The sequence below is a fragment of the Hyaena hyaena genome, unplaced genomic scaffold (genome assembly GCF_003009895.1).
Source record: "Hyaena hyaena isolate Hyena2069 unplaced genomic scaffold, ASM300989v1 scaffold_196, whole genome shotgun sequence".
NCBI lineage: Eukaryota > Metazoa > Chordata > Mammalia > Carnivora > Hyaenidae > Hyaena > Hyaena hyaena.
This window is the reverse complement of record NW_024080828.1, coordinates 1,687,939-1,832,117: the sequence shown is the minus strand read 5'-3', so window position 1 is coordinate 1,832,117 and position 144,179 is coordinate 1,687,939. Positions and strand designations below refer to the sequence as shown.

General features: G+C 38.5%; 2 protein-coding genes and 1 pseudogene across 3 annotated transcripts; 2 read left to right on the top strand and 1 right to left on the bottom strand.

Annotated features, from left to right (window-relative positions):
* Nucleotides 1–23,976: 23,976 nt before the first annotated feature.
* On the bottom strand, nt 23,977–71,205 carry ABHD17B (abhydrolase domain containing 17B, depalmitoylase). Of its 2 annotated transcripts, XM_039241591.1 has the most exons (5): nt 70,608–71,205; nt 69,486–69,563; nt 32,196–32,665; nt 28,168–28,347; nt 23,977–25,523 (listed from the first exon to the last, which is right to left on the bottom strand). In XM_039241591.1, exons 3-5 carry the CDS (start codon nt 32,660–32,662, stop codon nt 25,304–25,306), a joined length of 867 nt encoding a protein of 288 aa, XP_039097522.1. In that variant the 5' UTR covers nt 32,663–32,665; nt 69,486–69,563; nt 70,608–71,205; the 3' UTR covers nt 23,977–25,303. The 2 variants fall into 2 exon arrangements, with proteins under 2 accessions (XP_039097522.1, XP_039097521.1); XM_039241590.1 differs by lacking the exon at nt 69,486–69,563.
* Nucleotides 54,038–54,871, top strand: LOC120238007 (annotated as a pseudogene).
* Nucleotides 71,206–71,613: 408 nt separating the features above from the next.
* Nucleotides 71,614–141,316, top strand: CUNH9orf85 (chromosome unknown C9orf85 homolog). Its single transcript, XM_039241586.1, has 4 exons — nt 71,614–71,794; nt 110,505–110,611; nt 140,274–140,387; nt 140,917–141,316. Exons 1-4 carry the CDS (start codon nt 71,693–71,695, stop codon nt 141,062–141,064), a joined length of 471 nt encoding a protein of 156 aa, XP_039097517.1. The 5' UTR covers nt 71,614–71,692; the 3' UTR covers nt 141,065–141,316.
* Nucleotides 141,317–144,179: the final 2,863 nt, after the last annotated feature.

The following is a 144,179-nucleotide window of genomic DNA, read 5'->3' as shown; positions in this document are numbered from 1 at the left end:
ACTCTGAGCCCCAGCCCTGAGGAGGCATTTTGCCCGTGTACTAATCCGGTACCAGACGGCAAGGAAAGCGAGCGGCTGAGAACCACCACCCACTCCTGGCTCTGCCTTTTACCCGCTGTGCGCTTTCTGGAATCTTGGCCTCCTTTTGCCAACAGAATGGCCCCTAGTCCACCCTGGCAGTGCTGTTGTGAGGATTCAGTAAGAGAGATGTGCACAGAGCCCTCGGGCGTAGTAAGTGCTCGGGACAGATTTGCTTCCTTGCGCATCATGACACAAATAGGTAGGAGCGAGCGTGCAAAGCGGTGTACAATCACTTCCATTATTTACAAACCAACTTTTTAGGCCTGTGCTCTCCTTCTACCAACTCGTTCTTTCGTTTGACAGGCGTTCCGAGGATGGATCAGGAGCTTCAATCGCACACGTGAAAACTGGCATCTTTCCTCACCTCAGGCCTGGGCCTAACGAAGAGATTTCTGACCCAGGTTGTGCACTATGTAAGCACAGAGTTATAGGGATTTAGGCTGTGGGCCAGAAAAGGGTTTAATAAATAATGAGAATATGACCCTTGGTGCCAGTTTAGTACTTAAGGCCATTCATACTCCCGTGCCATCCGCTGAGTCATTGCTAAGCTGGGGAAACATGAGTCCCTGAAGCTACCTGAAAGGCCGGTTATGTCATCTCTGGCTGAAATGGATCCCCAAGTCTATGTCATCTCCTGCGGGGAGGGGGGTATGACTCCTGGGAAGTGAGATATTACTTTGTTCCAGTTTGCAAAACAGATCTATTAGACTCCATTCCCAGAAACTGTCTCCTGAATGACTTAAAGCAGGGCTAAGGAAACAGAATGCATATTTCTAATTGATTCTGTCTTTCTTTGAGCTGAGTTCCAAGTCACCTCATACATTTTTAAATTCCCAAAGAGCTTGTTGCATTGAGAGTGACTCCAAAAAAGATGTTCTAATTTGGGATGTCACAGGCATCACTGCTATACATCATCACAAAGAAAACTGCTACTCTGGCTGATTGCGGGATGTATGAAAGGCTGTCTTCTTCATCTTCCTCATCTGCTTGTCCTTCTATCCGGTATCAGTTCTTAAAATTAGGGCATGACAGGGCACCTGGGTGGCTCAGTTGGTTAAGCACCCAACTTCGGCTCAGGTCCTGATCTCACGGGTTCGTGGGTTCAAGCCCCGCGTCAGGCTCTGTGCTTACAGCTAGTTCAGAGCCTGGAGCTCAGATTCTGTGTCTCCCTCTCTCTCTGACCCTCCTCTGCTCCCACTGTCTCTCTCTCTCTGTGAAATAAATAAAATTTAAAAAACCATAAAAAAATGAAAATTAGGGGTATGAATATGATCTATCCCTCTTTTAATTCAAAAGTCAGGTCATAGGAGGGCCCTAGGATTTCAGAGCTGGTAGCGGGAGCTCAGAGCACTTGCAGGCATTTCCCAAGGTCACACATCTTAGTCTGGTGGTTCTCAAACTGTAGTAATAGAATCACTGGGAGGGCTTGTTAAAACACAGATCGTTGGATCTCCTTCCCAGAGTTCCTGATTCAGTTTCTGATGTATAGAGAGCAGCGTGAGAATTCGCATTTTGGGCAAGGTGTTAGGTGCTATTGATGCTTTTGGTCCAGGGACCGCAGTGAGAACCCTGTCTCAGTTGATTGAAGGACAAGATATAGAAGCTATTGCTCAAGTAGTCCAGTACTTTCTCCAGGGAGGCTCTTCTACAGGGTATAGATTTCATGCTAAAATTATGGACATCAGTGTTTCTTCTCCTCTGGGACTCCTGACAGGCAAGAATTGCATTGGAGGGAGAACAAAAAGCATGAACTTTAGAATCAGACCTGGGTAAGGGATCCGCCAGTCAATGTTTTAGCTGTCTGACTTTGGGCAAGTTCTTTAACTTCTTCAAATACCAGTTGCTTCCAAAAATCAACTCAAAATGGATAAAGGACCTGAACGTGAGACAGGAAACTATCAACACCCTAGAGGAGAAAGCAGGAAACAACCTCCTTGACCTCCACCGCAGCAACTTCTTACTTGACACATCCCCAAAAGCAAGGGAATCAAGAGCAAAAATAAACTGTTGGGACCTCATCAAGATTAAAAGCTTCTGCACAGCCAAGGAAACAACCCAGAAAATTAATAGGCAACCAACGGAATGGGAAAAGATAGTTGCAAATGACATATCAGATAAAGGGTTAATATCCAGAATCTATAAGGAACTCACCAAACTACACGCCCGAAAAACAAACAACCCAGTGAAGAAATGGGCAGAAGACATGAACAGACACTTCTCCAAAGAGGACATCCAGATGGCCAACAGACACATGAAACGATGCTCAGCATCCCTCCTCATCAGGGAAATACAAATCAAAACCACACTGAGATACCACCTCACGCCAGTCAGAGTGGCTAAAATGAGCAAATCAGAGAACTCTAGATGCTGGCGAGGATGTGGAGAAACGGGCACCCTCCTACACTGTTGGTGGGAATGTAAACTGGTACAGCCCCTCTGGAAAACAGTGTGGAGGTTCCTCAGGAAACTAACAATAGAACTCCCTTATGACCCAGCAATAGCACTGCTAGGAATTTACCCAAGGGATACAGAAATGCTGAGGCATAGGAGCACATGTACCCCAATGTTCATAGCAGCACTCTCCACAATAGCTAAAACATGGAAAGAGCCTAAGTGTCCATCAACAGATGAATGGATCAAGAAGATGTGGTTTATCTATACCATGGAATACTACATGGCAATGAGAAACAATGAAATCTGGCCATGTGTAGCAACATGGATGGACCTTGAGGGTGTTATGCTGAGCGAAATAAGTCAGGCAGAGAAGGACAAATACCATATGTGTGCACGTATAGGAGGATTAGGAGGAACTTGACGGAGGACCAAGGGGGAGAAGAAGGGCGGAAATGGTGGGGGAAAGGGAGAGAGGCAAACCGTGAGAGACTCTTGAATGCTGACAAAAACTGAGGACTGATGGATGTGGGGGGGAGGGGGGGATGGGCATGAAGGAGGGCACTTTGGGGATGAGCACTGAGTGTTATGTAGAAACTAATTTGACAATAAACTATTTGTAAAAAAAAAAAAAAAATACCGGTTGCTTCATCTGTAAATTAGAAATGATTAGTTCTTGGGGCTCCTGAGTGGTTCAGTCGGTTAAGCATCCGACATCAGCTCAGGTCACGATTTTGAGGTTCATGAGTTTGAGCCCTGCGTTGGGCTCTGTGCTGACAGCTCAGAGCCTGGATCCTGCTTCGGATTCTGTGTCTCCCTCCCTAGCTCTCTGCCCCTCCCCCACTCACGCTCTGTATGTGTGTCTCTCAAATATAAATAAAAACATTTAAAAATTTTTAAATAAAAGAAATGATCACTTCTAATAACTTGAGACTTCTGAAGAATAGTCCAAGAACTATTTAACATAGAGTTATAGGACTATAAGCCATTAATAAAGCATCTAATTTAGGGGTGCCAGTCAGTTAAGCATTCGACTTCAGCTCAAGTCATGATCTCACAGTTCATGGGTTTCAGCCCTGCATTGCGCTGTGTGCTGACAGTGCAGAGTCTGCTTTGGATGCTCTGTGTCCCTCTCTCTCTGACCCTCCCCTGCTCATGCTCACTCTTTCTCAAAAATAAATATTAAAAATTAAATTAAGATATTATAAACAAACAAAAACCCAAACGGCATCTAATTTAGGTTCTTCATTTTTCAGATGCTGTGGAAATGAAGGTCCAGGTAAAGTATCCTAGCTAAGTTCTCATAGTATACGGGAGATGGGTATCAGAATTGAGGTGTTTTAATGAATTTTGTTTTGTTTTAATCATTCACTTTGGATAAATATTTGCAAACCAAACACTTCAACACTAAACACTTTAGTAGTGCAAGTCCATTCATATGGCAAGATGTAGACTTATAATAAATATTTTAGAGAGTCGTATTAGCCAAGTTCTGTGATTTAATCTGTTTTTCAAAATAGCAATTCTTGTACAATACTACACAGTACACTTTTATACGATGAGACACACATTATATGGGAAGATAGTAAGAATTTGTTCTGCTCACCATTAACTTATTAAAAGAAAACTTACAGGGGTCTCTGGGTGGTTCATTTGGTTAAACATCTGACTTTAAAAAAAAACTTTATTTATTTTTGAGAGAGAGAGAGATAGAGAGAGCACGCACAAGCAGAGGAGGGGCAGAGAGAGAAAGAGACACAGAATCTGAAGCAGGCTCCAAGCTCAGAGCTGTCAGCACAGAGCCTGACGTGGGGCTCGAACTCATGAAAGGTGGGCTCATGACCTGAGCCAAAGTCAGCCATCTAGGCACCCCAGCGTTTGACTTTTGATTTCAGCTCAGGTCATGATCTCACAGTTCGTGGGTTCGAGCCCCATGTGGGCTCCATGCTGATACCGCAGAGCCTGAGGAAAGATTCTCTTTCTCCCTCTCTCCCTGCCTCTCCCCACCCCTTGTGCGGGTGTGCTCTCTCTCAAAATAAATATATCAACTTAGAAAAATAAAAAAGCAAAACTTACAGAAACTCTCCAACATTGATTTTACTTTTCTTTACAGCGGGTTTTCAAAAAGTCTTCCTTGTGGCATAATGGTGTTTTGCAAAAGGGGCGTGGCTATTTAAAAACTCTCGTTTTTCCTGCTAGAAATGAGTACACTTGGAAAAGGAGACTTTAGTAGATGGGAAACCAATTTCCACATGAAGGAGGAAAAAGTTTTATGTGTATTAGGAAAATGATACCAAATGGTTAAAAGAAAAACGTGAGGGGATAAACAGGACATTATTCACTGAAGCTGTACTTGTTTGGGACATATACTAATTAGAGTATTTTAGCTTGCTAAAACTCCTCATCCAGTAGATATGAATCCTGTGGTGCAGTAGTAGCATTGGAGAAAATATTAATATTTTTCAAAATACTAATTAGTACTTGGGGAAGGCAAGAAATAAAGGGTAATTAAGAAACCAGGGTATGCATGCAAAAGAATGAAATTGGGCCCCTTTATTAATCCATACACAAAAATAAACTAAAAATGGATTAAAGACCTAAATGTGAAACCAGAAACCACAAAAATCCTAAAAGAGAGCACAAGTGGTAGTTTCTCTGACCTCGGCCATAGCAATATTTTTCTAGATAGGTCTCCCAAAGCAAGGGAAACAAAGGCAAAAATAAACTATTGGGACTACATCAAAATAAAAAGCTACCCATTTGCAGCAACGTGGATGGAAGTAGAGTATATTATGCTAAATAAAATAAGTCAGTCAGAGAAAGGCCATATGATTTCACTCATATGTGGAATTTAAGAAACAAATGAACAAATTAAAAAAGAGGCAAATAAAAAACCAGACTCTTAAACACAGAACAAACTAAACTGGTGGTCACCAGAAGGGAGGTGGGTGGGGGGACGGGTGAAACAGGTGAAGGGGACTAGGGATACACTTACTGCGGGGCACGTGGGTGGCTCAGTGGGTCAAGCGTCCGACTTCGGCTCAGGTCATGATCTCATGGTTCGTGAGTTTGAGCCCCGTTATTAAGCTCTGTACCCATAGCATGGAGCTGCTTGGGATTTTTCTCTCTCCCTCCCTCTCTGTTTCTCTCAAAATGAATAAACATTTAAAAAAAAAGAAAGAAAATTAAATAAATAAACTAAAAAATAAAGAATACACTTATTGTGATGAACACTGAGTAATGTCTGAAACTAATAACATTATATGTTAATTATATTGGAATTAAAAAAAAAAAAAAGAAACCAGGATGTACTTTGGTGTTCTCTTGTTATTTGTCTTGATGTGAGGCAGATGTTTACACCCAAATCACCATGTGGTTTATAGTAAGACCAGGAGGAATGACTTGTTTTATAAAGTTCATTTGATCCAAAGAATTTAAAGCTTTTATTCTGAGAAGATATGTATCTGCTAAGTGGCCACTAGCTGACGACGAAGATGAATACTGGGCCTTTTCTCAGAACTGCTTAGTAACCGGTTGTAACCTTCAGCATCCAGATTTAATTGATGATGTGGCCATTGCAAGATGGCAAGAATTTTGGATTGTCTGAAAGGACATACTGATCTGTCACACAGTAGGGCAGCAGGATTTTTGCCGGGCAGCCCGGCACCTGGTAATTAACAAACCTTACTAATGGAAGGTGCAGTCTCAGGGGATAATGATGGAAATTCCTTTTAAAAAGCCAATTTGACCTTGGTCAAAACTTGCAATGTGCTCTGCCCCGGATGCTTCAGAGCTCCTTTTAACAGGCCTGCAAATCTGAAAATAAATTATTTTGAAGTGACGATATAAATTATGTATGAGTATCAACTGAATATTCAAGCATAATGAGTTTATGGAATACAAGAGAGTATTTCTTTTGAGATGCTGCAATACTGCTATTGTTAGGTTCAGAGCCCAGCTGATTGCTTACAGGGAGTCTTTGTGCAAATTTGAAAAAGGCACCCCCTCTGGGTGATGCAGCCCTGTGGGTACATGATTTGGCAAGCGGAGCCTGGGCTGGATCTCAGCTCCTTTTTGTCCAATTGGTTGGGTGCCTTTGTGTCAAGTACAAACTGCATTTCCGTAAGTGGCAGCTCCAATTGCTATTTGAAATGTGTGCCAGCAGAAAGGATTTAAAGCCTGCAAGTGCTTGTGTCGGTGTTTAGAGAGCACATTTGAAATATGTAAAAGTGATGGTTCCATCTCTTAACCCAGTACAGAATTTATCTGTGAGAGATGGAGTTCGTTAAGCTCTCAAATGCCATGAAAGCAGATGAAGCCTCCACGATCAAGGAGAAGTCTTATCTTGGAGGTATGTTCTCCGAAGAGGCGCAGTTGGTAGGCATTATTTCCCAAGCCAGAGGCAAACAGCCTCACATCTGGGAAATTTAGATCTCTGGCTCAAGAACTGTATTATTGTTCCCTACTGCACTGACACTGGAGGGGAGACACTATATGGTGTTAGGTGTGGAGCTAAACCCCTCTACATCCAACTAAATGGACTAAAACTTAGGGGTGGTGAGTGTTAGCAATGAAAAGTTTATGGGCTTGAATGTCCATGTTCCTATGCAGAACCACCGCACATGGTGTGAAATGGAGTTTCTGGTTCTTGGACAAGATGGAGTAGACACACATCTCCCTCGTCCTGTGGCTAAGTACAGCTAAAGACCCCGGACACTGCATAGAAAACAAACATAAGAAGATTATAAAAGGTGGTGACAAGGGTTCTTTCTGACTCCTGAAGCCCACCCTGGGTGCTGGAGAAGCCAACAGTCCCAGACCACAAAAGTAGCAAGAAAAGTCAGCTCCCTTAGCTAAAGGGCAAGGGGAGGGGCAGTCTAGTGAAACAGATAACTTTCAGACGGTACCTGCTCTGCTCCAGCCAAACACACGGAAAAAATGTGAGTAATCAGCCTAGACGTATGCCCTTGCCCAACTTTATCAAGACACTTCTCTGTAAACCCACCCCACCCCCCGCCCGCCGCTGCCTCTGGGTGGTGTAAAGGAGGCCAGATGGGGAGTCAGAACTTTTATCTGCACCTGGCAATAATGAGACCACCCCACCTCTGCCCCAGGTGGTCAGCAAAGAACACTAGAGAAGCCAGGAACTCCATCCCTGCCCAGTGGTATTGAGGCACCCCTCCCTGCTTAGGTGGTGTCAGAGAGGGAGGCTAAGACTTTTACCACATTCCAGTGGTAACTAGGCATCCCAGCCCCCTGCAGTGTCAGCAGAGGCTTAGTGGGGGCCCTAAACTCCCACCTGCACCCAGCAACAAACAAGATGCCCTTTTGTTTCCGATCTGAAGGTTCAATGGAGGCCAAGTGGGGAATCGGAACTTCCATACCACCTGGCAGTGATAAAGCACCATCGCCCTTCCTCTGCTGCTGTGGTTTCATAAGATGCTTGCTAAAACAGAGGACTGCAATATGATACAGGATCTCATAGCATAATAGGAAAAATGTCCAAGATACAACTGAAAATCCCTTAGATACGAGCCAGAAAATTCCACCTTAAATAAGGAGACAATGGATACCATACCCAGATTATACAGAGGTTGGAATTATCTAACAAGTAGTTTAAAGTAACTATCAGAAGAAATTTACAAACACAAAGAAAACGTGCCATTTGTTGTATTTCTGGGCATATTGAGCCTATTATCAACTTTAGTCTGATATTCTCAGGAATCAGAGCTTTGACTGGGCATTCAGATTCTTCGGATAATGTTCTTTACTTTTTCACTCCCAAACCATAGAAATAAACTCCTTTATTATGTGACCCTGTTTAGTATCCAGAGTACTGCTAAATACCTTCAACTGGAAGCCTGGTGAACAGTTAAAAAATCCTAGTAAATCTCTGGATAGATGTTGTAAGACCTCACCCTCCCCTTCTCCAGCCAGTATAATGGCCCAACTAGAAATTCTCCTAAGAATCTAAACTATCCTCTCCACATGTCTATTTCTTCTTCTTCTTCTTTTTTTTGTCCTCTCCATTCTTCTCATATCCGAGTGTGTTCTGCCAGTTAGCATTTCCCCAATGTTTTCTCACCCCATCCCTGCCCTGTTTGATCACAGGAATTGTGATCTCTTGATGACCCCAAAGATCCAAAGAAGTCCATCTGGGTCAGATGAATAGTGAATGGAATTCAAATGTCCTCAAGTCTGTGTGAACTCTTCCCTTCCCTTTCTTTCTCTTTGTTGTTGCCTGGCTTTGTGGAATTTCACTCTGTGAATACATTGGGTAATGTTCAGCGAAGGGCCCAAGAGGACCCCTGTAAAAATTTCTGGGGCTCTTTTCCTATGCATCTTGCAAATTCCAGCCACTGCAGCATCACTATACTAGAAATGAGTAATTCCACTTGAGTTTCTTCCTGTATTACAGTTTAAAAATTGCACCCAATAGGGTTGCTGGATTTAACAACATTCCAGTATTGCATTTTTATATATACTCCTACTAAAATTATTCATTACGTATCTGAAATTAAAATTTCACTAGATATCGTGTATTTCCTCTGGCAACCCTACTGGAGGAAGAAAACCAGGGAAATTGTGGGGCTCACTTCAATTGTTTCTCTAATTTCAGGAATCACGATTTTGAACATACAGTGGTTCCAATATCGGAAAACAGCTGTTTCACAAATATTGTCCAATTTTCTAGTTGTTTACAATCAGAGGACAATTCTATACCAGTTACTCCTTCTTGCCTAGAAATGGAATTCCATAGTGCATCTTTAAAGCAAGCAAACCATTAGGAGAGCTACCCTATCTGGAATTATTCAGGGAAGTCATTAAGAAACAGTAAATGAATGTGCCGTTCCTACTTATCCTGGAGTATGCTACATAGAATTACTCGTGTGAAAAAGAGCTCTGTTACAATTTAAGGCTTTTTGTGTGTGTGTGTGGAACAAGAGTGTGAGCGAGTGAGGGGCAGAGACAGAGGGAGAGAGGGTATCCCAAGCCGGTTCTATGCTGTCAGCATGGGCATGGTGCTCGATCCCATGAACTGTGAGATCATGACTTGAGCCAAAAATAAAGAGACAGACGCTTAACCCTCAATTCAAAGCGTCTTATTTAAAGTCATTTTTTTTTTTGACAATTTCTTACCTAAAATCACTATTTCTCTTCTGTTTTATGTATTTTACATGTATCTGTTTCATCCTGTGTGGACAATGTTAACCTATCTCTTTGAAAGTCACAAGAATCCTGTAAGGTGAATTCTAGGCACTTTACACCTTGTCTATTGTGAGAAAGAGCATTTCTAATATACCCTCAAAAGTAGGGAGATGTTATGCAGGCATTTTCACTTTAGAGAGTTCATTTTGTTTACGTAGATTATTGTAACAATAACTAATTTCTTGGGAAGTTCAAAGAGATCGTGTTCATGAAACAACAGTTACATGGCATGGTAAAAAGGACCTGTGGCTTGTGAAGATGAGAGGGCAACTAATATTTATTGAGTATCTACTCCATGCCAAGTGTTTTATATTCAGTCTGTGCTGGAGCCAGTCTGTGCCAGCTCACATGTGCTTGTGAGAGGCGATTGTTAAGTTTTCAGGAATCCTGCCAGCCATTTCTTAAAACTGCTGGAAGCTTGAAATTAACAGGAGGAATATTTATACCCTGAAAATGATCAAATGCCCCAAACCATAGTCCCTCCATGAATTCCAAGAGCAGATTGGTAAGCGTTTACCAGCACACACGGTCATCACATTTTTCATTTTATTTTATCCTCCAAACAACTCTATAGTAAGACGTAAAAGTTTAATGATGGAAAAAAGATGCCAATTATATAAGTAACATGTCCACATTTTCCTAGAGAACAAGAAACAAAACCAATTCTGTGTAACTCTGTGTAATTCTGTCTTTTCTGCTTATATCTCTACACCTTTGAGCTAGGAGACTTAAATCAGGGTATTGACCATATGTTCTTGGACCAATAGCTGATCACTATGGATCAGCATTTGTTCATCTGCAAACTTAGAAGCAATGAACTACTTAACATCCAAGGTCTCTTTTGGATGCAATAGTCTCTGTTGTTTACTAATTCTACCTCTGCCCAAATGTGGCAGGAATACTAAAAACAAACACCTACCAAGTGGTTGGTAGAAAAAGGGATTTGTACCAGGAGGGGCTTCATGGGATCAAAGCTACGATACTATGAGTTTTCTTTTTTTTCTTTTCTTTTCTTTTTTCTTTTCTGTTATTTTCTTTCCCTTTTCCCTTTTCTTCCTTCCTTCCTCCCTCCCTCCCTCCCTCCCTCCCTTCCTTCCTTCCTTCCTTTTGCTGTAAATGTCCACCATCGGGGCACCTGGGTGGTTCAGTCAGTTAAGCATCCGACTCGGGCTCAGGTCATGATCTCACTGTTAGTGAGTTTGAGCCTGGTGTCAGGCTCTGTGCTGACAGCTCAGAGATGGAACCTGTTTCGGATTCTGTGTCTCCCCCTCTCTCTGACCCTCCCCTGCTCACACACACTCTCTCTCTCTCAGAAATAAATAAAACATTAAAAAATTTTAAAAAATGTCCACCATCAAGGAGATATAATAGAGAAAATGTATGTAGTGGGTTGATTAAAAATTTGACAGGGCAAAGAAACTTCCTATAAATTAACTGTCTAGTTTTCTCAGCCTTTGACTAGAAGTTACCTACCAGTATCCTCTGGTCCCAGAAGAATAAACAAGTCTTTGTGTCACTGGTGAGCTTATACCCGAGGACAGCTAAGTAGATCTTTGTTTTCAAAGGAGTCATTAAGAGAAAAAATTAAAGAAGAGGACTTCATAGGTGGAAGAGAATAATCCCATTTTAGAAGACGGATATATTTCTAAAGGTTGGGAGAAGAACTATAGGTTGTAAGGTTCAGAAAACTCAGTTTATGGGTTTTATATGGGAAAGACTGCAGGGATGCCTATATGGACCAGGCACTAAGTGCCTTGGCTGTAGGGCTCTGAGAAAGTTTCTATTAATGGGACACTACCAGAGTACAGCCTCTAGAACAACCACTAACCTGTGAATGGACCAAAAAAGTGATTTGTGAAGCAACCATAGACTGAGAATCAGGACTTCCTTATTTAGCTTAGGAAAGAAGAGCGAGTTCTGAAGATTAACTACTGTTTGATTTTAATTATTAGGCCTTACACCAAGTTTAATCTGGTTTTCATGGAGAAATGTATACCTGTTAAATACAAATAGACATAATTCATAATAATGTCTACTATTATCAGCAAAGAGATTCCGTAATTATACCTGTGTAGCAGAGTGCGGAAAAATGATGATCTTCCATGCTGGCATCATGGTTCTTGTTACGGAGTATTTTGCTTCAGGCCTTCCAAGAAGCAGATGGAATTATATATGCAATAGATTTTCTAGGGAGAAAGATGTGAAGGATACAGCAGAGAGGGGAGGAATAGGCAAGAAGCACCTTCCAGTTCTGGTGGAGATCTGATAGTGGTAAGAGGAGACCAGAAGGAAGAATTTGCAGCATAAGCAGCACAGTTCTGAGAAAATCTTGGCCAGGTCAACGTGGTGTCCCTGAGTACAGTTCCAGGGACTCATATGGAGGAGTCCCACGTCAGGCAACAATGGGCACTCCAGTAGGCTCACAGTTATAGTCCTTGGCTGGGAGCTACTTGGGGAAAGCACAGGCTCCATGTGAATGTCACAATGGCTTTGGTGGCTCGAAGACATCTGTGGTCTATGCTCCCGAAGGACATTCCCTTGAAGGGAGTTCAGAGGGGTGCCCACTATGGTTTGGAAAATTATGTTTTAAAAAACATACCAGGAGGTTCTGTTGTGAGGTGGAATGTGAGACCCAGAGGTATGAGCTCACTGGGGAAAGGGCAATAAAAGAGTGATCAAATTTTCACCTTGATGGGATTAGAAATTTGGGGGCACGATTCAAGAATAAAGTAGACACAGGCTAAACATGGTGGAAAAATAGCTAAAGGTCACCTTTTTATAAACAGGGGTACCTAAAATTCAGAAATTTTTAAAGCTCTAAACCCCGTCACTCCAAACCTTGAATAAAGTCTAGCATATGTGCAATCGCCTCATGGGATTGTGTGTGTCGGTGTGTGTGTGAGCTATGTGTGTGTGTGTGTCCATGTATATAAATTAAGAAGAAAGGCTGAGTTCTATCTATGAGTCAGTAAGATACAAAACAGAGATTGGAGAAGCCATTTAGAGTCAGGGTGGTCACTGAAGAGCGTAACTTCCCAGAAGTTCACAGAGACCTTGGGAGGCCATTAGAAATTCCACAGGTTGTGCATGAGAACATTGGATCCATCTTTAGCTCTGCTGGGGTCCATGAAGATTGACTGCAACTACGAGGCCTTATGCGTAACCACTGCCAACCCCCAGACATGTATAGAGAGGTGAAACAGTGGTAAGAACTGAGAAGAGAAGCCAGGAAATCACATCGCTCTCCAGGGTTTCCCTGCCTTTCTGGTCCCTCTGGCTTCTAGGCAATTTCTAGTGTAATCTCGCTAATCTCTCCTTTCTCCTTTTGTACCTCTTCTACAGCAAAATGGTTTCCATGGTCTATCACATAGAATTCTACTCTTCAGGCTGGGCAAGGAAGAAACTATATAATCTGTAAAGTACTATTTTTCTCCATTCTGTATACAAGTTCTTTGTTTTAAGGCCAGTTGATCTATTAGCATTACTCGCAAAACCAACTACCTGCCTCAGGCCTGAAATGCCTTATTTATTCATTTATCTCAATTCCAACTGCTGCCTTGAAGCTTCCCTCAATTAATAATTACCATACTAATAATTTGTGTATGAATTTCTGTCTACCTATCGATTGATCAATGTATCTCTCCATCCATCCAATTCTTTTAACTGTATTATCCTAATTAAATCATTGGCGAGACCCATAATATAGCCACTTACAGATGAGGTTTAGATAGGATTGTGTAAAGTCATACGGCTAGGAAGACATTTAAATCTAAACAATTTTTGCTCCAAAGTCCTTCATCTATCCATTGTACTACTTTTCTAACACGCCTTCCGTGTATGTAGGTAACTTCCGTGATTCAGTGACTCTAGGAGTTACAAATGTTCTAAGCGATGGCAGTATCTTTTAGGAATTCCCAGAAGTAGAAGTAGACCCAAAGACAAAAATTCCAGTGCAAGCAGTTTATGTGGAGAGTGCAAGCTATTTAGGAGGAGAATGAGGAGGTGAAATGGGTGAAAAGACAACCAATTAAGTCTGTAAAATCAAGCCAGTGAGGACAACGGGTGACTAGAACTTAATCCCTTAATCCCTCTGGGAAAACTAGGAGGCTGTGTAGGACACATGGCTCTGAGTTATCCCACCTGGGAGCTAAGGAAGCTAGTCTTTGATTAAAGCTTGTTCCCAATGAACCCTATTCTGTAATACTTCCAGCTGGCTGGACAGCAAAGCTGGCTTCGATCGCAAGAGAAAGTTCTAAAGGTAAGAAATACCAATGTTGGCAGGTGGGAACTGGGCCTGAGTGTGTGAAGTGATATGTAAGGGAATGTGAGACACCAACAGCACCTCACGTTTCAATGGAAGCATCAATGAGATATTTTATACACGGTCACCATACTCATTTTTTCCTAATAAAAAATAATCATTAGAATTAAATATAGCATTACCATGTTAAGAGTCCTTCCACACCTATCATTTCATAGGATTATCAAACGGCTCTTTGATGTAAGCAGCATTATGCAGATGTAAGAGCAAGATGCACAGTCTATCCCCTTTTTAAAACATTTTTTTAAACTTTATTTATATTGAGAGAGAAGGAGAGAGAATGTGAAGTGGGGAGGGGCAGAGAGAGATGGAAAGAGAGAATCCTAAGCAGGATCCACATTGCCAGCACAGAACCCGACATGGGGCTCGAATCCATGAACTGAAATCTAGAGTCACATGCTTAACTGACTGGGCCACCCAGGTACCCTGGGTTTATCTCCTCCTATTAAGAGATCTCACAGTTTAGAAGCAGTTCTTTCCTTATCCTAAGTTGATTATTCTAAGTTCCAAACCTTGGCAGAAGCTTTTTGGTGGGGCGAGCATGCAAGTCAGACATTTTAAGAGGTGGGAGTGATCGAGAACATTTTTGGACCCTGAACGAAAAACCTTTTTCTCAGAGGTACATAAGCTCAAATAGCATATTAGAACTTCATTAAAAATACGCAAAGCTGGTATTACTTATCAGAAAAGACAAACCACGTATAGGTGAAATTTTAAATTTGTTCAGTTATGCACATTTTCATGTCACGGTATCCAGTAGAAGGAACATTTTCATCATTAAGTGGTTTAAACCAGTGTTCCTCCTTCCCTCTTCTCCAATTTTGGCAAAATGACCTTATTTCAGTGATGCTCCCACTGGGAGCACTGGGAGAATCCTGGGACAGACAGAGGAGGTTTTGTATTTACTGGCTGTGTTTCAGGCTTGCTAAGTGAACGGTAACTCTGCGGGGACGCTTTTAATGGGATTGTCGCTTCCGGGTTGAATGGCTGTTTTTAAGAAATTTTCCACCAATACTCAGACAAAGCAGTGACTCTGCTGTCAACACATTATAACGAGAAAGGAAAAAATGCAGATTATGACAAGAACTCAGTCAAGGTCTAGTTTCCTGTAGACCGAATTTTTTTCTCATCTTAAAGGCAAATCTGGTATTACGTTAAGAAATTAAAGGATTTACATTTTGAAATTCTCAATAAAAAAGATCCACTCTTATTGTTTATTAACATGCTAGTAGTTGAGCTTTGAAAGTTAAACATCAAGGGACGCCTGGGTGGCTCGGCCGGTTACGCATCCAACTTCGGCTCAGGTCATGATCTCATGGTTTCTGAGTTTGAGTCTGGAGATGGGCTCTGTGCTGACAGCTCAGAGCCTAGAGCCTGCTTTGGATTCTGTGTCTCCCTCTCTCTCAAAAATAAATAAACATTAAAATAAATAAATGAATAAAAATGAAAGTTAAATATCAAACCTCTAACATTAAATAATTCTTTTATCAGTGGAGAAGCACTGATTGAAAAAAATGTATTCAGGATTTGAAATTTTAATTTTAGTAAAACTAAGATCTAGGGATTTGACACTACAGACTAAATCTTCTCCGAAACGATGGGATTTTTCATTTCAGCTGTTCCAGTGTTATTTGCTTGTCCTGCCTCCATCCTTTCCAGTTTAATTCTCAAAACTAAGAACACAAAGGCAGTATGTTTAGGGACAATGGGACACATTTGGAGCCAAAGCATCATGGGAGCCAGGCAGGACCGAGCAAGACAAAAGGTGCATTTGCTCTCATTTGCTATGGTTCATCTGGCTGTTACTGCCATCCCGGACCGAGTAACATTTTAAGGCATGTCAGATAGGAGCTTCTGGTTGCTTTAGATTCAATAAGTCATATAAATACGGCCAGCATTTATCACAGAATTGCAGAGACTCAAGTTCTCTGCAAATCTGCTAGTAAATTGGCACATTATCAATAAGAATTGCTTAAAAATTACCTAAAAGTGATCCATGGCCTGATCTTCATTTCATTCTCCCTCTTTTAGCTTTTTGAAGTTTATTTACTTATTTGGCGAGAGAGAGAGAGAGAGAGAGAGAGAGAGAGAGAGAGAGAGAGAGAGAGAACATAAGTGGGGGAAGAACAGAGAGAGAGGGAGAAAGAGAGAGAATCTCAAATAGGTTCCACATTGTCAGCACAGAGCCTGATGCAGGCCTTGAACTCATGAACTGTGAGATCATGACCTGAGCTGAAATCAAGAATCAGACACTTAACCAACTCAGCCACCCAGGCTACCCATCTTTTATTTATTTATTTATTTTTGAAGTAGGCCTCACACACTCAGTATGGAGCCCTACACAGCACTTGAACTCACAACCCCAAGATCAAGAACTGAGCTGAGATCAAGTGGTGGACGCTAAACTTAGCCGCACAGGCATCCTCAATCCTGATTTTTATACACAGATCCACCTTTAGAACACAAATAACCCCTTACATTTTAATATTCCTTTAGAGCACTGAAAGTATTTCCATCTAGTATTATCATTTGATCTTTACAGCAAACATCCAAAGTCAACAGAATGGATATTATCAATATCACCCTTTAACTGAAATGAAACTCTGGCTCCAAGACATTAATTAGTAGGTCTAAGATCTCAAAAGATACCCACCCTCCATCCCCACTTATACTGTTAATTTGCTAGTTTTGTTCTCTAATAATTTGCTAGTTTTTCTCTAAAAATATAAAGTCCCAGTTCTGAATTATGAGGGAAAGTCCTACCTCATAATTCAAGAAGATACAACATTTTCTTCTGCGGATATTAATTCAAGTGTCAGGAAGCTTTCAGTTACCAAGGTAAGGGTAAAGATATATATAAACATCTCTGTCCTTCAGAGTTTCTCATTCTAACAGGTAAAGTAGCATACAGTGTCTTGGAGGGGAGATCTGAAAAGTGAAAGGATGTTGTCTGAGGATCTTCTTTCTTTACGATGCTCTGTAGGATACTGTTCACAGAACTACCTAGAACTGGTGGCATTAAAATAGAGTCCATAGTCCAATATCTCGTGTCTCATTCCACTTTGGAATGGGGCTTCATGGAGATGTTTTCTGGGAAACAGTGGGAAGGAACTGAAAGATTGGTGTAGCCACTAGCTATTGGTAGGCTTTATTACGATATGTCCTTTTGTATTATTTATTTTAATCATTATTTTTTTGCTTATTTCTCTTCAGTTTTGAAGCACAAAAATGCAGAGACCAAATGCAATGTAAGTAAAAGCTTAATAAAGTGTCGAAGAGTCAAGACTAACACCTGGTCAGACTGCTACCCTTACAGCCTGTTTCTAGCACTTAAAAAACATTTCCAACAATTTTTAGTCATATTCAAATTATTAACCCAGTCTCTTAAAAATTCTTTTTAATTGTGCTCTAAGTATCTCATGAATTGTAAAATATTGCTTAATTGACAGGATGTTTGGGCTGTATTTGCATCTATCCTGCCTTTCTCCTGACTGTGGATATTAGGGTTTATTAGTCGTAAAGTATGCTGCATTATTTCCTCTTATTCTGCTTCTTTCTGATATGGATTACCCTTTTCCTTAATTTTTAAGGTCACTCAATTCTATTTCATATTCCCTGGTATTTGCAATTACATACCTTTTTGTGTTGATTCTAAAGAGGAGCACTTTCAAATCCATCATCTTGGTCAACGATGGTTATTAGTGCTAATAATCAGCTCAAGGCTATTTGTGCATAGTACCACTTTCTATGTTCCTTCTGATGTTTTTCAGATTGGGGAGGTCCTTTAGAAAGCCACTGTTTCAATACTGGCAACATTGGAAATAGTATATTGTTTCTGTTTCTTGGAAATTTGTGACTTTTAAAAATAAAGAATCATAGAAGACAAAAGCTGTAAATTTGGTCAGTGAAGCAGGCTCCTAACAGCCTACCCTAGAAATCCAGATCTTCTGGACAGAACCCAATCTCCTGAGCAGGGAGCAACTAATTCTTACCTCACGGTGGGAGTAGCCTTGGTTCTTGGCTCTGAGGTAGTAGCTCATAGCATTGTCCTTCAAGACTTGAAAAGCACGTCGCTCTTCATTTAGACATACTTTAAGTAGTTCAGTTATCTGGTTTCCTAGATAATCAGAGTAGAAACACAGAAATAGCAAGTTAGAGCAGAGGAAATAAGCTCACAGAAGCAGAGTGGCAGTTCACAGTGTGAAAAAACAGAAGAAACTGGAAAGCAAGCAATGGAACCCGAAAAGTAGAGCAGCCTGGGGCCCACTAATTTAAGAGCCAATGACTAATTCTGTAATCCTTGGTGCCCTTGAACTGAGTATACCAGGAAAAAAAAGAAAATGTTTGAAATATGGAGAAAGTTCCCAAATTTATTGAAAAACAATAACCTACACACCCGGGAAGCCCAAGGAAGACCCACAGACAGACCTTTCAGAGTAAGAAGGCTGAAAGTCAAAGACAAGGGAAATATCTTGGAAAAAGCTGGAGAAAAACAAAATATCACTTACAAGTGAACCCAGTAAGATAAATGGCTGACTTCTCAGCAGGCACAATGGAAGCCAGAAGGCAGTGGGGAAACATTCAAAGTGCTCAAAGAAATACTGTTAACCAAGAATCCAATATCCAACAAATCTTTAAATCTTTAAAAAATGAATGTGAAATACAGACTTTTCCAGATAAACAGAAATTGAGAATTCATTGCCAGCCAAGTCATCTCACAAGAAATACTGTAGGAAATTCTTCAGACTGTAAGAAACTGAACCCAGACAGTAACATAAACTCACAAGAACAGAAAATGTTGGTAAACTATAAATACATATTGTTTTCTCATTTATTTTCTTAAATGAGTTAAACAGCAATTTCATAAAATATGTATATATAAATGACCCATATACCAACTGGGGTTGGGAAACTATCCCCCTACACAGTAAAAAAATCCACAAATAACTTTTCATTCCCCAAAAACTTACTGACAGCTTGGGAAGACTTACCAATAAAATAGTTGATTAACATGTATTTTATATATGTATTATGTACTATATGTTTACAATAAAGCAAGCTAGAAGTGAGAATGTTAAGAAAATCATAAGGAGAATAGGGGCATCTGTGTGGCTCAGTTGGTCAAGTACCTGACTTCGGCACAGGTCATGATCTCGTGGGTTTTGAGTTCGTACCCTACATTGGGCTCCTCTGCTCACAGCATAGAGCCCATTTTGGATCCTCTGTCCCCTCTTAGCTGCCCCTCATCAGCCTGTGCTCTTTCTCTTTCTCTCAGAAATAAAATAAAAATAAAAAACTAAAAAAATCATAAGGAAAATAAATGGTACTGTATTCACTGAAAAAAATCTGCAAAAATGGACTTGTGTAATTTATAATTGTCTTGTTCAAGGGTCAACTATAACCTATTATTGGGCCTATAACATATGGAAGTGTAATATATGCGTAATTGCCAACAGCAAAAACGAGGCGAATGCCAGCAAGGCTGTAATGAGCTGAGGAAATGACCACAGATGGTAAAGTAATAATTGTTAACAATGCATTGTTGTGTAACATTAACAGATGTAAAATGTAGGCATTGCTTAGGAAATACTTGTTATTAGACTTGGGACTCAAGGAAATAAAGTTTCAGATACTATACAGTTTGTTACATTCCGTACCAAACCACCATCTCCCATCCCCCCCCCCCCCCAAAAACATTACCCAAATACAAGGAATCCTTTTATTTGCTACTCTGACAGCCAGCCTAAAAACTTATTTGGAGTTACTTCTCTTTGGTTTATCATGGGATCCTGATTTCAGAAGCCCTTAAAAAAGGCTTTTATTTTTTTAATGTTTATTTACTTTTGAGAGAGAGAGCTCGAGCGAGCACAAGCGGGGGAGGGGCAGAGAGAGAGACACACACAGAATCTGAAGCAGGCTTCAGGCTCCAAGCTGCCAGCACTGAGCCCCATGCAGGGCTCGAACCCACAAACCACAAGATCATGACCTGAGCCGAAGTTGGACACCTAACTGACTGTGCTACCCGGGCGCCCCAAAAGGCCTTTAAATAAGTTTTTAAAAAAGAAAAAAAAGGAAAATCTTTAACTTTGGTGAAGCAATCTATACGACCCTGACTTTGCCCATTTTAAGTTTGAATATATTTACACAATTTGAAACTGTTCAAAAAGATTTTTTATGATTTATCTATTTTTTATGTTTTATTTATTTCTAGGAGAGAGAGAGAGACAGCGTGAGCAGGGGAGGGTCAGAGAGAGAGAGGGAGTCACAGACTGAAACAGGCTCCAGGCTCTGAGCTGGCAGTCAGCACAGAGCCCAACGCGGGGCTCGAACCCACGAACTGCGAGATCATGACCTAAGCAAAAGTCGGACGCTTAACTAAGCCACCCAGGCGCCCCTAAAAAGATTTTTTAAAAATAGTTTATTTTTGAGACAGAGAGAGACAGAGCATGAGCAGGGGAGGGGTAGAGAGAGAGGGAGACACAGAATCTGAAACAGGCTCCAGGCTCTGAGCTGTCCGCACAGAACCTGACATGGGGCTCGAATCCACAAACTGCGAGATCATGACCTGAGCCAAAGTTGGATGCTTAACCAACTGAGCCACATAGGCGCCCCTGAAATTGTTTAGATAAAAACCCAAGTTTCATCTAAGACTTATAATGGAAAATAGTAATTCAATGAATCCACCATACTTTGGATAATTTGGAATAGAGCAGGTACATTTAAAAAATTAAAATTCAGATACTCCTATATCTATAAACCTACGTGCTACCCTTCTTATCTCCTCATTTCAATATACGGCCCTAAGTAGTGATTTTGAGGAGGGAAAAAACCAACAGCCCTCAATCCTAAAATAATATAGGACAACTGCTGATATTTGTATTTCATCGGCAAATACAAACACCATAAATTACTTAAAAACAGCATTTCCCCATATGATTTTAATTTATTTTTTCTAATATAAGGGTTTCATTTAAGGCACACACATTACTAAAACATTCTTCTAGAAGCGCTATAATTGTGTCAAGGCCAATCTAGCACATGGCCTACAAGATAAAGAGGAGTAAAATAATTTCATGTCCATCTGGTTTCTAATGAAAGAACCAGTTTAACCACTTTTAGTTCACTGACATAAAGACTCTATGCTTTGCTTCCTGTTTTTTTTTTTTAAACTCCTGTCTAGTGGGTCATTTCCAGGCTTCCTTCCTTAGCATTACTCAACTATTGTGTCAGACACGCCATCTATTAGCGATGCAGTAGACAAATGTCTCCTCTTTCCATTCTGCATATTGTAACTCAAAACGCTATCCCAAGTATCAAATGTATAGTTTTCTGGTTACTGGGCATTTGGTATGTATACTATCATTAAAATGCAACATGCTACCACAGTATTTGAACATAATGCCTGTTTAAAATTAAGGCAAAAAATAAAAAAGCCCACGCATCACCAACTAGTAATAACTGCTTCGATTTTTTTTCAACCTAATTGCTTCTTCTTAATGTTATACTTCGTAGTAAATGTGCTGCTTAAGTAAATACCTGTTTATTCATGTGACCAAAGTTACTATCTTCAACAAATAGCTGTTACTGAGCCTAGTGAAATGAGTTAGTGTTAAATACACAAATCATTAATTTGACAAATGTGAAATGCACAAGATACCAACTTAGTATTCAATGAATAATGCACTGATAAGGAGAAATCTAAGAGTCATCTGAAAGATAAAATCATGATTAATAGTAAAGAGGAAATGACATAATTCAAAAGGATCACTGGTATATTAGTGCAGATAAATTTGATGAAGAGAAGATAAGGAGTACAACTGACGACAATTATATTGTAGATTTTGGCAAAGTTACTTCTGTTCCTTAGGTTTGTTTCTTCATCTGCAAAATGAAGGGTTTATGCTATTTCATATCTAAAGTTTCTAAGATTTATGAGTTTGTCTGGCTTTCCATAATGCTTGTTCTTGAAAAGTAACGTTTTTGTCATATAGAATGACTAAGTGCACCGAGAACATTCTATTTATAGAACAAAGATGTCAGTTTACAATTTAAAATATTTTCATTTTTTAAGCATTTATAAAGTGAGCAATACCTATATATCTATAGATATCACCAAGAAAAACTACTGTAATATATTCTTAGGCAGGATAAAGAACTGGTAAGTTTAAGTAAGTTAGAAGTCTGGAAAAGTGTGTAGATTATAAACCAATTTATTAAGGCTCTTGTTTTGCTTTATGTACTTGAAGATATCCTCTGGCAGGAGTTATGTACGCTGCCGACCATTTCCCCAGGATTAGTGTTACCATCCAAGTTGCCCCATGGTGGCATGCACAACAGCCAAATATCAGAGTTGAGTTATCCAAGACTACAAGTTAAAATTTTTTAGGAGTCATGACAGATGAATGGGGTTGCAATTTTCATTATATCAGAAACATTAAGGGATTACATCAATCGATCAATTCCATCTCTTCATTTCTAGTGAGGAAACTATGGTTCAAAGAGGTGACTTGGTAAGGCCACAGATTTAATTGATGTCAGTTCAGAAGCCAACCCAGATCTGATTGTCAGCTCTACTACAGAATACTGTCTTCCGGGTGTCACAGGGCGGGCAGTGCTGAGAAGGTGGGAGAAAAAGAAATGGAATATAAAATCTTTCATTAAAGGGGACATTACACAGTCCACCTAGTTCAGTTTCACATGTAAATATGTGACAGATGTCATTCAGCTTCTGCTCTGTTCTATTGGCAAGGTCCTCATTGACCTTTAGGAGGGAATCCCTTTCCGTCATGGACAAATAACCCTACGGTTCATTCTTACACTGAACTCTAACCTGCCATTTTGCAACTTCACCCTAGTTCTACTCAATCAACTGTACATGTCTCTCAAATATTTGAAAATAGCTATCCTTCCTTTGTTACATAATTCTTCAGTTGGTCTTTGGGTTTTAGTTTGTGGGACTCTTTCCAATTTGGTAAAACACTCCAGGATTTGCTCTAATTTGTGAATATCCTTCCACTGGATCCTGAAATGAAATTAATATTTACAGATGTGGTTTGACTGGCATTTTGTATAAGATTATCTCCCCATGATGAATTCTTCACCACCCTAAGATTATAGCCAATTATAATAGGCTCACATGCTATTTCTAGCAAACTAAAAATATCCAGTTATTTTTTTCATCTATAAACTTTTGACAGATGCAATTTCATATTCTATCAATGGCTTTCTATTGTGTCTAGGATGATGATGATCAGGGTCCATGATACCAGGTATGACTGCCTCCAACTAATCTGCCAGCCTCATCTTTATGCCATCCATTCCCCTTGACCTCTGGCCAGTTTTTACATTTCAAATGCACTATCTTTCCTTTAGGCTTCCATATACTGTTCCCTTCAGGCAGCGATGATTCCCCTTGGCCACCAAGTTTAGTCATTTCTTAGCCATCCTTAAAGCTCAGATCAAAGATCACTTCTTGGTCAAATTCTTCCTTGCCCTTTTCCCCATGAGCCCCTCCCAAGAGTATATTTTACCTTTTATAATAAGCTACAAATATCCTTCAGCCATTATCAAATAGTACTACTTGTGCAATAAGGTGTCTGCGTCCTTGGTTACATACACTGTGAAATCTAGGAGGACATGGTTGATGTCTGTCTATATCTGGCATAGGGTTCTACATGACTGAATAAATACTGAACGAATGAATGAATGAATGAATACTCAGTTGATATGTTCAATATTTTAAATTTAACAGGTAATTAAAAGACTTAGCTAAACTCTGGTGTATATGTTGTACAAAAATAGGAATTGTACACGTTCTGTAACAATCTTGAGAAGGAAAAAAAAATCTCTCCAAAAAAAGAAATGATAAAATTTAGAAAACTACAGAACTATGTTTTATTAAGATAAATGGTAATTTTTTTCCCCGATTTTATGGTTAGGGATGGGAAACATGGAAGAAGGCAAATAGGCACAGCTGGGTGGTATATTTGTTGTTTTACTGTTAATTTGACACATCTGAACCAAAGCATTCACAATACTTGATATACTTTGAAGAGAATCATATGCTATAGTCTTAGACATAACCACAGAACAAGCAGAACAATTAAAACTACATAAGGCCTTAAAATATATCCACAGTGTGTATTATTTCAATATTCATTCATTTACAAATTAGACTACATACCATTAATTTTATTTTTCTTTTTCTTTCATTGCTTTATTCAGGCAAGATTCATTCAAGGAAAGGCAACTTAGTTTTCATGTGTGAGTTTTGTTTTTTACTACATCGGTTAATATAAAAGTTATGAATTAAATGTTCTCTTATTTCTTGTATCAGGAGTAAACCCATGAAATTCTCTGATAGTAATCTAAAACAACAGGTTCTATTAAAAATAGCCAAAGTGAAAATTGACCCAATAGCCAGCCTGTTTGTGGTCTTGAGGAACATCTAACGGGCTCTCAGGTTTTCTTATAATGAAGAGTACAGCAATTCTATGAGATTAGTCAAAATTTAAAACAACATTGCATACAAAAATCATTCTTGAAGCTCTAAATGCCTTTTAAAAAACAAAAATGAGAACTTTAAGTAGTTGCCTCACAGTACCAAACCTATAAATCAGAACTAGTTAAAATTTCAGTGCTATCATGACTTCTCATTTACAAGGTAACTAGTCGGTAAATTAACAGTTGGCATAAAAATTAAGACTTACATTTTTTTTTTAAAGGAGAAAATGTATGATAACCAGGGAATACAGAAAATTCAATGTATTTTACAATATAATAAGTGTTTAAACCCTTATCCCTGTACAACAGGGCTTAGGTCATCTCTAGTGAACTTGCACGTTTTCATACAGTTTATTCTACTATGAGTACTTGATTTGTTTTAGATATACAGCTTTTTATTGAAAGAATATTATATTTGTATACCTGGATAAGATTTAGTACATTGAGATGTTTTAAAAATATTTATAAATCTGTTTCTGATATGCAAAAGCATTTGGCAATACTTTTACAGCATTTGATTTTATAGAATTAAAATTTCATACAGTACTCATTTTGATGTTTAAAAAAAAATTCACAGAAAAAATATAAATTACACAGCCTGACTGCATGATACTGTTATTTCCAGTTTCTAGTTCTGGTAATTAAAACCTTCATTAAGTCTGTTAACAAATCATTATCTGTACATTTATGAAGGCAACTGACATGATTTGCAAACAAAACCTTCAGGTTTTATGTTATTTACCAAAGAGTGCAGTTCAGCAAGGAAAGAATACCCAGTATGTAAATTTACAGAATATTTTACAAATTTACCAGTTCCTGTGACACAAACTGTTTCAACCTTTCGAGGTACTGTCCATAAAGTTCCACATCATTGTGACCAGCCCCTTCAACCCACAGGGGCTCCACAGGTCTTTGGCAACGCTCGAACAAGGCGAGGCCATGTGAAAAGTCAATGACTTCATCTTCAGTCCCATGAATTATTAATACTGGAGAGGTTATCTTAGAGATTTTGTCAATGCTGCACGAGAAGAGAGGGCAGAAGGAAGTCAACGAATTGCTTATGAAAAGGAACATAAAACAAATTCTCTTGTGCTACATACTGACAGATCATTCAAATATCAGAATAGTTGCTGAATCAAACCATATGTAACAGATGCTTTTTGGATTTCAAATAAGATTTAAAAGTCACTTTACATACTCCCTTTCTTAAGATTAGCTAAGGAAGCTAACTTCAGGCACTTCTGCTTCAGTGGAATCATTCAATGGTTACTGTCGATCTACAGTACCTTTCTACAATGTGGACCACAGAGAAAACTTAGGTTGGAAGGAGAGGAAACTAAGGACCATTCAAATATGTGCTAACTTTGTATCTCTGCACTTGTATTTTCTTCCTCTTAATCTCCTAAAATGACAGCAAAACGTGTTTTTTTTGTCCTAGGGTATCAACTCCCCCAAATAGGGAGTAATTCTAGAGCTGGGTAACAAACCAAAAGCATAAGAGAAAACCAATTTTCAGAGGATAGAAGGTAAAGTGAAGAAACAACCCAATTTATACCACGGCATACAGCCAAAGGTTAGTTAGGAATTGACCAGGGATGAAGGCAGGTGATGGGAGACTACAGAATTTGTTCAGTTTGTTTAAGAAGTAGGTCCTTCTCCGCTCGTTTCTTTCCCCTTCTTTTTGTAGTCTGGTAGCTGCACTCCATCCGAAATTGGAAGGTTTGTGGACTAAGGGATTGCCAGGTGCAGTTTAAAGCATGGGTATTATAAAGAGCAAGTAAACACACACATACTGCTACTATGAAGCTAGTTTCTGTACTGGGTTCCCAGAAGGCTGGCAGCCAGGCCTTCAATCTTCCAGGGAGGACTTTTATTTTATTCAGTTTGAGAGACAGAGCGAATCCCAAGCAGGCTCTGCACTGTTAGCTTGGAGGCTGACTCAGGGCTTGATCTAATGAACTGAGAGATCATGACCTGCGCTGAAATTAAGAATCGGGTGCTTAACTGACTTGAGCCCCCGGAGGGGACTTTCAGAAAGAATCTTTGTTGGAGACTACATCCACCTTAAGAGGAAATATGGAGAAAATAGTGGCATGGGGTGGAATCCCGACTAATTGATTTGAACTGATCACTGTATAGTAAAATTCACAGTCAACAAGCCTTAATCATCTGCTTCAGGTCAGCTCTTTAGTTCCTCTTACACAGAAACAGACAACTAAGAATTATCAGATATCAGAGAACATTTTAAATATCAGCGATCAAAGCAATTTTTAAAAGGCAACATAGAGACAAAAACTACATAAAGAGGCCTTACAAATTTTAAACTTAAAAAATTATGATTTTTCGGGCAGTTTGCAGTCAAGTGCTGCTTTCTTTGTTGGTACAGCAGAAATGGAATAGGGAGCTGGACAGAGAATTTAGTTGGCAACAGCATTACCCCCAAACACTCGCTATCATTCCTACTGTTCAGTTAGACAGAAGCAATGTAATGCACACCTTCCAATATACTATTATCTAAAACAAAAACAAACCCTAAACTAATGTAAAAACAGAAACCCTCCCACAGCCTGCTTTGGTGATAAGATCACATGCCCCCAACATTAGCTTCCCTACAAAAATGATCCCTTACTGACTAAGAACGAAAAAATTTGCTTTTGAAATGACCTTCGCTGTTTTTATGAAGAAGCAAGTGAGGATTCTGGCCTTGGGCCCATCTATCATTCACAAAAAAATTCTTTATATAGCTGCCAATGGAGAAAAGAAGTGAGACTGAAATTTGCCAGTTTCTCACTTCTTGCCTTCTCCCTTTGAGAAAAATGGGCCAACCATTTCTCCCTCCCCCCCAATTATGAAGACTGGAGAAATTTCCATCTGTCTTGCCTTGAGAAACAGGAGAAGTAGTTCTTCTTTCAAATTTGTATAATACTGTGTGTTTACAGACTCTGCAGTGGCAATATCTTTTTCCCCCATGTTTTCAATTTTATTTTTGAGAGCGAGCGAGCAAGAGAACGAGAGAGAGAACGAGTGAATGAGCTGGGGAGGGGCAGAGAGAGAGGGAGATAGAGGATCCGTAACAGGATCTGTGCTGTCAACACGGAGCCTGATGTGGGGCTTGAGCTCGTGGTGAGATCATGACCTGAGCCAAATGGACGCTTAACTGACTGAGCCACCCAGGTGCCTCTACGGTGGCAATACTTTAAATTAGACACCATCCACTAATTTTTAGGCACACATGTCTCATTTCCCCTCTACACTTCCACTCCTCCAATACTATGTCTCACTGAATTGTATCATCATCCATTAGCAGCTCAAGTCAGAACCCTGGGAATTACACTCAGGTTCTCTTATTTAGCATCCTATATTCACGGACACTCAGTTCTGTCAATTGCATTTCTCAAATTCTTTCCCTTATCTTTAATACTAGTGCCACCCTCTGGGGTACAAGGCCTTCAGCACTTTTCACCAGGATTACTGCTGCTCAAACATTACACCCTGCTGACCGGTCTCCTGTCACCATCCTCTTCAAAAATTAATTTTTCACAATTTCTATAATATAGGTAAAGTAAAAGCTCATGGCTGAATGTATTATGGATTCCTTAAATGATGAAAAAAATTGCCACAAAATTTCTTTGAATTAAACAATTCTGAATATTGATACTTACTTTGGGAATGCATCAAAACAGTAGGTCTTCTTAGTATCAGGAAAAGCGACTCGCATTCCCGAGGTCAAAGGAGAATGAAGAATAACAGCAGCACTCTCATAGCGAGCAGCAAGATCCACAGATGGTACTGTCCCTATACTTTGGCCATATATAATCACATTTTCAGGGCGAATGCCATATCTACAAAGTTCAGGAGTTTAAAAAAAAAAAAGTGGAGAGTTGGACTGGTATGAAATATTCAATCATTTTCTAGGGACTTAATGTTACAACAGAATGACTTAGAATGAGACCATGTCAACAAATTTATATTTAAAATATACATTTCTTAGCCATCATTATTATATTTAATGCTACAATAATATCTGTATTCTTAGCTTATTCTTCATCTGTTATACCTTTTGGAAAAATAATCGCTGAGGTCTTTTAAAATTCTAAACTTAAAGGAATTCATGAAATCATTTACGCAATTCAACATGGTATATTTTTTTTACTAACCTCTGAACATATCACTAATATTTTAATGAGCTGAACTTAATATTTACCATCTATCTTCCATTCAATGTAACAAAAGTTCTTTGTCTAGATATTAAAAGTGGCTCATTTTATTTTCTAAAGTCGGTCATAGTGATGAAACCTGTGACATACAGCTACTCTATGGAATGAATTAAAAATATGTATCATTTTAGCCAAAAGCAAATTACTATTTTTCCTGAAATTTTCCTTTACTTGCTCATAGAAATGGACTAATGACTGGAAAGATAGGCAGATGAATGAGAATTCCAAACACCTTATGATTCAGTTAATTACGAATAGACTTCATGATAAAACCTCAAGAGAACTGCCTTCCCTCTACCCTTTAAAAATGCTGCAGATTTAAATATATCAACTCACTAATTCAGTATCAGGTATATACTATGCTCCAGGCACTATTTACTGCCCATTGTGTAACTGTCCCAATTGTAAAGTATTCCAAGTAGAAATGAGGTGCTACAGGAGCTAATAAATAAATAATTGAGGTTTAGAGTGAGATCAAATATGCCCTTCCACTCAAAAATCAGAAAGAAATAACTTCTGAATGCTAAGGGCCATTTGCACAACTGCCTCTGGTCTTTTGAAAAGGTTATGGGACTTTCCACGTATCTGAACATGGATAAAATAGCAAGACAAACCCTGTGTGCTTCCTCTGGTCCTTTCCAGGGGCACAAGACTCTGAACCTTCGAGGTAATGATAGACTTCTCCATAATTTCTTCCAACCAGTCCTATATAAGCATTTGGATAGGTCCCAGAGGTTGGGTTCCATCTACTCCAGACATTTTCTAAATGTAAGTAATCTCAGAAAAACCTTTTCTTCACAAAGATCTGGCTGTACATATTTCATAGGAGTAAAGAAATGTTATGAAAATGAACATAAAGCTGCCATTAGCTCAATCGCAGCACTGTTGGTGGTGACTATGGATTTTAGGCTAATGCTAGCAATGGCAAGGCTCCAGAGTAGAAGCAGCTGCCAGTTTAGCAGAGAACTCAAAGCAATAACAGAATTTCAGAACAGTACAAGTTAGAAAGGACTTTAGAGACCATTTAATCTAGTTCAGCTGCTTCCTGAGCAGATGTTCAAAGTCAGAGTAAGTTACAGACAGGTCTATAATTAGAACCCAGGCACCCTGACTCCCAGTCCAGTGCCTTTTCCATTATAGCACACAGATAATGAACTCAAAGACTGTTGGACTATTTAGAAATGTGTACCTATTCTGCCCTTGTTCCTCATTCAAGTATGTGCAATCATTAAGAATGTTTAAATAAGTTTTTAAACATTCATTCATTTTTGAGAGATGAAGCATGAGCAGGGAAGGGGCAGAAAGAGACAAAGATCCAGAGTCTGAAGCAGGCTCCAGGCTCAGCTATAAGCACAGAGCCCAACATGGGGCTTGAACCTACGAACTATGAAGATCGTGACCTGAACTGAATTTGGATGCTCCAACAACTGAGTCACACAGGCGCCCTGATCATTAAGGATGTTTAAAAAGATGAATTAATCAAGACTAGAAATCATTTCATAAAGTTTCCTTCAAATTGATTTCAGACAAGATGAAAAATAAGGAAAAGTTAACCATTTACAAGAGTGGATTTATTTTTTGTATCAACATAGAACACTATTGGATTCTAGTATGTTTTGGCTGAATAAACTTTTCATGTTATTGAGAAGCACTAATAATGAAGGCTATCTGCCTTAACTTAGCATCCTTAAAAATTGTACTAATCCACTGAAATTGTGCTTTAAAAGAGTGAGTTATAGCTCAATAAATCTGTCATTAAAAATATCTATTATCATACTTTCCTGGCAGGTATTATACTCCATTCAGTTGGCTGGATCTAGAAAGTGAGCACTCATTTATTTTGGTTTGTAGGACTGAGAGGATTTTGATTTTGGTCATTTAAGGCACTTTTTAAGTTTATAAATTTTTATCATTCCCTGCCCCTTCCACAACTCTTTACCTATTTCTTATACTACGTTATCTATTTTTTTTTAATTATCAGGTATGTTTTCATATCATTTAAAATGATTTCAGAATCCCCTTTATATGGAACTATGCTATGAGACTATAGTCTTATTATATCTTGGAGGAGTAAATGTTGTTGTTGTTTGTTTTTTTTTAAACATATTTATTTTGTGTGTGAGACAGAGCAAGTGAGTGACCTGGAGGGGCAGAGAAAGAGGGAGAGAGAGAATCCCATGCAGGCTCCATTCCATCAGCAAAGAGCCTGATGTGGGGCTTGAACTCACGAGCCATGAGATCATGACCTGAGTCGAAACCAAGAATTGGATGCTTAACCCACTGAGACCCCAAGGTGTCCCGAGGAGTAAATGTTTCTCAAGGTATTTTCTAAAAAATGTTATGCCTACTAACAAAATTGAGGTTCTCCCTAACTGAAACCATTAATATTTAAACATTAAATTAGAAATTGTAAATTTTATTTAAGTCCTTTTGCTTTAGTCTAAAATACTTTGGGAGCCAGGTAGCTTATCAGTGGATAATATGAGGAATAACTTGAGCTAAAGTATCTTTATTTATTTTACACAAACTATTTGATGGAACAAAACCCCTGAAGTCTACGAAACTGCAATATATTTGATTAAAAATTTCTAAGTATCTTGGAGACTAGGGAAGACTAAATCAATTTCTAGTTCCCCAAAATGTATTGTTATAACCAAAGAATAACTGACACGGTAAGAGAATTTGCTTAAATGCTTTATCATAACATTACTTTTTTTTTTTTTTGCTTAAGATCATCTCTCCTAATTTTATTAGTCCAGAATGCAAGGTAAAAAAATCTCACTTTTACAGAATGAATACTTTAAAAATAGTTCCAATAAGATATCTTTAAGTCACATTGTCTAAGAGATTACTATAGAAAATAATGCAAACTCATGACTCAGGTTTACAATTAATGAAAAAAACCCAGTCTCTTATACTTTTAATAACAGATCATGTAAATGATTAGCTAAGCCACTGCTTATTCAAATCAACCTTTCTTTATTTTAGAAAGAAAGAGCGCAAGCAGGGGAAAGGGGCAGAGGGAGAGAGAGGCTCTTAAGCAGGCTCCACATTCAGTGCATAGCCTGATGTGGGGCTTGATCCCACAACCCTGGGATTATTACATGAGTTGAAATCCAAAGTCAGATCCTCAACTGACTGAGCCACCCAGGTGCCCCTGAATAAAGATTGTTATATCACAGTCTAATACGTTTATAACCAAAACTTGTCATTGGCTTAAATTTTAAAGAAAATCACCCACATGCACTCAGAGATACAAATGAGATCTGTATTAAAAACTTTATACTGTTTTTAAAATTTTTAAATTACATTCTAAGAGCTTAACTCTTCACAGGTATATTTTGGTAAATATAATCTCTATTTACAACTTCAAAACTTGTTATAAAAACTACTTTTATTCTTTTTTTTTATATAAAACAATTTTAGTTAAGCGTCATAATAAATGTGGAAAGTAATTCTCAACCACCATTTACCTTGTCCTAAGAGCAAGCCAAGCAGCTTCTATATCTGCATAGAGGTTCTTCTCTGTTGGTTTCCCAGAACTTGCGCCATATCCAGAATAATCATATGAGAATATATTACAGTTAATCCGTGATCCCAGTCCTATGTAAAAGCTGCTCATTTGACCAAGATCAACAGCATTTCCATGTGAGAAGAGTAAAGTGTACTTGGCATTGGGTGAACAACGCACAAACATGCAGGCAATTCTGTTGCCTTTACTGGTTCTAGTCATGAAACACTCAATAGCATCTTTTTCTCTAGAAGAGTACTGCCAGTCTGCTCGTTCTGATAGGTGTAAAGTCCAGCGGCTTCCACTTTCATCACACATCAGTGTATAAGTTGGGTCAGGTGGCAAAAATGCTAATTTTGAAGCAATTTTCCCAGGGCAAGGTGGACAGCAGAAGAGGCAACATAACTCACTGAATGAAAGATTATTCATCTTCTGAAAAAGAAAAGGAGATAGTAAATGTTTTAATTACTAAGTATGGATTCTGCATTTTCATACAATAGAAGGTTAAAACAAAAACACCAGTAAATTCTACTGGTGTTCAGTGTCTACTACTATTGTATCAAGTATCCTTTGCCCAAACACACTTTTTTGGCATCTTTCTAGAAATAATTTAAATCCTACGGTGAGGCAAATATTCCTGACCAGGAGACACTCAAATATTATAGGATGTTTCAAATAGTAGTTATTATATATTATAATATTTAACCAAAGCATGAAAAGTAATATGAAGAGCAGAGGTAATATTTGTTACCTCTCCACAGGTGACAACATAGGAGGGTAGGAAATATCATTAGAGTAGTGTGCAATTTCTGGGTTAACTTAGTGAAAATTCTCAGAAAAGCCAGATATTTTTTCATATGAAATTGCCAATATTTTTATTACTAAAATTTTAATTTTATATAATCAAATCTAATTACTATATACATATATTTTTTCTTTCATAGTTTATTGTCAAGTTGGTTTCCATATAACACCCAGTGCTCATCCCCACAAGTGCCCTCCTCCATGCCCATCACCCCCCTTCCCCTCTCCCCGCCCCCATCAGCCCTCAGTTTGTTCTCAGCATTCAAGTCTCTCATGGTTTGCCTCCCTCCCTCTCCCCCACTATTTCCCCCCTTCTTCTCCCCCATGGTGCTCTGTTAAATTTCTCCTGATCCACTCATATGTGAAAACATATGCTGTCTTTCTCTGCCTGACTTATTTCACTCAGCATAACACCCTCAAGGTCCATCCATGTTGCTACAACATGGCCAGATTTCATTCTTTCTCATTGCCATGTAGTGTTTCATTGTATAGATAAACCACATCTTCTTGATCCATTCATCCGTTGATGGACACTTAGGCTCTTTCCATGTTTTGGCTATTGTTGAGAGTGCTGCTATGAACATTGGGGTCCATGTGCCCCTATGCATCAGCACTCCTGGATCCCTTTGGTAATGTCCTAGCAGCGCTATTGCTGGGTCACAGGGGAGTTCTATTGTTAATTTTTTGAGGAACCTTCACACTGTTTTCCAGAGGGGCTGTACCAGTTTACATTCCCACCAACAGTGTAGGAGGGTGCCCATTTCTCCACATCCTTGCCAGCATCTATAGTCTCCTGATTTGTTCATTTTGGCCAGTCTGACTGGAGAAGCCAGATATTTAACACAATACAGTAAAAATATAACGATACCATAGATAGTATTCCTTTTAAGTGCTTACTATTTGTCAGGCATGGTACTAGGTATTCTATGTGTTTTAATCCTCAAAACAACTCTGTATGTTGATCTAAGAAACTTGCACAAAGTAAGGCAGTGGCGGGGCAGGATGTGACACCAGGCTCAACCACTGTCCTTCACCACTGGGCTACACTGCCTCAGGGGCTCAGAAAACTATTTGTCTCAGAAGTCTATGATTTTAGTCATGGTGCCAGTGGTGCAAATCATCTATAAAACTTTGGAATATGTCTATATGCAATTACTGCCCAAATTAAAAAGGCTACGATATAAAATCCATTATGGAAAAAAGGTAAATAAAATCTGCTAAAATTTCCTATATGGTTAGACTGGAAGGAGTATAAGATTTAAGTCAGAGAGAGTTGAGGTGGAATCCCAACTCTATCACTTACTCGCCTGGGCAAATTATTTACCTTTCAACCTTCATGGTTTTCATAAGTGGATGAAGCCTATGCCTTCACTGAACAGAGTGATTGTGAAGAACAAATACAATGCTATAGTTATTTACTACAGCAAAGGCCATATAGGTGGCACACTTAAGGATGCTCCACTTTCTCCTGTCTTTTTCATTAATATTTTTAAAGTATCTAGTTGATATTAATTAAGTCAGGAACAAAAATAGAATAATCAATACTTGTTTCCCCTACCAGCATTTCTATCTTGTCCTTTCTCAAATTCCTATCTCTTTTTTAGCAGCAGGTGACCATTGCTTAGTTCCAGGAAGAAGGCATTCAAAACAAACACCTTCCAGAGATTTGGTGACACTTAATTTTCTATTAAAAAAATCTAATATAAGAAAAAAATGTCCACCATGGTGTTATACCAAACATAATTATATATAAGAAATCACTTCAAGCGACTGACTAAAGTAGTGAAACTATTTGGAAAGAAAGAAATGCCCTTTACATTCTATACTGAATCAAAATCTAGTTCATATGCTCAATATAAATATTATTTCCCAAAATCTAATCCATATGCTCAATATACATGTATTAATTTCCCAGTGTAAATAGGTAGAGAGAAACAGAAACAGCACAGAGAGAAAAACAAGGATAGGAGAGGAAAAAAAGGCTCTAAAAGAGGAATGAGAGAAGGGCAGAAGAGTGGCTGCTGGATATCAGCAAACGTCTCTACTTGCTTTCCTTTATTTCCTTTTCATCCTTCAAAACAAATAAAGCCTGAAGGAAAGAGAGTCTGATAGAACAGAAAGACAACGAGGTATCATCTTTAGTGGTAACTCTAATTGGCTCCCTGAAATATTGTTCTGAGAAGATTTTGAGGGCATGCCCAGGGCTTGGTAAGCAAACAACGTGTAATAAATTAGTGATGTCTACTATAGAATTTGGCTAGGAATTTATTATCCCGGTCATGAGGATACAGGACCTGGTGAAGGATGGCAGGAAAGAAAGCTCAAAGGGTCAGTTGAAGAGATGACCTGGAGGGTGGGGAGGAGGGGAAAGATGACATAGGGGGCACCTTGGAGGCTTAGTTGGTTAAGTGTCTGACTCTTGATTTCGCCTCAGGTCATGATCAGTTTGTGTTGGGCTCTGTGCTGGCAGAGCAGAGTCTGCTTGGGATTCTCTCTCTCCGCCCCTCAATGCTTGTGCTCTCTCTCTCTCAAAAAAAAAAAAAGTAATTATGAAATAAATCTGGCTGACTGAACATACATAATACCGCAGAGTTGCTTCTGGGGATGAACACTAAAGAAGCAGAAGGAGAAAAGGTGCAGTGCCAGGGTCTAGTCTAATGAAAGGACAACCTGACCTTCTTAAAGGTGGTGGCAGAAACTATTCCCACCTCCACTGCCCTAAACCAGGTAACTGATATCCACCAAATAACTTGCAGATGATCACTTTCCTAATAACAGGCCTGGTATAGGAGTGCAACACAGACTTGCTTACCAAAAAAAAAGTGTAACAAATAACCTTAGTATAATCAAGACTAAACAAGTTATTGAGGAAAAACATTTTATTCTTTTTTTTTTTTTAATGTTTTATTTATTTCTGAGAGAGAGAGAGAGAAGCATTGTGAGCAGGGGAGAGTCAGAGAGAGAGGGAGATACAGAATCTGAAGCAGGCTCCAGGCTCTGAGCTAGCTGTCAGCACAGAGTCTGACACGGGGCTCAAACCCATAAACCATGAGATCATGACCTGAGCCAAAGTTGGACGCTTAACTGACTGAACCACCCAGGCGCCCCAAAAACATTTTATTCTTAAGAGAAATTTTAAAAATCATTGAAATATCCTGCTAAATTTAGATAATTTTAAGTCCAATTTGTTTTATATAAAAATAATTTGAATAAAAGTATATCATTTGCCAGTTATTTCTTGGCAACAAAATCTTGAAGATATAAGGCCAGTGAATAATAATAACATCTGAGAGTACACAACAGCCATAAAAGACAGACAACAAATGAAATAATTTAGAGACGAACTTTTAGACCAAACAAAACAAGGATTTAAAAGTAGGGGCACGTGACTGGCTCAGTTGGTGGGGCATGCAACTCTTAATCTCATGGTTGGGTATTCAAGCCCCACATTGGGTATAGACATTACTTAAAAATACTTTAAAATTTAATATAAAATAAGTTATAATAAACCTGTTAAAGAAAAGAGAATACCTGGGGCACCTTGGCAGCTCAGTGGGTTAAGTGTTGTTTCTTGCTTTCAGCTCAGGTCATGATCTCATAGCCCTGAGACTGAGCCCGGCGTTGGGCTCCAAGCTGGGTGTGTAGCCTGCTTAAGATGATCTCTCTCCCTCTCCTTCTGCCCCTTCTCCTGGCATATGTATGCACAAGCTTGCTCTCTTTCTGTCCCTAATCCCACTCAGGGGTGGGGGGGGGTGGGGGGAAAGAGTACTTAAAGATGAATTGCAAAAGTGTCCTAGAGAAAAATCCAACTGGAATCCTGGATATAAAGAAATCAGTATCTAAAATAAAGGACCTTGATGGGTTGGATACAAGAACTGATAACTTAAGAACATATCAGTAAGCTGGACGATCCAATTGAGGAATTCTCAAACAGAATTTTTCAAGATGAAAGAGATGAAGAGACAGAAAATATAAAAGAAACTTTAGAAGGACAAAGGTAGAAATACCAGTATCAATACTATGGGGGGGGGGGGTTCCAGAGGGGGAAAAAAGAGGAGAAAATACAGGTAAGAATCTAAGGATTTCTCAGAATTAAATAAAAAAAATTCAGACTGAAATTGCTCACAGTGCCAAACAGATATTTCAGAAAATTCTCATAGGCTAGACAAATTACAGTGAATATTAAGGTCTTCCGAAACAAAAATATGAAAGCTTCCAGAAAGGAAGAACAGATTGCCTACAAAGGAATAAGAATCAGATGAACATCTGACTTTTCAAAACCAACACTAGAAACCAGAGGCATTAGAGAGATAGTTTTAAAGAAAGAAAACCCCATAAAACTTTGAAGCTAGAATTTTACATAGAGATAAAATACCATTTTAATATAACAATAAAATAAATTTAGCTATAAGCATACTAAAATTCACAAGGCTTACCAAATGGAGACCCTCTCTGAGTAAACTCCAGCAAGGACAAAAATAAATCCAAGAGAATTCTAGGAAATATCTCAGATATGATAAAGAATAGTTAACATAATGGTTTGTTTGTTTTTGTTTTTAAAGCAAGCAATGGAGGGAAAAAAGCAGCAAAGTATAACCCTAAACAATCCAGAATCAAAACTTTGTGGAATATCAATATAGAGAGAACTGGAAAAGGAGTTAGTGATTTAAGAAGTGAAAAACGTACAAAGGCACTTGTCACTTGACTTGTTCAGAATGGTATAAATATTAATAAACTTAAGACATGGAAAAAATAAATATGACTATTAATAAGTCAGATATAACCACCATACAATTATAAGTTGTAGGATATACCTGAAGTAGTTATTCATTACAAATGTCTAGCTTTGAATATTTGTCTGTGTGTTAAACTCGAGGAGTGTAAGCACAAAGAAATAAGAATCAAAGGACAGATATCAACAAAATAGAGAACTAAAACAATAGTTATTAACAGAAGCAAAAGCTGACTCTTAGAAAAGCCTTCCACTATTAATAGCAGCTAGCAGTAAGTGAGCAGTTATAAACTATCAGGCACTGTTTTAACAGTTTTCATATATTAACTCATTTAATTCCTTCAATGATCTTCTATCAATTCACTCATTTTCATTTGAGGAAACCAAGGCACAGAGTAGTTATGTAACCTACCAAAGGTCATGCAGCTGGTATGTGACAGAACTGATATGTGGCAGAAGGACTCTGGAGCTTGAACTCATAACTACTGCTTTGTAAAGAGTACCCACACAAGACTGATGAAGAGAAAGAGATAAACAAAAAAACTGTAAAATACTACATGAAAAACCATACATAATTTTTAAATTAAAAAACTGTGTCAAAAAACACAATAAGGTTGATGAAATGCATTAAATTCTTGAGTAAACATAAAACACTCAATTAAAAAATGAACAAAAGACCTTATTAGACATTTCTCCAGAGATACAAATGACTAACAAGCACATGAAGAGATGCTCAACATCATTATTTATTAGGGAAATGCAAATGAAAGCCACAATGATACCACTTCATACCCACTAGGGTGGCTATAATAAAAAAGACAAAGGTGATAAGAATATGGAGAAATTGGAACCTTTATACACTGTGAGTGGGAAGCAATTAATTTGGAAAACAGTTTGGAAGTTCCTTAAAAAGTTTAAACATAGAGTTAATATTTGACGAAGCAATTCCACTCCTAGGTCAATACCCAAATACCCAAGAGAAGTGAAAAACCTATGTCAACACAAAAACTTGTATGTGAATATTCACAGTGGCATAATTCATAATAGTTGGAGGTAGAAACCACCCCAAATGTTCATCAACTGATGAAAGGCTAAACAAAAGGTAGTATATCCACATAATGGGATATTATTCAGTCATAAAAAAGGAACAAAGTATTGATGCATGCTATACAGTGGGATGCATCTTGAAAAAATTATACCAAGTGAAAGTCAGTCACAAAAGATCATTTACTATATAAGTCCATTTATATGAAATGTCTAGAACAGACAATCAAAAGACAAAAAGAAGAGATCAGTGGCTGTCTAGGGCTCTGGAGGGTGGGAGGGTTGGGAAGCAATGGCCAAGGAGTGTAACGTTTCTTTGGGGGTAATGAAAATGCTCTAAAATTTATTTGGTTAATAGTTGTAGAACTTTACTAATATATTAAAAACCAATGATGTGCATATTTTAAATGAGTAGATTGTATAGTATGTGAATTATATCTTAATAAAGCTGTTTACTGGGGTGCCTAGCTGGTTTAGTTGGGAGAACAAGCAACTCTTGACATCAGGGTTGTATGTTTGAGCCCCATGATGGGGGTAGAGATTACTTAAAAATAAAATCTTAAGGGATGGGTGGGTGGCTCAGTTGGTTAAGTGTCCAACTTCAGCTCAGGTCATGATCTCACAGCTTGTGTGTTCGAGTCCCATGCTGGGCTCTGCGCTGACAGCTCAGAGCCTGGGGCCTGCTTCAGATTCTGTGTCTCCCTTGCTCTCTGCCCCTCCCCTGCTTGTGTTCATTCTCTCATATCTCTCAAAAATAAAAAGCTTAAAAAAATACTATCTTTTTTTTATTAAAAAAAAAAGCTGTTTACCATCTCACCCAACTCAATGGAAAGCTAAGCTAATTTCAAAGAAAGAGCTCAAGTTATATGTATGTATTTGTGGGGGTAGCTGGGAATTTTCCCTCCCAGGTATCGAGACAGACAGCACAAAGCCAAGGTAATAAAGACAAACTAGTGCTGACCCAGAAACAAACAGACCTAGCAGTAACAGAAGACATCTAAAAGAATGGATTCTTTAGTAAGTAGAGTTGGAAAATTTACAAATTCACTTATACAAAAGTAGTTAGAGCTTGTATGTAGTTAGAGTAGTCAGAGTATTTATGTGGAACACAAATTCCCTATGGATTAAACAGAGCTGAAAGGCAAAACTAATGTAACTTAAAAAAAATTTACAAGAGATAAAATATTGGCAGATTTAGTCTCATTCAAATGGAGATTTTTATTCAGTGAAAAATGCTCTGGAAATAATGATTTCTTCATCCCAAATTGACACAATTGGAATCTTAAATACAAGGAACTTCTACAAAAACAAGAAAAAAACTCAGAAAAAAACGAGCAAAAGATATTAACATGCAATTTATCGAGGGTTAAAAAGGCTGTCAAATATATGAAGAAAGTTCACTCTCACCAACTATCAAGAAAATGCAAGAAATATCACTTCAAAACTGTAAGAGAAATAAAAATTAGAAAACTGACTACCATGAAGTATTGGCGAGAATAGGGGAAAAGAGGAACCTTTTTGTGAACTTCTTGATAAGCCATTCTCTTAACCTATGAGCCAGAATTCCATTCTTGGGTAAGTACTCCGATGAAATCCTTGCACAGGTCCCTGATGTAATGTGTACAGGGTGCTTGCTCACTGCAGTGTTATTTGTATCAGGGCACAGGTAGGAACACAGATTACATCATCAGGAAAATGAATAAATAAATGTGTTAGATGCAGACAATGGAATACTATGCAGTTTGAAGTAGTGACTTTGATGGCTAGAGCTTAAAATATAGTACTGGGTGAAGAAGTAAAGAATAAACTGAGATCTATACTACCATTAAGGTAAATTAAATTATATTCCCAAGGACGTGTATTTGAGTGGATGCTTGTGGAGTGGGAATGGGGAAAGAGGGTGAAGGTAAAGAAAAGTTAATAAAATAAGAATAGGGTTTATGTTCACAGATTGATGATAATGTGCCACAAACTAGACTACAAGTTCCAGAGGCAAGAATCCATCTGGTTGGATCCCTAACCACAGGGCCTTTAGTGCCAGGCAGGACACCTGACACATAACGGCGTTTCTAGTATTTTTTTGGATGAATGAGTTAGGAAATTAGTAAGATTAACTCCATTCTCTGCACCCAAGAAACTCCCACAAAAGGAAAAAAATTTTTACTAAATCATATGTTAAAAAAGAAGGCAAATATTTGTGATAATTAGGTTTTTTTGTATAGGAGCAAAGTAGAAACACTAATAAAAACCCATGAACCTAAGCTAAGGTGCAAAAGGGAAAAGCACAGCTCGTTAACCAAATCAGTCTGTGTGCTATGAAGCACAGAATAGGACACTCTTCTAGGGAGGAAGAAATCTTGCCCCTTTCAAAATAAAAGGTCAACTGAATGGTAAACAGATGGTCCACTGTGAAAATTAAAATTTTGGCAGGAGCCTTAAAGTTACTTCACTTTACAGCAGGAGGAATTTCCTAAAATTGTATGAATTAATAATTTCAGAACCTGCTTCTCCTCTCCTGGTAACTTTTTCCTGCTCAATGACAAAAGAAAAAAAGATGAACATCTGATTCCCTTTTCAGCAAAACAGGAAGACTAATGTTAAAAAATGTCTCTAAATAGAAATGACCTACTATGTATCTCTTGCCTCTCTTTTCATAGAAGAAATTATTGAAATGATTCCTGTCTATTCCTGATGTAGTAACAGTTGACTGAAAATAATTTCCCTTTGATCTCCTTTGTAATAGTTTCTTGGTAATGCACACGAATTCACATTACTACCATCTACAAAGTACAAGGAATTCTTATAGGGTTTGAGATGCTGTGATGAACTGAACTAGTACTTAAGTCTTTTCAGAGAAAACATTTTTATTTATTTTTTTATATGTTTAATTTTGAGACAGAGAGAGAGAGCAAGCAGGGGAGGGGTAGAGAATCTTAAGCAGGCTTCTGTGCTGACAATAGAGAGCCCAACGTGGGGCTTGAACTCAAGGCCTGTGAGATCATGACCTGAGCTGAAGTCAGATGCTTAACTGAGCCACCCAGGCGCCCCAAGAAAAAATACTTTTAATATATATACGTGTGTGTGTGTGTGTATATATTTTTTGAGAGAATGCTTGAGCGGGGGCGGGGGGGGGGAAGGAGGGGGAGAGAAAGAGAGAGAAAGAGAGAGAGAGAGAATGAGAATCTGAAGCAGGCTACAGGCTCTGAGCTGTCAGCACAGAACCCAATGTGGGGCTTGAATCCATGAACCACAAGATCATGACCTGAGCTAAAGTTGGCCACTTAACTGACTGAGTCACCCAGGTGTCCCAAAGAAAACATTTGAGGGAGATTTTGACAACTATTCTCTAAATAGGATATATGCTGATTTAAAGTCTCATCCAATTTAGAGAGTAGGTAGGTATATGATAAACCACTTAAATTTTGATAAACTAGTCTTCAGGTTAAGAACTACATTCTATGTCCAAAATGAATTACTTTGAATTTGGCTTCATTCATCGATAAATCTGGGAAAGTACTATTACATATTCTGTTTTGTAGAAGTCAGGATTTATCATGTCACTTAGAGAATCTCCAACTACTTCCCACTAGTTATAGGTGTATTTGTTTGGCAATAAGGTTTCTGAAAGTTTCACTGATTCAGAAAAACATCAGCACTTCTTAGAGCTTATTATTTCTTTAATAAACAAATCTCGGAGCATTCAAAAATGAAAAATGTTAGAAAATGAGAAGTCGGCACAAAATGTAAAGACAGGTCGGGTCCATCTGCCACTGTTACCACGCAAAGGTGGTTAATTATATATAACAGTTAGTAGTCTTATGGGTGTTATCAAGAGCAAAGTAAGGAAAATTAAACTCAACTTCAATTTCAAGGACACCAAGTGAGTAATCTGTAGCAGCATTTATAAAAGCACAGCAAGTGAAACTATGAAATGTTACGATGTTTAGAGAGCTATACACATTAAAGTTTAGTGCATACAGAGATGTGGAATATTTTCACTTTTATTTTTTGTAAGTTTTTAAAATTTTATTTATATTTGAGAGAGAGAGAGAGAGAGAGGGCACAAATGGGGGAAGGCAGAGACAGAGGGGTACAGAGGATCTGTAGTGGGTTCCCAGCACAGGGCTTGAACTCATGAACCATAGATCATGACCTGAGCCAAAGGCAGATGGTTAACCAAGTGAGCCACCCAGGAGCCCCATAATCATTCACCTTTCAAGGAGGTTGGCAACATGTTCCTTTTCCAGTCAAGACAGCATCCAAAATACTTATGATTATCAAAATAAGTATAATTTAGAAACTAGGTGTTTAGGATATTTTAAACACATTTCCTATCTTATTTGTATATGTCTTCTGTAGAAATGTAGCTTGTAAAACTTTTTTGGGGGTGTAGGTTGTATTCCCTTCTTTTTTTGGACCATGATATATACAGCACTCAGCAGTAAAGGGACTCCACTGTCTGAGATCACAGGACTCGATGAGTTCACTTTAGTAGGAAGATTCAACTCTGACTGAAAACATCTTACAAGGGCTGTGCTAACCTGGGAATAGAAACTTGAAACCTTAAGAAAAAAAAAAATTTAAGTACTATATTTATTATACTTCAAATTGAAAGGAGAAATTTTAGCAGAACTATTTTCTTTTAAAGGAATCATGTCAGTTACTTTTTTAGGTAGAGTTAAACTTTACTAGTAAGATTCTAGAAATACTTGGGAGAATAATTGGGTCAATGAGTCATCTGAAAACACCCTAGGAAATGTAGTTTTATTGGTAAATGGAACAGATGCCTTAATTAACTGGGAGTTTAGAAAAGTTTAGAGGAATTTCCCAACTAGGAAAAACTAACCAGCCATTGTCAAAATAAGATTTCTTTCCTACTGATGAGAAGAGTTGGGGTTAGACACACAAAGACAGTTGAGGTGAATATGACAAGCATCCCAGAGTTATCAAAAGTCTCAATCCTAGCATTTGGATATGAACCTATTTTTTTAGTTAAAAACAAAAACAAAAACTTAAGCAGTAAGGATTGGAAGATCAGAAGGGAATAAGCTGGAGAGCCTATAAACTATTCCAAACAAACTAATCTGGACCAGAAGTCCTAACATAGGTCAATGTGACCATTTTTATACTTATGTTCTCCCTCAATTTCTTAATATTTACTATAATACAGGAGCCATTAACAATATATAGCTAAATTTAAATTAAATATTTAGTTCCTCAGTCACACTAGCCACATAGGACTAGTGCCTACCAAAATGCATAGTGCAGAATGAACATTTCCAACACTGCAAGAAAGCCCTATTGGGCAGTGCTGACCTAGGATCTTTCAAAGTCAGGTAGTCTAGAACAAAAGTTTACATGCTTCCTACCATACTAGCTTGAAATGCTGTAGCGCTTTCGTTCCTAGCCTGTCCATCAAAGGACATGTAGGCAATTTTTATAGATCCTCCTATTGAATACTGTAAATGACACAGAACAAAATGAGATTACCTACACAATATTGTTTTAGAAGAATGCATTTTGAGAAAAACATTACATCTAACCCAATTCTTTTTTTTTTTTTAAGTTCCGTGTAATATGAGTTTCAAGTGTACAATATCGTGATTCAACATTTCCATACAACACCTAGTGCTAATCACAGCAAGTGCACTCCTTAATCCCCATCATCTATTTCACCCACCCCTCCACCCACCTGCCCTCTGGTAACCATCAGTTTGTTCTCTGATAGTTAAGAGTCTGTTTCTTGGTTTGCCCTCTTTTTTTTCCCCTTTGCTCATTTGTTTTGCTTCTTAACTTCTACATATGAAATTATATATTTGTCTTTCTCTAATGGACTTATTTTGCTTAGCATTATACTCTCTAGCTCCATCCACACAAATGACAAGACTCATTATTTTTCATGGGTGAGTAGTACGTGTGTGTGTGTGTGTGTGTGTGTACACATACATACATACACACACACCCCTTTACCCATTCATCAGTAGATGGACATGAGCTATTTGCAAAATTTGGCGATTGTAGATAGTGCTGCTATATACATCAGGGGGATCCCTTTGAATTAGTATTTTTGTATTCTTTGCATCAAACCCAATTTTAGCATAAGAGCCATTTTATGAAAAATAAGCAATGCAGGGCAATGCAGGTGGTTTAGATGGTTAAGTATCTGACTCTTGGTTTCAGCTCTAGTCATGATCTCATGGTTTGTGGGATTGAACACCATATCGTGCTCCACACTGACACTGCAGAGTCTGTTTGCGATTCTCTTTCTCCCCCTACCCTAGCTTGCACACACACTCTCTCAAAAGTAACAAATGTTTAGGGGAAAATGTATTAAAAAAAAAAAAAGAACAATACAAATCAGTTAAGACATCTATACATTTTAATGAATGGCTTTCATGAATCAAAGGGATTCATATTCTTGAAAGGTTCTTCTTTCAAGCAAGCAAAGGGCAAACCATAAGAACTGCAAGCAAACCATAAGAAACTATAAAAACACTTGTGACTATTAGCCAAGTAATTTTTTAAAATGTTTATTTCTGAATGTAGCCCATCCAGTATTCTAAACACTTACAATCCTGATGATGCACTTAAGCTCTAACAAGGAAATCAAGTCTTCCTAATGATTAAGTAGAAAGATAGTTTGATGACTTTTATGTTGTCATTATCACAAATTCCTATAAAGCTTTTGGTGACTGGAAAATGAATTATAACTTAGCTCTCAAAGTCACACCTGTACATGTTGCTGAGCATAAACTAAAACATGAACAGTCACATATTTTCCCCCCTTAATCATCAGTTTTTGGCACCTCTCCTGAAAGACTTTCCAAAACATGATTATCCTCAAAGTTCATAGAAAAGCTTCATAATACATTGGTAGACACATTCCACAAATACATATTATTCTCTTCATTTTTTAAAAGTTTATTTTGAGTGAGTGAGAGAGAAAGAGAGAGTGCACATGTACACATGAGTGGGACAGGGGCTGAACCTCATGAACTGTGAGATTGTGACCTGAGCTGAAATCAAGAGTTGGAACTAAGCCACCCGGGCGCCCCTCTCTCCACCATTTACAAGCAGTAAGATCTTTTTCTGGGAAACTTCTCAGGTGAACACTTAATGTATTCCACATCATATAATACTCATCTATAGCACAATAAAATCTAAAGGACTACTTCATTTAGTAATCATAATTAACGACTACTTCATTTCTGACTATAAATGATAAGCATAATCTTTTCAAAAGACTCTTATTACTGGTATCTCAACTGAATAAGAGTTAAAAGAAAAATTCAGAGCACCTAAGAGGTTAAAAAATAGAAAATAAGGCTCATTGCCAGGCTAAACTAAGGACTGGTTAAAAGTCAACTGAAGAATTCAATTTCCTAGATAGTCTCCCCAACCCAGAAGACCGGAAGTTATACTGGAGGAACTATTAAACTAATCTGAAAGAAAGATCCAGAAATATGGGAGGTTCCATGCGTAACTGGAAGAATGGGAAGCGTAGTGTTACCACAGTGAGAGAGAGCTGATCCTCTTCTGTAAGTGGATGTCAATATATAAGAAACAGTGATACAATACTGTTATCTAAAGATACGGAGGTAAATGTCAAAAGAATCCTTCAAAAATACATACATACATGCCCTGGGAAAGGATATATCAAAGAGATAGAATGGGGGCCTGGGCTTCTCAGTTTTCTTAACAAATATTGTTAAATCATTTGGCTCCTTAACCATGTGATCAAACATGTGCCTATATGAATTCAATAAAAATAGTAATTTAAAACAAGAAATCTCCTAATTCCAGTTCAAATCCAAATTTGGTTTAAATCCAGAAATTATGACTTTGGGTTATTTGTTTTTAGTTTGGTGTTTACTACTGTACTCATTTTACCTTTATTATTATGTATCCTCTAAAATGTACCCTATTTTCTCTCATCTCTGCTCATTCTGATATATTTATAGTTTTCATTGGTTATTTTAGTAACTTTAATTATGAATAATATATATATAATTGAACCTTTACATTTAGGAAGTTTCCACTGGCTCTTCATGTACTCATATATCTAAGTTTTAACTCATTTGCAGTTTGTTTTACAACTATTATGTTTTCCTATGTTTTCTCTTTAGGTTGATTTTTAAAAACTGAGTAACCACAAAAACTATTTATAATACTATTCACTGTCATCTGAGCAGTGTGATAAACCCCAGAGAATTGTTATTATTATTTTAGGTCGCTTAATTCCAAGTGTTAAGGCAATTTTACTCTGGTAATTGATAAAAAATAAGGCACATTTCAGGTTGCTTCATATTTGGGCTTTCTGAAGAGACTAATTTTAACTCAGAAGCTTTTTACCATACTTAACAAATTCTAACTTCTTACTCTTAAAATTTGTGCCAACAGAATTCATGTTGTTTTTGAAGATATTCGCAGATCCCAGTGAGTTGTTTTAATCTGAAACAGTTATGTTCTGGGCCAGCACATAGCCCAGTTGTCGGGCTTTACTTTATATATTTTAATTTTTCTTAAAAAGTTATATTTAAACATTTATTCTGCATATTCCCTAAATTTAAAAAGTTTTAAACATTTTATATCTGTAGTACTATGTGAATTGCCACCAGAAAATTAAATTCCACTCCACACATCTTTTTAAAAAGTATCTTCTAAAAGTATGGAAATGTACAGGGCACGTGGGTGGCCCAGTGGGTTGACTGTCTGACTCTGGCTCAGGTCATGATCTCATGGTTCGTGAGTTCAAGCCTCATATCGGGGCTCTGTGCTGACAGCGGAGAGCCTGGAGCCTGCTTTGGATTCTGTGTCTCCCTTTCTTTCTGTCCCTCCCCTGCTCATGCTCTGTCTCTCAAAAATGAATAAATTGTTAAAAAAAATTTTTTTAAGTATGGAAATGTATATGAAGGGCCCAGGAAGTTTAGTTTCAAGGAGCTAGACTCCCTGGGCTTAAAAATCTCTTCTTTGTATGATCAACTAACTGAACTAGTTTGTAAATTACCAACTATTTACTAGCCACAAGGATGTGTCCATCCTTATTGTTTTGAACCTTATTACACATACAATTTTCATTTCATATACTTAACATTCAAGTATATCTATTTCTCTCAATGGCTACCACACAGAAGTCACTCAAAAGCCCATGTTAGCTGAGCTTAAGGTCATAAAACAAGACAAATCAAACAGTATTATCACCAACTTATCACATTGAAGAATCTAAATTTGCAGGTTTGAAATTCTGGTAGGTTTTGAAAAGCCAAGCTACTGTTTATTTATAAAAATACAATTATATATAGCTAGATCTTGTCAAACCTTCCTAAGTATTAACCTTATTTAATCCTCAGAACAATCCTGTAAGACAGATGCCATCATCCTCCCCCTGGCCCAATTTACAGAAGAAGAAACAGAGAAGTTTAAATCTCCCAAGATCATAATGCTAGTAAATAGTAAAACCAGGATTCATATTCAGCAGTTTGGGTCCAGGGTACAAAGCTCTTTAATCATTAGTTATATTGGTATGTAAGAATGAAATGTTTTGCTATGGTGTGAACATGGAAAGAAAGTATAATAAATCCAGTAGAAGAAGAAAAGGATGAAAGAACTTTCCATTCCATATACCAAAAACCCAAACAAAAATTAAGTTAAAAAAAATCTAGGGGCAACTAGGTGGCTCAGTTGGTTAAGCGTCCGACTTGGGCTCAGGTCATGATCTCACGGTTCTTGAGTTTGAACTCCATGTTGGGTTCTTGTGCTGACAGCTCAGAGCCTGGAGCCTGCTTCAGATTTTTGTGTCTCCCTTTCTCTCAAAAATAAATAAACATTTAAAAACATTAAAAAAAAAATCTAAGGCTGGATGAAGAAAATAAGTTGTTTAGAAAGTGAGAGAATGTATCTGGGGAAGAGGAAGGAAGTGGTTTTGGGTACCAAATGGCAAGAAATAAGTAAAATCTGAACTGGTATCTATACAGTCACAGCTTTGCTGCTCTCTCCTGAAGACTGAGGTCCTTTTTTTTAAAGGCAAATTTTGGGGCCTTTTGCCTCTGGCTCAAACGGAAGAGCACGTGACTCTTAATCTCAGGATCATGATTTCCAGTCCCATGTTGAGTGTAGTTAAATAAAACTAAAAACAAAAAAATAAAAGGGCAAATTTTACTTATTATGTGGAAGTAATATATTTCAGTGGGCTTCAAATGTGTAAGGATTCTAGTAAGCCTTTGGATATACGCTTCAATATTATCAGATTCCTATTTCAAAAAATGTGCCTGAAATGGACCACACCAAACTGTTCTCAAAGGTGGCCTAAGTTTGCATTAACATCTATACTACCAACCTATGGGGATTTGTCATTTGAATTGACTTTGATACATTAATGAATGTAAGTGATACTCTGTTAGGATGCCAATGAATGGTACTGCATCTAGAAATCACTTTGGGAAGAACTGAATTCTTTCAGTGTTTATATTCTTGAACAAGAGGGATTTACATCTTTTTAAAAATTCTATCGTCTTTTTTTTTTTTTATTTTTTTTTTTAATATTTTTTAATTTATTTCTAGGAGAGAGAGAGACAGCGTGAACAGGGGAGGGTCAGAGAGAGAGGGAGATACAGACTCCAAAATAGGCTCCAGGCTCTGAGCTGGCAGTCAGCACAGAGCCCGACGTGGGGCTCGAAACCACGAACCGCGAGATCATGACCTAAGCGAAAGTCGGACGCTTAACCGACTAAGCCACAGGCGCCCCTAAAAATTCTATTTTCTAATCTTTGTTAATGTACAGAAATGCAATTACGTTTTTGTGTATTGACTTGATATACATGTGAATTTTTATAAATTCTTATTTTCTAATTTTTTTCTTCTTCTAATGCATTTACTACCAGGATTCCAGAATACTGTCTTAATGTTGAGACACTGACGGTATTCTTTTTTTAAGGATACTTTCTCCTACAGAATTTTTATGGATGTCCTTTAAGCTCTTAAAAAACCAGGAAAGAAGAAAATTTCCTTAAGAGCTTATTTAGTAGGATAATTTCCACAAAACCAACTTGACAATATGGAATAATCCTAATTTGGTGATAATGTAAAATTTTTAAATGTAATACTAAACTCACTTGCTAATAGTTTTTACATAGAATTTTTTCATTTATATTCATGATTGAGAATGGCCTTTCATTGCCTGTTTTCATACTTCTCGTCAGGTTTTTGTAGATTATGTTTTATGTCAACCTCATATAATTTAGTTGGGGAGTGTTCTCTCCTTGTGCTAAAGAAAAATCAGTTATATTTTCTTATAATCAATAATTAGATTTTTTAATATTTTTACCACCTAAAGGTTTTTTTTATCTCTTTTGTCGCATGCTATTCTTTTCCTCTAGTTTAACTCTTTTTAAAAATACTTATGATCAACTATACTTCAATTGAAGAAAATAAAAAATTGTGTACTGTTAATATGTGCAGCTTACGGTCAATTACAACAATAACATATTTAAAAAACAGAATACTTCTGTAGTAGCTATCTATTCCAATGAAGTCAGAGAAATTGATACCTCACAAAACAATGCTGCCTACTGCACAGAAACTCCTTAACGTAATGAGTCTATTGAACAATGTCTGATACACAGACTTTTGGAGTTCATAGATTCACCATTCAGTGTCAATTACCAGAGAACAGATGAAGATGTCTGTCATTGCAATGATGTATAATGGGAATACTACCTATTTCACAGGGTTGCTTTGAGAATGAAGTAAAATAAGCAAGACCTAACACAAATCTGAAATTCAAACTGAGAGGTTGTCTGTTGCAAGAAAAGACTAAGAGCTGAGATCCAATCAGACATTGGTAATAGAATTCTATCTCCAAACCTTAAATGTGGTGTTGAATGATTTGTTTCTATGAAATCTTGGCAGCCTCCCTGGGCTATGCATTAGCATGGAAACAGAGATGGAATTGGTATTGGTGGTACATAAATCAACTAGGAATCTGAGCCAGTTTGGAGCTGTTGAATAATTCCTTTCCCACAAAGGTATTTGTGGCCATTGCTGTTGTTATTTCAGCATTTTATATTTTACTTTCTTTGTGAGCCCTCTTGCTCAAGTCTGATATTTCTGAGTTTTGTTCTGTTACCTTGTATCTGAATTTTGAGTTTCTGTCTGGTTTCCTTATGCCTGAATTCTCCCTTCAATTTTTAGGACTTGGTGATATAATTTATTTCACTTTCAATCACTCTCAGCTCCATGCTTACAAGCACATAAATCATCCAAGCTTCTACTTGGGTAGAGGGGCTAAAGATAATAACGTGTAGAGGGCACTCACTGTAAAGAGAGGCAAACTGGCTGCCTAGTGTACCTTGTTAGAGGCCTGACTAATCCCCAGTCTGAGAGCCACTGGGTCCACTGGGGTCCCCGGGTGTTGTAACCGAAAAAGATCTGAAGCCAATGTATATGCTCCCTGGGTTTACTGGTAGGAAGCTGGATTTCAACTCCGCTTGTGCTTCAGGGTGACAGTCCATTTTAACAAGGGTAGGCCCCTAAAATGTCTCAATTCTAAACAGGAAAAAACCCAAGATGGCTAGGTCCAAATCCATCCCTCTTTTTTGCTTCATTTTAGAATTTTCATCTTTCTGAGAATAGCTTCTCTTGGAATTATCAGGAGGCATGGATATAGTAGACTCCTGAGCACTGGAAAGCTTCACAGACCTTGTACTAATCCAACAGACACATTCACAGTGAGACTAAAAGTCATCTCTATCCAATAAACTAGTATTATTGAGGGAAAGCAGGTGCAGAAATGCACAAGGATGTTACACAGGAACTTCGACCTAAAAGTTTAAGAGGGGCTTTGAGGAGTAGCATGTATTTATGTGGCTTCTTTACTATCTGTCAGTGCTGGGGCCGAGCACAAATCACGAATCCCATGATTACACATTGCTTAGATGTCCTCTATCTCCCCCACCGTGTCAACCACAATTCAGGAGTTTCAGTGGTTGCCATCAGGGAGGTGTTCTTAGTTACAGGAAGGCAATATAGTATAACCCTTCAAGGACTGACTAGACTCAATTACATGCCTAAGGCCCACGTCCTGGTCAAATGGGCATACTATCTCTCAGGGCTAAATTAACTACTTTTGCTTCTTACTCTCAAGATTCTGCTTTTTGTAGAAGAGCAGTTTGGAAAATCTCAGCTCTGACAACTTTAAGTGACATTTCAGAAACTGTTCTCACTGCTGCTTGTCCTGCCCTCTTATACCAGCTCTGACTGAACCGAGGGCACGTTAAGAAAGTGATAAGCCAGTGGTACATGGGTGCACAGTTGGTTAGACGGCCAGTTCTTGGTTTTGGCTCGGGTCATGATCTCATGGTTTGTGACTTTGAGCCCTACTGTTTTTGAGCACTGTCAGTGCAGAGCCTGCTTGGGATTCTCTCTCTCTCTCTCTCTCAAAATAAATAAATATAACTTTAAAACAAAAAAGGAAGGCAGAAGCCAATGTTAATCTGTAAAGTAGAAAAATGCTACATTACCTTTCTTTGAAAAGTCTGGGTGATATGAAGAATGTATCAAGCCTTTCAGGCTCTATAATACCACCTAGTCAATATTCTAATGCTGAATGAATTGTTTCTTATTAACATCCTCTACCCCAAATGGCAATATATCAGGATAACATACTGTGATATACTGCTCTCAGACCTGACATTGGACAAACTCTTATGTGGATGGTTCTGAGCTAATAACTCTTTAATCAATCCCATGCAAAATCAAAATCAGTTAGTATGTTATTAGCTTGGGGACAAAGCTGAAAATTACCTGAGCTAGCACCAATATTAAGAATATGTGGGGGTGCCTTAGTCGCTCAGTCAGTCAAGCATCCAACTCTTGACTTCACCTCTGGTCATGAGTTCGAGCCCCACTTTAGACTCTTCGATGACAGAATGGAGCCTGCTTGGGATTCTCTCTCTCTCCTGCTCTCTGACACACCCCTGCTAACTCTTTCTCTTTCTCAAAACAAATAAACATTAAAAAAAACATAAAAAAAAAAGGGGGGGGGCACCTGGGTGGCTCTATTGGTTGAGCATCGACTTTGGCTCAGGTCATGATCTTGTGTCAGGCTTTGTGCTGACAGTTCAGAGCCTGGAGCCTGTTTCAGATTCTGTGTCTCCCTCTCTCTGCCCGTTCCCTGCTCATGCTCTGTCTCAGTCTCTCAAAAATAAATAAACATAAAAAAAAAAAAAAAGAATATCAGCAACTGCTGAAACTGCATACTAAGTTTGTAGAAGAAACATCCAAAACATTTACTAATAGAGTGCCCTGAAAATACAAACTGTGTGCCCTGCACACAAACTAGATTACAATTCTGGTAGCAGACTTCTTCTTGGTCTGGGGATATACCTTCACCTGGGCATTTAAGGAATATCCATAGTTCTTTCACTTACCCAGTGGGGGTTCCAGAGAACCTGGTCAAGACACTAGACTTCTAAAAAATATCTGAACTGGGGCACCTGGGTGGCTTAGTTGGTTAAGTGTCCGACTTTCGCTTAGGTCATGATCTCGTGGTTCGTGGGTTCGAGCCCCGCGTCGGGCTCTGTGCTGACTGCCAGCTCAGAGCCTGGAGCCTGTTTCAGAGTCTGTGTCTCCCTCTCTCTCTGACCCAGCCCTGTTCACGCTGTCTCTCTCTCTCTCCTAGAAATAAATAAAAATTTAAAAAATATCTGAATCCTTATTGGAGGTATATTTACAGATACTGGGGAGGGGAGAGGACTAGAATTCTGAATTGTGAATATAATGAGATTCCAGATTTTTAAAGTAAGGCTACCAGCTTTCCACAGATCTGTAAAAAGGTACTAAAATTATCATGCTAATATCAACTGAAGAAACAGGGGTATACACATTCCTCTTCTCCTAAAAGACATATACAAACCCCTTCCTGAGGACAGGGGACTATCACTTTTCCTCCTACCTTTTATTTAACTGTTTGTGTGTTGTTTATTTATTTATTGAGAAAGCACGAGTGGAGGAAGGGCAGTGAGAGAGGGAGACACAGAATCAGAAGCAGGCTCCAGGCTCTGAGCTGTCAGCACAGAGCCCCACACAGGGCTTGGGCTCTAACTTGTGAACCTCGAGATCATGACATGAGTACCAGTTGGAGGCCTAATGGACTGAGCCACCCAGGCACCCCTCTCTCCACCGTTTAAAGGGCAAATGTGCTTCCCTGAGAAAAGAGAAAACACCAAATGGTGGAGGACACTAGTGCTGTGGGAGGGCCCCGAGGATGGGACGCCACAGCAGTAGCTTCTGGCAGCTTCTGTAGCAGCATCCGGGGGTCAGGGTTACAACAGGAGTCAAAGCTGCCAAGATCACCGAGCTCACAGAGGCAAGGACAAGGAGTGGATCCCCATGACCAAGCTGGGCCACCTGGTCAAGGACATGAGGGTCACGTCCTGGAGGAGGTCTATCTCTTCTTCCACCCATCATGGAATCTGTGATCACAGACTGTTTCCCGGGGGCATCCCTCAAGGATGAGGTTTTGAAGACTATGCTGGCACAAAAGCAGACCCGTGCTGGCCAGCAGACCAGGTTCTAGGCATTTATTGTCATTGGCGAGGACAATGGATACGTCGGTCTGGGTGTTAAGTGCTCCAAGGAGGTAGCCACTGTCATCCATGAGGCCAGGATCCCCGTCAAGCCCTCCACTGACCTGTGTGGCGAGGTGACTCAGGGGACACAATCGTCAAGCCACACACCGTCCCATCGGGGTGACCGGCCGCTGTGGCTCTTGCTGGTGCGCCTCATCCTCGACCCCAGGGACACCGGTGCCGTCTCCGCCCCTGTGCCCAAGATAAGGGTGATGATGGTCCTAATGACCGCTACACGTCAGCCAGGGACGGCACTGCCACCCGGGCAACTTCACCAAGGCCACTTCTGATTCCCAAGACCTGTCTCTCCCCCCTCTCTGGAAAGAGACTGCATTCATCAAGTCTCCCTGTCAGGAACTCACTGACCACCCTGTCCAGACCCATGCCATCTCCGTGCAGAGGACCCAGGCTCCAGTTGTGCTCACCACATAGTTTTATACAAGAAAAATAAAATAATAAAAGCCTGTTAAAAAATAAAGGCAAATGTCAAGATTAAAAAAAAAATTAGAAAAGAGAAAATTGATCAAATCTACATATTTTCACGTTGATATAAAAAGGGTTCTTTTTCTAAGCTGAAGGAGCTGAATTAGGTTAGGAATATTGTATATATCTCTTCCAGAAGCTCTGGGGAAATAAGGCTTGGGATGTCTACTTGTAGATTCCACAAAGTAGGGAAAGACAGGAAAATTTTTAGATGTTTCATGGGAGACACATGTATTTATAACTAGAAATAATTTTAAGTGCCAATTAATGCTAAGAGACTGATCTGCCCTTCCTACCTAAAGATTAATCCAAGAAGAGCTACAGCTCTCTTTTTCCCTATAAACAGAAGCTCCAATAAGTTATAAAATTAACAACAGTTTGTTTAGAGGGCTTTAACAGATCCATCCATATTATTAACTTCTTATAACTTTGTTACATAGGACATGAAATCATCTAGCAGAGAAACTACTTCCTAAGACATAAAACCAAGACTAACAATGTCAAGGGCTGGAAAAAATCACGAGCCTCTCATCCCAGTGAGGCAGAAACATCAATTATCATTTATTTTAAAAATCAGAAGAACATATAAAAGTATACGCAATTAGTACTGTCTATTTAACAATGTACCAGCTTTCATCCTCCCACCTTTAAAAAAATTTTTTTCCATAACAGGGTCTGTATAAAAAACCCTGGTCTATAAATTAGAAAGGCTGGATTCTATTCCCTACTCTGACACTAACTAGCTCTGAGACATGAGGGAAGGCATTTCCCCCTGAATCTCAGCCTCCTTATCTCTAACATCAAAGGCCTGAGTTCAATGGCAATTAAACTACATTCTAGCATACAGGAGTCTTAATTTTGAATGTAAGTATAAAGTGGCTAAGAAGGACTAATAGAGTAAGTGTCCAAATATAATGGAAACAAAGTAATAATTTATTCATTCCAAAATGTTTTTTTGGATTCTTGGGCTTTCCTCATATTAAAGGTACCTAGGGTCTAATCTTTCCTTTCTCTGACAATTACCTTTTTCCTTGGTTTCTTTAGCTTTTATCTTCTACTTTAGCGTTTTGTTCAAAGATTCATTTACAAAAATTTTTTAAAATGTTTTTATTGAGTTTTTAAGAGAGAGCGAGTGAGCGACAGCGAGCGAGCGCACGAACACAAGCAGGGGAGGGGCAGAGAGAGACACAGATTCAGAAGCAGGCTTCAGGCTCTGAGCTGCCAGCACAGAGCCTGACACAGGGCTAGAACTCAGGAATCACGAGGTCATGACCTCGTGCTCAACTGACCAAGCCACCAAGGTAGCCCCCCCAAAGACTCCTTTTTGAAAGAAATTTCAAATGCCTTCCTTGTTTTGATGACATTCTGCTGTATTATAGGACAGACTGAAAATGGAAGTGGTCCAAATCTGCATTTATGTATTAACCATTAATTCTCAAGAATAGGTTCTTTCACTAGGCCAGTTCTGAGACATAACCTCATAAAAATGTTTATTTGGTGAAGGAGTGATATTTCAGTTATTTAAATTAAATCAGTGTTATCCTACCACTTATTTAATAAAGCAGTAATAAAGTAGGGCAGATATAAATCGGTTTCAGCAAATAAGAAGCAAAAGAAAACCACATGGCTTCAAAATGGATCAGAGTACAATTTCAACTGTCCCTCCAAATATTCATTTTGAAAAAGGTATTTTTATCAAACATGTGGAAAAAAGAACCACAGAACTGCATGGTAAGCAGCATATAAGTATATTCTTCCTATCAGTCCCTTCTCCATCTATATAACTTATACATTTAGTAGGGATACAGGGAGGAATTATGGCATTTATGGTCTCAACAGAAGTATAATGTTCCTTAACAAGATCACTGCCTCTCTTTACACAGATTGTGTAACAGGTCTGTCAATCCTTACTAATACGGCCTTCAGTTGGTCTACCAACAGTTTGGCCATCTAAACAAGCTGCCGTCTCCACCACTTCCTTCTCCTCTGCTTGCCAGCTGCTTTTTCTTAAATATAATCATCAGTAAGTTCAAATGTGAAGAAATGCCACCACTCTTAGAAAATGTGTAATCAACACTTGTCACTCTCACTTTGTGCTTAATACCTTTCCTCTCTCAACAAATCAACATTTTGTCAATGTTTCTTCAAACATGACTATTTTACCTTTTGCACACATTTTCTTGAGGAGTACATAACAAGAACTAGAATGATTATTTCAAAGAAATAAGGTTTAAATGCCCAATTAAAGAAAAGAGCACCATGCTTGATAAATTTAAGAGTCAATTTAAATTCTTTCAGACTTCCGGTAAATCATTTAATGGCTCTGAGTCTTTTTCTTCAGTTGAAAAATATGGTAACTAGTTTCATGTTCATTCAAGTCTTTTTATTCTAAATTCATGTGTTCTTTAAAAAAATTTTTTTTAATGTTTATTTATTACTGAGACAGGGAGTAACACAGCATGAGTGGGGGAGGGGCAGAGAGAGAGGGAGACACAGAATCCGAAGCAGGCTCCAGGCTCTGAGCTGTCAGCACAGAGCCCGATGCGGGGCTTGAACCCACAAACTGTGAGATCATGACCTGAGCTGAAGTCGGACACTCAACCGACTAAGCCACCAGGCGCCCTGCATATGTTCTTTTGTAAATTGGTAGTCAATATTTTAAATGTATTATAGTGAATGAATATGTATAATTTATTATTAATAAATCAATGATCTTTTCATCTTATAAAAATTAAGTACCTATATAACACGGGGTAGATTTAAGCTTCAGAAGTCAGACAAAGGTAGATATCAACAATTAGGAAAAACTTTGTGCAGTTAGAACTTAGACTAGGATGTGATTTCCAAAAGCAGCACATACAATTCTCTTAAGTTACTTTTCTATGCTTTACTGTAGTTCCCAGCTTTTGCAAATGAAAGGACTGACCAGGGTTATGTTGAATAAGGCAACAGAAGGAACTCAATGTGTGAGTAAACAAACAAATGGAAAGTATTTGCGAGTGAAGTGTGAATTTCTCGCCCATGTTCTCCAAATTTACAATTTCTTTTCTATACAGCCTACAGGGTGATAACCTGCTTAAGAACTCTTCTATGGCTTCCTTCAGTACTTGCAATAAAATCTAACTTCACAGGTTCTTAAAGTCCTTATGGGATTAGGCCTTTGTTAGCTTTTCCAAATTTATTTTGTTACTCTTTCATCACTTACAGTTGTAGACTCCCTCCTCATCTTCCATGTCTTTAAAAAGTAGGAAAGCTGTTTCCACTTCAGGGTTTGCACACTCTCTACTTGATTTCTCATTATTCCGATCCTGTCAACCTCTAATCTAAGTTAGGGTATTCCTTTTCATAGCAGCCAGTTCTTTTCATTTTTAGTTGAAAATTGTGATCCCTGTTATGTATTCACCTGTGGGCTTACTTGATAGATGCCTAGTGTCTTTACTATGAGGTCAGTGACCATGTTTTCTTTAGCACTACATAGGAAGTATCTGATCAATAACAATCTAAGTGAAAAAGAATAAAGAAAATAAGAACTTACAGTTTATACCTAAAGACCTGATAGAATATAAACTGAGTTAGTGCTAAATATAATCAGAATAGATTTTGTTTTGTTGTTTTGAACCAGGATTCACAACACTAATTTATTGCTTGAATCTTTCTGGAAATCATGATGATTATTAAACTGCATTTCTATTTACACTGCACTCTTTGTATTAAAAAAAAAAAACACACCTTCTGATATATTTAAAATCCTTAAGAGAGGAAGTTAAATAAACAGGCCATTAAGTTGAGGACAATTACCGCACATATAAATTACTAATTTGCTAGTTAAAGATGTTTTATCTGGTCAAAGCCCATTAACTGTAACATAGCAAATCAATTTCTTGATTATAAAGCTGTAATACAATACTTTTTAAAAAAAATTTTTTTTTATTTTTATTTATTTCTAGGAGAGAGAGAGAGACAACGTGAGCAGGGGAGGGTCAGAGAGAGAGGGAGATACAGACTCCCAAACAGGCTCCAGGCTCTGAGCTGGCAGTCAGCACAGAGCCCGACGCGGGGCTCGAACCCACAAACCGCGAGATCATGACCTAATCGAAAGTCGGACGCTTAACCAACTAAGCCACCCAGGCGCCCCTATAATACAATACTTTTATAGATCAAGTTATATCATGAGTGTTTGAAAAGTTGGAAAATACTTTATTTGAAGGCTGGCCAAAAAGAACAAAAGCTGAAATGCTTCCCAATTGATTAATTTGGGAGGCCATTGTAAAGGGCCTAGTACTCATTAATTATTTTGAAGAGATAATTTAAGTTTCCTATTGGCAAAAACAGAACAACATTCTCTTATGTTTGAGGGTTTCTTTTGGTATAAAATGTGTGCTAATGAGAGGATTTACATCTTGAAGCATTCATTTTTAAAAAATACTTATTTATTAAGAGAGGAGGGAGCAGAGAGAGAAAGAGGGGGGGGGGAGAATCCCAAGCAGGCTTTGCACCCGTCAGCAGAGCCTGATGTGGGGCACGATTCCATGAAGTGAACTGTGAGATCATGACCTGAGCTTCAATCAAGAGTTGGATACAGAAGCATCCATTTTTATATTGTTCAAGCATTTAAAATAAATGATTTGTTCCTGTAGCTCCCAGGTGCAGCATACTGTCTTTAAGTGGTAAGGTACCAATCAATGCCCTACCACCACCATAAAAGCATCAAATTTATCTTTCAAGGTGACTTGCCTTGCCATCTACTTAGGGTAGTCAACTGTAGCTGCTGAAGGCCTCAGGTAGTGGAGCCTATCTTCGCTCAAACTTAAAAGCAGACTGACTAGTGACTGGAATACCCAGATGGCAAGAAGCCAAGTCCTTCCCTTTTCCTTTTTTAGCATCAACATCAGGGAATATCAGCAAATGGCTTGCTAACCATGTCCATACCTTCAGGACTTAGGGGAGGAGAATGTTGGCAATAATGGTGGTTATAAGCCTCTGAATCTCGATTCTTTTTCTGTATTACTCTAATTGCTTTCCAGTACTATTAAAGGCAGAAGCAGAACTTCAGATTTAAAGAACGTGGGGGCCTATCTAGCTCTGTTCTTCACTTTGGTAGGAAGCCTAAACAAATGTGTTCATTAAAGATGTGCTGTTATAGTTGACTAGGCAATAGTTATGTTTTATAAGCAAATACGTTTATGTATACAGGAAAACGTTCCCAAAACGGTAATGTAGTCAGCCATGGTATGTTAGAGCAACTTGATGCCCTATCTCTAAAAATATTTGGGGGCACCTGGCTGGCTTGGTTGGTGGAGCATACAACTCTTGATCTCAGCATTGAAAATTCAAGCTCCATTCTGGGTGTACAGATTACTTAAAAATAAAATCTTAAAAAAAATTATTTTTGGATTTACAACGGCTTTTGCCAATTTTAAAAGTCATAATAAATAACCCCCAGAAGTATCTAGTAAGTTAACAAAAGGAAATAGTTCATGAATTAATGCTATGTATTTCTCAGAGTTGCTTCACTTTATCATTTTATTAATTTCTTTGAAGTCTGGTAATAAGAAATCAATTTACAGCAAAACAAAATATGAGTTTCTAACAAGGGGGAAATACAATATTTAGCTTTTTTGAACACAGATGTTTAGCTGTAAGAATTGATGTTTGTTATAAAATAGTAACATTGTACTGTATTTTTGTGTATAAAATTGTCATCTGAGAAGTCTTGGAAAGGGTTGTTTGAGGACTGGTACTTTACTTATGATAGTTATCATTCTTTGGCAAAATGAAAAAAGCTAAGGACAAGAGTAGTGGGCTTAATGATTTTAAAGGTTTCCCTTTTATTTGGACATTGTCTTTTCTATTTTTGTTAAAATACATTGTTGTGAAAAAGAAAACTTATGTAAAAATTAACAGGAACTAAGTTAAAAAAATTTTTAAAGTAATTTTAATGAACAAAAATTATGGTAGCCTCTTCTTGTTCTTCCCTTTGGGGAAATTTGACGCTAAAAAAATAAAAAAGTTTTAGTACTAAACATAAATGCGATCAAATCCCAGCTTGTTTAATAACTAGTGCTTTGGTCTTCTTTTGTTTTCCAGTCTTTTTATCTCAATCATACCCATGGCTTTAATCACTTCTTATACACTGAGGCCTAAATCTAAAACAAATCCTTAGCACAGACATTTCCCCCACGCTGCAAACTGAATATCTCCATCTGTACAGCCCTCTCCTCCCTTTCCCTCTCTTCATTCCTCTTATTCAGTCAAGGCCCATCATATCCTATGTATCTCTCTCCACTCCCTCAGCTACATCTTTGCTCAATCATTTTTTATTTAACATTACAAAATCACTAAAATCTACCTCATACATGACCCTCTAATCCAGACTCTATACTGATGTCAGGTGATGTCACTTTTTTGTTTAAAATCTTTCAATGCGTCCTACAAGCCCTCTTGAATAAACTGTATTCTTTAGTATGTCATACATGATTCCCTCATCCTCTGTTTCCCAGTCTCTAGCCTTATTTCTGAGCATTTCCCTATTCATTCATTCTACTGAACATCATACTATTATTCCTCAGTGAGAGACCTAGTCTTTCTTCCCTCTATGCCTTTGTGCAAACCGTTTCTTTTCTCTCCCCCAACTCAATCACTTCCCCTACAAATAAATAAAACATCTTTTACTGTTTTAAAGCCTCTGTTCAAGTTTTACTCTGTTCTATATATAGGGGGAAAAAATCTCCCTTGAACAATGTACATGCTAACAGATTGAATCTCTCAGGTGAAACTTTCTGAGGTGCATATGCATGTATCAAGTTGTGAAGCAAAATGTCTTTCTTTTGCATTCTAACAGAAAAATGGAAAACCATTACCCTAAAGGATTATATCTGAATGTCCTTAATGTATAATTTTAAAAAGTTCTTCTCTTATTAACTTTACTGCACTAAATCTTTACTAATAAAAGCAACATTAAGGTCTATTAAAAAGCTCTGAACAAAATGTAACCCACAGTGTTACACTTACAAGCTTGCCCAAACCAGTTACCAAATAATTGATATGTAGAGAGTAATTTTTTACTTTTGGGGTTGGGGATGGCTAAGCTAGAGAGTAAAAAATTAAAATATCTAGGTCATAGTCAGTGGATAGTATTTTTGGAAAAAGTTTATTATAGGAATTATTTTGATTGACTTTAATTTTAAAAACACATTTAAGAACAATCTGAATTCAGAAGCAAAGCAAGTTTATTGGAACTGATAAAATGATAATGTCTTCTATCTTAGTTCCTGGAGGAACTCTTGTTTTACTATGGATTTGTTGAGGTTAGAACATAGACTTGCTTACTACATCAAGTTAATGAGGTTATTTCAACCCCCTTTCTTTTTTACTCTTACCTATACTAAGCATATACTTATTCTAAGACAACCATAGTGTTTGAATTTCTTTAGCAGTATGTATTTTTAATAGTAAACACCTCTAACTCTACTGCCAATTCTTTTTGTTGTTTATTTATTTTGAGAGACAGAGAGGGAGAGAAGGAGAGAAAGTGAGAGCAGGGCAGAGGGAAGACAGAGAGTCCTTAAGCAGGCTCCACACTGCCAGCACAGAGTCCTAAGTGGGGCTTGATTCCATGAACCACTGTGAGATCATGAACTGAGCTGAAATCAAGAGTTGGATGACTGAGCCACCCAAGTGCCTTCTATTGCCAATTCTAATAACGCACCCTTAGATACTATGAGAAGCTTCACAGAGGAAAACTGAAGATAAAGTCATAGCTAGAATACTGTGTCCTAATGATTTCCCAAAGGCCACGATTTAACAATATAACATAAGCTACATATTTTGCTTTTCTAGAGAGTCAGTTTCAGCATATTGCAGAAAGGAATAAAAAGGAGCACAGGGAAAATGTAACCAAATGTAATCATACTCCAACCAAATTCTCCTTGACTTTCTGTGTCATTTTATACCATTTAGCAGCTTCAATTCCTTCCAAGTGCAAGGCGATACATATCCACTGCCTCCAACACAAAGATGGTATGCAGTGATCAATGAGCTAATGGCTATAATACAATTTGAAGCTCTAGCACAAAGACACTATAAATACAAAACACTTCCTCAACAAAGCTAAGAGGATTTTCACACATAAGAAGAGTTATAGGTAGTTTACAAATGAGTATGTTAATAAAATATATTATGACACTGACTGGTTCTTCCCATTAGTATTTCAGAATAGGTGGGTTAAGATTTATCAGCTGGTGAGACAGATAATTACACTGTGACAAATGCTATGAAAATACAGAGTGCCATACGAGAATTAGGTGGGAGCAGGAGGTAGGTGTTTTCACTTGTTATCTCCTTTAATCTTCTTAATAATACTTTCCCCAGTTTATCATTCCTTTATACACGAGTAAATCAAGGCTTCATGTTTAAGTCAGTTAATTTGTTCAAGTTCACACAACTCAAGTGGGAGACCAGGGAGACAAGACTATATTCTGTCCACTCTTCCAAGATTTTGCTAATATCTGCAGGGCTAGTGCCATGGCTGCACACCTCTGCTTGTTCTCCCCTTCTTGGTGACGCTAACCCTAACCACCTTATTTAACAGGTCAAACTGCCTCCTTTTGATTTCTCCCTACCTTTCACTGCTTTTTCTTTATTTTATTTTTCCTTAATTTTTTAAATAGTTTTTATTTATTTTTGAGACAGAGAGAGACAGAGCATGAGTGGGGGAGGGGCAGAGAGAGAGGGAGACACAGAATCTGAAACAGGCTCCAGGCTCTGAGCTGCCAGCACAGAACCTGATGCGGGGCTTGAACCCAATGAACAGCGAGATCATGACATGAGCCGAAGTCAGGCACTTAAACGACTGAGCCACCCAGGTGCCCTCACTGATTTTTCTTTATAAGTATTTATCACTTTCTAAATATTAGACATTTTTAAAAATAGTTTATTGTCAAGTTGGTTTCCATATAACACCCAGTGCTCATCCCCACAAGTGCCCTCCTCCATGCCCCCCACCCCATCTGCCCTCAGTTTGTTTTTGGCATTCAAGAGTCTCTCATGATTTGCCTCCCTCCCTCTCCCCTACTATTTTTCCCCTTCTTCTCACCCATGGTCCTCCGTTAAGTTCCTCCTAATTAAATATTAAGACATTTTAAAAATTTTGTATATTGTCTACGGTCCTCTGCTAGGTGGCAAGCCCTCCGAAGCTAGGGATCTTTACAGATGTACCCCAAAATTTAGAATAGAAACGAATATACAATAGACACTGACCTAATTTCCCTTTATCTTTTCACCTTTAACTGTATGCAAGAACTCATGTAACCATTCTCACTTTTAATTCTAGGGAAAACAAAATAGGAGCTATATCTGAGGCAAATTAATATTAAAATATTTAAATTTAGTCTAAAATTCTGTTTAAAAATTAGGGTATAAATAATCATTAAAAAAATTCTAGCCCGAATACAACACGATGAAAACACCCAAACAAACTGAAATGTGTAGGGTGCAAATGATGAAAGCTCAGCATTTAATGAGTGCCTACTCACTTTCTATGATGCTTCACAGACTGAATGTAAGAATGGAACATGTGAATTAGAATACTCTAAAGCAGTGGGTCCCAAAACGTATACATTTCAAAAACCAGTTGAATTTTTATTTAAAAAAAAATTTTTTTAATGTTTATTCATTCTTGAGAGAGAGGGAGACACAGAGACACAGTCTGAAGCTGACTCTAGGCTCTGAGCTGTCAGCACAAAGCCCTACGCAAGGCCTAAATCCATGAACTGTGAGATCATGACCCGAGGCAAAGTCTGACGTCACCTGACAAGGCCACCCCTCAATTTTTAAAAAGTTAGAATGATAAAATTGCCAAATTTTAATTTTGCAACAAAAGTTATTAAAAACTAAATACAATCTACTATCACTCATTTCATCAGATCATATAAGCATAAACAATGACATTAATTTCACTAGGAAGAGTAGTGATTTTATTGGAGTAAATTCAGGTTCACAAACAGCTCATTATATAAAAATAGTCTCATGTGAATTTAAGTTCTAAATATGGAGAAGTAAAACTTTAAAAAGCTTCATCAGAATATTTATAACCGCAGGATAGAAAATAATCCCTTTAAAGAGAAAAAGCACAATCGTAAGAGAATATATTTGACTAAGGGCTCCTGGCTGGCTCAATTGGTAGACTATGCGACTCTTGATCTTGGGGTCATTGAGTTCCAGCCCTATGTCAGGTGTAGATATTACTTAAATAAATAAATCTTTTTTAAAAAGAATGTATTTCAATAGAATTAAGAATATTTAGTCATACGGGTGCCTGGGTGACTCAGTCGGTTAAGTGTCCAATTCTTGGTTATAGCTCAGGTCATGATCTCACAGCTTTCGTGGGTTCCAGCCCCGCATCAGGCTTTGCACTGATAGTCAGAGCCTGCTGGGGATTTTCTCTCTTCCCCTCTCTCTGTCCCCCCACCAAATAAATAGTAAAACTTAAAAAAAAAAAAAGAACAGTCAGTCATAGAAAGACACGATATTTCAAGTTAAAAGACATGATAAAGACTAGAAGATACTTGTAAGAGCCACCAAGCATTGTTATCCAGGACACACATAAAGCACTTACAAATTAATAAGATAAACAATCCCATAAAAAACTGAAGAAGCCATTCACAGAAAAGGAACTGAATGGGGGAAAAAATGGCCAAAAAATAGTGTTCTCAACTACAGGACTAACTGAGGATATGCAAATGAAAACTGCAATGAGGTACCTCTTCATATGCTCCTCAGAATGGCAAACCATAAGGAGGCTAATAAAGTATTTGGAAGGTGGGAATATAGACCCTCTCATCCATTACTGATAGTAATACTTGAGAGAAAACTGGTAGTTATCCAATAAAGTTGAAGCTACTCATACCTTTTGTTCTAGCACTCTACCATTAGATTTACAGCTCAGGGCAATCTTTCTCAATGGCGGGTTTTCAGTTGTTTAACAAATGGGGGCGCTACTGAACAGCTGCCGGGACACCAGGCACCCTTGGTGCATACAGCTAATAATGCTGCCCCATGCCTTGTGACTTCTGAATATTCTGATCATCACTCATTTGAGGGAACGAAGAGGGGGTGGGGGAAATAAGGTCAGATATTTATAAACAAGACTTAACAAATAGTATATCTGTATTGCTTTAATACAGATAAAGTTTTTTTTTATTAAAAAATTTTTTAAATGTTTTATTTAGTTTTGGTGGGGGGAGACAACGTGAGCAGGAGAGGGTCAGAGAGACAGGGAGACACAGAATCTGAAGACAGGCTCCAGGCTCTGAGCTAGCTGTCAGCACAGAGCCCTATGAGGGGCTCAAACCCACGTACCATGAGATCATGACCTGAGCCAAAGTCGGACACTCAACCGACTGAGTTACCCAGGCGTCCCCAGATGAAGATTTTAAAGAATGCAACCACTGTATAGAGAAGACTGCACTTTTATTTTTGTCCAAACTTTACTGAAAATAGTTCATCATTTCAGAAACTCATTTTACCAATAATGCCCACCACTGGCATTTGAACAACCAATTCAACACACCTGTTTTAATTTGCATGAAGAGAGTAGCTTGAGTAGAGTAAGCTACTCTCTTCGTGGTGATACTAACACGGATGCAAAGTATCTGGGTACCACTGCTTCTTGGACTTTAATGTGCACACAAATCATCTGGGAATCTTGGTAACATTCAGCATGACTCAGTAGGGTAGGGCTTGAAGTTCTGATTTCTAACAAGCTCCCAGACTTCTGATTTACTAGTCTACTATCACACTCAGTGGCAAGACTAGAGTGTGGGTTGGTCTGAGCATTTATACAGGGAAACACATTACTTTGTTATAAATTCTCATATTTTAGTAAGAGCGTTACTTAAAAACATACTGTAAATTTACTGTTTTAATGTTACTAAGAAGTTTGTAATTTCATTTAAATTTTATTAAAAAAATTTTTTGTCATGTTTATTTACTTTTGAGAGAGTGAGAGACAATGCAAGTGGGGAAGAAGGCAAAGAGAGGAAGTCACAGAATCCAAAGCATGCTCCAGGCTCTGAGCTGTCAGCACAGAGCCCAATGCGGGGCTTGAGCTCAAGAACTGAGCTGACGTTGGATGTTCAACCAACTGAGCCATTCAGGAGTTCCCGTACATTTAAGTTTTAAATGAATGTATTGATTATTCTGAATTTCATTTTAGGGCAGTACTGGGAAAGCCATAAAATATTTCTTTTCTTTTTTTAAAGATCAGCGTTCTTAAAAATGTTTTTTTAGGGGTGCCTGGGTGGCTTAGTCGGTTAAGCGTCCGACTTTCGCTTAGGTCATGATCTCGCGGTTTGTGGGTTCGAGCCCCGCTTCGGGCTCTGTGCTGACTGCCAGCTCAGAGCCTGGAGCCTGTTTCAGAGTCTGTGTCTCCCTCTCTCTCTGACCCTCCCCTGCTCACGCTGTCTCTCTCTCTCTCTCTCCTAGAAATAAAAAAAAAAAAAAATGTTTTTTTATTATTTTTGCAGGGGGGAGAGGGCACGAGTGAGGAAGGGGCAGAACAGAAGGGGGATAGATGATCTGAAGCAGGCTCTGTGCTAACAGAGAGTCTGAAGTGGGTCCCACCTCAGGAACCTTGAGATCATGACTGACTGAGCCACCCAGGGGCCCCAAGCTATAAAACGTTTTTTAAAAATGGGATATAGGCTCAAGAACCACTGCCCTAGAGGAAGTCTTGCACGTGTACCCAAGTAAACATATATAAGAATATTCTCTACACCAGTGTTTAATAAGCAATTGGAAAAAACTAAAATGACCAAAGGAATGTGAAAGCCACATAATGGAACACATACCATTATTGCAGTAAAAATAAACTAGAGTAACCTGAATAACGTAGACAAATCTTGGCAAATTGGGTTTAGAAAGCAAGCTACAGATACAAACATATTTAAATAGCCTTAATCAAACAAAAATCATATATGTTCATGGATATAAAGGCATGTAGTGAAGTATGAACACATGGATAGGAAGGATGTATTTTAATTTCCGGTTAGTGGCTGGGAGTGGGGGAAACAGGAAGTAAGATTTAAGAGGGGTGTATAGAGTACAAAGGAAGCTTCATTATATTTTGTATTTATTTCTTAAACTGAGTGCTTGAGTATTCATGACATCATATGTTGCCAATACTTAAACTGCTGTGTTATTTTTTTGTTTCATCTGAATTGGCAAAAACTGTTAGGTCCAGACAGCTCTTTGGAAAACACTACTCCAAAGCAAAGGAGTCAGGGCTAGATGTCAGAAAACCCAGGTTCAAGTCTCAGTTTTGCTTCTTTAAAAATTATGCAGCTTTAGGCAATTCAAAGTAGTAACTTCTCTTGGCTTCATCTGTAAAAATGTCACAAAACATCACTGTTCCTCCCCAACTCACAAGGCTGAGTTTGAGAGGTATAAATATAGAGCACTGTATATGAGAATTTTTTAATGAGGTAGGAAAGGTGGGAGTAATTTTTGAGAATTAAGAATAAAACCTTGGATATATCTGAAATAAAATCTACCAGTAAATAAACCAACAAAGCCAATTTGTCACTATGTTCTTGTCATCACTGATTTTAAGAATATTAACACCAATCTTAACATGGAAGAAATTTTGAGTTATCAATTCTTAGATGACGGCACATGGATAGACAGTGTCCCTATTAGAACTATATTTCTTTAGGCTAATTCTTCACCAAGGAGTTGAAATTCATTAATACCAAAGTAAGAGAACTGCCTTAAAAAGTACTCTTATTCACCTAAAGCAATGTCATATAACCAAAGTAACTTGGTTCTCAATGCCCATTCTACAGCATGAGCAGGTGGCATATTTATTAGCCCTATTTTACAGATGGAGAAACGGACTCAGATGTGGGATCGCTTGCTTGTAGTTGTAAACCAATTGTGGAACAGTCACGAATTACCTAGTACTTCTGTGTTCATTAAGTTACCAAAAACATTATTTTGCCGTGAAGTTTTATGATAATTTTGTCTGTCACGGGAAACAGAAAATTTTTTTGTCAGATTATCATTGCATACATGTATCAAAATAGGCCAAGACAATCAAGGAAAGAAGCCACTTACCAATACAGTCCTCCTGTACAGCAAGGGACAAAATTAAAACTGCCTAGCCTGCTAAAAATCTAATCCTCTCCTTCCCAATTAACCTTATTAATACTAGAGTAGGAGAAAAAAGAGGTCAAATTATGGGTGAGGGTGCTTTTCACTTCCTCATGGACCTCAAATAATACAACAACTATTTTTACAACAGGGATTTTCTTTCTTTTATAAGTAGAAACATGGCTTTCTCCACTGTTTAAACCACCGCATCTACTCTCACAATAAAAATTAAACAACAAGCAAAGACTTAGGCATAATTATGATTACTAAAATGCTGATTACAATTAGATGCTAGATATGTCACACAAATGGATTTATGCTATCAACATATTAAGAGTCAAATTATGGAGGAAAGTTCATTTTTTGTTAAGTTTTCCTGATAACGTATAGAGATACACACTATTACAATATGTACCTGATTTTTTACTCAGACACATTAGGCAGCTCCAAATGCTGACACAAGATCTCCAAAATTCTTTTTATTTACTGGAGCCTTAAAAAAAAAAAATCAATGCATCATCTTGCGCATCAAGTACTATATACATATACACTACGAAATATATTCCAATAGAAAAATACCTTTTCATTAAACGGCCAAAATTTAAAGGTCACCCTGTGTTCCGTTATTCCTCCTCCTTTGCTTATCAAACCCACCTCACGCAGACTTAAATCAAAGCACCGTTAAAAAAAAAAAGAAATCGTGTTCTGGCATTGGCAGAAATCTCCAAGCATCAAAGCTATGAACTTTTTCTTTTTTAAACAAGAAGTCAGGGTTAAACGGACTCTTCTTAAAAAATAAATAAATAAATAAATAAATAAAGCCTTTACAATCCTACACTCTTAACTCGGCAGAACTTTTGTTGCAGGGTTTAAAAAAAAAAAAATCCAAACAAAACCTCTCCTTTTTCTCAACTCTGAGCGGCTGCTAACGAGCGAAGACCGTTCGAAGCAGCTGAAGCGGAGCCACCTGGGGGGAAAGAACCCCCACGACCGCCCGCCGGGAACACGCCGATCTTCGCGAACGCGGCCGGTTCGATCTCAGATCGAGGCTGGCACACACGAGGGCATTCAGGGCAAAGCGTTCAGGCGTCGCCAACCTCACGGGGAGAAGGGAGGAGAGTGTGAACCTGACCCCCTCTTTCCGTCCACCCGGACACCAGCAAAACAAGTGAGACGAGACCCTTTTCCGCCAGGAGGACCCAAGACCTCCCCCCGCCCCCCACCCCGTCCATCTGTCCGTCTCTCTCTCTCCCGCCCCCAGACCCCCGCAGCCTCTCCGATCGCAGGCACGCTCCTACCTCTCTCGCTCCCGGAACCGCCGGAGAAGCCTCTCGAAACCAGACCCGATCCGAAGTGGCCTCCCCGCCTTTCGCCGGCGCCGAGAGAGATCCCGGTCGCCAACAACAAAGACGCCTCCCGCTCCCCGCTCCCCTCCCCCCTCCCGGCCCGGGCTCGGCCCTCCCGCGCTGCGGCTCCGGGCCTAGCGCCCCCTCCCCGGGCCCGGCCGCGGCGCGCGGCCCGCCGCCGCCCCACGCACCTGCACCTGAGGGGCCGCGGCCAAGGTGTCGGGAAGAAAGGGCCGGGAGAGAGCCGCTGCCGCCGCGCTGTCCTCCGCAAGGTGCGACCCACGCTGCCGCCGCCGCCGCCGCCAGACTCTCCCGGCCTGCGGGCGGGCGCGGCCGAGGAGGGGGGGACGAAGGCTGCAGCCCCCGGCGCCGGGGCGAGGAGGGCCGGCGGCGCACGCGGGGGCCGGCTCGCGCCCTCGAGTCTCGCCTCGCGCCGCTCCGGCTCCTCCACACGGGCTCGCGTTCTGCTGACTAACGGCCCCGGCGCGAGGCTCTGGAGCGGCCGCCGCCGTCGGCTGCTCTCGGGCCTCACGTCCCGCGCGGCCGTGGTCGCAGCCGCCGCCACCACCTCCCCTTCTGGCACTGCAGACGCCACCCAGACCCAGCCAGGTCTTTCTTCTCTTTAATCCTCCTTTCTTCGCTCCTCCTCAGCCTGCCACTGCGGGGCTAGGTCTGGTGGCGGGAGGAAGGCTGGGAGGGAATCGAGGGGGGCGAGCAGAACCCTCGCTGAGGCAGGAGTTGGTCACTGACTGGAGGGAGACGCCAAGCTGACCCGGGCTCCAGCCTCCGAGCGGGCCGGGGGAGGGGCGCAGCCCAGCTTCGCCGGACTTCCGCCAATCACAAGCCGCACAGAGGAGTGGGGCTCCGGGAGAGGCTGCGCTTGGTCGGCAGGAGGCGGGGATTGCGGTAAAGAAGAGCCAATAGAAGCAAAGGCGCTCCGCCTCTCCGCCTTGATGGACTGCCGTGTTCGGGCCAATGGGGGAGTCGTCGCTTCGAAGGAAGCGGGGTTTAGACGCCAGATTTGAGAGCGAGGTTGCGCGGAGGGGGATGGGTCGAGACTGGTTAGCGTGGGAGAACCTTGAGGGTTCCGAGGCACCAGAGGATGTCCTTTGACCTCCTCGATGAGTCACGTGGCCTGACGGGGGGCGGGGCGGAAAGGCTGGACAAGTTCCTTCCGGGTCAGGGACAGAAGCGTGGTCTCCATTGACTAGTTCCTGGCGTGTCGGTCTTCTCCGCGTCTTCCTTGTATCAACGCGAGGTGATTGGGGTTTCCACGATGAGTTCCCAGAAAGGGAACGTGGCACGTTCCAGGCCTCAGAGACACCAGAATACGTTTAGCTTCAAAAATGACAAGTTTGATAAGAGTATTCAGACCAAGGTAGGAACCTGCCTGTTGCGCCAAATCCGACTCTAGAAAGGAATGGTTCACTGGAGGGGAAAGGAAATGCGAGGAGTTGGCGAGAACGGTTGTGGACCGCCGCCCAGACTTAGTTTTGGCTGCAATGCAACCTTTTCTAAAATGATTTTCCCACGCCCTTTCTTTGACCTGGAGGTGTTATCTCCTCCTAAATATATTTGGCGGTCAACAATCAGTTGCACAGAGTGAACCTAAAATGGAAGTGCAGAATTGAGTTGTTGAAGGGTTCCCATGTCGATCACATATTTGCAGCGGCAAATGAGGATTATGTCACGAGTGTCTCTCAAAGTTTGCACCAAGTTTATACAACCACTATTTCTTTTCTTTTCTTTTTTTTTTAATGTTTGCTTTTGAGAGAGAGTGAGCGAGTGAGGGAGCAGCAGAGAGGGGAGACACAGAATCGGAAGCAGGCTCCAGGCTCCAAGGGGTCAGTCAGCACAGAGTCAAATGCGGGGCTCGAACTCAAAAACTGCGATTACACTAGAGCCAAAGTCAGCCAGCCAACCAGCTGAGCCACCCAGTCACCCACCACTATTTCTATGTGTAAACTCCAAGCCCATAGGTTTGTAGAGAGAATGGGAAGGATTAAGTGCTCTTAGCCCCAAGTGTCCTCACCAACATAACTGGAGTATCTGTCTCTTTTATAACATTCTTTTGAGGATCAAACTATTTGGCAAATGTAAAAACGATTACTTGGTTGGTTAGAAGTCTTTTACTTAAAAAAATTTTTTTAATGTTTATTTATTTTTGAGACAGAGACAAGAGTATGAGCCGGGGTGGGGCAGAGAGCGGGAGACACAGAATCTGAAGCAGGTTCCAGGCTCCCAGTTGTCAGCACAGATCCTGACTGGGGGGTCGAACTCACAGACCATGAGATCATGACCTAAGCCAAAAACAGACACCCACGTCCCCCAGTCTTTTACTTATTTAGGGGGATTTCTGTGACCTGGAAGAAAATTCAGACATTTTGTAGATGCCTAAAGATACTGGAATGTACACAGCTAATTGCTGTAGGTATCTCCCTCTTCTCCCATAGCTTTCTGGAGAGGAGATCATTGAAGTCATGTGCATCTTGGGGGCGGCCATCATATTAGATAAAACTGATTCCACATAAATGAGAGTTCAGATTTACTAGGTGTGTGGCTTGCATCATTTAGTATTTAATTATCTGAGCCTTTGTCTCAAATGAGAAACTTTCTAGGCTTCTTGTGAGGCTAAACTAAGTGATAAATGAAACTGGTCTGGATCGTACTAAGTGTCTCAACATTTATTAACAAAGCAAAGTAAACTGTTAATGGTCACCTATGATCTCCTTTTCTTTTTCTCTTTCTGTCTTCACTCATCCTGCAGATATTTAATGAACTACCTGCACGTACAAAGCCAGGTGTTCATGTATTTGCAGTGTTAAAAAGAGTTGACTCTGCCTTCAAGGATCATATAGTTTTCTGGGTCATCAGACAACAAGGAAGCACAATAATGTATATGATATCTATCATTATGATAAACTCTAATTAAGTGAAAGATAAGGAAGAGTAAGGAGGGATATTTTCTTTCTTTTTTTAAAAAAAACTTAAAAAATTTTTTTTAGAAAGTGGGAGAGAGCATGCAAACAGGGGAGAGGGGCAAAGAGGAGAGAGAGAGAGAGAGTTCCAAGTAGGCTCTATGCTCCTCGGAGTCCGATGCGGGGCTCAATCCCATGACCCTGGGATCATGACTTGTGTCGAAATCAAGAGCTCATCTCTCAACAGACTGAGCAATGCAGGCCTCACAGTTGGGTGCTCAGAGGACTTCTCCTTTCCCTTACTTACGTTCAGATTCAGAAAGAAAATCTAGAGCAGCATTTGAGAAGACTTCCCCAAGTTTGTCCTTATTATTAACAGGTAAACCCGGATAAAAAGCTATGCTGTTCCAAGTAGAGGTTCATCTTGTCCTGTAGTTTTGCTCTCAGTTTTTGCACAAGCATTTAATTCTGATTATTTTTATCAGACTATAAAAAGCAATTTTAATAAGTATTTAACTACACTGTAGCTTATCATACCTCTAGTGTGAGATTTCTTGAACATACACTTCTTGTGCTAGCTTTTCTCTCTAGACTCCTACTTTTCCTTGTTCATTTTCTTGGTGTTTCCTAACAACCAAGTCATTAGATCTTTCCATGAATCTCAAATTCAGTCAGTAAGTTTTATCCTATGACTTTTATCATTAATTTCTTTGTCTCTTTTAGATCGTGAGGAAGTCTCATTTGTCTGTTGGTAGAATGACCAGGTGTTTTGTTGTTGGAGAATCTGACAAAAACAGAAGACATATTTTTCTGATGAAAGACCATTAGGTTGATTGTTTATCTGTCTAACGGAGGAGTAATAATTGTCTGTGTTCGTAGCAAATTCATGATCCAGCTATGTGCAGCTATCTAAAGCCAAGATTTGGTCAGAAACATCTGACCCTGTCTTCCTTCCTGTGCTTCATACCACAAAGCTGTTTGATTCCGTGCCATCCAGCAAAAGGGTGGTGAGAGTGCATGGTTGTCTGTAACTCTCCTTAAGTGATTCTAGTGACGATTGCTTATTTTGTACCTCATGACTTTGTAAGAGTCCTGCATCATAGTTTCCCTTTTCTGCCAACCAGTTCGTCAAGACTTGACTGAAGTTAGAAGTTGGATAATGACGGATGTTTTATTGGGAGATTTGTCTAAGCAAAGCACTCATTCGCAAAAGGACCCAGGTGATAGCTGTCTCCCTATGCTGGAACATATTCCAGAACAAGAAGGAGAGAAGATCATTCTGTGGCTTTCTAAATCGCCAAACTTGGACCAAAAGGTCGACGTTACAGAGAGAGATTTCAGCTTAATATAAGAGAGTTGTCTCACAAGAACATGCACTAGGATTTTGTCACCTCCCCTTCCCTGGGGTTATTTAAAAGAGGCCTCCATGCCAGTGGCCTGCAGTGCCCTCTCCATCTCATCATTGAGATGAAAATAGGTTTTAACTCCTACTAGTCACTTTGTACTAAAATGTTGATTGTATTAAGACTGCCTTGTGTCGCTGGAAAGGCAGTGATGTATAACGAAAAGAACGTTGGGCTAAGAAAAACGATCTCCATTTTAACCTCTGTTATTTTGCTTTGTGATGTTAGGCAGTTTACCTAGCTTTTAATTTGCAAAATGGAGTTAATGCTATCTCTTATTTACCTCTCAAGATTGCTGTAGGGATCATTACAAAAATGTCTTTATGAAATAGTAATACAAATACGAACTGAGCATAAAGCATATGATGATTTATGTAGACTTGCTCAAAGCAAATTAATTAGAAATAAAATACATCTTGGAGAATATTGAAAATGGAGAAATGCATATAGTATAAAAGTGAGATTACCTTTTCCCAGTCCTATTCCTCTTTAAGTATAGTTACTGTTAATGTTTTTTGTTAACAATTTATGTATGTTTTTAGACGTCTATGCACAGTATGGTACACATGTAATAAAAGAACATTTTTTTCTTTCTCATTCAGTTCAGGTGGGCATGTCAGAACACAAAGATTAAACTTAGTCTTTTTAACGGCTCTGTGATGTAAATGTGGACTATCTTACTTTCCTGTTAGAAAACAGTTGAGTTATTTTCAGTTTTCACTATGACAAAGCTGCAGTGAAATTCTTAGATTCACATATGTGTTTCACATCTATTATCTGCCACCGAACATTGTGCTAAATGCTAGAGTATAGGGTTGAGCGTAATATAGTTTGGTGGGAAAGATGAAAGCAGTAGTCAAGTAATCTTTCAAGTATGTTAATACAGATAACAGTAAGGATTATGAAAGAGAAGTCTAAGGGAACCTGAGGGTATCAAGCAGGAAGTCTTGATTAAGTTTGAAGGCTTAAAGAAGGCTTCCCTGAGATCTGAAGGATGGATAGCATTTAACTAAGTGAAATAGGAAGAGCATATATCTTTTTGATAAGAATACTGTTTGTTTTTTTGTTGTTGTTTTTTTTTATTTTTTTAAATTTTTTTTTTTTTTTTTTTATTTCTAGGAGAGAGAGAGAGAGACAGCTTGAGCAGGGGAGGGTCAGACAGAGAGGGAGTCACAGACTGAAACAGGCTCCAGGCTCTGAGCTGGCAGTCAGCACAGAGCCCGACGCGGGGCCCGAACCCACGAACCGCGAGATCATGACCTAAGCGAAAGTCGGACGCTTAACCGACTAAGCCACCCAGGCGCCCCAGAATACTGTTTGTTTTATATGCGTAGTTAGTGTTGTTTCCAGCAGCATTTCTCAGAGTGCCACAGGATCATATTTTCTCAACAGGGCACGAGTCAGTTTCATGGTCCAGTTTGGAAGTAGCGTATACTGGATCTCACTGTTAGGGGTCGTAGTGTGCATTGGGATTCAACACTAAGATGTTTTGCACTTTAAAAATTATTTAGGAGCACCTGGCTGGCTCAGTTGGTAGAGTGCATTTCTTGATTGTGAGTTTGAGCTCAACATTGGGTGTAGAGATTACTTAAAAGTACAATCTTAAAATAAATAAAGTTATTTAATCAAAACTGGCTTGGTTATGGAACCCTTTGGTTTGCTTAGTACCTACTGAACTTGAACTCATATTGGGAGCAAGAAACTCATTTGGGGGAAACTCTGATCTTTATCTTGAAATAGAAAAGGAAAAGGAAAATTGGAGGGTATACTCTATAAATCGTTTTGGAAATAAAGTTGTATTAGTAATAGCTAATATTTGTGTGCTTAAGTGTGTTAGCCATTATGCATACCTTATATACACCATCTAATTTTGATCTTCAAAATGACTCTAAGATAAATGCTGTAATTATCGCATTCTGCGTGTTGGGAAGTTAGGACTTAGTGATAGATGATACACATACCCAAAGTTACATAATTAGCACTTGGCTATCTGCTGATCAGGTGATGTCTCTGCTAGGAGACCTCAAAGGACAAGTAAATCAAAAGCCCTTTTTTGTGTATGTTAATCACAATGTGTTTTTAAGTAATCTACACCCAGCGTGGGGCTCCAGCTCACTACTCTGAGAGCAAGAGTCAAGTGCTCAACAGACTGAGCCAGCCAGGCGCCCCAGTGTTGTTTTTTAGTACTGTGTTTTTGTGTGAAATAGAAGCACTGTGACACATTAGGGTCAGAACAGAGATGTGCTTTATTGCCACTGCCCCTAAACACTAACTATCTGAAATGTTCCAGGGGAAGGTCTCTCCTCACAAGGGTTAGCTGACTGCAGTATGACATATGACAGATATGGGCTGGGTGGAGTGGGTCTCATCTATTCAGCCAGAGCTCTGGCAGAGGTAAGGCTCCTTTCCCTCACTGTGATGCTAATATTAGTCAGATCCTTCAGATTCTGCTTAGATGGAAAGCTATCTTAAGTTTAAGGTGGTATGAGTACGTTTACACCAGTACAGGATGCTGTGTTTATAGGCACCTTTTCTCATAATAGCCAAAGACTGGGGAAGAAACCCACCCAAATATCTATCAGGAGAAGAGTAGATAAGTAGATTGTGTCAGTCATACAATGGAATACTATCCTGTTATTAAAAAGCACATGGTCCCTGGGTGGCTCAGTGAGGTAAGCATCTGGCTGTTGATTTCAGGTCAGGTCATGATCTCATGGTTTGTGGGGTTTGAGCCCCACATTAGGCTCCTTGCTGACAGCGTGGAGCCTGCTTGGCATTTTCTTCTTTCCCTCTCTTTCTGTCCCTCCCCTTGTCCCACGTGTGCTCTCTCTCTCTCTCAAACTAAATAAAACTTTTTTTTAAAAAAATGGGGCACTTAGGTGGCTTAGTCAGTTGAGCACCCAACTCTTGATTTTGGTTCAGGTCATGATCCTGGGGTTGGGGATTGAGCCCCGCATATGGAGACTGGTTAAGATTCTCTCTCTCCCTGGGGTGCCTGGGTGGCTCAGTTGGTTAAGCCTTCAACTCTCAGTTTGGGCTTAGGTCATCTCAAGGTTTGTGATTTCAAGCCCTGCATCGAGCTCTGTGCTGACAGTGCCGAGCCTGCTTGTAATTCTCTCTTTCTCTGCCTCTCCCTACCCTGCCCCCAAATAAATAAATAAACCTAAAAAAAAAAACTCTCTCTCTCCTTTTCGCTCTGCCCCCTCCCCCATTCACGTGTGCGCTCTATCAAATAAAAAAATAAAATGAACTACTGATACATGCATTGTTTGCATATATTGCATGCATTGTGGACAAATCTCAGAAATGTGTGGAGGGAAATGAACCAGGTGTTTCTTCCATCTACATAAATCAGCAGCAGTTGCCTTCAGTAATGGGGGGATTGACTGAAAGGGGATCAGGAAAACTGTCTGAAATGATGGAAACATGAAGATCACAAGAGTGAAAACATTTATCAGAGCTCATTGGTTTGTGCATTAAAGTCTGTGCATGACTGGGGCACCTGGGTGACTCAGTCAGTTAAGTGTCCGACTTTGGCTCAGGTCACGATCTCACCATTCGTAGGTTTGAGCCCCATGTCAGGCTCTGTGCCGAATGCTTGCTCAGAGCCTGGGACCTGCTTCATATTCTGTGTCTCCTCTCTCTGCCCCACCACCCCCACTCATGCTCTGTCTCACTCTATCTCTCAAAAATAAATGTAAAAAAAATTTTTTAAAAATCTGTGTATGACATAAATATTACAAGGACTCCTTGGTGGCTCAGTCAGTTAAACATCTGATTCTTGATCTCAGCTCAGGTCATGATCTCATGGTCTCGGGATCGAACCCCTTGTTGGACTCTGTGCTGGCAGTGCGGAGCCTGCTTGGGATTCTGTCTCTCCCTCTCTCTGCCCCTATCCTGCACACCTGTGTGCAATCTCTCTGTCTCTCAAGATAAACTTTAAAAAAATAAATACTGCTTTTCCTTAAAAAAAAAAAAAGATATTACAGCAAAACAATTGATTAACCTCTCAAATGTCATGAAGTTCTATTCTTGTTTCCTTTTGTTTGGGAAAGGTGTAGAAACACTACTTATATGAGGGTTTTTTTTTTTTTTTTTTTAAAGAGGGGCGCCTGAGTGGCTCAGTGGGTTAAGCGTCTGACTTCAGCTCAGGTCACGATCTCACGGTTCGTGGGTTCGAACCCTGTGTTGGGCTCTGTGCTCTCAGCTAGCTCAGAGCCTGGAGCCTCTTTCTCTGACCCTCCCCTGCTCACGCTGTCTCTCTCTCTCAGAAATAAATAAAACATTAAAAAAATTTAAAAAAGAATGATTTTATTAACTTTTCCAGAAAGAAAACAAATAAGTAGACATTCTAATATATTGAATATCTTAGCTGACCACAGGTCAAAATAATTTTAATAATTACATTTTAATAATTTTCCCTTTATGCATGAATGATAGTTATGACACTTGAGTTTACTTGTTTTTCTGTATGAAAGGTACAGATGATCATTACAAAGTGGATCTTGTGTATAAGGTTACTGAGCTTGGGTCTCAATTTTTTCTAGCTTCACTGTAGGATAGAATCATAATTACTTAGTATATGAATAAATATTAATAGATGAATAAATAATGGATAAAACTTTGCTATGGAAAAGGATGTCCTGCTATTTGTAAGGCTCATTTTGTCCAGATAGCTTAGAATCAAGTGGTATGGGATCTTTGTTATATCTCCTGTAGCCCAGAGCTATTGCACTTTAGGGGAGAGTCTCAGATTGGTTCAGATAATCCCGGGTATGAGTGATCTCCTTGCAAGTGATCAAGAGCTAGTCATGGGAATGTATGTTATTTCTCAGTCAATAGGTGTCAACAATGAAGGGTTAAACAAGTGGGTAGCCATTGAACAAATCTGCAGTTGGGTAGATAACACAGTCTACAGTCCATTGTAGTTTCTAGCTAACATCTTTGGGACTCCCTTTGATCTTTTTCCAAATTGGGAAGTGTTCTTTGATAGGTGTCACCAACGCTGTCTGTCAAGTGGATTTATGTTAAATCTGTCCTCCCCCCAATTGATTTGTTGTTAAATTCAGCATGCCTTTTCAGATGGCCAGGTGAAAATTGTCCATCTGTGGTATGCTGGGCATTGTGATGTCCGTAAGAATCTTATTACTCAATAAAAGTCAGGGTGCTAACGGCACCCTTTTGTTTTGTGGTATTTTCAGTATTTAGAGGTGTTGTATTCTTTTTATTATTTACCTTTTATTTTCTCTTTTCCCTTCCATACGGGGATATTCCGGGGACATTCCTATGTCTGTATTCCCATGGTGCTTCCTTCCACTTGATGCCAGTAGGGTGATTCTGCATGTTTCTTAAAATGAGGCCTATGAAAATATAATTTATTTTCTTTCTACGCAGTCATATATTTTAGATAATTCATTTATGTACAGAGACAAGTAGAATTCATTTGTCTTGATTTGATCCATTGTATTAGGAGATAGTACAGTGCTCACCACTGGATTACAAATTAAATACACAGTCAGAAAAAGTAGTCTCAGAATTCATCATCCAGGCAAATTAGTTCATCTGAGAGAAAGTTGTAATTTATATGAAGTCTCCCCGAAGTGGGACATTTTTCTGTTTAGAGAAGGACTGTTGTAGGGAGTGGTGTGCAGCTGGATTAAGAACCTCAGGGCTGACAGTTACAGGCAGTCGAGGTATTTGTTATTTTAATCTGCAGGACTCTTTCCACACCTGCCCAAGTGTTACTGTGAGGTCACAGGCAGGTGTGCGGGAGTCTTGCTTGTTCTGGGAACCACCCGCTGCTGTCTCACGCTGTCCTCACTTGTGGTTGCTCCTCACTTGTGGTTGCTCCTCACTTGTGGTTGCTCCTCAATTGTGGTTGCTCTTTTTCTCTCTGCTGACTTTTGTGAAAGGAAGAAATGAAATGAGAAGGGGATAAAGGAAAAGCTGACATGCCTGAGATTCCTTCCTGAGATTTTCCCCTCCAGGCCAACTAGCACTTGATGGTATTGAAGGAATTAAATAAACATTTCTTTGTCTGGCCTTCTCAGAGGTGTGCAAGGCCCTCTACATGAAATGATTATCATCAGGATTCTTCAATTGCTAATTTGAACAGAAGGAAGATGTCTTGGAAAGGTACTGAGCTACTCTCTTTAAGCTTAGGAAAGGTGTTTATTTTGGTTGATTTTTCGGTGTCTGAGATTCCCAGGTTAGCTGTTATTACTAGGAAATGTATTCTCATTGGGCTCTGGGCATATCCTCAACTGACACAGTCTTCCAACCTTTCAGCGTCACCTCCCCTAACTCTTGCAATTGGCCTCCTAGAATCAACAGTTTATTATCATCAAATAGAGACATAGTCTTGAACAAAACTGATTTCACTTTCTTGCCCCGCCTGACTATTCCTAGGAACTCTGTTTCCGGATAGTCCTTAAGCAATGATGTTTGTTCATCCCGCGTCTTCAGCCCCACCTCTGCCCCTGTTTCTCCCATTTGCTGCTTCAGTTTTTTTGCTTGAAACCCCTGCCTCTAGAGAAACACACACCATCAGACTGTTATCCCTTCTGGGTCTGTCATTGCTTCTCGTCACTCCTCACCAGTACCTGGCTCACTGTCTTTCCACAGCTCCTGTCACCATCCTTCGCAATTGCCACATCCACGTGGGTCATCCGACATCTGATCTCTCAGCTAATAGACCGCTCTCCCACCCCCGTCAGAAGTCTGCTCCCCTACGGTCACACCTTAAACTTTCGCAGTGCTGGGAACTGCTCCACTTAGAAACTTTTTAGAAAGATGGATCATCATCGACTTACCTGGTTTCCTTATGTCTCAAATAGTTTTTTTTTTAACTCCTTTGGAGCCTCCTGTCCACCAGCCTTTCTGCTTTTTACTGCACTTCATTCTTGTCCGTTTTTTCCTTATCAAGCTAGAAGTTCATGTTCTTTTTTTTTTTTTTAATATTTTTATTTATTTCTAGGAGAGAGAGAGACAGCGTGAGCAGGGGAGGGTCAGAGAGAGAGGGAGATACAGACTCTGAAACAGGCTCCAGGCTCTGAGCTGGCAGCCAGCACAGAGCCCGACGTGGGGCTCAAACCCACGAACCGCGAGATCATGACCTAAGCAAAAGTCGGACGCTTAACCGACTAAGCCACCCAGGCGCCCCTAGGAGTTCATGTTCTATCAATACACCTTTTTTTTTTTTCTTCATATACCTCAGCTCCATTATTGTTCTTTCCCTCTGTAGTGCTTGCGTGATGGAATCCCTGCTTAGAGCCAGTTTTCTGTTATTTCATCATCACATCTACCAGACCACCTGCATCAGTACCCTATTCTCTGCTGTCCTCTGACAGTGGATGAAATGCCTGCCCTTCCCAAAGACTAGGCCCACCCCTTGGGCCCCAGAGGTCTTCCGTGTTGCCTTCCTAAGGACTTGACGGCTAGGGCTTCTCCACTGTCCACTTTGTCTGTCCATCTCCAGTGGGTTATTTAAATTTCTTAAGGGAAAAGAAACACTCCCTACGTAAAACCTGTAGTATGCTTTCCTAGTGTCACCCTATTTCTTTCTTCCTCTTTGTGGAAAAGCTCTTCAACCTCTTTACATCCCATTGCTTCCTTCCCCCTGTCCAAGTAGCTTTTGTATTCCTCATTCCAGAAAGCCACTCATGTCAAGTTGTTGATGTGTGTGTTGCCAAATCCTTGCTTAACAATGCTCTGTCCTCATCTTTCTCAATCACTCAGTATTACTGCCTCTTGAACACTCTTCTGAATTCTGAAATAATTTCTTCATTGAGCTCAATCTGCAGCTTTAAATACCGTCTTTATGCTGACACCTTCCATACCTGGAGCTCCAGGCCAACCTCTCTCCTGAGCTGTGGAGTTGTTGGGTATTTAACTATCTACTTGAATTCTATTCTTGCATATCAACAAGGCATCTCAAGCTTAACATGGCAAACAAAGAACTCTTAATCTTTCTCCCTCAAACCTTTTCCTCCAGTGCTCCCCAACTCTGTAAACAGCGCCATCATTTACCCAGTTCTCACACCAAAAATATAAGAATCATCCTTGATTCTTGGCCTTTTCTCACATTCTGTGTTTCATTTTATCAGCAAAACTATGAACTGTTTAATTATTTTAATTTTTATAATCTCATTACATTCTGGCTTAAAAAAAATTTTTTTTAATGTTTTATTTATTTCTGAGACAGGCAGTGTGAGCAGGGGATGGTCAGAGAGAGAGGGAGACACAGAATCTGAAACAGGCTCCAGGCTCCGAGCTGTCAGCACAGAGCCCGACGCAGGGCTCGAACCCACGAACTGTGAGATCATGACCTGAGCCGAAGTCGGACGCTCAACCGACTGAGCCACCCAGGGCCCCCTACATTCTAGCTTATTATTTTTTTACTTGTTTATCTTCTAGTCCGCTCTAGAATAGGATATCCACCAGGGCAAGTGCATTTTTTTTTTTTGTTTTTAATCCTCAATACCTAGGCCAAGGGTTGTTGGTACATAGGAATTACACAATAAGTAGTTGGTGATTGAATGAAGTAAATAAATAATTGTAGCAAGGTATTAAATGCTGAAACAAGGGTAGTACAGAGGAGTACTATAGTAATTCTGAAATAAAGGGAAGGAAAGAGAATAATTGATACAGTGTTGTCCTCAAAGAGATAGTACAACGTGCGGATGGAGGGTCAAGGAAAAGTTGAATGGAATGAAATAGAAGAATGGAATAAGGTGGAAAGGAAAAATGAGTACTGATGAGTTTGTTGTGGGTCAAGAAATTGAGAGAGTTTAATCCAGAAACAGAATAAAATGAAATAGGATCAGTAAAATTGTTGTTACCTTAAGGAATCTTTTGAAAACAAGGTTTCTCTTTTGTTCATTTTTGAGAGAAGAGTTCCTGACACACTGAAGACTCCTCAGTAATGTTTGAGTGAATGTGTAAAGGTCCTCTTAAAATGAAGAGAGAAGTGCAAGGGGAGGCCATGAGTCTGTGAAAGTCTTTCCAAAACAAGATTATAAATAGGTATTTATGCTTATTATGTGGTGGCAAAAACATAAGAATGAAAGCATCTCTTAGGTAATAGGCTCTCTGATTAGAAAACTGTGGTTGACTAAAATCTTTCTACCAAAAATGATAGCAGAATGGATTGATCTCAGGCTGTGAATTCACATTTCAGTACTGTCGATTTAGACCATCATTCTTATAAGAAAATGTGGTCTGTTTGATTTGGTGCTGGTCAGGTAACTTTGAAGAATAAAAATATTTTGGGGGCACTTGGGTAACTCAGTCAGTTAAGCATCTGACTCTTGATTTCAACTCCCTTCATGATCTCACTGTTTGTGAGATCGAGCCCCATGTCCGGCTCTGTGCTGACTATGCAGAGCCTGCTTGGGATTCTCTCTCTACCCCTCCGATGCTTGCTCTCTCTCCCTCTCTCTCAAAGTAAATAAATAAATAAATAAACATTAAAAGACTATTTTGAAGTGAATACATTGGGTAGGAAAATGGTCAGTTTTTGTCAGATTTCATATGTGACTTTTCAGATTTTTAGCCAAAGATAATCAAGCTCTTGTTCAAGACAGTGGCAGCATGGTATAGTAGAAAGACATTGATCTTGGAGTCAAAAGTTTAAGTCCAATTCTATGCTGTTTACTGACAGCATGGTCCTGGTCACATTTTTCAGTCTGTCACTGTGTTAGTTGGCTTAGCTGTAACGTGAGGGTTGAGTAAAGTTTGTGGAAATGCTCGTGTTGTATCTGGCATGCAGGGGTGAGCGTTCTATAAGAGCTAGTCCACTCCTTCATCTTACTAAGATGTTTATCATGCTCACATGCTACTCCTTCAGTTACTCCTTTCCTGGTTCAGCCCATTGGAATGTCTCCCTCCTTCCCTATGGCATTTATGGCCCTCACCACATATAGGGTGCATGTCATATTAGTTATTAGCATATATGTCTTGGCTTCTTTCTCTTTCTGTCACACACATGTATACAAATACTATCTCTCTCTCAGAGGACAGGGACGTCAGCATTTTTGAACTACTCATGGGTCTGTAGCAGCCATTCTGTGAATTGGGTTGAAAGAATGGAATCAAGTTATTCTTATCGACATTGTACAATTGACTACTGATCTGTGTTAAATCACCTGTCTTTATGTACGTGGCACCAACAAAATGTTGAGTGGGATATGAATCCTTCATTCGGGAATCTCACACTAGTAGTTACTTTAAAAAGTGGAAAAAGGCAAACATGGGGGATTTTCACTTAATAAACTTGTTAAAGTATAACGTACAAACATGCAAAATTATAATAGAGGTCAGTGAAGTTTCCCAAACTGAACACAGTCATGTAACCAATACACAGATCAAGAGAATGCTATTCATCTCTCTTAATCACTACTACTCTCTTCCTCAATTTTTTAAAATGTTTATTTATTTTTGAGAGAGAGAGAGAAAGACAGTGCATGAGCAGGGGAGGGGCAGAAAGAGAGGGAGATACAGAATCCGAAGCAGGCTCCAGGCTCTGAGCTGTCAAAATCATGAGCTGTGAAATCATGAAAGTCGGATGCTCAACTGACTGAGCCACCCGGGCGCCCCTCCTCCTCAAATTTAACCATTGTCTTGAAATATTTTACAACAACCTTGATATCCCAGATTTTGGAAGCAAGGGAGAGAGAGCTACAGGTACCTGATGGCCATCCTCTCTTTTCAGAGATAGTAGTGGATATAGAAGAGCATCCTGATGGATAATCTCAGCTCTTTAAATATGCAATACAACTTCATGGAATACTTTTTTGGACTGAAAAAAATTGGTGTGATTTGGTTTTCCAACAGTGATTAATTTGGTTCCTGTTGGATTTTTGGCTTTAAAAAAATATCAGTAGTAAATTTGAACTTTCTCATAGCTTTGGGGCTGATTATTTCAACCTCAGTCCTAAGTCTCCTCCAATTCGTGAGGTTGAATGACACTTTTAGAACTTCATGGTAGTCATTTTCTTGGATATTTTGTCAAGTTCATTTCTAGTTGGAATACTTGGGTTTACCTTTGAAAATTAATTATTCACATTGTCTTTTGAACCTAAATTGTATGATACACTTTCTTTTTTGGTTTTTGTTTTGTTTGAGTTGTGTGTTATTAACAAGGAAGTATTTTTTTTTAATTTTTAATGTTTTTATTTATTTCTGAGAGAGAAAAAGAGACCGTATGAGCAGGGGAGGGTCAGGGAGAGAGGGAGACACAGAATCCGAAGCAGGCTGCGGGCTCTGAGCTAGCTGTCAGCACAGAGCCCGACGCGGGCCTCGAACCCATGAACCGTGAGATCATGACCTGAGCCGAAGTCAGACGCTTAACCAACTGGGCCACCCAGGTGCCCCAACAAGGAAGTATTTCTTATAAGTGATGGAACTATATATGTGTAATAATTTTCAGTGATGGTCTATCAGCAGTAGAATTCTATTGTAGTTTCATATTAATCAGGTCTGGTTTTGAAGGTCATTTGGTGTCGTTCACCATTTACAACATCATGGATGTGAAACACCAAGCTAAGCTGGTGATTATTTTAAATGCTTTGTTGTTCTTTGAAGATTTATATATTATTAAATACTCAGCCTTCTCTTACCAGGTGGCTGATTTGTTTGTTTTGAAATTACTCATATCACTGAAGTCATCAATTTGAGTAATATATTTGACATCATGGTTTATACTTGTATATGTGAATGTCCTGTATACCATCATTAACCTTTATCACAAGACATTAGAGTAATATGATATCATATTTCCTGTAAACTTGAATGCTTATGGGATGTAATGTGAGATCTAGTTTTGTTTTTTTTTTTTAACGTCTGTTCATAGAGATGGAGAGAGGCAGAAAATGAGTAGGGAAGGGACAGAGAGAGAGAGGAAGACACAGAATCTGAAGCAGGCTCCAGGCTCTGAGCTGTCAGCGCAGAGCCCAACATGGGGCTTGAACCCACGGACTGTGAGATCATACCAGAGCTGAAGTCGGACGCTTAACAAACTATAGAAATGATCCCTGAAAGTATAGTCTTGGACGCTTAACTGACTGAACCCCTATATCTAGCTTTTAATAAAGTTATAATAGTCTTGTGGGATAAATTGTCATCTATTTTCTATACATGTAAAAGAATATTATGGTCACTTTTGCCATATGTGATGTTGCTTTAATTTAAAACTATCGTTGAACCATAGGCAGTCCTTCGACCCTCATATGTTTCCAAAGTCAGCTGTTTCCTAGTATACTTAAATAAAAAACTCTCCGGTTTGTTGTGGTGGTTAATTCTAATCTTAGTGATTCTCTAGGCCACCTTTATTAAGGTCTTTTTGTTACCCAGTAAGAAAAATCAGTCCAATTTTACTAAGGCTTTAATTTAGAATAACTCAAAACATGTATTTATCTTTCCATTTTGCTAAGTTTCAGTGAAATGACAGAAGACAATAAAGCTACAATGTTAGAAAACTGAAAAAGCAGAAAAGAACACTAAGGAAAATTAAAATGTAAAGTAGATAGGGTTAGACAGGTGTAGGCACACAGTTTATTAATCTGTAACACAATACCGATAGAAGTCAGTATTTTTCCAGTAAAACTCTAGAAAAATGCCTTCATCAGAATTAACAAGATCTGTACCAATCCTTTGCATCAAGTGGCTTTCTCTAACATTTGCTTTCAAGATAAGTCAGAAGAACAACTCTCTTAAATGGAGAAAGGCCGTGAAAGACAAAGCATAGCAATATCCCTGATCATTTTTGGTCCCAGAGTGTAACAAGGAACCCCTATACTTGGAAGTAGTATACTTCTTGTGCATACTAAAGCAAAAGCTATCAAGATGTTAATTTTCATTCTATTACCCAGAGCCAGGGATTATCTAATGAATATCTGAATTCACTTTCAGAGCAATAGTGATTCTTAATTCTGCTTTTGCAAACCATCCTGTGTCTGATGCTGATTATTCTATACCAGCACTGTCCAAAAGGACTTCCTATGATGCTAGAAATGTGCTATATTAGTGCTATCCAGTATGGTAGCCACTAGCCATGTGTACCTATTGAGTATTTGAAATGTGGACAGTACAAATAAGGAACCGAATTTTAATTTTAATTTTAGTTCAGTTGAAATAGCCATGTTTGGATAGTGGCTGTCATATTGTACAGTACAGATCTATGTTTGCATTTATATACATGAGCAGACTACCAACCCTAATCTTTTAGGAAAACCGGAACCATGTGATGCATGACCTGAAAACCTACTTCCTGTACCTGGTTAACAGAGGTGATATATGACACAGAAGAGAACTTTAAAAAGTGTAATTGTTCCGACTTCGGCTCAGGTCATGATCTCACAGTCCATAAGTTCGAGCCCCACATCGGGCTGTGTGTTAATAGCCCAGAGCCTGGAGCCTCTGCTTCTGATTCTGTGTTGCCCTCTTTCTCTGCCCCTCCCCCACTTGCACACTCTCTTTCAAAAATACACATTAAAAAAAATTAAAAATTAATTGTTCTCCATCCTTAATTATTCAAAAAGCTTTCAAAATCCATAAAACAAAGACTTCTGTTTAAAAAAAGTAGAAGCCTGTGACATTTCTTAAAAACTAAAACTGGTTTCAGAAATGTAAACTTCTTAATAGGATGGCTAAACAGCAGTATGGCAGGAATAAAGAGTAATTTAGTGATTTGGGAGATCAAACCAGTGCTTGTTCCAACCTAGTCTGAAAGGCCAAAGTGATAAAAATTATGAAATGAAATTTAGGATATGGAGGAAAGATGTAGGAAAGCCTGTATGTTTCCGAAGGGAATCAGAAGGCAAGGAGGGTGAGGAAGAAGTCATAAAAGGAAAGAAAAAAGCCTTATGAATTTCCCAAACTAGAAGAAAATCTTAAGCCTTCAGATAGAAGGGTTCTAGACATATCTTGGTGAAATTTTTCAACCCCAGGACATAAAGAAATTCCTACCAGCTTCTAGAGATAGGGGGATAAAAAATGTTACACATAAGACGACTATAATTTTGTAGGCATCAACTTCTTATCTGCTACTTGTAAAAAAAAAAAATAGGACAAGGTCTACAAAGCACTGTAAGAGAAGTATATTAAATTTAGAGTTCTTTATAGAGTTATGCTGTGACTCAATTGCCAGGACCAAAGAATCATCCAGACTAAAAGCTTGTCGAAACCATATGTATATACTTAAGGATGTACTCCAGAATACCAGAAGATAATGTGGTAGAAGAAATAATGGTGAACAAAGAACCTAGTAAAACTGAGTTAATCTTAAATAGCCATCGATGGGATGGTGGTAAAAGTTAATGCTGTCGTTGTATTGTGAATCACATACTAGGGGAGGTAAGTTTTCTAGAAGACAAAATCTATACCATCATTGCAGATTTCAACCAAACCTGGAAATTAAGAATAAAAACAAGCTAAAGATTTTGCCTTGTTTGAGGTGGTAGAAAAGCCAGAGAAGGAAAATCAGTATCATCATCCAAGTTGTAAACTCTGAGTGCCTGTTATTTGTTCATATAATCTAACATTAAAAATGTGGGATTTGGGGGCACCTGGCTGCTTCATTTGGTAGAGCATACAGCTCTTGATTTGGGGGCTGTGAGTTTGAGCCCCATGTTGGGTGTAGAGATTACTTTAAAAATAAAGTCTTTAAAAAAAGTGGGATTTCTCCTCTCTGTAGAAGCAGTTATTTGAACACCTTATTCTCTAGGTGGTTTAATATTCCAGGAAAATCACATTTCAGGAAAGGCTGAAACACAATGGCCTATGCACATACCTGTGCATATTCTCTCCTGCTTCTGCTAGTGACTGAAGCCCACTTCTGTTTGTTTGTTTGTTTAAGTTTATTTACTTATTTTGAGAGAGAAAGATCCAGAGCAGGGGAGGGACAGAGAGAGAGAGAGAGAGAGAGAGAGAGATCCTGAGAATCCCAGGCAGGCTCCTCACTGTCAGCTCAGAGCCCGATGTGAGGCTTGAACTCATGAACTGTGAGATAATGACCTGAGCCAAAACCAAGAGTCAGATGCTTAACTGACTGAGCCACCCAGGCTCCCCCCACTTCTGGTTTTAATACACAAGTGATGGAAGTACAAGGAAGGAAGATGGATTGCTGTTGCTTTAAGTTAGCCTGTGTATCACTTTAGACTTTGATCTGACCCCCCTCCCTTTTTTTTGATCTGACACCTCTTGAGGACTTAAGATACACAATGGCCTTTGAAAAGATAAAAGGCAATACCCATTCTGTGACACCTTTGCGTATTTGTCATAAGCAGTAGAAATACATGACTCCCTCTCTTTGCCTTTTTGGGTTGGGGCTAAATGAAAGGAAAGTGCTCTGAAATCTGCAAGTCTGCCAGTTAGCACTGGATCTGTAGTGATTCCCTCTCAATCCAAGTCTTTCCAAAAACTCAGTTGGAAGATGGCAGCCAGTTAATCTCTTATCTTAAGCACCATTTTAACTCTAACAAATTCTGCTTACTCTCCAAAATTACTTCATGTCCATTATTTTTGTCTCTTCAGCTAGATTGTAAGCACTGTGTAGAAGGGACTGTACATCATAAATCTCCGGAATCCTTGAGATGCCTGGCATAGTGCCGAGAACATACTAGCGCATACTTCTTTAGATTGTTTCTATAGACCGTGGAGAGATAATCAGAATGCATGCTGTATTTAATTCTAATCCATGACACATTTTATAGTTTGACATGCTGGAAGAAGTCCTAAGCTCGGAGTCAGAGCAACACGAGTATACTCTTCAGACTCACTCTGTCTGTAATCATAGGAATGTTATATCAATTCTACAAATTAGGGTAACAAAGAATACCATCTTCCTGCTTACACACAGGGATGATGTGAGAATAAAATGAGAAGCATTATAGGACAGATTCAGATTTTTAAGAATCTATAGAAATAGAATGTAGTAGTATTTTGTTACAGGTGATTTACATCCTTCATTCAGAATATACCTTAATTTTATCCCTTAGTTTTCTGTATTCTTGTCATCAAAAACATCTTTGTTTTCCTTTTAAGAATGAGAAAATGTTCTCAACTCGAGTTAGGTAAGTCATGTGTGAATATTAAGCTCTAAACAGAATGAATCATGGCACAAACCTGTTATTTTCCTTAAGTGATTTAGCTCCTGAATCAGTTATCAGCATATATATAGGTTATTCTTATGACATGTTAGTATGACCAGAATGAAGGGACTATCTATGAAGAAGTTAACCAGATTCAGTATGGTAATTGTCCTTGTAAATTTGCCCCCAAGTAAATGACGTTACAATGTTGATTTATTTTAAAAAGATAAAATCATTTGGTTTGTGGACATTACCAATGATCAGGCTTGAAAGAGTTAAATCCATAAACTCTTAAAATATGCTATGAAGAGGAAATGAATATCACCCTTCTTTTTTGTTTAATACACATTAAACAATGATCCGTCATTTTTGTCTCATTTAAGATCACTAACTTGGGGCATACCATTCCAGTTGGACAAGATCTTACATTGTGACTAAGTTTTAATGAGTGCTTACAAAAACGTGTGTTGCAATTGCTGCTTGAGTAGGCTTTTTGCATTCCAGCTGGACAGAGGTAGGCCACGTGGCTCACCACTTAGTTACCCTTTATTGTTTAGGTCTCAGTGCATTGAAAATCTCTCAGTAGAAAAGTAAATCCTCCACTTTTTTTTTTTTTTTTTCACAAATAGTTTATTGTCAAATTAGTTTCCACATAACACTCAGTGCTCATCCCCATAAGTGTCCTCCTCTATGCCCATCCCCCCTCCCCCCCTCATCCATCAGTCCTCAGTTTTTGTCAGCATTCAAGATAAATCCTCCACTTTTAAAACATCCCTTAACAAAGATAATATCTTCTTTCTTAAATGAGTTTTTTTTTTAACTTTGGAATTTCGTTTTGTGGTTTTTAAACGAAGAATTTATAATGCTGCAAGGTTACCTTAAAAATAAGCCAGCAGGTTTGGCCATTTTTACAAAACAGTATACCAGTGTTAGAAGTGGAGTCAAAACAGAGTACACATAGAAATGTACACTCTGGAAAAAAAATTTTTTTTCTTTTAATATTTAGGAAACCTTGAAAGCTATAGGGGAACACTTTCTACTTGTAACTTGAGTAGAATGCTCTAAACTAAAAGGCATCTTTTTATGGGTTCTGCCTCTGCTGCTTCTGATTAATTGTGTGACCTCGAGCAAATCTCTTAATTCTCTGAGCCTCAAGTTTCTCATCTGCAAAATGAAGATAATTATGCCTGCCCTAGCCACAGGAATGTTCTAAGAATAGCAGCAGAGACAATCTTTATAAAGGATTAGGCATGCAGTTTATAGATTTATGATAGCAGTCTTCTGTGTAAAAATTAAGCTTGGCATTATTTTTATCACGAACGCCAAAAATATTTGCTTTATAATAAATCACATAAATAAATCTTCCCTAAGTATGCTTTTGTCCAGACACCTGAACGAAGTACAGACATGTCCCTTGCATGTGAAATCATTCAAAGATTTGAGTAAGCGGAAGAATATTGACGAGGAACTGTAAACAACTAAGCATAGAGTTAAGTGATAAGTATAGAAGATCTCCTGAGAAGGTAGAAACACACTTTACCTCCTTCAATTTTGATAGAGACATCTTATGTTGGGAGGGAATGTACCAGGATCTTTCTTCCCTGTCCTTCCCCCAAATACTCGTAACTCTTGTTATTTAAGATTTTTCCTGTATTTGATGATGAGACTAACCTGGGGATGTGACCAGTAGAGGAAGAAAGGAAGGTTGAGAATCGCTGATCGACAAATTATCAGATTTCCTAGCAAGTCTCTAATTTTAGATTTCCTCATTAATTGAGACTTGGTCTGCCATTTGATTCTGTGACTAAGACAGGGTTAAAACAGGGGTGATGTTTCCCCCTCTTTCTTCTTTTTATTGCATCTAAACAAGAAGACGGATTGTAGTAGAGCCTATTGTGGTAATTATTATGTCATATGTGTAAATAAAACTGCCATGCCCTGTGCCCTAAACTCACACAGTGATGTGTGTCAATTATTTCTCAATAAAACTGGAAAAAAAAATAGGGAAGAACACAGAAGAAGAAATAATTTCCCAATTTTCATTGTGTTTAGATTTGGCTTCAATTCCTGGAATAGGAATAAAGGTCAGAAACTACTGATATAAATTCTATTTATTATGTAGACCATGAAGAAATCAGGGTAGAAAATAGACAGTGTCTGCACAGTGCTGTCTCAGTGTGAACCATCTCTGAATTAAGGAACTTAATTGAGAGTGAGAATTGAGGATAAAATATGTTTGGAGGTGATGTCTTTTAATATAAAATTTTGGAAAAGCTTCTTAAATTATAGCTTTTCTGGATTCTTTTTTTAAAAAATGTTTATTTTTAGTTTCAGAGAGAGAGTGCAGGAGAGAGACAGAGAAAATACCAAGCAGACTTTATGCTGTTAGCACAGAGCCCAAAACAGGGCTTGATCTCACGAACTGTGAGATCATGACCTGAGCTGACAGCAAGAGTGAGATGCTCAACTGACTGAGCTACCCAGGTGTCCTGTAGCTTTTCTAGATTCCTGATTTATGTCTCTAACATAACTTTTTCTGTCAGTTTTGAGGTCATTCTGGAGACTCTTTCAGATATTTGATACATTATTCTGTAATACAAGTAGTCTAGTTGTAACACTGTATGTTTCAAATATTTCTTTCATTTATTTGGTTGGAAATCAAAGTGTATCTTCCCAAAGAAGCGAAGCTCTCCACAGTGAAACTAGGAGTCAAACTAAGATTTAGTTTCTAGAAGAGCGGTAGTATGGAATAGTAGGGCAGAACATGGTATTTGGAGTGCGAGAGCTTGGTTTTGAGCCCTGGTTGTATTTGTTTGTAGATGTGCCATTGTAGGTAGATTATTAAACCTGCCTGGATTTGATTCTTCATCTATAAAGTAGGAATAATATTATTTACCACCAGTGTAGTTGTGAGGAAATGATATACTTAAACTGTAAACTGTATGTCATTTCTCATGATCATCAGCATCTGTCAACCATAATAAGCACAACTTTCTAAGGAAAAGTATATTGCCTCCCTTCTAGTAGTACTTTCAGTAGCAGAGGTGAGGTAGTGAATATACTTTTTTCCCTAGAAATGTCTACTTCAGCTGCCTCCGGCAGTGGTTCTTAAACTTTGGCATGCTGAAGGATCATCTGGAAAGCTTGTGTAATCTGTGGAATCCCATTTGCCAGAAATTCTCAATCGGTAGTTCTTGGATTGAGTCCAGGAATCATCATCTTTTTTTTTTTTTTTTTTTTTTTATTTCTTTTGGGAGAGCGAGCGAGCAAGAGCGAGCATGAACAGGGGAAGGAGACAGAGAGGGGGAGAGAGAGAATCTCATGCAGGCTTCATTGTGTCAGCGTGGGCCTCGAACTCACAAACTGTGAGATCATGATCTGAACCGAAATCAAGAGTCAGATGCTTCACTGACTGAGCCACACCCAGGCGCCCCCACAAATCCTCATTCTTAACAGTCAGTTCTTACAGGCGATTCCAAGGTACAGGAGTCCTCAAACCACACCTGAAACTGTTCTGCTAATTACCTTCCCCCATACTTGATATTCTAATCCATAGGACCAGCTTTCCTAGGATCAGACTGTCTCTGTCTATACATGTAAGTTGACACTGGGAATGTAGGAGGGGTTTTATTCCAGAAGCCCGCCCTGTCTGAGCTCTTTATTGCTCCAGAGCAGTCACCCATCCTTCAGCCATGGGTTCTCAAAGCATGATCTGTGCCATAGAAGCTCCCAAGTTAAAAAAAAAAATCCATCTCAGAGAGTGAGCCCTGGAAATCTGATTTTTATTTTTCTTATTTATTTATTTATATCTATTTTTTAATCTCTGCACCCAACATGGGACTCGAACTCACGACCTTGAGATCAAGAGACAAATGCTCTTCCGACTGAGGCAGCCAGGCGTCCCTAAAAATCTGATTTTCAATATGCTTTCTAGTCGAGTCTTATGTACCCTAGAGTTTGAGAACTGACCTCAAAGTCCCTCTCCCCTGGAGTCTTGCCTTTGCTACAACTCTCTTGTAGTCATTTGTTCTCTACTAAATCCAGATCATTTTTGTGTCTTTATTACTTCCCATGCCTGTGCCCATCTCTCTCATCCCCACCCACCACAACCAGATTTAGTGTTTTATTATATAATTCTGCATGACTGTAGCAACTTCCATATTAATCTCCATACTTCCCTCTAGTCTTCTCTTTAAATTATACCTTAGAATCTTATCCAGTCAGGTCCCTTCTCTACATGAGAGCCAAAATTCTTTAGCTTGGCAAATAATTTCTCTGATAGTTTAGCTCATTCCTCTCATTCTCTTCACACTCTACTGTTCAGCTGTTCTGACTGCTTGATATTTTCCAGAAGGGCCATATACTTTCTCATGCTTCAAGGAAGCCTTCCTTATATACTGGACTTTGTTAGGCAGTAGGATGATCCCGGAACATCTCTGGTCTGTCTCTCTATCTGTTGTCATAATTTACACAGTTGCAAAGCTGTCTTTCCATTTGCCTGCTTACTTGCTCAAGGACAAAGCCCTTACCTCACTCTTTTTAAACCTGCCTCATATTAGATACCAGCTAGTATCTAACATGGCCTGGCCATTGTAGGTGTTGTGGACCTTTTCTGAATTGAATGAGGTGGGAGATACTACAGTGGATCTCAGCAAAGTGGGAATTTGAAGAGTGAAACTTTAGCACACCAGCACTGAGGAAGAGGAGGTGCAGTGCAGGCAGAGCAGAGACTGGAGGGGGCATGGTGCGGTGTCTGTCGTGCCAGGTTGTTCACTGGGGAGTGCTTCGGTAGACAGGGAGGAGAAAAGGAGGTAGGACCAGAGAGGAAAGTAGGGCTCAAAGTGCGGAGAGTTCTGAATATCAGCCTTAAGAATGCCTTTAAAGAGAGTCGGCTTCTGACTAGAGGAGAGTTCTGGAGGAACGTCCATTACATCATAACTGTTGGTAGCTTGGTCTCCCATTCTCTTATCTTCCTCACTCCCTAATCCATCTTCCATTTGGGGTGCTACTTCAGGAATACAGATCAGAAATGAGGACCTGATATGAGGAAGTGGGGGGATGTGAAGTAGAAGACATGAGTCGGGGACATGGCAGAAAAATTGGTTTTGTCAGTATTGGCGTTTGGGTAAAAGGAGACAGAGAAGTCAGAGGTGACCTGAGATTTTTGTATCTGAACCTACAAGAAGACTTTCTAAAGATGACGTTTAGGATAGAGGAGAAACAGATTTTATTACCAAGAGAATGATTGCTATTTTTTCAGTCCATGAATTTGAGATATTTCAAGGATTTCTGTGAGGCAGAAAGTGAACATTGTGTGTGTAGTCAGAGATAGTGGGGCCTCCAGAGATACAGTAGGAGTGGGGATGTGGTTTTGGATATAATCTTCATTGAGTTCCCTGTTGAGGCTGTGGTTACGGCTTCTGTTGACCAAGAGAAAACACATAATGTGAAAAGAAAGGAACGCTTAACAGACACTTAGGTTGAAGAGACAAAGACAGAAAATGAGTGAGTGAGTGAGTAAATGGATGACTAAATAAATATTGGGGAATGGATACTTTTAAGGGGCAAGCAAAGGAAGAAGGCTTAGCAAAGGCTCTTGAGAAGGAGCAAATGGAGTTGGGGATACAGTTCTACTTTGTGAGGTCTTTTTCATGAAGGACAAAAAGTATTCTGAGATAAAACCATTGACAGTTTGATCATTGACAGCAAAATTTTGAGAAAGAAATGGCTTACTTCCCACAGAAATGCTCTGATAGTAAAGCTATTTATTTTCTATTTAGAGAAGTTATTCTTGGGTTATTTATTTACTAAAAATGCCCCATACTTAATAATGAAAATGGCCCCAAGATAGTTGGCAGCCCATTATCTTAAAATATTAAGTGTCTGTGTTTTAATTGTAAGACAAGACTTCTCTTGTCAGGAGATTATTCCTTCTAATGTTCTGCTTATCATTTGTTTTTAGCATTACATTGTGGGTCCTTCCATGAAAAGTTTTTTTTAAACATTCATAACATGTCCTCCTAAATTGTGCCTTTTAGAACAAAATGGAGAGAATTAAGAATCTTCATACCAGAGTGCTCTTTGATCCAACTGACCACACCTTTTAAAGACATGATCAGTTTAGTGGCTCCTGGGTGTCTAAGTCGGATAAGCGTCTGACTTTGGCTCAGGTCATGATCTCATGGCTTGTGAGTTTCACATCAAGCTCTGTGGTGACAGCTCAGGGCCTGGAGCCTGCTTCATATTCTGTGTCTCCCTTTCTCTTCCCTTCACTTGCTCATGCTCTGTTTCTCTCTCTCTCAAAAATAAATAAACATCAAAAAAAAAGTTTTTAAAGATGTGATCAGTTTATCAATGCATTGTTTTGGTTGTTAGTATCTTTTAGAAATATTTGCTTGTAAAGATACATAGCACTAACTTAGTTTTTTCTTAGAGTAAATGACTAAATATACATTGGGGAAAAATGCTTTTTTTAAATAGATTTCTCTGCAGCCAGATGATATTACAACAACATGTTTCTGCCTGTAGGCAGGTGTGACTCCACTTAAGTGTTTGGATTAAGTTTGTCAGTGAAAATCGGGGTAGTTTGGCTGTTGAAATAAACCAGTAGGTAGTTTGTACATAGGCCCTCTCTGTATGATTGTAACTTACAATAGCTCTACCCACTTACTGAGAGAATAGTCCTCTGTTTGGGATGATCAGGACTCATTTTATATTCAGTCTTTGGATGAAAATGCAATTGTCTAATTTCGCAGATGTCATTTGTTAAAGATTCCAGCAGTAACAAAAAAAAGAGGGAGAGGGAATCAGATATATTCCTTGACTATAAAAAGCTTACGTTGTAAGTATATTGAGTGAGAGGAGCAGCTTGAATATTCCTTTTGTATATTTTCACTTCTTTCAGTTTGGTATTGGTGTTTTCAGGATTCAGGATTAACAGAGAGTGAATGGAAGATGGAGTAGACTCTGGGCAAGAAAATTATTTTAGATTGTAGTAGAAATATGCCTCATTTTATGCTTTAGGGTTTTTTGTGGTTTTGTTTTGGTTTACTTATTTTAGTAATCTCTACAACCAGCGTAAGGCTTGAATTCATGACCCCAAGATCAAGAGTCAGACAGTCTTCTGACTGAGCTAGAATTCTAAGCTTTAGGCACCCCTATGCTTTTGGCATCTTTTAATTAGAATTTTATATAGCAAAAAATTAACCATTGGTAACTCAAATAATTATGTATTTGGTATATGTATGTATACTGAGTATTTTTTTTATTTATTTAATTTATTTATTTGTTTATTTATTTATTTAATATTTTAGAGAGAGAGAGGATGGGCAGGGAAGATGGGTAGAGAGAGAGAGAGAGAGAGAGAGAGAGAGAGAATCCCAAGTGTTCTCCACACAGCACAGAGCCTGTCACCAGGCCTGACCCCATGACCCTGGGATCATAGCCTGAGCCAAAATCAAGAGTCAGACGCTCAACTGACTGAGCCATGCAGGCACCCGCCTAAGTAACTTAGAAACCTAGAGTACTATTTTGCTTAAAGGAGATGTGACCTGATTTTTTGGTGACAGATTGTTGTAAATGTTGGCAGTTAATCTGTAATGAGCTATATTGAACCAACGATTTCCTAAAAAGAAGTTAAGCCTATAGTCACTTTGGTTTTATACTTTTCCTTAAATGACAGTAAAACCAATTTTACCATTCGACTCACTTCAGAAGTATTTCGAGGCTGTTTATATGACCAACTCATTTTGTGAAATGATAAAATACATAAAAATAATAAGACTCAGTAACTTAATCCAAATAAGGTATTTCTGAGAGTAATGGACATTCAAACTGTTCTTTATCACATTAAAAAAGGATTTAGCAGGTTTGAAAGTGTGAAGTGAATAGAACTCAGTATTGATATCCTGGATAGTATAGTAGTAGTGGTCTAAATGTGCTGTTAAGTTGATTATAGCAAGAGTGTTTTTTACTTAGCTTTTTAAAAAGGAAAATAGTGTTTTCTTTTAAAAATCTTTACCTGGATTAAAAAAACAAAGCAAATTTTTATAGACAATTTTAGGAACATTTGCTTCCTAATAATATCCATGTGATTATATACTTGATTCATGAAAGGAATAATTAGGGGTGCCTCTCTGGCTCAGTCATTGGATCATGTAACTCTTGATTTTGGGGTCATGAGTTCAAGCCCCGTTTGGGTGTGGAGCCTACCTAAAATAAGAATTAAAAAATATATAGAGGTGCCTGGGTGGCTTAGTTGGTTAAGCATCTGACTCTTGATTTCAGCTCAGGTCATGAACTCACAGTCATGAGAACGAGCGTCATGTCGGGCCCTACACTCTACACTGGTCATGGAGTCTGCTTAAGATTCTCTCTCTCCCTCTCTCTCTCTCTCTCTCTGCTCCTACCTGCTTGCACTCTCTCTCTCTCAACTAAAGATAAATACATATATATAATATTATGTATATTAAGATAAAAAGAGGATGATTCTTTTTTACCGTGAGTTTTTACCTCTAAGAAAATTCCTGTTATTTTTACTCTCTTGTTAAAATGGGACTAGAACTTGTTATGTGCAAATATGTGATGGGAATTTGCAAATTCATTAAAAGTTTCCTGACACTTAATAATGTAATGCATTTAAAAAGTATGTATATTCATGGGTACCTGGTTGGCTCAGTCAGTAGAACATACAACTCTTGATCTTGGGGTCATGAGTTGGAGCCCCAAGTGGGGCTTAGAGCTTTCTTAAAAGAATATGTAGGGGTGCCTGGGTGGCTCAGTTGGTTAAATGTCTGACTATTTTGCCTCGGACTGTGATCTAATGGTTAGTGAGTTTGAGCCCCACATTTGGCTCTGTGCTGATAGTGTAGAGCCTGCTTGGGATTCCCTCTCTCCCTCATTTTCTGTGACTTTCATGCTCACGTGAGTGCACTCATGGTCTCTCTCTCTTTTTCTTTCTCTCTCTGTAAAAATAAATAAATAAAAATAAACATTAAAAATGTATGTGTTCAGTCAGGAATTGGAAACAACCAAATTGTCAAATAATAGGAAATAGGATAAGTTAAGTGATACTTGACTCCAAGAGAATGTGATGCAGCCAACAAAAACAAGCTTTCAAAGTCTATATTAATATAAAAAAAAATAATGCCAAGTTATAAAACAACATGGACAGAGAAAAACAGATTTTTGTAAATATACTTGAAATGCTTGAAAGTATAGAATTTCTGAATGTGGAGACTGTCTTTTTCTCTTTATTTGTATTATAATGTTTTCTGATATGAATATTTAGATGTAAATGCACATGCATATCAATAATTATTTTTTATTTTTTAAAATATAATGTATTATCAAATTAGTTTCCATACAACACCCAGTGCTCATCCCCACAAGTGCCCTCCTCCATGCCCATCACCCACTTTCCCCTCTTGCCACCCCCGCCATCAACCCTCAGTTTGTTCTCAGTATTCAAGAGTCCCTTATGGTTTGCCTTTCTCCCTCTCTGTAGCTTTTTTTTTCCCCTTCCACTTCCCCATGGTTTTCTGTTAAGTTTCTCAAGATCCCCATATGAGTGAAAACATATGGTATCTGTCTTTCTCTGACTGACTTATTTCACTTAGCACAATATCCTCCACTTCCATCTACACTGCTGCAAATGGCCAGATTTCATTTTTTCTCATTGCCAAGTAGTATTCCATTATATGGGTAAACCACATCTTCTTTATCATTTCGTCAGTTGATGGACATTTAGGCTCTTCCATGATTTGGCTGTTGTTGAAAGTGCTGCTATGAACATTGGGGTCCATGTGCCCCTATGCATCAGCACTCCTGTGTCTCTTGGGTAAATTCCTAGCAGTGCTATTGCTAGGTCATAGGGGAGTTCTCTTGTTACTTTTTTGAGGAACCTCCACACTGTTTTCCAGAGCAATTGCACCAGTTTGCATTCCCACCAAGAGTGCAAGAGGGTTCCCGTTTCTCCACATCCTCCCCAGCATCTATAATCTCCTGATTTGTTCATCTAGCCACTCTGACTAGCGTGAGGTGGTATCTCAGTGTGCTTTTGATTTGTATTTCAAATACAAATGATGATGAGTGACGTTGAGCATCATTTCATGTGAAGACATCTGGATGTCTTCTTTGGAGAAGTGTCTATTCATGTCTCCTGCTCATTTCTTCACTGGGTTATTTGTTTTTTGGGTGTGGAGTTTGGTGAGTTCTTTATAGATTTTGGATACTAGCCCTTTATCCGATATGTCCTTTGCAACTATCTTTTCCCATTCCATCAGTTGCCTTTTAGTTTTGCTGATTGTTTCCTTTGCAGTGTACAAGCGTTTTATTTTGATGAGGTCCCAATAGTTCATTTTTGCTTTCTATTCCCTTGCCTTTGGAGAAGTGTTAAGAAATTGCTGTGGTTGAGGTCAAAGAGGTAGTTTCCTGCTTTCTCCTTTCGGGTTTTGATGGTTTCCTGTCTCTCATTCAGGTCCTTCATCCATTTTGAGTTTATTTTTGTTATGGTGTGAGAAAGTGGTCTAGTTTTGTTCTTCTGCATGCTGCTGTCCTGGACATCATATTTAATTTAAAATGAAATTCTACCAATGTTTTACACCACATACAAAAATTAATTCAAAATGGATCTTAAGCTTAATTTAAAACCTAAAATTATTGAACTTCTGGTAGAAAATATAGATGAAAAGCTTCATGATTCTTTAATGACTACTTAGATTTGACAGAAAAAGATCTGTAAAAGAAGAAAATGAAGAGTTGTTCTTAATGGAAATTAAAAAATTCTTAGAAAAACACTGTTAAGATAATAAAAATAAGAGCACAGATTGGGAGAATATATTTGCAAAACACATTATCAAGAATATATATAGAACCCTTATATCTCAATAATTAGAAAATGAACAATTCAAAAAATAGGCAAAAGATTTGAGCAGATACTAAGGAAAATATTTGATGACAAGTAAGCACAAGAAAAGATGTTCAACACTATTATTAGGGAGATGCAAATTAAAACCTATGAGGTAACTCTATACACTTATTCTAATGATGAAAGTAAAAATTATGTATAATTTCAAATACCAGAAAGGATGTGAAAAAGCTGGATCCTTCTGCATGATTAGTAGATGCAAAATCGCACAGAAATACTGAAAAAGTGTTTCTTCTAAAGTTAAGGAGAAAATTGTAACACAGGTCAACAATACCATTCTTTGATATTAATCCGAAAGAAATCAAAACCTGTGGGACGCCAGGGTAGTTCAGTCGGTTAAGCGTCTGACTTCAGCTTAGGTCATGATCTCACGGTTTGTTAGTTCAAGCCCTGCAACAGGCTCTCTGCTGTCAGCATGGAGCCCACTTTGGATTCTCTGTTCCCTTCTCTCTCTTCCCCCCCTCTCAAAAATAAATAAACATTAAAAAGAAATAAAAACCTATCCACAAAAACTTGTATGCATGCAAATATTACCACCCCAAACTAGAAACAACTCTGAATGTCCTTCAGATGGTGAATGAATACATATTATTACAGCACATCTGTACAGTGGAATAACATTCACCAATAAAAAGGAATGAGCTCTGCAAATAGCTGTATACTTTATCTGTGTTCCATTTATATGACTTTTGGAAAAGGGCAAAACTGTAGGAACAGATTAAAAAGTCAGCATTGTCGGGTGCACCTGGGTGGCTTAGTCGGTTGAGCTCTGACTCTTGATTTTGGCTCTGGTCATGATCTCAGGGTCATGGGATCGAGCCCTGCCTCAGGCGTGGAGCCTGCTTAAGATTCTCTTCCTCTCTCTCTCTCGCTCTCGCTCTCGTGCACTCTTTCTCTCTCTTCCCCCCCCTCTCTGTCTCTCTCAAATAAAAAAAAAAAGTCAATATTGTCTGGGGAGTGGTAGAAGGGATAGATGACAAAGGACCAGAGGGAACTTTTCAGAGTAATTAAAATCTGTATTTTGGTTCAGAGTCATACAACTAAAATGGGCAAATTTTATTGAATGTATATATAATATATGCATTATACCCCATAATTGACTTCAGCTGCTAACATTTTAATTTTTTATATTTTATTTTTAAATTATTTTTTAAAGTTTATTTTTGTAATCCCTACATCCAACATGGGACTCAGATTCACGATCCTGAGATCAAGATTTGCATATTCTTTCAGTTGAGCCAGCCAGGCACCCAGCTGGTAACCTTTTTAAAAAAATTTAATAAAGGAGCGCCTGGATAGCTCAGTCGGTTAAGCATCTGACTTCAGCTCAGGTCATGATCTCATGGTTCAAGGGTTTGAGCCCACATCAGGCTCTATGCTGATGCCACAGAGCCTGCTTGGGATCCTCTGTCTCCTCTCTCTCTACCCCTCCTCGATTCATGCTTTCTCTCTCTAAAAAAGAAATAAATGTAAAAAGAAAAAACTTTAAAAATAAATATATAAAATTTAATGAATAAACAAAGAATGATAGAGTTGCATTCACAGTGATTGATTCAGGGGTTCCTGTCTGGCTCAGCCAGTAGACCATGTAACCTCTAATCTCAGTGTTCTGAGTTCAAGCCCCACATTAGGCATAGAACTTGCCTGTTTGTTTGCTTACTAAACAAATAAATAACTTACTATATAAACAAGTAAATATAGATGTTAATAAATAAAATTATTGATTCAGGCAAAGGGTCTTTTTTACATTTTTAAAATTTTTAAAGTTTATTTTTCTATTTTGAGAGAGAGAGAGGGGATGGGCTTTAGCAGTGGTTGGGTAGGGAAGGGGGAGAGAAAGAACTCCAAGTAGGCTCCGTGCTGGCAGTGTGGAGCCTAACATAGGGTTTGAACTCATGAACCATGAGATCATGACCTGAGCTGAAATCAAGAGTTGGATGTTTAATGGACTGAGCCACCCCAGTGTCCCAAGCAAAGGGTCTTGAATGGGTGCTAAAACCATGAAATGAAATGTCATTGCGGAACAGTATATTGACACGACCCCATAGGTTGTTGCTAATCTTTATGATTTGAAGAGATCAGGACAGTCACCACATCTTAACCAAGTTCAATTTCATTTCCCTTATTCCACGAGAACTAGACATTTTATGTCTACTGGCAGGAGCAATATGAAGCGTGAGGCAGCAACATTATCAAAAAAATGTGAAACCTGGATCTAACTAAGCCTTTAAATCTAACTTATATTTTATGGAAATACAATAGAAAGAACGAGTTGAGTTACATTATGAATAAAGAATCAGACAAATCCAGAATGTGGTATGTTCTCAAAGACTGCTTGTGTGGAATTTTTAAAAACATCAGTGCAGAAGAGGATCCTTCTAGAACAAAAGAGAGAACAGCCAAACAATACTTGAATACTGATTTAGGGAGCAAGGGGCAGGTAAGGAAATTTCGAGGTAAACTGGCTACACTCAATGACATTGGAGAGTTACTTTTCATTTTTTCTGTAGTGTTAACAGCAGTGTGGTTAATTAGGAGAAAATATTCTAGGATATATTATGATCAAGAGGGAAAGGGTCATGATGTCTGCAGCTTAGTTTAAAAGTATACACACGTAAAAAACAGGTTAATAATTTTTTTTTTTAATGTTTTGTTTACTTCTAGGAGAGAGAGAGACAGCGTGAGCAGGGGAGGGTCAGAGAGAGAGGGAGACACAGACTCCGAAACAGGCTCCAGGCTCTGAGCTGGCGGTCAGCACAGAGCCCGACACAGGGCTCGAACCCACAAACCGTGAGATCATGACCTAAGTGAAAGTTGGACGTTTAACCGACTAAGCCACCCAGGCGCCCCTAGGTTAATAATGTTAATAATTGTTTCTAGATAATGTATATATGGCTGTGCATTAGTATTGTTTTAAATTTTCTGCATGTTTGAAATTTTTCATGATAAAGGCAAATATTTTTAGACCTCACTTAAGAGAAATATTGTTGGTTGATGACCTTATTGTATGCAGTGCATTCCTGTGGATCCTGTTGATACCAGACACCTGTACCCACATGGTACTCCTGAGAATAACTTTTACCACACTGTGTTTGACGTTATGTGACACCAGACTACTTTGAGAGCCCGGGTAGAAGAAAACAGCTCTGTGAACCGCTCTACCTTGCAAGGGTGTTTTTGAGAGTGTGGCTTATTGTATCCTATGAGTTCCTTTTTTGAAAGATCAGACTTTGGGTTTCAGTAGCAAGAATAGTTGTGCTACTCTCAAGAAATTGGATTTGGGACGTGTTACAGACATTGAAGCAGGTAGGGGAGTGGAGCTCATGTTTTACCTACCGACTGCTAGAAAGCTCTGGCCAGAAACCTTGGAGCTCACTGGTGGTCTGTCTCTAGCAAATGCATTTTCTAGCTGTGCTCTTGACCGCTTCATCATTTTCCCTGCCTACCTTCACTTTCCCTTTAATTTGATTCCCTCACCTACTTTTGGTTGTATTTATTTTGACTTCATGCCCAACAATGTATTGGCCATGTTAAAAGGATTTAAAACAGTGTTTGATTTGAAAGACACATTTTTATGTTATTATTATTCATCATAGAAGTTCTTGCTCCCAAATCTAGAGATCCATGGGGCGCCTTGGTGGCTTAGTCGGTTAAGCGTCCGACTTTCACTTAGGTCATGATCTCACGGTTTGTGGGTTCGAGCCCTGTGTCGGGCTCTGTGCTGACTGCCAGCTCAGAGCCTGGAGCCTGTTTCGGAGTCTGTGTCTCCCTCTCTCTCTGACCCTCCCCTGCTCACGCTGTCTCTCTCTCTCTCCTAGAAATAAATAAACATATTAAAAAAAAAAATCTAGAGATCCTTTATCCTGTAACCAAATGTAGGAAATGTAAAAAGTACATACTTTTAAATATAAATAGGGTATAAAAATCCTATTTTCTGGAATAATACTGTTGTAGCTATATTAGCACCAAAACCTTATTTTGGAGAAAGGAGTAATTAATGCTGGAGAAGAACAAGGGCATTTCATGGAAATGGAATTTCAGCAGCAGTTAGAATTGTTATTCTTCTTAATAATTTAGTTTTTAATTTTTTTTTCAATTAATGAAGGGAAATAAAATGTACTATTGTTAACCTTTAGCATTTCTTTTTTTTTTAATGGTTTCATTTCTTTCTGAGAGAGATAGAGAGACAGCACGAGCAGGGGAGGGTCAGAGAGAGAGGGAGATACAGAATCCGAAACAGCCTCCAGGCTCTGAGCTAGCTGTCAGCACAGAGCCCCACTTGGGGGCTTGAATCCATGAACTGTGAGATCATGACCTGAGCCGAAGTCGGACTCTTAACCTACTCAGCCACCCAGGTGCCCCAAGCATTTTTTTTTTTTAATGTTTTATTCATTTCTAGGAGAGAGAGAGAGACAGCATGAGCAGGGGAGGGTCAGAGAGAGAGGGAGTCACAGACTCTGAGACAGGCTCCAGGCTCAGAGCTGGCAGTCAGCACGGAGCCGGACGCGGGGCTCGAACCCACGAACCACGAGATCATGACCTAAGCGAAAGTCGGATGCTTAACCGGCTAAGCCAACCAGGCACCCCATTTCTTTTTCTTTTTTTTTTTTTAACACTTAGAATCTTTTTTAATGTTTATATTTGAGAGAAAGAGACAGTGAGTGAGCGAGAGAGGGGCAGAGAGAGATGGAGAGAGATGGAGACAGAATCTGAAGCAGGTACCTGGCTCTGAGCTGTCAGCACAGAGGCCGACATGGTTCCGAACCTGTGAACCACGAGATCATGACTTGAGCCAAAGTTGGATCTTTAACTGACTAAGCTACATAGCACCCCTACCTTTAGCATTTCTGAAAGAAATATGATGTGCAAAAAAATCCTAATGAAAATTATTTATTCTTGAGTGGCAATTCAAATTACTTTCTCCCATCATAGTATCTTCCTTCTATTAAATGGTGTTTTATATTTTATAAAGTATTTTTCAGTATTAACATGTTGATACAGATATTATTTTGCACTTTGCCTCTAGGGTGGTAACGTCCTCACTTAATTTCTTCTTGAGATTGCTGTATTATATAACAAAAGATGCATTGTCTGACAATAGAATGTTTACAGCGGGAATAACGACATTTACTATAAAATATGTTGTCTGAATCAATGATGGTTAAGACTTTATGTATATATTAAGTAAGAGTGTGTTTTGATACTCCTTAAGTTTATTCTGACTCAAAAAAAGTATTCAGTTAATAAAAAAGGTTTTCTTTTTAGCTAAGATTCCTAAGTTCCGTGGAATCTTCCTCTGAAGGTTTTTCCTTCAAAGATCTGGAAAGTAGCTTGTTAGACAAAATGGTCTTTAAAGGATTTCATACTTACAAAACTAAGTTTTGATTTTTACATTTGGGCATGTATAAACCTTAACCTTAATAACCTATGATTTCTACCAGCAGAGATATGCTAAAATTAATTGCCAAAACAGGGTTAGTTGTAAACATAGGTGTGAGTAAGGTACGTCGCCATCTTCTTTGCTCCAGGCAGAATGATTCCTAGAACTAGGTAGGATTTAGCTTTCATTGCTCACATCTCTGGAATTTACTTTTCCTGGTTTGCCAAAATAAGGCAAAACAAAAGCGCACAATTTTCTCTCTTTTTGCAACTATTTTTAAGTGAAAGTACCATGCGTTTGTATTCTTACTCTCATTCATTTTTTAACACATGAAAAGCCAGTTTAATTTTGTAGTAGTGCCTGTTAGTCACGTGAACTCCCTACAAAATCTGCATTTGCACTGATTCACACATCACTCACAGGACAAGTTCCCACAAAGACCTGTTTTGTTCTACTGTCCGATCCACCCTGAAGAAACCAGTTGCCCAGCTATGTGCAGCTTTGTGAGTCAAGATGAACTGCGCAGAAACTGGGTACAGAGACAGAGAAACCAAAGAATGCTCCCTAGTTAACAAGCAGAGTGTGTTATATATAATAAAATTGCAATAACAAAATGTTTTGCATTTTAAGAATAATCCAGTTGGAAAGTTCCTATCACATTCATATTGTAATCATAATTCAAGTCATTAGCTTGTTCCCATTACTCTTAGAATCGGGCAAATATAAATAATGCTTTTAGTAAGAAATTCTAGGCAACAGAGGGCAATGAGAGCAAATGATGAGATGCGAGCTTTAGTTTTGCGTATTCCTTAGCAAGCCTTATGTGGAATAACTACGTATCACGTTTGATAAGAAGAGGAGTTTGGTATTGGATATAGATTCCCTTCTTTCTGGCAACACTTAACAGACCACAGTAAGCAAAGAATATAGGGTCATGCAGAATTTATTTTTCCAGGGACCCTCCATCTAGGTCAGTGAGAAAGGAGTGCCCACACATGATTCATAAGAAACAGGTAAAATCAAATAAAATGTATTCACAGCTTAATTTATTATTTTTGAACATACACTTGAAATATTTTCTTTGAGTAAATGTTTTGTCAAATTACTTTACTTTCATATTTAGAACTTTAAAGAATACCAAGCAAGCACTGTTCGAAAGTTTTTTTTTTAAATTTTCCAGATGATCTTTAAACATTGCGCTTTTGACTCAGCATCAGATAACCTCCCAAAGACTGCATCTTTTGTGATGCTTTTCTTTCTCCTTTTGAGAAATTAAAAAAGGAAACAAAGGAAGCAAAGGAAACATAAAATGACCTCTTCTCCCTGGTTTCAACAATAGCCAAAGACCAGGCTTCCAGAACCAAAGTAAGTTAGAGAATTCTCAGAGGACTTAGTGAGAATTTATAGTCTATGTCCTGAATCACATGAATATGTTATAAAATATAAAACTAGTGGGGAGAACACATGATATATTTTCTTTTTTTTTCATCCTCCTAATTTCCCAACGCATTTTGAGAAGAAAATCCTAATAAAAATGAGGTTTTTGCCCCTCATAAAGCTCTTTTCCCAACACAGATATTCCCATGCACACATTTATTTTCTGTTCTGAAGAAATCAGATTAGAAATCCACTTTCTAAAACTTTTTCTCTTGATGTGAGAATACAGAAGTATTAAATTGAAGAAATAAGTGCCCTTTTGCTTCAAGCTGCTTCTCCCTGACCCTCCTTTTTCAGGTGTCATCGTCTCTGCTCACACTCCTCCAGATGGACAATTTGGGACTATAATTTCTCAGTGTACTTTCTTGTTTCCCTGTGGTAAGGTTTGAATTGTTGGAAACAGTTGTCTTAATATGACAACTAAATACGAACTTCAGCTCAGGTCATGGTCTCACAGTTTGTGAGTTCAAGCCCTGCTGTGAGTGGAGAACCTGCATCAGATTCTATGTCTCCCTCTCTTTCTGCCCCTTGCTCTCATTCTCTCTGTCTCTCTCAAAAATAAATAAAAATTAAAACACACGCACACGCGCGCGCGCGCGCACACACACACACATACTCTCACACACACACACACACACACACACACACACACACACACACATCAGAATCAGTGGGAGGACTTTCTAAAATACTCCTTCCCTGGGCATCTGGGGGGCTTAGTCAGTTAAGCTTCCAAGTTTTGATTTTGGCCCAGGTCATTGATCTCACACTTTGTGGGTACAAACCCAGCATCATGTCGGGATTCTGCACTGACATTGCAGAGTCTGATTGGTATTCTCTCTCTCTCAGGCCCTCCCCTGCTCTCTCTTACTCTCTCTCTCTCTCACAAAATAAATACATAAACTTAAAAAAATATACTCCTGGGGGCGCCTGGGTGGCTCAGTCGGTTAAGCGTCCGATTTTGGCTCAGCTTATGATCTCATGGTTCGTGGGTTCGAGCCCCACATCTAGCTCTGTGCTGACAGCTAGCTTAGAGCCTGGAGCCTGTTTCAGGTTCTGTGTCTCCCTCTCTCTCTGACCTTCCCTTGCTCACGCTGTCTCTCTCTCTCTCTCAGAAATAAATAAAACATTAAAGAAAAAAAATATATATATATATATATACACTCCTGGGGCGCCTGGGTGGCTCAGTCGGTTAAGTGTCTGACTTTGGCTCAGGTCATGATCTCGTTTTTTGTGAGTTCGAGCCCCGCATCAGGCTCTGTGCTGGCGGCTCAGAGCCTGGAGCCTGCTTTGGATTTTGTGTCTCTGCCTCTCTCTCGTGCTCTGTCTCTCAATAATAAATAAACATTGAAAAAAATAAAAAAATATATACTCCTGCCAAAAGGTTAATTCTGAGGTCCACCTCATTAAGACTCTTTGCCTTTGTAATGAACCAACTTAAGTAATGATCATAAAAATACATGGTGTAAAAAATATATATACAATATATTTATTGTATACATATTGTATGCATACGTATGCATATGTATACATATTGTAAAAGAATATATAAAAATATTGTATCTTAGAATGTTACACTTATTAAATTTAGATTACGATTTTATTATTAATTTATTTACTAATGTGTATATATTTTTGAGAGAGAGTGACAGAGCATGAGTCGGGGAGGGGCAGAGAGAGAGGGAGACAGAAAATCCCAAACAGACTCCAGGCTCGGAGCCGCCAGCACAGAGCGTGATGTGGGACTCAAACTCATAGACTGCGAGATCATGACCTGAGCCCAAGTCAGAGGATTAACTGACTAAGCCACAAAGGCACCCCATAGGTCACTATTTAAAAAAAAAAACCTTAAAGTTCTCAAGTGCCTTTTTCATGGGGTTTGCAATGCTGGCTCATAAGTAAAATTCTTAATTTGCTTTTCTGTTTGTTTTTAAGAAAATTAATGCAAAGCTTCATGATGGAGTTTGTCAGCACTGTAAAGAAGTTCTTGAATGGCGTGTAAAATACAGCAAATATAAACCATTGTCAAAGCCTAAAAAATGGTAAGTTATGTTTCTTAATTACCTTACCGACCCTATATGTACCATAGTTTATTCCTGCTTTATAAAATGGATTCTTCCTTCTCCACCCCATTCTTTTACAAGTAAATAATGTACCATTTTTATTTATTCTTGTTCATTAAAGATGGGTTAGGGAAGAGAGGCAAGAGTTTGTTTTGCAAAATTCTGTCTCCCATTAACCTGCTAATAATATTTATTGTGGATCATCTTTACTAAGGATGACCAAAGTCTTGAAAGGAGTCTGATGTTTTATTTTTATGTTTTGTTTGAGTGTATCCGACATGCAATGTTACGTTAGTTTCAGATGTACAACACAGTGATTCCACAAGTTTATGTATTATGCTGTGACTACCACAAGTGTAGCTACCGTCTGTCATCCGGGGGGTGGGGGGATATGACCTTTTAATTCTACCCACGAAGATGACTGAAATGGTTTAGATTGAGTATCAAATAAATTGCTGGATTGGATAGCCTGTGATTTCATTTCTTTGAAGATTTGGGTCCAAATGAAAAGGTCCAATGATTTGGACTTTGTTTCTCATCACTGTGTACCTCACCCTTTTTCTGTAATTCCAGGATTCTCTTTTATCAGCTTTGTACATCCCTGTGTTTTTCTCTTTTATCCTTTAGCTCAGCCGAGTGAGAACCATACTGGGGGGTAATTGTTACTGCTTAAAAGAAAAAAGTGATTATTTTAAATATAAAAATTAGCCATTAATATATGCAGTAGTGTTTTTACCCATATACTATGAGTTTTAATTTAGTAGTCATATAGTAGGTATTTGAAACACATTTGTTCCTAGTTGCTTTATTTTGCTTTTAGCAATTCTGTAGTTGTATGTTCTTGAAATGTTATTCTTTCTTCTTCCTTTATGAGAAGTTTTACTTGAAGTATGGAGGGTCAGTGTAAATAATAAATATGATATTGTTGTTTGTTTGTATTGAAAAATCATATCAGCCTTTCTGTTAATCTGTAGCTCAAGCTATAGGGTAATTGTTTTCTTAAGAATGTTTAACATTTTTGAATGTTTTAGTTTGGGCAATTCATTTTGCATAAATTGCTTCTTTTTATTACTAAGAGGTAAAAGCTTTAAGGTAGGATAGTCTAACTTCAGCTATTTAGATTTTTTTTCCCTATATTACTCTTTGAGAGCAGAATTCTTTTTTTTTTTTTTTTTTTGAGAGCAGAATTCTTGATAATTATTATGGGTGTAGTTGACCCCCTTTTAAATAGATACAGAAGTTTCTCTCTCCTCTTCTTCAGTCTTCATGGCCTGTAGCATTTTCTTCCAAAAGAAGATACTTTTAAACAAATTTGATGAGTTTTATGCTAACTGGCTCAAATTAGCAGTAGAGAAATTTGGCAACTATTTGTACTATCCAGTGGTAGATTCCCATGAATAAATTAGTTGTGTTTTCTGCTGAGTTCCCTATAGATGGTTGTACTATAAACCATGTAGTTTTAGTTGATAGGCTTATTATAATATTTGTAGCTTTTTAGGGGCACCTGGCTGGCTCAGTCGATGGAGCATGGAACTCTTGATCTCAGGGTTGTGAGTTTGAGCCCCGCGTTGGGTTGTAGAGATTATTTATTTATTTATTTTCTTAAATAGTTTATTGTCAAGTTGGTTTCCATATAACATCCAGTGCTTATCCCAACAAGTGCCCTCCCTCGTGCCCATCACCCCCCTTCCCCACTCCCCCACCCCCATCAGCCCTCAGTTTGTTCTCAGCATTCAAGAGTTGTAGAGATTACTTTTTAAAAAATCCTTAAAAAAGTGATTTCTCTAAGTGTTGGTATAACTTTGGGTACATGGCTGTCTCAGTCACTCTGATCTTGGGGTCATGAGTTTGAGCCTCATGTCGGGTATAGGAATAACTTAAGTAAATTTAAATTAACAAAGAAATCTAAAAAAAAAAGAGAATGGTTGGATGTGGACATCTAGACCCAAAGGTTAGCAACTCGGGCCTGTCTTGGAGTCATCCAAGTCAAGGAAGCCCAGATAATGTTGTCATTACCTAGGTAGTACAGTGACGCAGAGCCCTTTGAGAAACTTCAGGTGGGTCAAGAGATGAAGCCTAAGAAGACCTCAGGAGCTGCTGTTCCACATTCCCCTAAGGCAGATGAGGTTAGCCACAGAATAGCTAACGATGAATGTAAAATAAAGGGAACATAATGTTGTATAAATACCAAATTACAGATACCAAGACATTCAAGCCTAATGGAAGATCTTCAGGAATAAAGAAGCCCAAGCTAATGTAGAACAAATGATTAGTCTTAAGAGACTAAGAAACTGCTAGTTAAAACAAGGTCTGGACATGTTCCTTAGGAAGTCACTAGCATGGTCCAAAATATCTTGAATTTCAGATTACATTCAACACACAGCACATTAGGCATTTTGGAAAGCTGAGCTTTCTAACTCCAACCCAGGACGGAGAGTGTTGTAGAAGGTATAACTCACCTATATCCACGCTGCTTTCCCTACACTTTAACACTTTACCAACGTTGTAGGGGACTTAAGTCCACTGATGAAAGGCATGCATGGTAACATAATTTGTTTAGAAATTTTGAATGTTTTCTTCAAGCTAATCTCACTTAGAAGTTAAATTTGTCCTTTGTCAGGATTTATATAAGAAGTTTTCTTTGACACTGGATATGTCTTTTGTGGAAAGATTCATTTTCCAGCACCCTGAACGTTGTCATTGGTTAAAATGTTGACTATTACTTGTCTAGTTGTCTCTTGCCACAGATATGTAACCAAATGATATACATAAGGAAAAGTTCAGCAGAACATAAAATGTAAGAAGAGGGGGGCTATTTATAGGTGACGGGTCTCTTTTGGAATGAAGTAGTATTCTGAATATTGGGAAAATTGAAGCCCTTTTATCTCATTCATTATACTTGTAAATTACCAAAATCACACACAACTAGCAAATTTCCATTGACCATGCGATTGAACCCCGAATTAGACCCAAAAAAGAGTTAGACATCTAAACACTTTCAGCCAGGTTATCTATTTTGACAATGGAAGCAAAAATTGTATTATATTTGTACTTGGCAGAAAATGTTTCATGTTTCCTTTTCAGTGAGGTGACATGCTACAGGATTTTTATAAGCATATTCTTTATGACAATTTCTCCTAATTAATGAAAATGACCCTGGGACATTCCCAGAGACATTTTAGAAGAGCATAGATGTCCTCACCAGAGCTGGAAGAGGGAGGAGCTGAAACTCTGCATTTGCTGTGAGAGGGAGGGGGATAAAAATGCAGGGCGCCTGTTAGTGGGATGTGAACATACTAGAACTACCCTTTGATGTAACGTAATTTTTAACTATCATCGAATACTCAAATCTTCAGGTCTTTAAAAAATTTTTTTTTCAATGTTTTATTTATTTCTAGGAGAGAGAGAGAGAGAGACAGCGTGAGCAGGGGAGGGTCAGAGAGAGAGGGAGTCACAGACTGAAACAGGCTCCAGGCTCTGAGCTGGCAGTCAGCACAGAGCCCGACGCGGGGCTCGAACCCACAAACCGCGAGATCATGACCTAAGCGAAAGTCAGACGCTTAACCGACTAAGCCACCCAGGCGCCCCTCAAATCTTCAGGTCTTTATAGAAAAAAAATGAAACGCTCATAAAGATAATGCTCAGCTTTTTGCAACTTTTCTTCTCTGTAAAAGAGCTAAGATTAACCACCACCCTGTTTTATGCCCGTTAGTCAGAGGTCAGGGTAATTCTGTTGAAAGGATGCCCCACTCATTTTGTCTTGTATTTTGATCTGAAGACCAGTACCTCCTACTCTGTGGTGGAGGGCTTCTGTGGTACCACCAGCATCTCCCGTGATACCCAAATGGTATAATTTTTACTAGATTAAAGATTACTTATATAAGTAAGAGTTATGAGTCAGGACGAGTCTAAATCTTTTTGTATAAAACCTCATTGTTCAAGGGCCCTATTTCTGACTTTTGAAAAAGAAACCCAAAGATGAATTAAAAGCATTCATTACCATACCTGCTCAGTCCCAAATCATTCATGAATCCTATAAATAACCGTGGTGTGGAGCTGAATTATTGGAAGAGCAAGAGACCTGACAAATAATCAGTGATTTGTATAGCTCTTAAAGAAGGGGGTCTGGACATTTTTTACTTAAAATTCATTTAGTGGCATATTATTTTCCAGGTATCCTGGAAATATAGACAGGTAAAAGACTATCCCCTTCCTCAAGATAAGAAATAAAAGAGGCCCTTTTTTTTCTCCCTCCTATTTTCTGGGCTCAGAGGGATTAAATGTTTTACTCAAAATCAGAAAGTAAAGCAGACAGAGTTAAGATTCAAATGCAAATTAATTCCATTCCCAAGCCATATTTTCCTGTTCTACAGGGTTTTCTCAATCTTATATTATTCATTCAAAAAGTCCTTTTCTTCCCTTCATCTGAGCCTAATGCTATATTAATTTTTATAGTTACCTATCTTGTTTTTGGAAGTTATCCCCTGCTGAGTATGACACACAAAACATTATTTGTTTGTTTGTTTATTTATTTTTAAGTAAGCTGTATACCCAATGTGGGGCTAATTGCATGCTCTTTTAAGTGGGTCAGCCAAACATCCTTTTTTTTTTCTTTTTCTTTTTAAGTACTTGTGTCTAGACAAATAGATTTTATGCTCAGGCACTGAAAAGCCTACATTAGTACCTAGAAACTTCTTATACCTTGTCTTTCAAGTATCCAAGCAACCTTTTTCAGCTGTTAATTTAGAAGTGTTATAGGCAAATACCCGTATTTCCATTAGAATCTCTAGCCTGCTTCTTTTCTCTTCCCACGCATAAAAGTTTACCAAGAATATGGTGTGAGCTTATGCTTAAAATTACCATAATAATCAAAGAGAAAAGGAGTAGCTGGTATAAAACAACAACAGGCCCCAACAAATTGGGGTCTGAGTTGACAAGTGGACCTGTAAGTCCTCTGTATTAGCAGTTCTCAACCTGGAGGGGAAGATTTTGCGTCCTAACACCCCCCCCCGCCGCACCCTCCTCTCCCCAGCTAGGGGTAATTGGCAATGTTTGGAGGCATTTTTGATTGTCTGACTATAGGGGTTTTGGGAGGGATGCTACTGGCATATAGTGGGTGGAGGCCAGGCAGTTCCAAACATCCAGCAGTGCACAGGACAGCCCTCACATCAAAGAACTACCCAGCCCAACATGGCGGCGGGGTTTTGGTTGAGAAGCACTGCTGTGTGTGGTTAGTTACATGGATACTCACAGGGCCAGCCACCGCTGAAGCTGCACATGTATCTTAGTCCAGTGGTTTTCAAACTTTCAGCTATAGAATTTTTTTTTTTTTTTAATAGGCTCTATGCCCAACGTGGGGTTTGAACTCACCACCCAGAGACCGAGAGTTGCATGGTCTACAGACTGACCCAGTCAGGCACCCTCAGCTGTAGAATTCCTGAATAAAACAAAAGCTTACCCAAGCGTCCGTCCCAACAGGCCCAAACTGAACTGCGCCGCTTGGGGAGAAGGGAGCCCGGACCTTAAATGCTGCAACAAGAGCGTTGATTAAAAGTAGGTTTCATCCAAGGCCGCTGGCTGGCTCGGTTGGTGGAGTATGCAGCTCTTGATCTTGGGGTCATAAGTTCGAGCCCCATGTTGGTTGTAGAGATTCCTTAAAAATAAAATATTTTAAGAGTAGATTTCATGCTACAAACTATTTTAAGCGAGGAGGGAAGAACGGGTGCAACTTGCCTCGCATCCAGCGTTGCTCTGCGGATGTCTCGGCCTAACAGTTACATGACATGTAGGCGCTTTATGCCTAAAATGCCGTTTGCTTTTTAATGGAAGTCACTACTCCTGGTTCTCACATCTAGGTGTTTAGCAAAAATTACCTAATTGATAACTTTTAAGATTTATTGCCTCACTGCAGCCCTTAACTCTTCATATTTCATGGCATGAAATAAGTGGATTTCTATCTCACCTCTACTCTAATGTGTTTCTTGGCCCAGAGTTTGAATAAAGTAGCATTTTAAAAAAGGCTTATTTCACATAAATGTTTCAAGGGCTCCTGCCAGGAGTTGAGTCTCCAGCAGGAGTCTCCAGCAGGAGGCTAAGTGGAGTTTTGTCCCCAGGGAGTTCTGCTTTTGTAGGGCTACTATAGTGGGTGAGGGAGTGGGGGTGGGAATGAGGTTCTCTAAACTGGAGGAGAAAACAAAAAGTAAAGCTGTTTGGGAGAAAATGAGAGAGGGAGCATGAGATGCTCCTAAGCAGGCCAACCCACCCTGTCTGCTTGCCCCCTCACCACATGCTTGCCTCCCTCTTTGCTACAAAGCGTTTTTCCAACCAAATTAGCCAAACTAAGACCTTCAAGATAATCTTTTATACAGCAGTGCTGTTCTGTTTAAGGTCATTCTATCTATCTATCTATCTATCTATCTATCTATCTATCTACCTATCTATCTATCTATCTTTGTAGTGGTGTAAAAAACAAATAACATAAAATTATGTTAGTGTGAAGTAGTGTGAAGTACATTCACATTGTTGTGCAGCAGATATCCGAAACATTTTCACCTTGCAGGTTTGAACTTTGTACCTATTAAACAATGACCCCCTTTCCCCGCGCCTTCAGCTCTTGGTAGCCATCCATCTAGTCTCTGTCGCTATGAACTGACTACTTTAAATACCTCATATACATGGAATCATAAAAGTATTTGTCCTTTTGTCACTGGCTTATCTCACTTAGTGAAATATTCTTAAGTCTCGTTCATTGTTGTTATACCATGCGATAGAATTCCTTTCTTTTTTAAGGCCAGGTAATACTCCATTGAATGTGTGTGTGCGTGTGTGTATGTACACACACACGGACGTATACACTACATTTTGTTTTTCATTCATTGGTTGATGGACACTTAGGTTGCTTCTACCTATTGGCTATTGTGAACCTTTTTGTACAAATACTTCTTCAAGATTCTGCTTTCAATTAGTTTGCATATCTATCCAGAAGTGGGATTGCTAGATCATATGGTAGTTCTATTTTATAATTGCATAATTTGTTTTAATCTTCACTTTTTTTAATAGTGATTGCATCATTCATTTTACAGTCTCACCAACAGTGCAACGGATTCCATTTTCTCTGTGTCTTTGACAACATTTGTTGGCAGTTTCTTTTAAATAGCATCTTCCACATATAATACACTGGGCTATATATTATAGAAGATACGAAAATGAATCTCCAACACCAGGGAGTTTTTAATCTATTAGGAGAGACAGGCCCACAAATAATTCTTGGGCAGATTGTGAGAAGACTAGGTAAAAGTAAAAGGTGAGAGAGACCCATAGGATACACGGTGAGACTGCAGAGGAATAATAAAATGAACACAGGAGAGATAGATCTAGAAAAGATAGGAATTAAAGGTAAAAGAGTGCTGTAAACAGTGCTTATACGAAACCCTGTGAGGAAGTCACCAGAGAATGGAGGGAAAATGAACAAGAATCCCATGTTCCCTTTGATAGATAAGGTGGATAATCCTAAACTGTCTCTGTATATAGTATTGTCTCTGGGTTCCACACAGACTGTCATTTGTTCAGGGGCTGGCTGGTTCAGTCAGAGGAGTGTGCAACTCAGTCTTGGGATTGTGAGTTCGAGCCCCACATTGGGCATAGAGATTACTTAAAGAAGAGCAAACCAAAACAAAACAAAGCCAGTGGTATCTGGCTGGCTCAGTCAGTAGAGCCATACAGCTCTGACCTCAGGGTCATGAGTTCAAGCCCCACCCTGGGGGTAAAGTTTACTTTTAAAAAAATTAAAATTAAAAAAAGAGTAAACATTGTTACGTACTACAGTATTATCAGTCCCTCCATGTTATCAATGTGTGACAATAAGCTGTACAGTTACCTCTTTGCTTGTATTCTTCAGCTCTGGCATTTCTTATACTAGGTTGAGGCCCTGATGGTTAATCAGTGATGTGAGAGTTGTGGAACCACATTCCAAGAGTATTAAAATGTCCTAGAGTGGAGTTTTGGCCACAGGTTGATTTTCATGTGATACCGAAGTGTATGGTGACTATAAACCCTGGCTTTGTTCTTGCCCAGAACCTTGGTCCTTAATATTTAAATCTCAAAAGTGGAGAGTTTACATTACTGTCACCAGTTGTTCACCTGTCCATGAAGCCTACTTTTTGACATTAATGTTGATTGATACAGCAAACTTTGATGTAAAATTGCCTGCTCTAAAGTGTAGTGATTTCCTTTTTTTCTTTTTTTCTAAATTTACTCTTGGTCAGAGGTGAATACTTTGTATTCTTTTAAGAATTGTTCTAATCAAATCTTGGGGCCCCTGGGTAGCTCAGTCGGTTGAACCTCCACCTCATGGTTTTTGCTCAGGTCATGATCCAAGGGTAGCAGAGCAGCTGACTGAGGAGCCTGCTTAAGATATTCATTCATTCACTCATTCATTCTCTCTCTCTCTCCCTCACACTCTCCCTCTCTCCCTCCTCTCCCTCCCTCCTTCTGCCTGTCTCCCCTGATGACATGCTCTCTCTCAAATTAAAGAAAAAAAAAAAAGAAGCACTGTTCTAATCAAATCTACTGTGGTGAAAAGAGGTAGTACAATCTCTCCACTTATTTTTTTTTTTTAATTAAAAAAATTTATTTTTGAGAGAGAGAAACAGTGCAAATTAGGAAGGGACAAAGAGAGAGAGGGAGACCAACCAAGGATCTGAAGGGAGTTCTGCACTGACAGCAGAGAGCCTGATGCCAGGGTTCGAACTCATGAACTGTTGAGATCAAGACCTTAGCAGAAGTTGGGTGCTTAACCAATTGAGCCCCTCAGGAGCCCCTGCACTGAGACACATCATTTAGGGGACAAGGTAGCGAAGAATTGTCACTTTTTCTACTTGAAATTCTTGGAATTTGGAGATACTGTTTCCTTAAAAGCATTTTCTAATTATATCATATGACGTAATTCCTTAATATAGTTTCAGAATCTTTCTGCATAGCAGATTAGAGTCACTACAGGAAGTGTGGCTTTATGGAATTCTTTCAATGTTAAGTTTCTATGATTTGTACACGAAGGGTGGAGTACCATAGCTCATTGTTTATGAAAGCACCTAGTCATCACGTATGTCAGAGTATTACAAGTGGAGCTGAATTATGCTAAAGGTTAATGTGTAATAATATAACCAGGAAATGAAAGCAGTCCCAGAGAAGTTGTGGCGAGGTAAAATAAGCCTTTTACTGCTAGCAAGTACTAGAAATATAAGCTCAGTTCTTTTTCCCTTGGTATTTATTGTCTAGATCAGTGGTTCTGAAACCTCTTTTCAGGACCTCTCTGTAACTCTTAAAATTTACTGAGGACCTGAGAAGGCTTGGTTTCTATGGGTTATATTTATAAAGATTTATTATACTAGCTTGAAAACTCAATTTTAAAAAATAATTATTTAATAAATAATATGAATATAAACAACAGGTGCCCATTAAGGTTTAATACTTTTTTATGAAAATAACTTTTGAAACAAAATATTAGTAAGACAAAGGGCATTGTTATACATTTTTACAAATTTCTTCTGACTAGTGGAAGAAAAAAGAAAGAGTACATTTTAAAAGGAGTAAAAGTACATTTTAATCGCTTTTTCAAGATAATTGTAGAAATCCGATCAAGAGTCACATGCCCTACCCTCTGAGCCAGCCAGATGCCCCATCCCTACGCGTGATTTTGTAACATCACACATTTAGAAAATACTGTTTCACTGGGTTATACCAGTCTTCCAAATGTTGGTACATTTTATTATACAATATAAAAAAATCATGTGACTATCACAACAATCTCGTTAAAAAAGACTGAGTCTTTATTTATTTTATTTGATTTTTTTAACTGAGTTTTAGGAGTTGACAAATAGAGTGATTACTGGTCCAATTTGGTGGCCCCCTCTTTGTTCATGTTAAGGTCGGCAGTTGTAGTGTTTATTATGAAGAATGGGATTCAAAGGAAGTGACTTTCAAAGATTATATGACAAGGGCATGTCAGAGCTGGGCTAGAGTCTAGGCCTCCTGTCTCCCAAGTCAGTACTATTTTCAAAATAATATTTGCTAATATTTGTAGTTTATCGAAAACTTCAGTTTGTCCTGATTTTCACCCTTAAATATGTAGTATATTTTTTAGCTTTTAATTACTATTTCTTTCCTTGTGTCTTTCATTGTAAAACAGGAAATATGGTAGGTAACTTTAGTTTTAAGTGTACTACTGCCTCCTTTGTCAGTAAACGTGGTTTATAGAGTGACCTGTGTTTTTATTTGACCATGGTTTCCACTGAAATGATTAGTTGTGATATATGCACAGTCAAGATTGTTTGAATGTTTCTGGGAATTATATTCCATGGAGAAATAAAAAGATGGCAAAACCATTATTTTTTAACATCTCTGAATACTTTTAGTGTTGGGCTCACAAAATATTTAACATAGGGCCATTTTCAAGGGAAAATAGGTAAATTTTATATTTAGGCTATGATTAAATAATTTTCAGCCATTTTGAAAGATGTTTCAAAATACTTCACAGATTTTATAACAGCTTGGAATGTGTGTCTCTTATCATTAAAATAATATCGAAATCATTCCATTCTTAAAATCAGCATTCTTTGGCAACACAAATGCAGTCTTGAAGTGAAGAGAAAAAAGCAGAAACCCAGTTACTTTCAGACCATCTTTCATTCTACTCCTATTGAAAACATAAAGCCTGGATTAAGAGATTGGAAAGAAAAAGCACTCAGAGGTATTTATGTGCAAGGGAACTGGAAGGTTGTAAGTGTATACATTTATATTACGTTTGCACAAATATTTCACATTTATAGAAACATTTTAAACGTGTGTCTTCATAAAAGATGGGTATATTTATATTCACAGAGTTACTAGCCTAATAAAACCTGACTGTTTTTCAGAATTAATTTAAATTTGAAAAGAGCGTAATAGCTTTCAGCAATAGAATTCCTTCTTTGCTTTGAATTGGCCATTAAGGTCTCAACCAGCACTAGGAACCCTGGAAAAGCCCCTTTCTAGGCCGTATTACTTTGATCGGATCAACAGTTCTCAAGTGTTACTGTGCATAAGAATTTCTCGAAGAGCTTAACAGATTCTTGGGACCCATCCCCAAGATTCTGACTATGTAAATAATGGCTGTAACCCAGATATCTGCATTTTAATAAACTCTGCGGGTGTGTGAGTCAGTGTTAAGAGTCCCCGTTTTGGGGACTCAGTGGGTTAGAGAATGTAGATTTTGAGATCTTTTGACTCCAGCTTCCAAAACAGGATATCCTATTTTCAATTCTATTTTACATGTAAATTTTAGCATTAACAGTTCTGTAAATACAGTTTTATCCCTGAATTAGCAATTTGAATACTTAAGGATTGGTTTACCCCAGGACTCCCCGGTATGAAACAACACATTCAAAGATATGAAAACATTCTAATTTCCTTGAATCCTCTGAGGAACCTAACCAAGACAGACTTTCTTTAGAATTATTTTAAAACTTAAAATGGAAGCCAAAAGAAAACCTGAAACTTTTCCTAATGCATTTGAATTGTTAGAACTTTATCCGTGTGTGTTCAAATAGTCCACATTTTTAAAATCTATTTTTATTGCAGAGTAATTAAGTAAAGCTTTCTGGAAAACCAAAATACAAACATACCAAATATTTTAACGAAAAGCTGTAATAATTATTTTGACTTAGATTGTATATCAAAAAGACGTTTTGTTTTGTTTTCGTTTTTTTAATTCTAACTTATTTTTCTCAGTCAAGTCCCTGAGCGTATGATGTATTTGCAGTATGGTATTAAAGAACAAAATTCAACTAAGTGAATTTGAATGCTCTTAACTGGCTGTGTTCATTGATTGATGAATCAGGCAGCATACCGTGTAAGCAGATAGAAAGGGGCTCCAAGGAGATCTACAAAATGATAGATGTTACAGGCAGAAAGGAGTGGGAACAAGGAGATTATACTAGACAAAAAAGCTAGTTGGTTTTTGCTGGCACCTCTCCTGGGGGCTGGCTGGGGACTGGCAGGCAGGTGACCTAACTAGATGCCTGACTGACTGGCAGAGCTGAAAGTGAACTAAGTGTTGGTTTGGTGACTTGGGGCGTAGCATAAGCAAGTCCAATTTGGGCCTGCATTCATGTTTTTAACAGCAATTTGATAATTTTGAGAAATGAATGCAGTTATGAGACTAATATCACAACTAAGATACAGGACAGTACCATCACCCCCAAAACCGTGTAGGCATTCCATCTGTTGTGGGGTCACTGAGTGCAATGGCCAAGAAAGAATTCTTGAGATATTGTATGGTGCAGCTTAACAGGTTTATTTAAGTAGCACGGGGTCAGGACCTGTGGGCATAAAGAACTGAACTTTTGTTGTATGAACCTGGTGGTTATACACTTAGTATCCAAGGGGGATGGGGTGTGCAGGGAGTATTAGATCATAAATGTCTTCTTTGAATTTGTACTCATAAAACTACTTTTGCAAGATTTCTCTGGCATTTATCATTCAGTTCAATTTCAACTATTAGTGAGATATAAGAGACACAGGCAGTTATAAGACTCTTTAAAAATGTAGCTACCAGCACTTATTTGATCCTTATCAGAACTATGCAGGCTAGAGGTCAGCCTTCAGAGCTCATGGTGAACATTTTTCTGCTTCTGTCCCTCATCATTTGCTCCCTGACCAATTTTCAGTCCTAAAATCTTTAAGGTTGTTGAAGGCCAAAAGGCTCATGTGCTATAACTTCTTCAAGCTGACAGGGGTCGTAGAGATGTCTCTACCAATAGACCGAAACCAGTCACTCTCTGTCCCTACAAGTAACAATTATGGAAGACCATTGCTGTAGAGTCCAGAGCGGACATCAAGGAAGGATTGTTTTGTATAGTAAGGGTCACCTGCCAGCTCGGTGAAGGGGTTAGGAAGTTTTTCATGTACCTCGACAATAGGAGAGAATAAAGCAAAAGAGACAACACATTAGGATTAATATTACAAAAAAAATAAGAAGTGTGGGGTGCCTGGCTGGCTCAGTAGGTAGAACATGTGACTCTTGAACTTGGAGTTGTGAAATCAAGCCCCACAATTGGTGTAGAGATTACTTAAAAATAAAACCTTAAAAAAAAGTGTGCTAAGAAGACCCTTTAAGGTAGAACATAGTCCCCTCCCAACCAAGAATGTAACGAGTCATTGATAGGGCTAGGAGTGAGCCATTACCTTAATTTGTGTGTGGATATCTGCTAAAAGTTCGGATACATTAGCAGAGTCGTCTGGGATACACCCGTACCCACACACCATTTAATCTCAATATTAGCATAATAACTTCCTCTTTAGCTTGCAGTCAGGATATTAAGGGACAGTAGGTTTTGGAGGGCCACTTTTTGAATTTATGGGTGACTTTGTGTGTTCAGTTCGGTTAAAGGTGGCTGCTGTATGCTTGGCTAAAGCCTCTAGTTGTCATTTTTATATCAATAGTGGTGGCTTCCAGGACAAATATGGCTAAGGGATAAAACCATTAAGAAGCCTTCTTTGCCTGATGTCTAGTCTTAATATCCTAATGACTTGTCCCTGGAGATAAGGGCCAGCCCCTAGTGCATTCTCCAATTCAGTGAAAAACAAGGTGGGGCCATCCATTATCTGCACAAGTTCGTAGTTAATTGACCCCATGGAGTGGGGTGTGCTCTGACTTTTAAGGAACGATTTTGTTATCTCAGCCCCATGGAATTGTTCAAGGTGACAGCTGATTTACACAATTATTGAGGAGTCCATCCCTTTGTCCAGCTGTTTAATCATATGTTTGTTTTATAAACAACATGGGATCCCTTTGGTTATCCCCACAGAGTAACAAGCAGGAAGATTATCTGTATATGAACTAATATGGCAGTCTCTTTGAAGTTTACCTCAAGTTGTCTAGCTTAGGCAAACAACAAACTTTTAAAGACATTTTTTTAATGGTTTTTATTTATTTTTGAGAGAGAGAGAGAGAGACAGCATGAGCAGGGAAGGGTTAGAGAGAGAGGGAGACACAGAATCTGAAACAGGCTCCAGGCTCTGAGCTGGCTGTCAGCACAGAGCCTGACGCGGGGCTTGAAGCCACAAACCACGAGATCATGACCTGAGCCAAAGTCGGACGCTCAACTGACTGAGCCACCCAGGCACCCCTTAAAGAAATTAATCAAAACTAGAGTCTATGGGGCAACTGGGGGCTCAGTCAGTTAAGCATCCCAGTCTTGATCTCAGGGTCGTAAGTTCAAGGCCTGTGTTGGGCTTCACACTGGGTGTGAAGCCTATTTAAAAAAAATAAACAAGCAAATAAAAACAACTAGAATCTATGGATATCATAAGGATGTGGGTTTTTTTTTTAAGTTTATTTATTTTTTGGAGGGGGAGCATGAGCAGGAGAGGTATAGAGAGAGAGAGAACGAGAGAGAAATCACAAGAATTCTGTGCTATCAGCACAGAACCCAAAGTAGGGATCCATCCCACGAACCACGATATCATGACTTGAGCCAAAACCAAGAGTCGGATGCTTAACTGACTGAGCCACCCAGATGCCTCTAAGGATGCGTTATTGGAACTTTTAGCAGCCTCTTGAGGCCAGAGCCAAGCCAAGTATTTGTCATCATACTGCCTGCAGTACCTGTAGATTTGCGTGCATTCCTCTCCTTGAGGTCCCCCGAATGTCCTGAGGTTCCTACACCTGCGGGGATTGACATTCTTTATTCACCTGGAAGGCTGCTGGGAACTCTGTAAGCAGGGTATCAAACCAACATTTCCAAGGGGCTCCATTGACTCCATAAAGTCAGCCTTAATTCCTTAAAGTTGTCTCATCGCATCTGAGTCTATGCATGTCTCTCTCAAATATGACATTCCAGTTAAAGCCTTGGTTAAATAGCCAGTGTTTACAATGGTGTCCTGTTACAAGGCGAACAGATTCTCATTGAACTTATGCAAATAATTATAGGCTACAGAAGAAAAGATACTCACTGAGAGTTTGTGCATTTCAGAGGGTTCAGTTAAAGAGAAAAGTTAAATGCTTCAATTTGTTCACAAAGGAATACTTTATCATATTTCTCTAAATCATGGCTATTTTAAGAGAAAGTTTCTTTAAATCTAGAAGAGCAAACATTAGAGAACGAGCAGTGTTTCAAACAAGAGTCATAAAAACTATAATCATTTTCCTGAGTTCATTCAGTCCCTTGTTACTAGTTTTTGTTCTACTTGAATACAGGTTTCCTGTTAGTTCTGGAAATTCTTTTTTTTTTTTTTTTTTTTTTTACAAATAGTTTATTGTCATATTAGTTTCCACATAACACCCAGTGCTCATCCCCACAAGTGCCCTCCTCCATGCCCATCCCTCCTCCCCCCACATCCATTAGTCCTCCGTTTTTGTCAGCATTCAAGAGTCTCTCATGGTTTGCCTCTCTCCCTCTCCCCCACCATTTCCGCCCTTCTTCTCCCCCTTGGTCCTCTGTCAAGTTCCTCCTAATCCTCCTATACGTGCAGACATATGATATTTGGCCTTCTCTGCCTGACTTATTTCGCTCAGCATAACACCCTCAAGGTCCATTAGTTCTGGAAATTCTTACACAGTTTAGTTATATCCTAAAGATATCAAATACCTATATTTGTCGTATTCCTTTTCATAAATCTCTTTGAAGAGGAAACACATTTTGCAAGAGTATCAGAACAATAACTATAAATGACAAAAAAAAAAAAACCCTAGAAATGGACAGGGTTAAAGATCTGATATGAGGGGTGCCTGGGTGGCTCAGTCATTTGGGCATCCTACTCTTGATTTTAGTGCAGGTCATGATCTCAGAGTTTGGGGGAATCAAGCCCCAGATTGGGCTCTGAGCTGAAAGCACAGAGCCTGCTTGGAATTCTTTCTCTCCCTCTCTTGCTGCCCCTCCCCTTGCTTGTGCTCTCTCTCTCTTTCCCTCTCTCTCTCAAAATAAATGAAAAAATAAATTCACTTATAAAAAAATGAAGATCTGATGTGAAAGTTCATTGTAATATAGCTAACAAGGAAATCCAGTTACTTCTGTGACAAATAATAATTCAAAAATCAGAATATCGGGGCGCCTGGGTGGCTTAGTCGGTTAACCGTCCGACTTTCGCTTAGGTCATGACCTCGCGGTTTGTGGGTTCGAGCCCCGCATCGGGCTCTGTGCTGACTGCCGGCTCAGAGCCTGGAGCCTATTTCGGAGTCTGTCATTCCCTCTCTCTCTGACCCTCCCCTGCTCACGCTGTCTCTGTCTCTCTCCTAGAAATAAATAAAACATTAAAAAAATTTAAAAAAAAATCAGAATATCAAGCAATGACCTTATGCCAAACATATTAAAACTTAAGGAATTTTATATATTTTCTCGAAGAGTTTTAGCATTTACCCATATAACATAACATGAGGTTTCTCATTATAAGCCTGACTGTGCTTTCCAAGTAACATATCAAATAAACAAGTCTAGTTAGTCAAAAAGACTTTGTTTACCATGTAAGTCTCAGGAAGTTTGTTATCCTCAGAAAGTTTTAAAGTACATGCCTACATAGGATTACAGATCATTATAAAACTTAATATTTAATTATATATTTACTAAAGCTGGCAATAGGAGATTCTACAGACTCTTAAGTAATCAAAGACCTGAAAAAGACAAAAACATAGAAGCTTTGTTTTTCTGGGCAGATAAAGAAAAAGAAACTTTGTTTACAATTTCTTACCAAGAGCAGACCAACAATCCAAAATTTGTTTTTTTCACAGAGAGAAGCAGAATTTCAGTCTTACACTAGTGCATTTTTAAAATCCATTCATTTCGGGGCGCCTGGGTGGCTTAGTCGGTTGAGCGTCCGACTTTCGCTTAGGTCATGATCTCGCGGTTCGTGGGTTCGAGCCCCGCGTCGGGCTCTGTGCTGACTGCCAGCTCGGAGCCTGGAGCCTGTTTCAGTCTGTGACTCCCTCTCTCTCTGACCCTCCCCTGCTCACGCTGTCTCTCTCTCTCTCCTAGAAATAAATAAAAAAATAATATAAAAAATAAAAAATAAAATCCATTCATTTCAATCTTAGTCCTAACCACACAATAAAATTCTTTTCCAAAGATTTCTTTTCATAAACCTTCTACAACTTTCCTTTTCATTCAGATTTTGTCATAAACCACTTCTCTTCAAATAACCAGCCTCATTTTAGGACAAAATTACTTTCGTTTTCCCTCAATAAAATGTATTTCCATTCCTTCTATCTTTCCCATATATCTCCTACAGAATCCCTTTCCGTATTCCATTATTCCTAATTATATTTAACAGAATTTTAACTCTTAGAAACCTTAGTTTCCAACGAAATGAAATAGTCACTAATTGTGAACTCTTAAGCCAGAAATCTTCAGATAGGTAAATTTGTAAATATGTTTCATAATTTCTAAAGACAGATGTTTTTCCATAGTATAGTCTTCAGTTTTTCTGAATAAGAATGCAAAGCAGATAAGCCTGTGTTCACTAACCAGTGCTTTAGGAATCTAAGTCATTTGGGAAAGATTTAGCTATCCAGTAGACTCAGTCCTATTTATCATCTAACTTGGCAAAACTTTAAAGTTTTAGGTTACCAAATGTTTTGAAAGCAATAAACCTTTTTAATGTATTCAAACTTCCTGTTTTTATTTTAACATTTATTTATTTTGAGAGAGGGAGAGCGAGCTCGCTTACGCTCCGGGCAGAGAGGGAAGGAGAGAGAGAATCCCAAGCAGCCTCTGCGATATGGGTGTGGAGTCTGACATGGGGCTTGAACTCACAAACCGTGAGATCATGACCTGAGCCAGATCAAGAGTTGGACGCTTAACCGACGGAGCCAACCAAGTGCCCCTTGCCCAATCTGTTTTTAACAGTTTCCCACGAAAATTTTGAGACAGACAACTTTTAGGTCCTCTTTTTGCTGACAAATTGCAACAGAGATAACAGGAGCTTATTTGATCTTCAGTAAACCTGGATAGAATTAAAGTATTATATGTAAAGCTGGTAACTTTAAAGATAGAACTATCTTAATTAGAGTAATAAATTTAAATGAGTATAAATACTGTACACGTTGCACCTGGATATACTTTAAAGTCAATTAATTTGTCCCCCACAGTCACTTTTTACCTAGGGAACCTGTGGGGAAATCTAAAGGGTGTGATTAAGTCCTGAGAGGGATCCCTGGACCCCTTCATGTTGACTAGGGAGGTGTTCCTGTTTGAACTTCACGAGGAGGCGGCCCAGCACGTCGGAGTGCCCTTCCTTCCTTGATAGCAAGGGCAGGAGGAGAGGGAGCCGATGGCAGCAGGGGCACTGAAGATGGCGTAGGAGCCCATTATGCAAGCTGGTGAGGCAGAAACAGGAAGCGGGGGGCGCAGAAGAAGGGGGTGCTGCCAGCAAGCCTGGACGTGTAGAAAAGCCCAGGTGGCACAGGAAGAGGGCTCCTGGCCCTAAAGCTTATCAGCTCAGACAGATGAACACATGCACGTTTTCTTTCCAACAACAAAAAGTGAAAATAGGCAGTCCCTGTGGGGCTGGAGAAGGCAGGGAGCTTCCCTGAAACAAAAGGAATTTCAGCAGCTGCTTGGGAATGTTCCTTAAAGCCCCCGTGTGGAGGTAGACTAACCAGACAGTTGGCTGCAGTCATCATTGCCATTAGCTAGGGAAATGAACGAGGGAGAAAACCTCCTGTACAAGAGTCAGGCAACATTCATCGGGTCCTCTCAAGGTATATTCTAGGTCTGACACACGGAAGAAGCAGCAAACAAAGAGGAGATGAGTAACTCAGGAGAAACAGAGGGAGGCATGAACAGGAGCTCAGCGGCAACCTGTTTACAGGAAAGAAGTGGGGCACGTAGAGAACAGGACAGAACACAGATGGTGTGGCAGATTAACAGAGGTAGAAGGGCCCGAGGCAGGTGAGCCGCTGGTGAATTGAGGGGTGGGGGGTGAGGAGATGCGTGTTCTCATGCCCTCTAAAGGAATCAGGATAGATCAGGTACAGGGCCATAAAGAGCTGACCTTTTTCTGGGCAGATTTCCCCATCCTCTAGTTTATATTGAGGCCAGCAATATTCAAAAGTAAGCAGACTTGGGAAGGAAGCATACAAGGTGTCCGGGTCAAACTGGTTCTGGTTTCTCAAGGTGTAGCCCAGGGGAGTGTTGGATGGGATCTAGGGTGGGAAAGATAGTGATAGCTGGGCTGGTAGCATCCCTGCTGATCTCCCAAGAGCATCGCTTTGAATAGTCTGAGCCCTGGGGACATCTCCGGCCTGCTGACCTGTGACCTAGCATGCCTCCCAAAGAAGGAACTCCTGCCCATCCTTCTTTCAGTCAACATGGGTTTCCTTGGGAGACAGGAGAAGTCTCCCCAGTACTGAGGTTGCATTTAATCTGGCAAACCAGCAGTGTTTGCTTCCTGTTTAGGCTTTTTCCCAGGTAGATCAGAAATCCTGTTGTCCAAATTGATTCTAATGTGTTAGGACACAGCCCAAAGGAGAATCCTTTGGGGTTGAGAAAGTTGATCCCATAGTTACTTCCTACAAAATGAGGAGAGTACGTTAACTGACTAGCAGCCTGTTATCAAAACCCCCCTTTGCTTCCAAATGGCAAAATATTCTCATCAGCAATATTGCCGAAGGTTCTGGGGTTCAGAGTGGCAATCGGCGCCCCTCTTCTTGACCGCTCTGACACCTTTGTACTTCCTGAGAAGGGATGTCGACCTTCCTTTGCTTCTTTATTGCATTCTAGACCTCAGTAGGTGCTGGTGAATGGACTGCATCTCCACAGAGATTGGGGCTGCCTCTTTCCGTTTTGCAGGATTCAATGTATTTGGCGACCAATAATAATCCCTTTTGTAAGACTCTAGATCTACTATTAATGGATGGGGTAAAGATCCTGGCTTTTGTTAAGAAGGAGCAGTTATTTTAAATCATAACGAGTGTCCTATATCTAAACTAGAAGTACTTTCAATCTGAGAGTAGGACAGAGAGTACTGAACAGTCCGTGGGTAAGGACAAATGCGACACATGAAAAAAACAAAAAGTATGGAACTCCTATCTAATCTGGGCAACTTTCTCATGAGATTTATCCATGACCCAGTCCCAAGTGAGCAGTCCCTTGTTGGGTAAGTGCCCCAACTAGGTAATAGTTTTGACTGGTCCCTTTTGGGAAGCGCATGGTCAGACGTATCTTGAATTTTATACTCGCTGAGGGATCACACAGGGTTATTTAGGAAGAAACCTTACACAGGAGTTTTAAGATCGGTGGCCTTCCTAATGACATATACAGCCATCCTGTGTCCAAGAATACAAGTATTAAAAGACTAGGTAAGGGGTGCCTGGGTGGCTCAGCTGGTAAAGCGTCCCACTTTGGCTCAGCTCATGATCTCGCGGTTCATGAGTTCAAGTCCTGCGTTGGGCTCTGTGCTGACAGCTGAGAGCCTGGAGTCTGCTTCAGATTCTGTTTCTCCCTCTCTCTGCCCGTCCCCTGCTCATGCTGTCTCTCTTTCTCTCAAAAATACATAAACATTACAAAACAATTTTTTTTCCAAAAGAATAGGTAAAATAAGGAGAGCCAGATTTCTGAGCCCAGTGCCGTTATAGTCAGTTATTTATTTTGAGAGAGAGAGAGAGCAAGCTTGAGCAGGGGAAGAACAGAGGGAAAGGGATAGAGAGAATCCTAAGCAGGTTCCACACTCACTGTGGAGCCCAATGCCAGCTTCATCTCCGGTCTCTTGGGTCATGTCCTGACCCAAAATCAAGAGCGGGACACTCAACTGACTGAGCCACCCAGGCGCCCCTTATCAGTAAGATTTGATCATAATCTTGTTGTTGTAGTTAAGAAATCTTTGCCTGGCCTAGGCCCACAAATATTTTCTCTTGGGTTTTCATTTAGAAGTTGTATTATTCTTGGTTTTATATTTGGACTTATGAGGCATTTCCTGTTAATTTTAGGGATATCCTGTTGTTACAGCATCATTTGTTGAAAGGACTGTCTTTTTTCCACTGAATTCCCTTTAATACTGTGCTGAAAATCAATTGATTGTATATGTATGGATCTATTTCTGGATTCTCCTTGGTCCCATTGATCCATGTGTCTGTTCTTTCACCAATACTATACTAACTTGATTACTGCAGTGTTATGGTAAATCTTGAAATCCAATGTGAGTCTCCCCACCTAGTTTTATTTTTCAAAATTATTTTGATACAGTTTTTTTGCCTTTTCTTATAACTTTTAGAATCAGTTTGTCAATTTCTACAGAAAGACCTTGGTCATTGCTAGAACACAGAGTTTATTTTTGTTTATTGACCATATATACTATGGCTTTAATAAACTCATTTTTTATTTACTTTTTAAAAAGATTTGATTTTTAAGTACTCTTTACATCCGATGTGGTGCTCAAACTCACAACCCTGTGAGTCGCATTCTGTACCAAATGAGCCAGCCAGGCGCCCCCTCCCTTTTTATTTCTAATACTTATTTTGTTAATTCATTGGGATTTTCTACACAGACAATGGTTTAAAAAAATACATATAGTCTTATTTCTTGTTTTCCAAACTGTATGCTATTATATTTCTTTTTTGCCTTTATTGCACTGCCTAGGATGCCCCAGTATGTTTTTGAAAAGGAATGATGAGGGCCTATATTCTTGCCCTATTCCTGATCTTGTAGGGAAGATATTCATTCTTTCATCATTAAATGTGATGTTAGCTGTAATTTCTTTGTAGATGCTTTTTATCAGGTTGAGGAAGTTTCCTTTATAGTTTGCTGAGAGTTTTTATCATGAATGGATGTTCCTTTTCATTAAATGTTTTTTCTGCATCTAAAAGATCAATATTATAGTTTTTCTTCCTTAGAACATCAATTTGGTGAATTATGTTAATTGATTTTAATACTTTTTAATGTTTATTTCTATTTTTGAGAGAAAGAGCATGAGCCGGGCAGGGGCAGAGAGAGAGGGAAACAGAATCCGAAGCAGCCTCCAGGCTCCTGCTGTCAGCACAGAGCTGGATGCAGGGCTTGAACTCATGAACCTGTGAGATCATGACCTGGCCAGAAGTCGGACACTTAACTGACTAAGCCACCCAGGTGCCCCTTCATTGATTTTAATATTGAATCAGCCTTGCATGCCCTTGGATAAAGCCCACTTGGTCATGATGTATACCCTTTTTGTATACTGGTAAATTTCATTTGCTAACATTTTGTCATAGATTTTTACATCTATGTTCATTAGAAATACCAGTCTGTAATTTTGTCTTTGTGGTATCATGATATTAGGGCCTCGTGACATGAGCTGTTTTGATAGTGTCTTTTCAGAAATGTGACTATTTCAATGAGGTTGTTGGATTTATGTGCATCAAGTTGTTTGCCAAATTCCCTTATTACTCTTTTTTAAAATTTTTTAACATTTATTTATTTTTGAGAGATAGAGAGTCAGTGTGAGCAGGGGAGGGCAGAGAGAGAGGGAGACACAGAATCCGAAGCAGGCTCCAGGCTCTGATTTAGCTGTCAGCATAGAGCCTGATGTGGGGCTCGAACCCATGAACCATGAAATCATGACCTCAGCTCAAGTCAGCTGCTTAACCGAGTGAGCCTCCCCGGCGCGCCCCCCCCCCCCCATTTTATTCTTAATATCTGTTGGATTTGCATAAGTGCTGTCCCTTCTTTCACTCCTGATATTGGTAATTTGTCTCCTTTCTTTTTTTATCATCATCAGTCTGGCTCTGTGTTTATGAATTATATTAATTTTTTAAGAGTCTGCTTTTGGTTTTATTGATTTTCTCTTTCTGTTTTCAATTTTATTGATTCTTTTTAAAGTAAACTGTACTCCCAATGTGGGGCTCAAGAGCAGGACCCCAAGGTCAAGAGTCACATGGTCTACTGACTGAGCCAGCCAGGCACCTCTCAGTTTCATTGATTTTGGTTTGTATTGATAATTGCTTCCTTCCTTTTGTGTGCTTTGAGTTTAATTTATACTTTTTCCCAGGTGTTCCTCCCTCCCTGGTTTCTTAAAGTAGAAGTTCAGATAGATCTTCTTGTTTAATATAAACATTTAATTATATAAATTTCCTGAGAATATTTTTAGCTTTATTTTATAAATTTTGATGCTGTTTTCCTTGTCATTCAGTCAGTATATTTTCTAATTTCCCTTGTGATTTCCTCTTTGACCTGCAGGTTATTTAGGAATGTTTTGTTTAATTTCTAGATATTAGGGCATTTGCAGATGTTTTCTGTTTCACTGATTTCTGATTAGTTTCATTATGGTAAAAGAACAAATTTCAGGTTAAAAAATTTTTTTTCAATTTGTTGAATTGGTGGTATGGCTGAGAATACCGTCTGTCATGGTGCTTGCTCCACGTGTACTTAAAGGGAATATATTGCTCTTATTGGGTGGAGTGTTCTATAAATGTTAATTTGGTTGACAGTCTTCTATCAACTAGGTGTTCTTTATCTTTATTGATTTTTTTTGTATACTTGTTCCATCAATCACAGAAAGAGAAGTGTTGAAGCCCCTAATTGTAATTGTGGGCTTTTCTATTTCTTTTTTATCCGTAGTTTTGCTTCATTTATTTTATTTTATTTTATTTTTTTTAACATTTTAAATGTTTTTTTTTTTTTTTTATTTCTAGGAGATAGAGAGAGAGAGAGAGAGAGACAGCGTGAGCAGGGGAGGGTCAGAGAGAGAGGGAGTCACAGACCAAATGCTTCATTTATTTTAATACCCTGTTGTTAGGTGCCTAAACATTTAGGGTTATTGTGTGTTTTTGAAAAACTGTTCCCTTTATGGTCATGTGATAACCATTTTTTATACCTGGAAATTTTCTTTGAAGTATATTTTGATAATAATATATTGACTGGAGCTTTCTGTTTGGTTATTTTTTAAAAATGTTTATTTTGAAAGAGAGTGAAGAGAAAAAACGTGAGCAGGGGAGAGGCAGAGAGAGGAGCAAGAGAGAATCCCAAGCAGGCTCTGCTCTGTAAGTGCACAGCCAGATCCATGCAAGGCTAGACCTCACAGACTTCGAGATCATGACCGGAGCGAAAATCAAGAGTCGGAGGTTTAGGGGCGCCTGGGTGGCTCAGTCGGTTAAGTGCCCGACTTCAGCTCAGGTCATGATCTCGCGGTTCGTGGGTTCGAGCCCCACGTCGGGCTCTGTGCTGACTGCCAGCTCAGAGCCTGGAGCCTGTTTCAGATTCTGTGTCTCCCTCTCTCTCTGACCCTCCCCTGCTCACGCTGTCTCTACCTCTTTCTAAAAGGTAAATAAAACATTAAAAAAAATTGTTCAAAGAAAGAGTCGGAGGTTTAACTGACTGAGCCATCTAGGCACCCCTCCAGTTTCTGTTGATTAGCATTTGCATGTTTTTTTTCCTTGTCCTACTTTTAACTACCTATGTATTTCTGTTTAAAGTGGATTTCTGCTATCTTTTGTCTTTCATCCCAAGATTTTATTTCTAACACTTCTGTTTGACTTTTAAAAATCCCTTTATGAAGATTTAACTCACACACCAGCCACTTCATCCATTTGAAATGTACGGTTCAGTTGCTTTTAGTATATCATAAAGTTGTGCAGTCATCACCACAATCAATTTGGAACATTTTCATCATCTCAGAAAGAAATCCCATGCCCATTAGTAGTCAGTCTCCATTTTCCCCCCAGGACCCCTACCCTTGCTTTCTGGCTTGATCACGTTGCCCATTTTGAACATTTCGCATCAACAAAATCATATAACATGTAGTGTTTTGTGACTGGCTTCTTAGCCTAATTGTTTCAAGCATGTTATAACATTTAGCAGTACTTAATTCTTTTTTATTACTAAGTACTCCACTGTAGAGCTGTGCATCTTATTTAGCCATTCATTACTTGATGGACATTTGGATTGTTTTCACCTTTTGACTGTTAACAAATAATGTTGCTGTCACCATTCATATACAAGTTTTTGTATGCATGTATATTTTCAATTCTCATGTATATGTGTAGAGAGAGAAGTGAGGTTCCTGGGTTATATGATAACTCTGTAATTTAACCTTTTGAGGAACTGCCAAATTGCTTTCAAAAGTGACCATAATTTTTTACTTATGACCAGCAACAATAGTTCCCAGTTTTTCTGTATTTTTACTGACATTTGTTTATTGCCCTCTTTTTGATAATAGTCATTCTAGTGCTGTGAGGTGGTATGTCATTGCAGCTTTGATGTGCATTTCCCTGATGGCTAGTGATGTTGAGCATCTTTTCATGTGCTTATTGGCCGTTTATACATTTTTTTGGTAAAATGTCTATTCAAATCCTTTGCTTATTTTTGAGTTTTTTTGTGTTTTTATTATTGAGTTATAAGAGTTCTTTATGTATTCTAGGTAGAAGTCTGTTACCATATATTTGCAAATATTTTCTTCCATTCGGTGAGGTTTGTTTTCTTTCTTTCTTTTTGCTATGTTGAAATGTCTTTTGTTGCACAAAAGTTTTAAATTTTTAAAATTGAGGTATAATTGACATATAATATTAGTTGCAATTATATAATATAATGATTTAATATTTGTATACATTGCAAAATTATCACCACATAATTATTGTGGTGATAATTTTGCAATACAATTTACACATAATCTGTCACATCTGTCACATACATAGTTACAAAATGGTTTTGTGAGGACAACTTTTAAGATTTATTCTCTTAGCAACCTTTCAAATATGCAATACAGTTAATATCATAAACTATAGTTATCATGTTGTATCTTACTTCCCCATAACTTTATTTATTTTATAACTAGAAGTTTGTTCCTTTTGATTTCCTTCCTTTTTTATGGTTGAAATAATATTCTGTTGTGTATATATACCACATTTTAAAAATCTATACATCCATCAGTGGACACGTATGTTGTCTCCATTTTTTTTTTTTTTTTTTTTAAGTAATCTCTATGTCCAATGTGGGGCTTGAACTCAAAACCCTGAGATCAAGAGTCTCATGCTTTACTGACCAGCTAGCCAGGTGACCCCAGGTTGTTTCCATTTCTTGGCTATTGCAGTAATGCCATAGTTAACATGTGGGTGCACATATCTTTCCACGGTAGTGTTTTTATTTTCTGCAGATAGATACCCAGAAGTGGAGTTACTAGATCATATGGTATTTCTATTTTTGATTTTTTGAGGAACCTCCATATTTTATATAGTGGCTGCACTAATTTATATTCCCACCAGCAGTACACAAAGTTTCCCTTTTTTCCACATCCTCACTAACACTTACCTCTTGTCTTTTTGATAATAGCCATTCTAACATGTATGGAGGGATATCTCATTGTGGTTTTGATTTGAATTTCCTTGGTAATTAATGAAGTTGTGCATTTTTTTTCATATACCTTTTGGTCATCTGTGTGTCTTTGGAAAAGTGTCTTGAGATTCTCTTTCCATTTATAATTGGATTCTTTGTGCTTTTGCTATTGAGTTGTATGAGTTCATGATATATTTTGGATATTAACCCCTTCTCAGATACTGTATATGATTTGTAAATATTTTCTCCTATTTCCTCCTATTTAGTAAGTTAACTTTTCATTTTGTTGATAGTTTCCTTTGCTGTGCAGAAGCATTTTAGTTTGATGTAGTCCCACTTATTTATTTTTGATTTTGCTGCTTTACTTTTCTTCTTATATCCCCCCAAAAATCATTGCTGAGACCTTATCATGGAGCTTATTGCCCATGTTTTCTTATAGGAGTTTTATCATCTCAAGTCTTGCATTCAAGTATTTAATCCATTTTGAGGGAATTTTTGTGTATGATTTAAGATACAGGTCCAGTTTCATTCTTTGACATGTTTTGACATGGCTGTCCAGTTTTCCCAATACTATTGATTGAAGAGACTATTCATTCCCTATTGTTTGTTCTTGGCTCCTTTGTTGTAAATTTTTTTAAAAAAATTATTTTTTTTTAATTTTTGCGAGAAAGAGACAGACTCTGAGTGGGGGAAGGGCAGAGAGGGGGAGGGAGACACAGAATCTGAAGTAGGTTCAGCCTTTGATCTGTCAGCACAGAGCCCAAACCCATGAAGCTCAAACCCATGAATCATGAGATTGTGACCTGAGCTGAAGTTGGACACTTACCCAATTGAGCCACCCAGGAGTCCCTCCTTTGCTGTCAATTAATTGACCATATATGTGTGCTTTTATTTCTGGGCTATGAATTCTGTTGATCTCTGTATCTGTTTTTATGACCACACCATATTGCTTTGATTACTATAGCTTTGTACTATAGTTTGAAGTCAAGAAGTGTGATGCCTCTAGCTGTGTTCTTTCTCCGAATTGCTTTGACTCTTTGAGGTCTTTTGTGGTTCCATATAATTTTAGTATTATTTTATTTTTATGAGAAATGTCATTGGAATTTTGGTAGACATTGCATTGAATCTGTACATTGCTTTGGGTAGTGTACACATGTTAACAATATTATACAGATATATATAGAATATTCCACCTAAAAACAACAGAATGCACTTTTCTTCTCAAGTGCATGTGGAACACTCTTCAGAATAGATCATATGTGAGGCCACAAAACAAATCTTAAAAATTTAAGAAGGACGGGGACGCCTGGATGGCTCAGTCGGTTAAGTGTCCAACTTCAGCTCAGGTCATGATCTTACGGTCTGTGAGTTCAAGCCCTGCATTGGGCTCTGTGCTGACAGCTCAGAGCCTGGAGCCTGCTGCGGATTCTGCGTTTCCTTCTCTCTCTCTGCCCCTCCCCTGCTTGCTCTTTCTCTCTCTCAAAAATAAATAAACATTAAAAAAATTGTTTTTATATTTAAGAAGAGTGAGATCATATCAAGCATCTTTTTCAACCACAACAGTTTAAAAGTAGAAATAAATTACAAGAACAAAAGTGGAAAATTGAGTAATTTGTGGAAAGTAAACAACAAGCTACTGAATAGCCAATGGGTCAAAGAAGAAATCGAAAAAGAAAACAAAATAAGACACCTTGCGACAAATGAAAATGGAAATAGAACACACCATAACGTATGAGATATAGCAGTAGTTATGAGGGAAGTTCATAGCAATAAATGTTTACATCGAGAAATAAGAAAAATCTCAGTCTAATTTTACATCTCAAGGGACTAGAAAAAGAAGAACAAATGAGCCCAAAGTTAGTAGAAGGAAGGAAATAGCAAAGATCAGGGCAGAAAAAAAGTGAAATAGAAACTAAAAGACAATAGAAAAGATGAGTGAAACTAGGAACTATTTCTTTGAAAAGATATACAAAGTTGACAAATCTTGAGTTCAACTCACCCAGTAGAAAAGAGAAAGGACTCAAATGAAATTGGAAGTAAAATAGAAGTTACAATTGATACCACAGAAATACAAAAGGTCCTGAGAGACTACATGAACAAATGTATGCCAACAAATCATAAAACATATAAGAAATGGATAAATTCCTAGAAACATACAACTTACCAAGACTGAATCTTAAAGAAACAGAAAATCTGAACAGACTGATTACTAGTAAGGAGATTGAATTAATAATCAGAAACCTCTCCCAAAACAAAAGTCTAGGACCAGACGGCTTTACTGGTAAATTCTGCCAACATTAAAGAATTAATACCAATTCTTCTCAAACTATTCCAAAATATAGAAAATAAGGGAACACTCCCAAACTCATTTTATGAGTCCAGTATCACCTTGATACCAAAACAGGCAGGGATGCCAGAAGAAAAGAAAATTGCTGGCCTGTATCCCTGATGCACATGGATGCAAAACCCCTTAACAAAATATGAGCAGACCAAATTCAACAATACATGAAAAGGATCATACAACATGATCAAGTGGGATTTATGCTTGGGATGCAAAGATAGTTTAATATCTACGAATCAATGTCATATACCACACTAATAAAATAAAAGATAAAAATAGTATGATCATCTCAGTAGATGCAGAAAAAGCATTTGAAAAAACTCACTATCTGTTTATGATAAAAACTCTCAGCAAACTGGGTATAGAGGGAATATACATCACTGTAATAAAGACTATATATGATAAACTCATAGCTAAACCTTATACTTAGTAGTGAAAAGCTGGAAGTTATTCCTCTAAGGTCAGGAACAAGATGAAGATGCCTGTTAATTCAACATAGTACTGGAAGTCATAGCCAGAGTAATTAGGCAAGAAAAAGAAATAAAAGTTATCCAAATAGGAAAGGAAGAAGTAAAACTGTCACTATTTGCATTTGACATTTAAAAAAAATTTATTTAAGTAATCTCTACACCGAATGTAGGGCTCAAACTTACAGCCCTGAGATCAAGAGTCTCATGCTCAGACTGAGCCATGCTGGTGACCCTGCAGATGACATTTTAAAAAGCTTTTATCTCTAAAAGAAGATAAATCCACTTACTGGCTGGCTCAGTAAGTGGACTATGCAATCTTGATCTTGAGGACATGAGTTCAAGCCTCACTTTGAGCCTAGATCTTACTTAAAAAATAATAAAAACTGTTATTTAGAAATGCTGTATAATTAATTTAAATTGACAGAAGATAAGTAACAGATTGAAATATAGAAGCTTTGATTTTTAGGCTTTTCACCTATACATTTAGCTACATCCCCTCATTTCAGCAGATAAATCTTAGGAAATTCATAAAAAATAACACTTGATTGTTTTTCCACTTGTAGTGTTAAATGTTTACAAAAATCAGTGAAAGATTCTTATCACATAATGTGTAGACGATGTGCCTGTGAACTTGAAGTTTGTGCAAAATGTGGAAAGAAAGAAGACATTGTTATTCCGTGAGTATTTTTTTTTTCGTGTTTGGGATTTACTCTTTTAATAATTGATCAGTGAATTTTCTTTTAGGGAAACATTCAGTAGCTCTGAGAGTCTTACGGTGTGATATATATCACACCAATTTAGACTTCTTTTTTCTACCTAACAAGAAGAAAACTCTTAATTATTCATTAAATTTTTTATATCATTGCAATAAAAATAAAACGTTATATTTTTATGAAATTACAATATTTATCCATGAGGCTTACATTCATCACTCATCAGAGAAGAAATCCTTCATTATATAACTGCTTTTCTTTAGTGCACATCATGTATTAATTTCTTTGACTCTATATTATTGACAACAGTATTATAATTGGTTGGATCTTGACTGATAATAGTCTTCAAGGACTATTCTATACTTTTTTTCTATACTTATATTTTTAGGCTCCTCCTATTCAGGAAATGTAGTAATAAGTTCTTTTTACTCTGTAGTTAAATAATGAAAACCCGAGAAATAAATACTAGGGTTTTTTTTTTTTTCATTTTTAGGTTTAATAAAGAACGAGAAAAGACAGAAAATCCTGAAAGTACTCTACGTTCCAGCCAAAGAAGTTACAGAAGAAATGAAGAAGAGAGTGATGATGATTTAGATTTTGATATTGATTTAGATGACACGAAAGACAATCAAGTGGACTAATATATTAAAAGTCAGTTCGAAAATGTGAAATTCTGAACAACTTTTGAATTTTGAGGGTTTTACACAAAAATACTGTGAAATCCTAATGAGAAAAATAGCAAAAATCTGTATAGAAAACAGGCAAAATTCACACGTGGACTATATAGATTATGCATGATACTTGGATAATTCTAAAACTTTCATTTAGTGTTTCCTTTAATACATTAAAACATTTTTTAAAATATTTATTTATGAGACAGAGTGCAAGCAGTAGAGGGGCAGAGAGAGGGGGAGACACAGAATCTGAAGCAATCTCCAGGCTCTGAGCTGTCAGCACAGAACCTGAAATGGGGCTCGAACTCATGAACCTTGAGATCATGACCTGCGCTGAAATTGGACGTTTCACCAACTGACTGAGCCACCCAAACGGCTATGTTATAATACATTTTTTAAGTAGCATATGCTGGAATACCTACCAAAGTGAATATTAGGGTATCATTGTAATTCAAGGGAATTAATTAGAAAAATGTGCTACCTAATATCAAACTAACACGATTCAGAATTGTTGCTTGTGTAAGAACTATCTCATGGAAAAATCAGATGATATTACAAGAGTGCAAGCCTTAAAAATTGGTCCTTGGTACCTTTTGGTAGATTGATCCCAAGTAAGTGACTCACATAAGAAAGCCCCTTTACTTACAAGTTTGCTATTAAATGACTTGTTATTTAATGTTTAACAAGTCTATTTATAGCAGTTTTTCTTGAAAGTATTTTTACATAGCTGATCACATTTTTAAACCTTTTTTCTTTTGTGAAATATACATAAGGACAATATATATAAAATACATATGTGTAATTTAGTAAAAAATTTTAAGAAAAGTCATACATCTGTCATCCAGATGAAGAAACTACTTTTAAACAGTATAAATTAGTTTTGTCTGATTTTTATTCTTTTTTATCTTTTTATTTTGAAAAATCTCAAACCCAAAGAAAACAGCAAATTCATACAATGAATGAAACCTTGTGTATTCTTTCCCTAGATTCACAATTGATCTGTTACATTTTTCTTATCTCTCATTAGATATTAGATACATATTTCATTTCCTGAGCCATTTGAAAATAAGTGGCAGACATTGGATTTGAACATTATCTGAACAGACTTATACACGCATGTTATTTCGTATCTCTTCTTTATTTCATTATCTATGAGATTGATCCATGTTGTTGTAAGAGCTTTACTTTGTTCATTTTGCACTACTGTGTTTTATTCCATCGTCTTAACATATGAACAATTTATTTATCCTCTCTAATGCTGAGGGACATTCAAGTTATTTTAAAATTTTCCCAGTACAAAGAATACTGCTGCGAGCATTGTTACATGTGTTTCTTGGTACACGTCTTGTTTCTTGGTATAAATTTCTCTTAGATATATATCTAGTAGTAGTACAGGCCATCCAGCTATATATACCTTCAGGATTACTGTATAATGCCAAGCTATCTTTCCAGAAGAATTGTATCTCCTTTCCCTACAATATATTAGAGTTCCAGTACTCTGTATCCTTTTTAACACCTGATCTTTATATTTGTCAGTTTGATAAGTTTGCAATATGTCTTTGTCTTATTAATTTTATAATTTGTATGTATAGATGTATATATTATGCACACACACACATATATATATCTCACTTCTTTTTATCCATTCATCTGTGGATGGACACTTAGTTTGCTTTCCCATCTTGGCTATTGTAAATAATACCGCAATAAACATAGGGGTACATATCTTTTCAAATTCGTGTTTGTGTTTTCTTTGAGTAAATACCCAGGGGTGGAATTACTGGATCATATGGTATTTCTATTTTTTATTTTTTAAGAAAACGTCATACTGTTTCATAGTGGTTGCAGCAACTGGCATTCCCATGAATAGCGCACAAGGGTTCCACTTTCTCCACATCCTCACCAACACTTGCTGTTTCTCTTTTGGATGGTAGTTGTTCTGACAGGGTATGAGATGATTTGGTTTGCATTTCCCCAATGGTTAGTGATGTTGAGCATCTTTTCATGTGTCTCTTGGCCATCTGTATGTCTTCTTTGGAAAAATGTCTATTCCAACCCTCTACCCATTTTTAATTGGATTTTTTGGTTTAAAAATGTAAAATCTTACTAAAACATTAAGGAAAATGTAGACATGAATGGAGAAAGATAAAAATAAATGAAGGGATACCATGTTCATTCTGGGGAAGTCTCAATATTCTAAGCTTCCAATTTTGCAGAAAGTTTCCCATAAATTTGTGTGGCTTACCTTTTTGCATACAAATATATTTACTGGATGAGGTAACTTTTGTCGTTAAAGAGCCAACTAAATTATTAGACCTAGCATAAATTCTTTCCCATCTGAATGAGTTCTAAATCCTTAGATTACCTTCTCGGGAGAGAAATTTAACAAAGAGCATCACCTAGTGACATATTCTAATATCTGCATTTCTGTATTTAGTGCTAAGAAAGATTTTGTCTTCTTTTTTTAAGCAGACATAAATGTAATTGTTACATTTAGTTCATTTATATATTTTTTAGGAAATACTTTGTACAGTCTAAAAATTTCTTTCATTTGGAACTCAACATGGATCTAAATCCTGTGTGTCACTTACTAGCCGTATGTCATGGTACAAATTAGGTAATCTTTCTGTGTCTTGGTTTTCATGAGGTTGATAGAAGGATTAAATGCATTAATATGTGAAATGCTTAGAACTTATAAGAACACTATACAATGAATGCTATTACTGCTACTACTTGATTATATATAAATAAATCAGTAATGGATTAGTAATTATTAATAATGAAGAAAACTGTTTGCCTACATTCTTCAAGTTACATATATATCTATAAATACCTATAGTGATATATATCTATATATATGTACATATATATTTGGAGTGCAGAATGTGTGTATATATATGTATATGGAATATAGATTCCATATGTATATATATATATGGAATTGTTAGTTGCAGATCCAGTTGCTACCTGGTTTCAGAGTCTGTTTTTAACTACTGTACTATTGTACCCTCTATCACATGTCAAAAGTAGTTCCAAAGGTAAATAGAGAAAACTATATTAGATGGAGGACATAGCATGAACT

Coding starts and splice junctions, on each gene's coding strand:
- ABHD17B (XM_039241591.1), bottom strand. CDS start 32,662: ATGAATAATCTTTCATTCAGTGAGTTATGTTGCCTCTTCTGCTGTCCA. Junction 28,348..32,195: donor TGGCTTGCTCTTAGGACAAG/GTAAATGGTGGT, acceptor TGAACTTTGTAG/ATATGGCATTCGCCCTGAAA. Junction 25,524..28,167: donor TGTTTTGATGCATTCCCAAA/GTAAGTATCAAT, acceptor CTTCTCGTGCAG/CATTGACAAAATCTCTAAGA.
- CUNH9orf85 (XM_039241586.1), top strand. CDS start 71,693: ATGAGTTCCCAGAAAGGGAACGTGGCACGTTCCAGGCCTCAGAGACAC. Junction 71,795..110,504: donor ATAAGAGTATTCAGACCAAG/GTAGGAACCTGC, acceptor TTTGTTTTTAAG/AAAATTAATGCAAAGCTTCA. Junction 140,388..140,916: donor AAAGAAGACATTGTTATTCC/GTGAGTATTTTT, acceptor TTTCATTTTTAG/GTTTAATAAAGAACGAGAAA.